The sequence below is a fragment of the Gadus macrocephalus genome, chromosome 2 (genome assembly GCF_031168955.1).
Source record: "Gadus macrocephalus chromosome 2, ASM3116895v1".
In the NCBI taxonomy this organism is placed as follows: Eukaryota; Metazoa; Chordata; class Actinopteri; order Gadiformes; family Gadidae; genus Gadus; species Gadus macrocephalus.
In genome coordinates this window covers 18,108,515-18,252,693 of record NC_082383.1, presented here as the reverse complement: position 1 = coordinate 18,252,693, position 144,179 = coordinate 18,108,515, and the positions used below count along the sequence as shown (strand labels likewise).

Genomic DNA, 144,179 nt, shown 5'->3' with positions numbered 1-144,179 from the left:
GCTGTGTATCTAGACGATGTAGTGGTCCATAGCAATACCTGGGGGGCGCACTTGGAGGTCATCAGGGCTCTTTTTCGTCGCCTTTTTTAAGCTTGTCTGACTGTCAACCTTGCCAAGTGTGAGTTTGCGAGGGCAACAGTCACTTATTTAGGAAAGGTGGTAGGACAAGGACAGGTGCGTCCTGTTCGGGCAAAGACTTTGGCCATTGACCGGTACCCATCACCCACGAGTAAAAAGGACTTGATGCGTTTCTTGGGCATGGTGGGGTTTTACCAAGGTTTCTGTCCTAGTTTCTCATCTGTTGTTGCGCCGTTGACGGATCTCTTGAAGTCCTCGTTGAAGTTTGACTTGACTCCGGTATGCCAGTCTGCTTTTGAGAGAGTAAAAGCTCTCCTTACATCTTCTCCTGTTTTGGCCGCCCCGCAGTTGGATCGGCCGTTCTGTGGTAGAAATTAACCTTACATTTTATGTTAAACTATGATTATTATTAGACCTACATATCATATATATACTTTAATAGTGGAAAAGAGCTGATCACCTTTAGCCTAGATCAGTGGTTCTCAAACTTTTTACCATGAGTACCACCTTAGAAATGATTTGGCTCTCCAAGTACCACCGGAATTAAAATAAAGTGCGTAGGCCTATAACTACATAGAGTTTACACAGAAGGCATTAATATTAATAATACGATTTATTATTCACATAACTTTACCTGACTGAAGCAACCAACTGTCTATAACTCATGTATTGTATTTAAACACTTGCAACGGGATAATACTAACAATTGAACAACTGCTTCAATAGGGCTACCCAGCAAATGGGGATATCATCTGGCATATAACATACCAGTCAATCTAGTGAGGTTATTAACAAGTATACTGCATTAAAGCATTCACAGCACTGAATATTAATTTTAACAACTGCAGTCAACCAATCATGTGAGGTAAATTTTACTGCATCAAAACATTCAAAGAATTGAACATGAATATTTAAATACTGGAGTCAAACAATCCTGTTATAAGCAATCATGCACAGCAAAGAGAGAAATCATGTGTACTGCGAAAACACTGTAATCAAACTATCATGAGTAAGAACAAGTGTATCATAGAAAAACAATGTATTCAGTATTAAAAAATACTGCAGTAAGTGCCATAAGGTCAGAATATAAACTATGTTTAGGTTTGAAGGAGAATGTACTCGGGCACACATTGAAAATTAGGCCTATCATGCTTAGTGAGAGGGGTACATGTCTGGGTCGATTGAGGTTAGCTTTAGCCTCAGACTTGGTTCAGTATCCAACCTGCTTCCAGCACACGAGATGAGGGGGGATGGCATCCCCCTTTGGAATTAAAATGATCAAAATCATCCCCCTTCTGAAACAGCCATCTCCCCTTCCCATCCCCTGTTATTTTATCAATTAATGTGGAAATATTACCGCTATTTCATTATAGCGGTTTCCTTTTTCAATTCGGCGCAAGCAACGTTACTTTTCCCAGGGACAGATTTGACAGCGATACTTCATTCTCGGGCAGCATGCGTACTTGCGCAATAGTGCCTCCACGAGCTCTCATTCCACACCGTACGAAACAGACACTGGTAGCGTGAAGCAGTCTCTGCATCTCCGACATCGCTTCCGCAGGCAACTCTGTCCCCTTTTCTCCCTTTCATTCCAACCCGTGAGCAACGCTAGTCTCCCTTCTCTTCCGAATGCATTTTTGAAAAAAAAGAATAAGAATCAGTTTCTAAAATCCTTAAATGTGAAGCATGCCTCCGAATCGTGTGATGCGTCCGATCAGCTGCGTTTTTGGGGATAAAATAAGAGCGATGACATGACAGTAGTCATCGCTCTTATTTGCGACCATTTGCGACCAAGAGAAGCCTGGTCGCAAATGGAATGAGAAAGCGCACAGCCTTGTCTGAAAGCGCAGGATATTCGCTGCGTCGCTGCATCCAAAAGTCCTGAAATGTCTGGCCTCTGAAGGCATACTTCAACGTCTCGTCACAGGACGATTTTGTAAAAATTTTGCTTCCCCTACTCATCGTCACAGCAGTTAGTCAATGCAGGTTTAAGATCATTGCATATGATGGGTACATGCAAAACATTTTTTTAACGGTTGCTTCATCTTCAAAAAATTGCTTAAAAAAATCGTTCATACTCCGCGTACCACTAGAGGGCGCTCGCGTACCACCAGTGGTACGCGTACCACAGATTGAGAACGGCTGGCCTAGATGTTATGTGCCATGTGACACCAGTGAGTAAGTCCAGTTCATTCCCATCTGATTGCCATGTGGCACCAGTAAGAGAGTCCAGTCTACTCCCATTTTTGATGTACTCTCTGAAGACAATGCTTACATTCACACGTGTGCATCATCTCTGTTTGTATAAGGATAATATATGTTCTAAGGTCACATTGGGATTCAGAAGACATAAGAGTATGCTGACATCCACACAGTATGACCCTGATGGGAAATTCTATGCACATCAATATTTGATGAAAGTCCAACTTTGTATTGTGTAAGAATTGGGGATATAAGGAGCTGTCCGGGTGTCATTCAGTAGTGTGTATTCGCGGATACCATTCGGCTTTGTTGTCTCTCGTTTGCGGGTGACAATAAACTCTCCATCTATACTTGACCTGGACTCTCCGATTCCTCTTGCCTTTAGCTAGTTGAAGTAAATTAGATAAGTCCTTATTATTAATGCCACCACAGTTCAAGCTGCATGTGGACGCTAGCCAGGTAGGAGCTGGTGCTTTATTGCTCCAGGAAGATGAGCAAGGCATCGATCGCCCAGTTTGTTTTTTTCGAGGAAGTTTCTCTCCTATCAGTCCTGCTACTCTGTGATTGAAAAAGAGGGGGGGGGGGTGTTACTGCCACATTGGCCTTTCGGTTGTCGTTGTGTGCTACGTGTTTTCTTGCTCTCATAGGCCTGGACCCACATGTTCCAGGATGGGGGTGTGCCTGCGTACGGGGTGTGTCCCCGTGAACCGGATAAAAGTGGGCCTGGCCTTGAGAGAACGGGGCGGGAGATTTGATTTGTGCTTTGCAGTATGATTGTTAAGATCCGTTTGATTCATTGCTTTTGACGCAATAGGCCAGTGAACCCCAATTAGCGGCCCGCGGGCCAGATCCGGCCCGCGAGAGCCAAATGTCCGGCCCGCGCTGACCCAGCGCATTCACATGTTATCTCCAAAAAAATATATATATATTATTTTATTTTATTTGCGCGGTCTGCTATATTTTCCCCTCAGCCCACACCATCCACTTGACCGTTGACGTTACCGCGTGCATACGTAATGACGTGCTTCGTGCGTTTTCAACTTCACTAGCGTCACACGCCAGAGAGTAGCCGCCGCATGCTGTCACTTTCCTGCTATCCGTCTGTCATCCCAGGGAATTACAACTTTGTCAAAAATCAACAGATTGAAAATTGATGAAAGAAACATGTCATTTGCCAAGAAAAGGAAGGTCAACCAGGAGAACCGCCAGTTTAAAACTGAATGGACCGATAAGTATTGCTTTTCTTTACCGGACCATGCCAATGCAAAGCCGACATGCTTAATATGCAAGCAGACCGTGGCTGTCATTAAATCTGACAACCTGACACTTTTACTGTTTGCATGCTGCCAGCTTTAATGGAAGTTTCCCAGAAACATCTGAGCAACGCAAACAAAAGATTGCAAGCATGTTGACATCATACAAGCGGTCAGTTTTAACCATATGCAAAACGGCATCGGCACAAGAGAGCGCAACAGCTGCTTCATTGCATGTTTCCTGGACGCTTGCTAAAGCTAACAAGCCCTTTGCTGATGCAGATTTCATTAAACAATGTGCAATTCACATGGCTGGTGAAATCTTAAATCAAGAGGAAAAAATCAAAACAAAAGTTGTGGAGCTATGAAAGCAGGTGCCGAGGAAATGTCAGCTGAACACAAAGATCTGTTGCTGCACAACGATGTTCGCTGGCTGAGTAAAGGCTGTGTGTTGGAGAGGGTGTGCGACCTGCGTGATGAACCCAAAAGCCCGCGAATTTCTGGCGGGCTGACGCCAAGGTGTTGGCAGATGTTAATTTTTTGTGTGACATGTCTCATCTGAATCACCTTAACCTGCAGCTACAAGGCAAGAACCACACTGTTGCTGACATGTACGAAGCGATTGAAGCCCTCCAGTCGAAGCTGGATGCTATTTAAACCTAATTGATCTAGCCCTCCTGCATTATCGCTAAAACAGTAATTATAATTAAAGCTAAATTTGCACATAAAAATGGCGAATTACAAAAATGAAACGACATTTCGGCCCTTGGCATGGCATGTTTGACCAAATTTGGCCCTCTGGAAAAACTAATTGGGGAACCCTGCAATAGGCTCTGTGCACTAGAACCCGGAAGTCAACTGACGGTGTCGGCATTCTAGTTTCCGGTCTACTTACTGACCCAGTCCATAGCGTGAACATGTCTGGCTTTTCTAGATGTCTCCATTGTTGGTGCTAGTTCCCTTGCACCTACAAGCAAGCGGGAAAAAGGATTTAAGCTCTATATTTCAAGTTATTTGCATAACTTTGAGGGTAGGTAACAGACTACCGGCTTTTTAGTGAACATTTGTTAGCGACAACATTTTTTTCTGTATTTAAAACACTTAACTGTCCGTTGTTGTACTAACTGTACTAACGTGTGTCCAATTTTTAGTGTCTAGCAAAGATAAGGGAACATCGGAGGTGATTATCAGAGCATTGTGCCACAGGTCCATGAAGAAATCAGAGAAGCCTCACAGCTTGAGTGTATGTTAAAGCTAGCGATAAACCAACCGTTATAAACAAACCGTTATACGCCTGTTTCTTTTATAACAGTGTCCGTGGGGGGATTTAGCTGAGGTCATATGTTTAATCAAATAATCAATACAAACATGTATATTTAAAAAAACAGCACAAATGTACACACAAGCGCACTTTCCTGGTCAGCCACCACAACACGCAGAAAGCTCCAGCCGAGAGCGCCCACCACGGCCCCAACACAGTGCAGGCACGCGAGCCGCACACAGACACAAACACACCAGCTTCACATTGCCTCAAACTCCACTAAAATGTATTGGATATCAAATAGCACATATGTCTCCATACAAAATCAGTGATGCACATTGAGCTAGTTTACTCTGCCACCCCGACTTTTTGGTAGGCCTATACTTACAGTTGGTCTGGTTAAAGGGCTTTCAGTAGTTGTGCTTGTGGCATAACTTCTGTTGATTTTAGTGACCCTAATAATTTTGCTCGTTGCTGTCTCGATTAGTTTCCAGAATGCCATCAGATGCTCATATGATGGAAATCTATTTAAAAATACATCACACAAATACACACTGTTAATGGAAAATGCTTTGTTTGAGAGCTGTTCACGTATTTTAAAAACATACCCAGAAAACATTAATTTATTCTACAACAATAAAAAATCTATAGACCTGGTGTAGAAGCGGATGTCTTCTGGGGAAGTAGCAAACCGCTCGAGCCCAAATATAGTATGCAGCTGGTAGCTCTGGACCTGCTGTCTGAGCACCTCAATCTCTTTTTGTATAGCACTGTAGTGCTCACGGTCAACACACACTGTCGGGAACGTGAGCTGGGTTTAGACCGTCGTGTGACAGGTTAGTTTTGCACTGTACTCATGGTCTAAGACCATCGGAACGGGTAGCTCAGGCTTTTCGGGGTCGGAGCAAGGCTCGGGACTCGCCGGTCTCTCTCTTCGCTCCCACACACCAGCCCGTGTTTGCCTCGCGATGAAGTTGTTCCAGTTGAACAAAGAAGGCACTGAGTTGGGCAAAAGGACCCGTAACTATGGATGCAAACAATTAATCGATTATCGATTAATTGTCGATAAGAGATTACTCGATTAAAATAAATTACTTGCAATTAATCGCGTTTTTAACCCGTAATTCCCCACCAGTCCACGTGAGGGCGCGCTTGACGCCAGACGTACTTGACGCACACGCGGGAACGAGCGGGAACGCAAGCGCAGGACAAGACAAACGAAAAGCGGGACACACTGACACGATGAAGAGGGCAAAACGGAGTGCAGTATGGAGCCATTTCAAATTGATTAATGACGATAAAGACGCCAAATGTACAATATGTGGTAATATTCAGAAGTACAACAACTCCACTACTTCGTTAAATTATCACCTTAATGTGTCGCATTCAGCCGTGCTACAAGCAGCCGCGAGTGGTTCTCAATCGCAGCCTACAATCCCCACTGCGTTCGGACGAAGGGTATGTGACTCCACAAAATCAGAGGGCATTACCCAGCGGATCTGTGACATGGTTACCACAGACATGCTTCCGATAAATGTGGTTGACGGACAGGGATTTCAAGAGGTACTAAAGTACATCGAGCCAGGGTACAAAATCCCATCAAGGACAACCATAACCACCCGCGTGGAAGCAAGCTACGTGAGGAAGAAGGCCGAGTTGAAGATACAACTTGCAACCGCGAATGTGGCCCTCACAACAGACTGTTGGACTTCCTTAACTACAGAAAGCTACATCACAGTTACATGCCACTACATTGAACCGGACTGGCAGTTAATGTCAGCACTCAGCAGTCCTACTCACAGAGAGCATGCCAGTGAGGCATACGGCTGACAATTTAGCTGACAAGTTAAATCAGGCTGTGGATATATGGGGACTCAGCGGGCGTGTAGTTGCTTGTGTACACGACAATGCACGGAATATCGTCTCGGCAAACAGTCCCACACGAGTCAATTGGCTCTCAGTTCCATGTTTCGCCCACACTCTGCAGCTGGCCATTAACGACGGTTTCGCTACCTACATTAACCGAGTCATTGTAGCTGCTAGCAGACTCGTGCAACACTTCAATCATAGCAATCCAGCAAACAAAGCGCTCGCAGCAAAACAGAAAGAAATGCAGCTGCCGTCTCATAAACTCATCCAATCCTGTAAAACCAGGTGGAATTCAGCCAGTGATATGTTTAACAGACTAACGGAGCAGCGGTGGCCCGTATCTGCTGTACTGTCAGACCGCACAGTGACCAAACTCACAGACGCGAGGACGCTGGAGCTGAAAGATGAATATTGGCAATTGATGGAGGATGTGGCGCCAGTGCTGGTAACACTCAAGTGTGCAACCACCGTCATGTCTAGTGAGACTGAGGTGTCCATATCAGACACGTATCCCATCACCTTCAGCCTGATCAACGTGCATCTCAAGACAGACGAGGGAGACCGCAGCAAAGTGGGGGAATTCAGAACCAGAGCGCGCACTTCACTGGGTGAAAGGATGAAGGTAAGCTAAATCCATTAATTTAATTATTGCAGATATTTCTAACTATGCATTGCACACAAAGCACATTGTTTGACAATTGTAGTTTTTAACTGCTTCTACTTGCTATCTTATCTAATTAATATTAATAATTAATATCTATTAATGATTAATAGTGGTTCATTCATTAAATGATAAAAGACATCATATTAAAAACAAATGATGATTAAAAACGAAATCACATTTAAATCATATTTAAATCTAATTTATTATCTTTTTCTTCACAGATTGATTCTGATGGCCTGATGTCAACACCACCAATGCTAGCCACCATGCTGGATCCTAGGCACAAGCACCTGGGATTTCTGACCCCACCAAGGAGGATTGGAGCTCATGCCAAACTGCTTGAAGTGCTGGCAGAAGCAGAAGCCCGACGTGGGAGCTCCACATCAGCAGATGCCGCTGGGGACCAGCAAGAGGTGGTCGGTGCAGTGCCAGTCCAGGGAGCTGTGCTTCAGAGACGCAGTGCATATAGTTTACTCATGGGTGAAAACTATACCACCAGGCAGTGTTGTTTTTGGCAGGCATTTTAGATTTAGTTTTAGTCTTAGTCTTTTTGACGAAATGCTTCTTAGTTTTAGTCCCATTTTAGTCATTTCTATCTTTGAAAGTTTTAGTCTAGTTTTAGTCTGACGAAAACTCAAAAGGTTTTAGTCTAGTTTTAGTCCGACGAAAACTCGTCCACCAGCCTCTCTCTGTAGTGTATGAGTGTGTGTGTGCCGTGTGCGTGCAGGCGCAGCTGCGCACGAGCACACGAGCCAGTGTTGCGGGGGGGGGGGGGGGGGGTGGAAGGGTCTCACGTGACGCGTTTTATCCAATCAGGTTGCTTGGATGCTCCCATTGAAACCCATTCTATTCTACGTGAACCACCTACATGTAAGCCGCTAGAAGCAGTTAAAATTGGAGCGGACTAGAGCGGACGGGAGCGGAGTCAAATCCCCGCTCCGGCCTTTGAATTTAAAACCGCTCTGCGCTCCAACCCGCTCCAACGTATTTCTTCCGCTCCGCTCCACCACCCGCTCCACGCTCCGCTCACATGCTCTCACTAACAATTTAGTCTCGTCTAGTTCTCGTCTGACGAAAATGTCTAAATTTTTCGTCACATTTTAGTCTTTATATGGCTTTGGTGACGTTCGTCTTAGTCTCGTTTTCGTCATGGAAAAAAGGGGTCTGACGACGTCATTTTCGTTTTCGTCTTGCCTGACGAAAACAACACTGCCACCAGGAGCACCGATGACATAGGAAAAGAAGTGGACAGCTTTCTGAAAGATCCGCCACCACTCCTTGATTCCAGTCCCACAGCATGGTGGAAGGTCAATGAAGGAAGGTTTCCAAGGCTGGCAAACCTGGCACGAAAGTACTTGGCCATACCAGGCACGTCAGTCCCTTCTGAGCGTGTATTCTCAGCAGCTGGCCTAACTGTTAACAGGCTGCGCACACGACTTACTCCTGAGCATGTTGATATGCTGATCTTCTTGAACAAAAATAGATAGGTCTATCTATGCGATGAGGAGCACAAGGGATGTTTTTGTTGACTACAGTTCGGTCCTGGTTATAGTTAATGTTATTGTGATATTGTCCCATTTCCCAGTTTAAGGGGGATTATAACCAAAATGAATAAATCTTTGATTAAGGAATATGATTTGCATTTTTTCTTTATCATAAGGAAGATAGCATTTTATTTTACGTATATAGAAGATAGAATCTATTCTGAGGGAAATTCAGCTTCTCAGCAGAATTGCCGCTTATCAATTGATCGATCATCGATCGATAAGATGAAACAACTATCGATTAATGAATTACTCGATAATTTGCATCCCTACCCGTAACTAGAGATGCACCGAAATGAAAATTTGTTGCCGAAACCGAAACCGAAAAATAATTAATCGCTTGGCCGAATACCGAAACCGAAACCGAAAATGACGGTTCCGTTTAAAGTTGTCAAAACACTATTTTTAAATATTGCTTAAATCTACTGCTTACAATAAATGTTTAGACATGTTTTTCAAGGAAAAATGTTTATTTGAAATCTTCAAATGTTAATGTTTCATTAATGCCCTTCAATTCATTCTGTTTTTTTTATATATATATATATATATATATATATATATATATATATATACATATTAGGGGTGGGGGAAAAAAATCGATTTTCAGATTTTAATCGATTCTCTCTAGAACGATTCGTTCTCGATTCAGAAAGGTTCATAATCGGAATTTGAAAAATGAAATTAGTTCACCTGCTGCAACATTCTGTTCGCCCGCTGCAGAACGCAACAGAAAACTCCCCTCTCTGCTCCGCTATACACGCATGCGCACTAAGCGCACTAAACGCACATGTTGAATGTTTATAAACAAAAGCCGTTTCTCAATTCGCGTACTTGTGCGTGCTCGTGTGCTCGTGGACTCGTGAAACGTCATCAGTCGTTGCCCGAGCACTGTTCCAATTCGAAGCACGCATCAAGCGAGTACTGTCGTAAAACCCGGAAGTGTTCTTGATGTTCTTGATGCTCGCCGTTTCACCGAGCATGCATCGGAGGTGGCTCGTGTGTGCTTGCAATCGCTATAAATCCCAGGATGCATTTCGCACTCGCAGCAGTACGATGGCGGACAATATGGAGAAGACGCACAACTGTTGCTTAAGTTACTCTTAACTTATATATCTATTTATATAATATATAATATAATAATAATAATAATAATATATAAATATATATATATATCGGAAGTGCATTATTTTCTTTCTCAGGGACATGCTGCTTATTATCAAAAATAAAAGTGGCATTTTGTGTTTGAAGTCTTATTCTTATCATTGACTAAGAGCAGCTTTTTCTTTAATAATTTAAAAGAAAAATTAATGTATTTACATTTTAACTAGGCTACTTCCATATTGTGTTGAAATGCAAGCTGCATTGGTTATTGTGTTGTCGATAGAAATTCATATTTGTGACAAAGATATTTTTTCTTTTATAAAAAGGTAATTCATCTATTGATTTTTTTGAGCAATGCAATAATCGATGCAACTTGCATTTCAACATAAAATGGATGTGTTAAAAAAAATATATATATATATTATAAAAAAAAATATTTTTTTATTACAAAATCGATTTAAAAACGATAATCGATAATCGATTTTAAATCGAATCGTTGACCTCTGAATCGATTTCGAATCGAATCGTGAGGTGCCAAGAGATTCCCACCCCTAATACATATATACACACACACACACACACACACACACACACACACACACACACACACACACACACACACACACACACACACACACACACACAGACAGACAGACAGACAGACAGACAGACAGACAGACAGACAGACAGACAGACAGACAGACAGACAGACAGACAGACAGACAGACAGACAGACAGACAGACAGACACATATATACATATATATATATATAGAGTCCCCCCCGAGCGACCGGCGCAGTCCCCCCACGTCCCAGCGCTCTATTCAAGGTAACCTAACAGCTCCAAAAGGTGTCTTTAACGGGGGGGGGGGGGGGTTTAACGCGCGCATCACAGGCAGAGGCTAAGTTCTTTGTATTTTAATGACGTCGACTCATTACGTCGGTGACTGTGAGCGGGAATAACCAATGACTCCCTACTATTAACTACCGCATGTAGACGTGTGCACGGACGCAGGCCCGCACCAGGCCTGATCTAATAACGTGTCGGGCTGATCCGATTTGCTGTTGGCCTGAACTCAGCACTGCAGTGTAAGCAAAAGGTCTGGAGGTCCCGCGGAAACACACCGCGGCGGCTGCTCCCTCTGCTGACAGGTTGAGCCAGCGCTCATTCACTAGCTTACGAACGTTAGATTAAACATTCCCGTGGTTCATGGCGAGGTAAACAAAACAACTCACAACCTATAAAAAGCTAGAGGGGGTGGCGTAATTGTTACATTTTACTATTTTGAGATCGTATAGGTGGCCTGTGCTCCTTGCTTGTGTAATCAGACAAGATTGTATAATTTTGCGTCACCACCACTTTCGGCCTCCGATTCGGCCACTCATTTGGCTTTCGGCCGAAAGCCGAATGTGTCTTTTTTTGCGTTTTCGGCCAAATTTTTTCGGTTGCCGAATTTTCGGTGCACCTCTACCCGTAACCCTTTTCCAGTTGATGTGATCAACTTGTTGTCGAAATGCCGACTGCACACCTTCGTGTGGTTGGTGACTTCAAACCCCGTCCTCCTGATCTTCTGTATCCACTGCGCCCGAAGAATTGGGTTTTTTGGGAAGCGGTGGAAACTTAAACTGCCATTATACCGGCTGGAAGCTGAGCACAACGGTACACAGCAGCAGGGCCGTTGCACCAAGTCCTGGGCCCCTATACAAGAGGTACTGATGGGCCCCCCTGCGCTGAAATGTTGACCGGGGGGGGGGGGGGGTGGAAGGAGCAATTGTTGACGGGGGGGGGGGCCTAGTGCTATGGGCTGGTAGTTAATTTTTTAATTTCGTTTTTTTTGTGGGCCCCCCCTGGGCTGTGGGTAGGGCTGCAACTAACGATTATTTTAATAATCGATTAATCTGTCGATTATTTTTTCGATGAATAGATGAATCTGATAGAAAAAAATTATATTTATTTTTGGAATTGCCGCATCTTTATTCAAAAACTGAACATTACTTCAAATTCACAGTGCAGACTGAAGTGTAAAAACACCAGGTTATTGCTGCAACGTCCCGGAACTATTAAAAGTAATATTAAATAATAAAAAGATTAAAAAAACATAACTGGGATAGCACAAAAAAAAACATACAATGTATGATATACTTTTATATGTATATAAGGGAGGTCCATGGTTAACCGGTCAAACCTATTGATACCATTTTCGAGGCTCCTTGAAATAGAACTTGTAATATTGCTTTAATTGCTGATAAGATGATGATAGTTCAAGATAGGACATTAAACAGGTCATAATTCTATCTTTACTATCTATTTTATATTACTGGGATAACAAGTTTTCCCCCAAATCTCAAAAATAATTTTTTTTTTCTGCTGCATTTGAACGCATCAATCATATTACTGAGCCGACCTGAACACATCACATTTGACACTGTTTGTGACCATTGGTTAGTTGTTTTTTTTAAGCTAACTAGCTCTATATCCTGCCGATTTTAACATGGATTGCATTACTATTTTTAACTGACGGGACTTTCTACACCGTCCGGTAGTGTGATTACTACCGCTGCTTTGAATGACTGTTGATGCACGCGGTGCCGACTCCGAGCCCGTCTGCAAAACGTCTGCAGCAGCAGCAGCTGACAGTTTTCGGTTGGACTAGACGGATACTGAGTTGAAGGAGTTTTTTTAACCCAAAGACAGTGAAGGTACAACACTTTTATGTAGGCCTACAGTCAGGGATGGACTGGCCCAAAAATTTGGCCCGGGACTTTGGGATGGAGAGGCCTTTTATGAGACCGCAGGAATAGCGTGCGTAGAATTTTGCCCCGGTGTAAAATAATAAAAATTAGTCCTTATCCGTGGATATGTGCATTGCAACTGCATGTCAATGTTGGGATGTGCATGTGTTTAGAATATTGTGAAGATCACTGGGAAATATTTTATAAGCAATCTTGTCCATGTACAAAATATTAGAAATTGCATGTGCCTAGAAAGGTAAATCAAGGCTGAAAATGATCTAAATAGTGCAAGATAGAATTATTTTAGTGGAAAAAAATTGTCATTGACACATACACAGGGTTTGGGAGATGGGGGCGGGCCGGGGTTTGTTGTCCGTTGCTGTGGTTACCGGTGTTGAAGTGTTCCAATGGTTTATTAGCGGTGGTATCTAATAAATCGCTCTCTAATCAATACTTCATTCACTGCCTCTTCCGTGGGCATTACAATATTATGAATAGTTCTCTGACGTCTCTGGTACTTCCATAATTAGTTTAAGTCATTATTATATTGCCAAACATGCTCGCTAGTGCACCTGTCATAGCTATGTTGCTGTGTCCTGTTCCCGCCTCACCATTGGACTCGCTGACAGGGGCGTCGCCGTCAACCTTGGCTTTTCCACGGAAATGGTCGGTTAATTTAGCACATTTGGCTGCGTCTTGCTCTAACATTTTTTTCCTTTTCAACCTCAACTTCTGAGTGCCACCCAATTCTTTTTCCTCTCCACCACCTTTTTGACATTTTCGTATTTCGGTGTAACTTCAGTGAGATCAACGAGAAGTAAGTGACCCGGCCGTGTGTCAGGCTGAGCCAATCAGAAATGACAGACCGCGGAGCAGTCCAAGTTGGGAGGGGCCGTTCGGCCGCTCGCTTTGGCCGCTCGCTTTGCCCCCATACACTGTGGGGGTGCTCCCCCCTCTAAATTGACAGTAATACATCGGCCCCGTTTCACCGTCAGGCAAGAGCTCCGTTTCGCGCTGTAAGCAAATATCCGGCCGCAGGCCGTCCCAAATCACGGCTTACTTAACTTTTTCATTTTTTTTTACATCTTTTACAACAAAACATATAATATAAATTTGTAATAAAAAAAAAAATAAAAATAATAATAATAAAAAAAATCTAAAAGAATTACGGCCGGCCGGCTCGGCCTGAAATCGACCGGCCGTTCGGGAAATCTCCCGAACCTCCCGATGGCCAGTCCGCCCCTGCCTACAGTCCAGTTTTAAGATATGACCAAAATACAAGCTGTGGTCGCTCACACTAAAGCTCGCTGTGGGCATGCATGAACCGTGAACCAACCTGTCGGCGGCTGGCTGTAAACAGTGCTGCGCCTATGAGTAACTTATTAATCGCGCGAAACAACGAATCGATGACCAAATTCGTTGCCAACGCGATTTTTATCGATTTTATCGATTCGTTGTTGCAGCCCTAGCTGTGGGCCCCTAGAATCGTCATCACCTTTCACCCCTTTACGACGGCCCTGCACAGCAGTGTTGGTTTGATCCGCCTTCACTCCGTTGAAGCTTGTGAAGTCTTCTAACATTAAATTTCCGTTGTTTGGTTGGGTTTTCCATCTTTTTACTATTTATAGTTGCCGTGGTAACTGATACGGGAAGTAGACCGGAAACTAGTATGCCGACACCTGGCGACACCGGAAGTTCGCTTCTAGAGTTGTGCACAGAGCCTATTAAATGAAGAAACGTTGATTGTCTCCTGCCCCGTTTCTTTGTTACATTTGAGCCACGTAACAACTTCCTTTAAGTATACTCATGGAAGTACGGGTATTGGAACACGGCGTCAGTTTTGTGTATTTGTCAAGACGCGGTCTGTGTTATCGCTGCTCATTTTAGCATAATGTGACGTTATCGGACGCCACCGCGCTATTTGAAGAACCGCACTAATCAAGATTCTAAATAATAATAATGAATGCTTTGATATCGATATTACTATGTGTATACTAGGGGTGTGAACGGTTACAAAAAATTGTAAACGGTTACACAACCCCTTTTTTTTTCCGTGCACACGGTTAACCGTTTTTTTTTATTAATGAAAAAAAGTATTATAAGTGAACCGCAGTCGCGCTATAGGGGGATTATTTTTTTATCAACACCGCGGATGCGATCAGAATGATCGCAAAAAGAATTTTTTTTGGACCGGTTGCCATGGTTATCTCCGTGCGGTTCATTTCCAGTTGCGGTGTTAATTAGGATGTTGTCAGCTTAGGCTACTGTTACATTAAACTAATCAGAAAAAAGTGGTTATATGCTATAGACCCTAGAGCAGGGGTGGGGAACCTTTTTCACATCAAGGGCCATTTCAATTTTTCCAAAGTCCTCAGAGGGCCATACCATTATGAACACATAACTAAAGACAAAAAAAGTCTATAACTGCTGTGTTACTAAGCCTCATGTTTGCTGCATTTCTAGACTCACCTAATGTGATGGCTGGAACTGTTTTTCTCTAGCAAGGCGTCTGATGTCAGCTGGCAGTGATGATGATGCTACTCGAAGCTGGTTTTCCAAGTTTGAGTCAGTCAGTCTTGAGCGGAAGCGAGTCTTTGCAAGAGTCAGTTTTGAAAAGAACTGTTCACAGCGATACGTTGTCCCAAACAGAGATGCAAACTTCAGGGCATGTCTCCTCAGGATGGGAAAATCCTCAGCACGAACATACAGTTTGTAAAAGTCCAGCAGAGCTAAAGATTAGCCACAACGCCAAGACTTCCGGTTGAGCAGACGCGGATTATGCGGCTGTGACAATTCTCTCCGACATAACCCCCCTAAACCTATGTTATTTTCGAAATTTGCTTGAACTTTCCCCATGACAAATTAGCAGTTGCTTATTTGGAAGAAGGTGGAATGGACTTGCGCTCCGGTACGTTCACAGAGGTGGCGAAAGAGAGAAAGGACAAACGCGGACAACAGCAAACAATCAGAATGGAGAACGTGGAGAAAGACGCCGGTAAAAGTTTGGAAAGACTGATGCTGAGTATAAAAGACGATATTGCTGCACAAATTAAGGACTTCAGGTCGGACTTCCAGCAAAGATCAGATGAAACGAAAGAAGAACTCCAGAATTTAAGAACAGAGATGAGAGAGATGCAAACAGCGATTAACAGCGCAAACGAAAATATCTTGGCTGTTGAACAAAGAGTGAATAAGTTGGAGGAGAATGAGATGATTAACGCCAGAGCATTAACCCACCTGCTGCAGCAAGAAAAACACATGGTGGAAAAAATGGAATACTTGGAAAACAAATCCAGACAGAACAACATTAGGGAGGGAGTAGAGGGAAGCGACATGGTAAAGTTCTTAAAGATACTGATATCGGAAAAACTGGAGATACCAGCGGCAGAACTTGACATTGTCGCCGCACACCGAGCGTTTCAGAGGAAACCAACACAAATTGGATCGGCTCCACGCTCAATTATTGCCAAATTTCTGACATGGGACACACGTCAAAGAGTCATTCACACGGCGTGGGCCAAGAGGACAATAAGTTATGAGGACAGCCGGATCTTCTTCGATCAAGACTATTCTTCTAAAATCCAAAAAGAGAGAAGCCTGTATGCCCCAATAAGGAAAGAGCTACGAGAGAAAGGGGTGAAATCACATATTATCTACCCATCAAAGCTAAAAGTTTTTGACAACGAGGGATCGCAGACGTACAACTCAGCGAGGGAGGCCGCGGCAGCTCTTCACGCACGGGGCATTACCAGCGGAGTTCAACATCTACAAGGAGACCAGGGAGCCAGGGCACAAGCCGGAGACGCACCTGCTGCAGTATCGTTCGAAGAGCGCAGGAGGCAGAGAGGAGAATATAAGACTGCTGAAGACCTGCTGAAGGAGTTGAGAGGAACACGCAAACGTTGAACATTAAAGGTACTGTGACTGAATTTGTCCTAAACTACACACAAATACCCATATTGACTAAGACACACGTGCGCGTGCACATAAACACACATACGTGCATCATGTACACACATACACACACACACACACACACACACACGATATCTTCTCTTCTGTATGAAATGTATGAAATGCGTGTATGGAAATTGAAATCCACCTCAGTAAGACACAGGGAAGTATGTTATAGAGGGGGGGGGGGGAGCGGGTACTCACAGTGATATAAATGATGCAGCTTGTGTTGATTAAGCTGCTGTTACTTTTTCAACTGGGGCAAAGCATAGTGGAGACCCCAGATTCCTATACTTTCTTTGGGAATCATCAATCTACAGGCAGTCTTGTAGAGACTGCTACCTTTGGAAGTCAGGTTTTTGTTGGGTGTTTTGTTAATGGGATTTATATGTGTTGTTCACTTTGTATGGTTAATCACAATGAGTTGAACAATAGTAGGACCAAGGATGTATTAACCAATAACAAGGAAGATGTAAAAAAGGATAATGAATTGCACTTTTCAAACCCCTCTCTGAATATATGAAAGTTTTAAATGTAATCTCATATAATGTGAATGGTATCAACAACCCAATTAAGCGTAAGAAACTATTAGAAAAACTTAAAAAAGAAAAAGGGGATATCATTTTTCTACAGGAGACACACCTAGTGAAATCAGAACATGAAAAGCTTAAGAAACTTACAAAGGCCCAGGTATATTACTCCTCACATAGATCGTGTAGAAGAGGGGTTGCTGTCTTGATAATGCCACAAATAGGTTTTATATTGAAGAAAGTAATTGCTGATAAAGAAGGTAGATTCGTAATGGTCATGGGAATGATTGAAGATGTTATGGTTTCACTTATGAATATTTACAACCCTCCGGAAGAAGGTCCAGATTTAATTAAAAAGGTTGTTGAAAGTATAGTACTGGAAAGTCAAGGAGTCACTATTGCAGCAGGAGACTTTAACCTCATAATGGACCCAAGTAAGGACACACAGAGTGCCAGACAACATAGTTCAAATCAGGCAGCTAAAATAATGAGGAGCCGTAAAGGAAATAGGGTTGACAGATGTATGGAGAGCCCTCCACCCGAAAGAGAGAGACTACACCTTTTTTTCAAAAGTAATCAAGGCTGGATTACTTCTTCATGTTTAAGAACCACATATCAATGGTCACAGAATGCCACATAGGTGAAATTATGCTGTCTGATCATGCACTGATATCTCTAAAACTAAACCTTGACTTAGAGAGTGGCCAGAAAACATGGAGGTTAAATAACTCCCTACTGCAAATAGATGACTTTAAGACTAAAATAAAATCAGCCATCAAAAACTACTTAGAGATCAATGACACTGGGGAAGTAGACCCAATTATATTGTGGGAGGGAATGAAAGCTGTTCTGAGAGGGGAAATTATATCTTTTGCCTCATATAAAAAGAAAGAAAGGGAGAAAAGAACAAAGGAACTAGAGCGATCAATTAAGACATTTGAATTTAAGCATAAGGAGACAGGATGTAGCTCTGATTTGAAATCTCTAAATAAGCTTAGAAATGAACTGGATAGGCTATTGACTATGGAAGCAGAAAAAGCTCTGATTTTTACAAAACAGAAATACTATGACAGTGGGGCAAAAGCAATGAAAAACTTAGCCTATAAATTAAAAAAACAACAGGAAAAATCAAATATAGTAGCAATTAAAAATCAAACAAGGGGAGCAATTGTTAAAGGCAAGAGTGATATTGCACGAGAATTTGCAAACTATTATGCACAACTGTATAGTTCAGACAATAATTTATGTCGGCAAAATGAAGTTAAAGAATACCTATCTGGAATAAGCTTACCACAAGTAACTGAAGAACAAAATGCAAACTTGATTGTACCGATTACCCCAGAAGAGATCATGGTGGTGATAAAAAAGTTGAGACGGGGAAAATGCCCAGGAAATGATGGATTTACAGGAGAATTTTTTTCTGAATTTAGTAAAGAGTTATTGCCAGTTTTGGAGAAAGCCTTCAATTGGGCATTAGATCACAGTCAATGGGCAAATACGTGGTGTAACTCCATAGTCACAGTCATACATAAAGAAGGGAAAGACCCTACAAGTTGTGGATCCTATAGACCAATAACCTTATTAAATGTGGACCAGAAGCTACTAAGTAGCATTATAGCAAATAGATTAACAAAGATTATCCCACTTATCATAGATCCGGACCAGACTGGCTTCATTCCAGATAGATATTTAGCAGACAGTGTAAGACGAACATTGAATATAATAGACTTCTCAAAGGAAATTAATACCCAAACGCTGATTCTCACTCTGGATGCCGAGTGTCATGGCCCTTTATATTTGAAACTTGCAGTAAATTCGGCTTTCATGATAACTTCATCAAATGGCTTCGAGCTATGTACAGTAGTTCAAAAGCACAGATCAGAGTCAACGGGACTCTGTCTGACAGTTTCGAGCTACAACGAGGAACATGACAAGGAGATCCCCTATCCCCTTTAATTTTTGCAATCTGTATCGAACCCCTGGCAGCATATATTAGAGAAACTAATGAAATAGAGGGCGTTAAAATAGCAGAGCAAACTCATAAATTAGCTTTATATGCCGATGACGTGGTTTTATATCTCACAAACTTAGAACAATCACTACCAGCTCTAATGCGCGTCATTGATAACTATGGTAAGGTATCCGGATATAAACTAAATATACAGAAGTGTGAAGCAATGGTTATAGGAGATCCAGTAAACAGCGATTTACTACCACAGAATAACAAACTATTGTACCAGCTGAATTATAAATGTTTGGAGGCACATATTAGACAGGATATGAATAGGTGGAGATCAGCTATATGCTCTTTGGGTAGAAGAATAGATGCAGTCCGAATGAATGTACTACCCCGTTTTTTGTTTTTATTCCAGACAATACCACTATATTTATGCACAAATACCTTTAAAATTTGGGATACAATGATTGGTAAATTTATATGGGATGATAAAAAACCGAGGGGTTAAAATGAAAACCTTGAAAATGGCAAAGGAGAAGGGAGGACTTGCTCTCCCAAACCTGAAATACTATTATATGGCAGCACAAATGCAGCACATACGAACCTGGTTAAATCATAATTCAGAAGCAAAGTGGAGAACAATAGAGATGTTTATGTGTCAGGGTCCATTAAAAACTATTCCCTTTTGTACAAAATACCAACGAAAAGCACCAGTAAAAGACAATACATCAATCAGAAATACTTTGGAAATCTGGGCCAGAATTAAAAACACTGTTGAAATAAAGACAGACTTGGTGGCTCTGAGAGAGATAAAAGAAGTAGGGCCCGACCGATTTATCGGCCTGCCGATTTAATCGGCCGATTATAGCCTTTTTTTAAATAATCGGCATCGGCCAAAAAGACGCCGATTACAACACTCACCTCACCAATGTACACAAGACGCGTTGTTTGAGCATGTTGTGCCTGTTTTTCTTTAGGTCCCAGGCCATGTTAATTTGTTATACTGTAGACTCTAACGGTGAGACCATACTGCTCAGCACGCACGTGTTAGTCACTGCTCACGAGCGCAGCACATTGGGAGTTAGTTATTTATTTTACATTTTACATTACACTCATTTTTGACTGTAAATGTATTCTAAAACACTCAAAGGTTCTGCATTCAATTCACATATTCGTCAAAAGTGTTTAAAGTATATTTAAGGTATCAAAAACTACGTTTTCTATGTTTGTTTGTTTTGTTTTTTAATCGGCCGATTAAATCATAATCGTAATTTTTCTCTGAAAATAATCGGCATCGGCACTCAAAAATCAATATCGGTCGGGCCCTAAAAAGAAGATCCCGAATTCATGCCTAATAAAATTGATGAAGCCTTTGATATCTGGGCACAAAAGGGACTGATCATTTTTTTGGACAGTGCTTGAATGAAAAGGGGATCAAATCATTTGAATCTTTAAGCAAGGAGTATGATTTGCCACATTCCCACTTCTTCCGATTTCTACAAATAAGAAGCTATATTCAAAATAGTGAAATTAAAAACAAGACCAGCAGAGACATACATCCATTAGTACAATTTTTGATAAAGAATTATGATAAAATCAAAGTCCCAAATCAAATTTCGGCAGTATATACTATTCTGGAAAATAACTGTGAACATCAAGACACAAAAGCAAAACTGAAATGGGAAGAAGAATTGAATTTAGGCATATCAGAGGAGAGCTGGAGGGAAATGAATCAGAATGTTCACACAACTACTGTATCGCCATATTGGAGAGAATATGCGTGGAAAATACAATCACGATTCTTTATAACACCAGTGCAGCAAGCTAAATACAATAATAAAATCACAACAAACTGCTGGAGGGAATGTGGAGAATCATACGCTAACGTACAACATATATTCTGGTCATGTCCTGTATTGCAGATATTTTGGGAAAAGGTACAGAAAGAAATCTGTCACATTGTAGGATGTGCTGTTGAACTAAATACAGACTATATACTGCTGGGAAAGACCATAGACACACCCCATGAGGAAAAAGACAACTACTTGCTTAGAGTGCTGCGTATAACCGCTTTAAAACAAATCTCCAGACACTGGCTCCAAAAAACCCCGCCCACAATAGAAAAATGGAGGGACACCACTCAGCAGGTACACAAAATGGAGTATATAACATATAAAATGAGGGGAAACCTCAAAGTATATGAGTTAAGATGGGCCAAGTGGTCAACCTACTATAATTAACTTAATCATAATGCTATATCTGTGATTATCCTACTCGTCTATTTTTTTTTTTTTTATTTTTTTTTTTTTAATTATTTTTCTCTATCTGTTTTATGTGTCTCTTGTCTCGTTGCTTGCTTTTTTTTGTATATATTTTTTTTTTTTTAGTTTGTTTGTTTATTTTGCTTGTTTGTGTATGTTGCTTTATGTGCGTGTCTAGTTTGTTGTCAATGTAGTTGTTTGTTTGTTTGTTTTGCTTGTTTGTTTATGTTGCTTTATGTTAGGGCTGGGCGATTTTTCGATTTTGATTTTAATCGCGATGTAATTTTTTTCTACGGTTTTAAATGAGATGTTCGATTAGCCGACGCCTTCAAAAAAAATAAAATAAATCAATGTTTTCACAGACCCGCGAATACAGCGCCGCACGTAACCAATCAGTTGGAAGCGAGCCACATCACGTGTGGTTGTGCAGACACAACAACATACACACACACGTGTAGCTAGCAGCAGCGCGAAGCCGCAGTTAAGTTTGCAGCAAGACAGTTCAGAGACTTTAAAAATGAGCGAGAACTCTGTAGACGGGAGTTCTGAACAGCAATTAAATGATAGTACTGCCCAGGAGGAGATTGTTGAAAAGAAGGGTCTGAGAAGTTCGGCTGCTTGGAGGTACTTTGGGTATTTGAAGTCGGACGAACAACAGCGTAATACACTGTGCAAAATATGTAGAAGGAACGTAGCTACTAAAACAGGAAACACCAGCCATTTGTTTCAGCATTTAAGACAATGCCACCCACTAGAGCACGCACAGTTATGCAAGACAGGTAATGCCCCCTCCTCCAGCACCAGTAAAAGGAAGCCATATCAACAGACCATAATGTCCGCTCTTTCCAGCATCGCGCCGTATGAAAAAACATCGAAACGACACAAAGACGTTACACACGCAATCACACAATTCCTCGCAAAAGGCATGCTGCCAATACGCACTGTCGAAAAGGAAGAATTTAAAAACCTAATGAGAGTGATTGACCCTCGTTATCAACTCCCAGGGCGCAAACACTTCTCGCAGACAGCAATCCCACAACTGTATGCGGAGTGCAGAGGGATGGTTGAGAGGGACCTGCGGGCTGTGGCATACTTCGCCACCACATCGGACTTCAAGTCGGTCAAGTCGAACTTCCGAACCATATTTGAGCCTCACTGCTCATTATATTGACCAAGACTGGGCTATGAAGAGCAAATGCCTCCAAACGGCATACTTTCCTGAAGACCATACTGCCGAGGCAATTGCATCAGGGCTGACAGAATCGCTTGGTTCGTGGGGGCTAAGTGAAAGCAAACAAGTTTGCATTACCACAGATAGTGGAGCAAATATAGTAAAAGCAACCACCCTCAACAACTGGACTCGCCTACAGTGTTTTGGCCACCGACTTCACTCAGCTGTTGGTAAGTTGAATAGCAGAATTGCATACCTTAATTGTATTTTCAGGTCATATAAATATGAAAAAAACGAATGTTCATTATTATATATTTTTTAAACTATTATTTAAGAAAAAAGACAAGAACGTTTTACAATGAGAGTCAAGGCCTTCTCTTCATAATGTTTATTAGGCCACCCTTAAAATGCTTTATTTATTTCTCAAAGATTAATTTGCCACCTCAAAAGATTATAAACTGGTATTCAAACTATGCTGGATTCATGCCCATGTCTATTAATTTAAAAAATACTGTCTTGAATATCCAGCCCCTCATGTGCACTATTCTGTATTAGAAATATTCATACTGGTTTCTTATTCAGTTTTTTTTGTTTGTCCCCCACCCCCCACCCCACAGAGAAAGCCGGTAAGCACAAGAAAGTGGAGCGTGCTGTGGGTGTGTGTAAGAAAGCAGTGGCTGCCTTCAGCTATTCGTGGAAGAAGAAGAGAGATCTGGCTGTTGCTCAAGAAGAGCTTCATCTACCCAAGCACAAGTTAGTGACTGAGTCACCCACTAGGTGGGGTTCACGTCAGAAGATGGTGGAGAGGATGCTGGAGCAGCAGAAAGCTATCGCTCAGGTCTTGGGAGCAGACAAAAAGACGAGACAACTGGTTCCTACATGGCAAGACCTAGATGTCCTGGAATCTGTCAATGGGGCCCTGAATCCACTACTGGAATTCACTGATGCACTCTCCAGTGAAAACTGTCGGCTCATTTCTTTTTTGACTAAAGCAGTCAATCCTTTTTGCGCGCCAACCATTGCGGGAGCTCCGTCAGTGGCGATGCCGCTCAACTTCTCAAATGGCAGTTCAAAATTGTTCATGGCCACAATAACTTGATTGAACAAATCCTCACCTTTAGTAGTGCCATGCATGGCTTGCAAAGACAGCAACTCCTCCTTTGTTTCAAACTCAGACGTAATCCCACGCAGAAAAATGGCAAGCTGCGCTGTGTGTGTGATGTCTGTTGTCTCGTCACAGGCCAGAGGAAAATACTCAAAGTCTCTTGCAGTGTTCTTTAGTGTTTTTTCAATATCTTGCGCCATATCAGTAATCCTTTCTGAAACGGTTCTCCGGGACAAACTGACGCTTTGAAATAATTTCACTTTGTCGGGCGCGAGCAGCTCCGCGGCGGCTACGAGGCACTCCTTCACGAACTCTCCTTCAGCGTGAGGTTTCAGCATCGTGGCTATCAGTTCACTCACCACAAAACTTGCACGCGTAATATTCTCTCTGTCAGTCTGTGGCCGTGTGAAAGCTGCTTGTTGAGCACCCAAACTCCGACGAAGAGCGTTAATTTTATCCAAACGCATTTGTCCTTTCAACTCGTAGAGTTTAGCATGTTTCGAGCTGTAATGGCGCTCGACATTGGCCTTTTTCATCACCGCAAGCGCCTCGCCACAAACTAGGCACACTGGCTTGCCTTTCACTTCAACAAAGAAAAAGTCATTTGTCCATTTTTCCTGAAATACGCGGCATTCTGCGTCCACCTTCCTTTTCTTGACAGTCGCCATGATGCATCACTTGTCTGTGTCGGTACTTGTCATGTGTCAGTCACTCCGACCCAATGCAGACGCAGTGGTACGTACATCACATGCTGTATTCACTGACCCTGACGTTGACTCGGACATAGGACTCTCTCTCGGAAAACTAATGACGGGCGATATATTTTTTTTCCTGATTTTTTTTTTTATTCATGTATGCATATATGAAGATATAAAATAAAAAAATTGTATTGCATTGCGGGCCAGTTGAAATGGCCTCGCGGGCCGTATACGGCCCGGAGGCCGGACGTTCCCCACCCTGCAGGGGTGTCAAACGTACGGCCCGCGGGCCGGATCAGGCCCGCAAACGGGTTTAATCCGGCCCGCGAGATGATTTTGTGAAGTACAGTATTGAAAAAAAAATATATATATAAAAATCCTTCCTAGCATTACATGGATTGCATTGACTGGCACTGATTAATTTGTTGTACATTGAACTACTGGACAATTGTGTGTAACTGGAAGTCGCTTTGGAATGTATCATAAAATGATCTGCTATTTTTCAATGAAAGAAACTGCTGTTCTTAATGTGTCCACTAGAAGTCGCAATAGCAATTATGTTAAGCAAGCAAACTTTATACCGGGGCTGAGCAGGGAGCAAGTATAAACAGGTAGTGCAGCTAGCCCGGAGCTACCTTGTCGTTCTGCCTTATACTTCCAACATTATGCGCTTTGGCACTCTCATTGCCCCAAAATGTCTCTGTCAAAAAGACGAAAAGTGGACACAGAGTGCAGAGTTTTCCAAGAAAAATGGTCATCGTCCTTTTTATTCACGGAAGTAAATGGGAAACCTGTGTTTGGTGTGCTCACAGCATGTTTAATTTTACATAATTATGCCATATTTTTACAGGTCCGGCCCACTTCGGAATAGATTATCCTCCATGTGGCCCCTGAGCTAAAATGAGTTTGACACCCCTGCCCTAGAGTATCCGTGGTATAAAGGCTGGGACGCATTTCGAATTATAAATATGTAAACTATGTTGAACGTATGATTAGAAAGTATTGATGTCGCGATTCCCATTGAAACAATGGCGCAGCGTTTATTGTTGTATTGTTTTTTTTACGGTTTTCGTTTTCTTATTTTTCCTAAACGGTTATGATTTACTAACCGGTTACATGTGTACCCGTGCATGCCCCTTGGGTATAGTATTTGTATGATACTACTGTATGATATACCTACTGTATGTAGCATCCCTGATGGTAGTTCCTCAAACTGGACTTATAAGGGAAATGGAAGGAGTTCATAGCGCCACGATATACTCTATATACATGATATATGTATATAGAGTATCTCTATTTATTTATTTACATTTTTTATTTACTCTTATCTTTTTCAGTACTTATTATTCAATGCTTACATTATTGTTTATTATTTGCTGTTTATTGTCTGGCTGGCTGGCTGGCTGGCTGGCAGAAAATTTGACATTTTTGGGAAAAAGATCCCCTGCAAATGTGGCTACCATGATGTAAGTAATGTCATTGAATCCTTAAAAATATGATGTGAGACAAACATGCTGACAAATGCTTCCTCTACAGCTGTTCCCCTTGGCTGGTTCTTCGTTTTATGTGATTGATTCTCCAACTGACTTGTTTTGATGCAGAGTATTGTTTGATTTAGAGGATAAGAGGATTTAGAGAGTAAATTCAAAATGTTGTCTCCCCCAGTTAGGACAGCAGGCAGGGGCCGCTGCAGGTCCACAGGCAGTGCAGGCCAACAGCAGTAGAGCAGCAGATACACCAGACGCAGCAAAGGCTAGTGCAGAAGATACACCAGACACACCAAAGGCCAGTGCAGCAGATACACCAGACGCACCAAAGGCTCGTGCAGCAGATACACCAGACGCACCAAAGGCCAGTGCAGCAGCTGTAGGTCTGTAAAGTTCAGCCGGTACCTTTATGATATGCTTGATATGATATGCTATCCCTTTGTGCTCAGGAAGTGCTCTCTGACCACTTTACGCAGCACCTGTCAGACTTCCATGTCCAGGAGCAGTGTCAGCACTGCGGTACAAAGGCTCAGGGTGCTGTCAGATTATCAGAGCACCTCGAGAAGTATCATGTCTTATCTCCACCAGACCTCCCAAACATTTCTCCTCCAGCCATCCCTCTACTACCCCAGCCCAGGAGATGACACCGACGCCAGTCCTCTGTCCCAGAGATGCTCAAGCTCCAGTCTGCCTCACTGCCCAGGAGACGACATCAAACATCCGTCTCCAAGATGCTCCTGCACCTGTCCCTTCCAGAGTATCTGAGATGGCACCAGCGACTCAGAGTGGCCCACCACTTCTTCCTGCCCCTGCCTCTGCTCCTCCTCCAGCAGCACCAGCACCGGGGTTCCCAGTCCCTTTGCGCTCTCAAGAGGTTAGCCGGGCTAGGTTTTTATCAAAGCCATTCCTCCGGGTCATAAAGCCAGGTGACCAGGAGTGGATTGCCCACATCATCTATGAAGCGAGTGGGCAGCCGAGACAGGAGATCAGCCAGAATTGGCACCAACCCCCAAGTCCAATCAGATCTGTGGCACCTCCAAACCCAGATTACTATTTTAGTGCCCTGTGGGCACCAATGCGCATGTGGAGCATCCCTCTGAAATGCCCTCAGTGCAAAAGAAAACTGCACCACTCTGGTATTTACACCAAGGTCAGAGAGGTCATTGATGTGGATTCAAGGTACTACTAAGGCCCAATCCCGTTTCTTTGCTCACTGTCTCAACCCTACATCTCAACCCTAACCCCAACCCTTACCCTCATAGCTCATGCTCATTGCTACCCCTACCCTGTGACGTCATCATGGCCTCCCCGTGCCCCCTAGCAGATAACCGGCCCCATGGTAATGTTACAAGAGACAGACTGGCTGCCATTGTCTCGGGCAACGAGCAAGACCCATTGTAAAGATGTTTAACCTGAAATGGTATTTATATTTTGTAATTGGCATGTTTAAATAAAGGATTTTTTTTTATTTGTCCCTCGTAATATACCTTTATTTTGAATGTCACTTAGCTACATGTTAAAGGTGGTATTAGGGTGCACTCACACTAGGCCATCTGGCCGTGGCCGTTGGCCGTTTTCACACCTAACTGTGCTCAAATGGCCCCATTGTTCTCTGGCCTGCACTTACACTAGGCCATCTGGCCGTGGCCGTTGGCCGTCGCAGCTGTGGCCTGGCCACGGAAGGCTCTTGTACATACGTCATCACGTCGTAACACGTCATCACCAAGCGTCCGCTGCATGGACCATAATAAAGTCTGCCGCCAGTCAGAGTTTTAACAACAATGGATAACACAGAGAACACACCAACAGTTGAACCGCTTGACGCGATGTTTACCGTTTAATGGGAAAGAAGGCTCGCCTTTATTATGTCCGTGGTCGTCGCATTGACTATACGTAATCCAGCTCAGGTCATCTGTACCGTAGCGGCCCGTGCCGTAGCAGCACACCTCTCCCAAGTGGCCAAATTGGCCCGGCCTGGCCACACTCACACTGGCAGATTTGAGCACGGTTAGGTGCTAAAACGGCCACGGCCAGATGGCCTAGTGTGAGTGCACCCTTAGATAATAATCGGTTAAGAACAAGAACACTTTAGAAGAAACACTTTATTTAAATAAGAAACACTGAACCACAAATCTAAAAATACACACACACGCATCTAAAAATACACACACACGCACACCTAAAAATACACACACACACACACACACACACACACTCTCTCAGCTTTTGAGAGAATGGTGGAGAATCACATCTTCTCCACCATTCCGCCAACTTTGCCTCGCTCTCCTCATGCCTCGCCTGCTCCCTGGCACTCTCCTCTTGGAAGGGGTGTCTGGGGTGGTGGAAGAGGTGCCTGGGGTGGAGGAGCATGAGGGAGAGGTGGCGGGGGGCTGGTGGCAGTGGACTCAACGAAGTCCTGAAAGAAAACGAATAAGAAGGAATTAGGAATTATATGCCAGAACTGGGTGATATGGCCATATGTTATGTACAATATATAATAGCTATGTACACAATATAGTACTGCCAAAAAATACATTGATTAACCATGTAATATTACTAATATAATATATTAGTATATATAATAATACTTATAGAATATTACTAATATAATATAATATATTAGTATACATAATATTACTTATAGAATATTACTAATATAATATAATATATTAGTATAAAGCTTATTTTTAACCTGGAGTCACTAGAACATGGAAGATCTGGTGGATATCATACGACATGATATCCAGCCCGGTCGTATGCAGCCCGGTCTGCAGCCCGGCCGAGAACCGGGGTCGGGCGGCCCGCGAAAGTCGGCCGCGGACTTTCGCGATCTTCCGCGAAAGTCGGCCGCGGACTTTCGCGATCTTCCGAGAGTCCGCGGCCGGGCTTCGAAGCCCGCGGCCGGGCTGCAGAGTATAATTAATAAAATAATTACTAGTTAATTGCAGAGAAAACACTTACATTTGTGTTTTTCCAATCCTGTCGCATCTTTTCGCCCTCCATCTTGTCTAGGATATTTCTTGATTTTCCGTTTTCTCGCAAGGTATTGTGGGAGCAAGTCAGAACTGAAGCGCTTTGAGTGTGCCCATCGAAAATCTCAATTTTGAGGGGATGTTAGCCCTCCCCCTACCCCTTAAGCTACCTTTAAACTGGTATTGGGACATGGCTCCGCGGTGCGTGAACGCGCAACAGCGAGGGTTAGGGCTGAGATTTTGAAGATTTTGTGCTGGTGAGCCACAGCCAGACGCCATCTATGTGGATAGAGACTGTTGCCGTGACAGAGGTGAGTTACCTGTAATTTGTGTTGATGTTTTTTGCCAAATAAGGCAGTTGGTGACAGTCTGACTACAAATATAAAAAATGTATTTATGATCTTGTGAACACAGGAGTGGGCCCAGTTCTCAAGTGGTTTCGGCCATGGACATCCACTGTGTGGTTGGATGTGTTCCACTTTATGAGGCGATTCACAAGAAGTCCCACCACGGAACACCATCCACTGTATGGTACCTTCTGTTCTAAATTGTCGAGCTGCATTTTTGAGTGAGACATGCAGGACGTTTGTCATCTGAAAGAGGCCAAGCGGACAAGGCTGAGGAAGAAACATCAGGGCCATCAGCCAACAGATGCCCAGGTGTTGGCGAGCATCAGCTCTAAAGAGCTAGCCAAGCACTGCCGCAGGAAAACCCGGGGAGTGGAGGAGACCCGTGCCCTCATCAAAAGTCTTCTAGACTCAATGTGGCAGCTTGTTGACGGCACCGGGCTGCACCTCATCAACCACGACCACATGTCTCGAGTGTGGGAGGTACAGCACTTTGCCTGCATCCAGGATCGACCAGGAGTGCAGCTTTATACCAACATTTGGTAAGGGCTGGAGAAAGGAGACAAAACGTTGGATGTCCTAAGATGCGGCAGAGGGTCCTCCTCTCTGGAAAGCTTCCATAAGCACCAGTGTGCTTTCATTCCAGGCATGTTTAAACCTCACACACATATGGTATATTTTGCTATTGAATGTTGACATAATATTGCAAGTTGTTGTAATCAGTGATCCTGTTTTTTTCTCATCAGGGTGGAGATGCAATGCATTGCACACTCAAGATGTACAAGCTTGAGGGTGTTTCAAGGTGGAATTTGAACCGGTCAGCACAAGCACTTGGTATGACTGAGACATCCTGGACAAAGATATATGACATACGCTTGATTTACAACGTGAATGCGCTCAGCCACAAAGTCTTGGGAAAACCTCTTCTTCCAGAGTTTATCCCCCCTGGGAAACCTACCGGTAAGAAAAGTCTGCTGTTGATGATGATCAAACCTATACTGTGACATGGTAGGCAATTATTACACAATCATTTTTCACTTGGTGAATACTTATTGCAGGAGAGCGTATTGCTGTGGAGTATCTTCTCGCACAGTCCAACAGAGGAGATCTTCTGAGACAGCAGGTTGGTGATATTGATGATGAGGATAATGATGGCATCCTGCCAGATATCTTCGATGAAGACCTCGAGGATGAATGTCCTGATTTGACCGTACCACAGGCTCATGACCTCACATTGCAGGTAATATTATGTCAACAGTATATCAGACATCAAAATAATATTGGAGAACTAATAAACAGTTCATTTTTAATGAAGAACAGACACAAAAAACCTTTAAAAGATAAATGTATTCTTTTATTAATCACCTCAGGAAATTGAAAGCGGTGGCCCCAGGCCCAGGTCAGATCCCCGGTCCCCATTTGAGGAGAGTTATGCCTCTGCAAGACCCGTCCACTCCCCAATTGAGGAGAGAGATGCCTCTTCAAGTCCCTTCCACTCCCCAATTGATGAGAGAGATGCCACTGCAAGTCCTGTCCACTCCCCAATCGATGTCCTCGCCTCATTTGAAGAGAGTGGGCTCGTTACTCCAGCTCCGGTAAAGTGGATAATGTTTCACCGTTAGAAATGTGGGCTGTTTTATATTATCAGATGTTTAATATCAGCTTTATTCCGAACACATTCCTATCGAGATCATAGAGTTTCAAACAAGGTCCGAACAAGGTCCGAGCACTGATTCCGAACTGTGTAGGTCACGTGACTTAGGAGGCGTGGTTATCGCTTTAGAGTGGCAGCCATTTTTTTCCACCGCATCACAACAACTGACTCGGGGAAAAAGGTTTGGAAACTTGATTAATACTCATAAAAGCAACACCATAAAAAACAAAACGGTTAACGATTTAATTTCTCGTCCCGGCAGCATGATATTCAACTTTCTTGTTGCGTGGCCACTTTGCTAACGGAGCATCTGACTGCTGTGCATACTAGCACTGTGTGGCTACGGCCAGCAGGGTGGGGATATTGGCGATATGATAGAATCAGAAGTCCAATAATAACTTATTTATTTGCCGTTTAAACGCCTTATGATGTGAAATAATTGTGCCAGGGTTCGTCCCCTCCGGTAATGGAGCCTGGTTATATGTTGGCAGATGTGTCCAGATGTAGCCTATGACATGCTTGTGCCAAGTTTAATTATTAACATTAATAAAACAGTACGGCAAAACATACCTACCTACATAAATACACACACACACACACACACACGCACGCACGCACGCACGCACGCACACACACATTATAATCCTTTCCTCCACTCGGTCTGTCTGTACACACATAGCCTAGCTCGACATTAACCTGTTTTATATTTAATGTTCGCAGATGACTAAGACAGGAAAGTCAGACAGCTACTGGAGGGACCTCTGCATAAAATATGCCCAGGGCCAATACCGCTTCTCGACTGGCAAACGGCCAGGGGCCAAGAAATGGAAAAAGGCCTTGGAGAGTAGGGCCCGACCGATATTGATTTTTGAGTGCCGATACCGATTATTTTCAGAGAAAAATTACGATTACGATTTAATCGGCCGATTTAAAAAAAAACAACAACATATAAAACGTAGTTTTTGATACCTTAAATATACTTTAAACACTTTTGACGAATATGTGAATTGAATGCAGAACCTTTGAGTGTTTTAGAATACATTTACAGTCAAAAATGAGTGTAATGTAAAATGTAAAATAAATAACTAACTCCCAATGTGCTGCGCTCGTGAGCAGTGACTAACACGTGCGTGCTGAGCAGTATGGTCTCACCGTTAGAGTCTACAGTATAACAAATTAACATGGCCTGGGACCTAAAGAAAAACAGGCACAACATGCTCAAACAACGCGTCTTGTGTACATTGGTGAGGTGAGCGCGCAGCTGCCTGAGCGAGCGTGCTTTCATGTTGTACGGTAAAATTCAATCTCCTCTTTTTTACTCCAGCTAAAGTTGTTTGTTAGCAAGGCGAGTAGGAGCGCAATCTGCAGGATACTAATCGCAATAACATTTACAACAAAAAAAAAATCGGCGTCTTTTTGGCCGATGCCGATTATTTTCAAAAAGGCTATAATCGGCCGATTAAATCGGCAGGCCGATAAATCGGTCGGGCCCTATTGGAGAGTATCGATGCTTGCCCCCTGCAGAGCCATAGTGCTAGTAAGGATCTGTTCGGGAGAAGCCTTCAGTGCTCCTGTGGCTTCCAAAAGGTATGTGAAATTATTTTCCCCTGTGGGTTCCAGAAGTTAAGTGAGTTATTTACTAATTTATTGTTTACCAGTGGCTTGTTTTTTCCACTGGTGGGCTTCAGTGATTTTGCAGTAATGCCTGATGTATTTTAACAACTGGAGAAAAACTAGTAGTGTAGGATTCTTAGGTGTATGTAGCATGGCCCCTCTTTGTGTACCCCCCCCAGCCAGCAGGTCTGTCATCAGGAGGAGTGACAGGAGTAGGAGTAGTTGAGACGGAGGCAGGGCGAGTCCAAGTCGGCTCAGAGGCAGGAAGAGGAGACACGGATGCAGGGGGAGCCCGGTCCCACACAGAAGCAGAGGCAGGGAGAGGAGACAAGGAGGCAGGGAGAAGAGACACAGACAAGGAGAGGAGTCACGGATGCAGGGGGAGCCCGGTCCCACACAGAGGCAGAGGCAGGGAGAGGAGACAAGGAGGCAGGGAGAAGAGACACAGAGACAAGGAGAGGAGTCGAGGAGGCAGGGAGAAGAGACACGGAGACAAGGAGAGGAGTCACGGATGCAGGGGGAGCCCGGTCCCACACAGAGGCAGAGGCAGGGAGAGGAGACAAGGAGGCAGGGGCATCAGTGGCAGGACAGGAAGTGCAGTGCTACGGGTGCAACCAGCTTGTGGAGGCAGCAAATATTTCAGGGCACCTGTCTGACCACCATACACAGGAGACGTGTGACATCTGTGGGGCCAAGGTGCAGGGTACTGTTGGTCTTTTGAACCATATTCAACAGGTTCACTATGCAGGATTCGTTATGCCATCAATGCAAAAGCCAACAGTACTAACACCGAAGCCAACGCCATCACCACCGAAGCCCACACTACTACCACCGATGCCAACGACATCTCTGCTCCCTCCTTCAAATAGCTGTGCCACGCCACACCACACTGCAACTCCACCTAAACCAACTCCAGTAGTTTGGAAAGGTTTTCTTCCCGATCAATTTCGGAAAGTAATCCAGGAAGCAGATCAGGTGTGGATTGCAAAGTGCCTATATGAGCCTACAGGTCAGCTGAAGCAGAAATTTTAAGCCTGCTGGTTTCACCCCCCCCTGGAGCCCAAACCCTCTCGTCCTGAGCCTGGGTGGTACCACCGGCAGAGGCTGTTCATCTGGGCACCCATGAGGATGTGGGGGATTTCTTTGAAATGCCCAAAATGTTCCGGGAAAATGAACAGCTCCGGTATATATAAAAAGGTCAGGGAGGTGATTGATGTGGATAGCCGCTACTACCTAGTGGTAGGGGACTATCCACGTTGCAGCAAGTGTTCGAACCCTTCACTCTTAGTCTGCCCATGGAGCCAGGATATTCTCTCCCAGTTGGATGTGGCACACAGGAGCCTGTTCCCCGCTGTCCTCACAACCCAGCTGGCTCTGGACAGGAAAGGTGTGACTTTCCTCAAGCCAAGGACCAGTGGAAACAGTTCCTCCTACGTCCAGTCTGCAATGGAAGAAGCGCACAGTGAGGAGTGGGCACGGCAGACCATCCGCTACCTCTCAGACTGTGAGCGCCACAAGAAGATGGCTACCTTCATCCACCAACCTTCAGGCCCCTTCCACTTGCTCAATGGTTTGAGACGGTCCACTCCAACGACATTCTCAGCCATCTGGATGAGATGAAGGGAGTGATCACTTCTACCTATGGTAGAATTCTGAAGATGGATTCAACAAAGAAGGTTAGGGTAAAAACTATATAAAATATAACATGTATAATTACAAAACAGGAAATTGGTTTACTTCTTAGTGCTTGTGTTTGTTTTACAGATCACCAAGAAGCTGGCTGGCGGGATCGGGGACAGTGCGGCATGGATGTCCAATATCGGAAACGAGTTTGGCCAGGTCCCGAACTCTGTTCTGACGTCGGGTGAAGGTGCTGGGTTGGAAGAGTTGTGCCAAGGCGTCGTCACTCGGTACAACAATGCAGGCCAAGCTGAACCTGAGGCCATCTATGTCGACCGAGACTGCTGCAGCCAGTCAGGTGGGTGAAAATTACACACACACACACACACACTCACACTCACACACACACACACACACACACACACACACACCCTGTTAGAACCATTTGTTATAAATGTATTGAAGTGGTACAGTTAATTGGGAATTTGCTTAATCATGGTGTAACCACACCATGATTAAGGGTTAGGTTGGTCTATGTAACGGTTTGGGTTGGTCAATGTAATTATGTTGTTTTTTACAGGTGTGTCTTCAGTGGCTAAGCTGTTTCACCCATGGCAATCTGCTGTGCGCTTGGACAGCTTCCATTTCATGAGACGCTTTAACTGCGGCCTCACAACAGAACACCACCCTCTATATGGCATCTTTTGTGCCAAGCTTTCCTCCTGCATTTTTGCATGGGACCAGGAGGATGTGCAACGCCTGAAGGAGGCCAAGAGAGCAGAGTGGAAGAGCAGCCACAGCGGGCATACTCCCACTGAGGAACAGCTCATGGCCACCATCAGTCCAGGACGAACTGAAGACACACTGCAGGAGAAGGACCCGTGGAGTGGAGGAGATACAGGGCATGAATTCAGGGCTGCTGGAATCAGTGTGGGAGCTGACAGACACTACAGGGCTGCGTCTGGTGAGCCATGAAAGCATACGCCATGTTTGGGCAGTGCAGCAGAAGCACCTGGAGTGCCTCCAAGACCCTGCAGGTGTTGCACTGTACACGAAGGTGGGGACACTCCAGAAGGGCGGCAAAGAGCTGGACATCCTAAGGAGTGGTAGGGGGTCCTCCTCCCTGGAGAGTTTTCACCGACACCAGTGTGCTTTTATTCCAGGTACATTTGCATCAAGACACTGTATTGTATGTCTTTTTTTAATGTTCTTTTCTGTTATGACAGAGAATGTGTTGTAATTATTCAAAATTACAAAATGACCACTGACAGGTATTCATGTGTATTCACTTTACAATAATGGTTGACTAAACATAGTATTTATTGTTTCTTAGGCTGGCGGTGCAATGCTGTACATACACAAATGTACATGCTGGAGGGAGTATCGAGATGGAACATGGGCCGGGCCAAGGAGGCAGTAGATGTGGAGGGGGCCTCAACCCTCAGAAGCTTCGATGTCCGCTTGATGTCCCACCTCAGCAACTTAAGCCAGCGCGTTCTTGGTTCCACTCTGGTGCCAGAGTTCACTCCACCCGGGAAACCTACTAGTAAGAGAGATCTCAGAGCAACACTGATTGACCAGAGTATTACATCCCCTCCTCCTCTTTTTCTCAGGCACCCCCCCTATTCAGAGGACATGCCTTTCTGTTGCGCGAAGATTGTGCTATTCATGTAAGAGATGGATGTGTGTATGCATGTCCTTTCTTCATCTTTGTGTTTTTACTGGTTACAGGCGAGCGCATAGCAGTGGAGTATTTATTGGCCCAGACCAACAGAGGTGACCTGCTGGCTCCAAATCAGGTCCCTGAGGTCCCCTCGCAGGTACTTGAGGAGGAGGATGAGCCAGATGACACCATCAGCATGACTGACATTCTGTGCCAGTCAGCTGTGATAGGGGCTGGTGATCCTCCAGGTGCTGTGGTGGGTGACGCTGAACCCGGACCCCTCGTCACACAGGTCAATAACACTTTCTATAACACCTTACTCAAAAACACAATATTTGACCTAAGTAAATGTGGTTACAGGTCTTGAAAATCCCCTTGCAGGTGCAGGTGCATGTCTCTGAAGTCCCCTCGCAGGTGCTTGAGGCGGAGGAGGAGCCAGATGACACCATCAGCATGACTGATCACACAGGTGATCCTCCAGGTGCTGTGGAGGGTGACGATCAACCCGGACCCCTCGTCACAGAGGTCAATAACACTTTCTGTAACGCCTTACTCAAAAACACAATATTTAACGTAAATGTGGTTACATTTTAATAAGATAAATGAATGTAAAATCAGCATTGCTCACATATTAGAAACAAGAGTGTACATTTATTTGCTTGGTTTTTCTTTTTCTCACTTACCAATTTTCAGACCAGCCAATGTGACTCAAGGAGCGTTGTGGGATGGGATGCGGTTGATAACCTGGCAGGCTACCTAGTTGGCTTGAATCGCACCATCACTGCCTTGTCATTGAAGGAGGAGGTGGACATAGTCCAGCTATATACAGCTCTCCATGTCATGGACAAGAAGCATTCGAGGTACAAAATAGTAATTATTTTGTACACCAGAATTAAACATACATTCCATGGAATGAATAAAGAATATGGATGTCTCTTTCACCGTTTAGCTACACCCAGAAGGCTAGGAAGAAAGGAAAGGCATCAGGAGGACCGTGGAGAGCACCGAGGAGGCCAAGTGGCTCTGCTCCTGGACAGCAGGCGGCAGAGAGGTGCTTGACCACAATTTGCTATCATTTTGGTTCAATACAAATCATTGATTAAGAGACAGCACATGTTGCTGTGAAAAGTATTTATCAAGTGTTAACTTATAAATAAAGTTAACTACTTTATTGCAATCCCTATTGACCCTATTGACGACTTTACATCCTTGTTCACAGTCCAGATCATATCATGATGTGGGAGTCATGTATACCACAGACTATACATGACTCACGGCCAAGCAGCCCAGGATCCCGAACACCACAGGGTCAGTGAGTGTGTCTGCCTCAGACTCCCTTTTGGAGTTCCAGGAGCCTGAGAACCATGAGGGTGAGGCAAAAATCCGCCAGCGATATAGTTCCAGGACACCTGTACCATGTGCCATTCCACACACAGGTGGGGGAGCTATTACCAAGCACAATGCTGCTTCCTCTGGAAACAGCTGTATGGAGAGCTGGTCCTCTACCTACCAGCCACCCCCAACAAACTACCAGAGCTGGACTTCTTTTCTTCAGGCACCCCCGGAACACTCCCAGGAGTACTCCTCTGCCCATCAGCTACCCCCAGCTCACACTCAAGGCTGGTCCACTTACCAGGCACCCCTTGCACACTCCCATGTTTGGTCTTCCACCCAACCACCACCCTCAGCGTCCAACCAGGGCTGGTCTGCCACCCACCCACCACCCTCAGCATCCTCCCAGGGCTGGTCTGCCACCCAATCGCCACCCTCAGCATCCTCCCAGGGCTGGCCTTCCACCCACCCACCACCCTCAGCATCCTCCCAGGGCTGGTCTGCCACCCAATCGCCACCCTCAGCATCCTCCCAGGGCTGGCCTTCCACCAAATCGCCACCCTCAGCATCCTCCCAGGGCTGGTCTGCCACCCAATCGCCACCCTCAGCATCCTCCCAGGGCTGGCCTTCCACCCAATCGCCACCCTCAGCATCCTCCCAGGGCTGGTCATCCACCTCCTACTGTCCTGACCAACCTAGGCTCCCTCACCAAGCACACCCAGAGGCACTAGGTCACCTTAATCGCCAGCGTGAATGGCGATTACACAAGGCAGCCCTTGAGAACCAGGAGCGAATGAGGAAAGGAGAGCCCCCAAAGAAGCAACAGACCAAAGAGAGCTACCACTATGAGTGTAAGCTGTGTGGTCAACCCAAATCAAAGAAAACTGGACACTCTCAGTTACGTGGAAAATGGTACTGCCCTGCATCCGGACAGACCCTTGAGGAGTGGAGAAGCTTCTTGTAATTACTCCAATAGACATTATTTTTTATTGTAATATTTTTTATTTCTTATCAGAAAATATGTTAACGTTCACTGTTGAAAAATAAGTATATTTGCTGTTGCAAAAAATAATAATAATTAGTTGCCGTTGCAACTATTTGCAAAAAAAACCTAACAGAATAGTTGCTGATGCAACTATTTGCAAAAATAAAAACAACAACAAAAATAACAACTCTTGTGGTGTAATAGTAACACGTCCATCCTTGGGGTGGGAGACTCCAGGTGCAAATCCTGGTAAGAGTGTGCAACTTGTTGAAACGAATACATCATTTAAAAAGTATTAATAACAAACAAAACAGGGCAATTTCAAGATATTCTATGTTAATGGCTTGCAGGTCAAACCAATAAATCACTTAATAAGTATGTTTATTCTTCAAAAAGCATTATTTTGCATATTAAAAGCTAAGAATTTCACCTGTTGTCAATCATTTTCTCCTCTTTTTCTTTTCTCTTCTTCCCTCTTTCCCCCTTTTCCCCCCTTCAAGCTGGCCTTTATGCCCGTGCTTTGGCCGAGTGGTGGACGAAGGCGATGGACTAGAAATCCATTGGGAACTTCCCGCGCAGTTTCGAATCCTGCCGACAACGAATTACATTTTTGAATTTAAATTAATTATTTGAGTGGTTGTAAGCTGTGACATCGATATGTATGTACCCACTACGTCGCTATAATATAATCACGGGCCACTTGGTGAACATTATCACAACAATTTCAACATTGAAAGATGAGACCTGAACCAAACTAGTAAAAGAATGCTTACGTCTTCGAACATCACTCCAGCAGCTTAATGCTGTTCGAATTAAGGTTAACTGGCTGTGTAAACGTTCTGGTTTACCTGATTATCGATTGATAACAACGTTTTATTGCACGTTTTTCCCTCACAGCGGTGCACCGCCGACTTGTCACCACACTGAGGCAGCAAAGCCCCGCGCCGCACACTCGTCACCACACGGGGGCAGCACCACGCTACACCGCCTACTGGTCCCCACACGAGGTCAGCACCGCGATAAACCACCTACTTGTCAGTCACGGGACTCTCTAAATCGACGCCACTTCGACCTGGGCGGGACTTTACGTCCTACGTCACTCGCTATGGGTGTGCATGTGTGGGCGTAGCCGTTTGTCTCAGGGATCTGTGCACGAACTCCCTTGCACTACAGCAGTGGTTCCCAACCTTTTTTGGGCTGTGACCCCATTTTGACATCAAAAATTTCTGGCGACCCCAGAGACAATTTTTTTCCAAGATTTTTTTTTTTAACGTCTTTGTTATACTCTGAACGAATACAGAGTAGCCAGGATAAGAGCACAAATTGACAATTTTCCAAAGATGTCCGGTATATATGCAAGGAGGCACATTTTCTGCTGGTAACCCCTCGACAGCCACCGTGCCTCTGTGTGAAATAGTATTTTTTCATATTCAGAGCCCTTGTCGGCGCACAGTGTTGCAAACAGACGTGCGCGCAGAGGATGTGGCTTGATGTAATTCACTATGGTTACGACCTGGTGCAGTATGTCGGCAATGGGCACAATTTAGTAATTTTTTGAGCTTCTTCCTCCCCCCGCACATCGTTTTCACCATATCGATGGCAGCTGGCAATATTAAAGTCTCAGCAATGCTATGTGGCTTCATATTCCTAGCAATGAGATAGCTCACCTCAAGAGAAGCTTTCAGGGCCCGATCACTAGCAGTCACAGCCTTTTTGAAATACACCCTGCTGTTTGTTCGGTCGGCGAATAAATCTTTCCATTTTGTTTTATACACTCTGATTGCAAGTTTGTGTTTACATTTTACAGGTTTGAGCTTGAACTCAAGTAATGTAACTGTGCAGTCACGTGATCGCGGCACTCAAAGATGCACCAGCTCAGATATTTGCTACATTTTATTTGAACTAGATTTATATTCGAGAAAATGAAAGTATCGGAGACAGTTATGTACGATTATTTGTAGGTTTAAAAAAAAAAAAAAAAAAATTAAATCAATATATATTTTTTTAAAATCAATTACTAGACATTTCAGGCGACCCTATTTAAATTCCAGGCGACCCCACATGGGGTCGGGACCCCAAGGTTGAAAAACCCTGCACTACAGGATTACGAGCGTCAGTGTGGTACGCGATGGAGGGTGGGTGACATTCCTACAGTCTGTGATGATAGGCTATATTTCTACAAATGACTTACTATTTCTAGCGATTAACATGACGAAACAACACAAACTAAGCTAACATTAGACTATAGCCATACCAGATAACGCCATACCAGCTAACCCTAACTATTTCTATTAAACTCTGAACCATTTTGCAACAGACAACTGTGTGTTGGTGTGTCTTATTGCTTCCCACGTCTGCGTCTGCATCTTTCCCACTCCTGGCTAATAGTTTCAGCTTTTGTACTGTATATCAGAAATGATCACCCTGTACCACACTGCTGACTTGTTGATGTTTTGTGAGCACTCACGCATTTCTCTAGGTATCTTAAAGGCCCACTATGCAACTTTTTTAGCCAAAATTACATTAAGTATGCAGGTTGAGAGTTATGCTGATGGTTCTGCATCCATTTCTGGGTCGATTGGTGGGTGTGTCATTTACCCATGTCGCCTCTCCAGCGAAAAAGCGCATATGCAACTTGCTCTGTTCGGACCGACACAATCCGGATGTGACGCAGCGGATATCCTCGAAAATGTAGTCAGATTGTAGTTTCGAAAATGCTTTACGGCACAGACACACACCCAAACGTCCCGCCTCTATGGGCGAATTCATCGACGTGGAAAATCGCCCAAGCCTTCTCCGTTGACTCTTATGTACAAACTTTTTTTTTCGGAAATTGAGCCTTCAATGCATTTTCAATGGGGATTTGGGACTCGCCCTAACGTGCTTGCGTCATACGTAACTGAGCAAAGAGCGCGAAGGGATATCTTCGATCAAGTCACTTGCTGATTTCAACATGGCTGCAAATGTGCGCAATTCCGTTTCGTCTCTCAAAGAAGTTCCTGTAGTCGACGATCCAATTCAGAAAAATTTGAAATGAAATATATTGTATATAGTTCTCTGCAAACCTATGGTGGCATCATGCCTTCAGTGTGCATATTGTATATAGTTCTCTGCGAACCTATGGTGGCATCATGCCTTAAGTGTGTATATTGTCTATAGTTCTCTGCAAACCTATGGTGGCATCATGTCTTCAGTGTGTATATTGTATATAGTTCTCTGCAAACCTATGGTGGCATCATGCCTTCAGTGTGTCTTGAACAACCACACATAAAAGGTTGCACATATTATATTGATAATTTATCGTATTTGTCTAAATGCATACTTAACTGTAGATAGATTTATGAGTGAAGTTACCAACACAATAGATTGTCCGTAACACACTCACCCCTTTTAGAATCACATTCTTTCACTCACTCTCTCACAAACACACATACAGATAGAGACAGAGAGAGAATGTTAACTTGTGTATACCGGTAATTCCCAATTATTATTGATGTATTTACACTTTTAATCTTGCTGAATTCTACAAGGCAAATAAATTAAGTAAAAACTTAGTTCCCCGGCTCCATTCGTCTTTGTAAGGAAATGTTCTATTTTGTCAGAATGCACCAGAATGCTTCGTTTTTTTTTATATGAAAACACAAAAGATATTATACTACTCTATCTATTTTCGCGAATGGTCTGACTTTTGACTCTATAGAGTGGCGAAGTCACGCCCCTTCCGGTAGAGCTCATGGGACCTATGAGATCGAAAAATCTCAATGATAATTTTTCATGCAAAGAAAACTAAAAATTTTCGTGAAGAAGTTTGATAATTTTAGGTTTTATGTGAGGCCGCTTTGTGAACTACAGCTCTTCGCTGCTCTCGACGCATAGGATATATACGTCACCACACCCGCACTTGGAACTCGGCACAGAGATGGCGATCTCTCTGCTCCACTTCACCACTTTTTTTCAAGGCGAGGATAAAAGCATAGAAAGAGGTGAAAACCACTATAAGTCGGGGCATGTGGAGAGTTTTAGTTATGTGCCATCTCTATGTGCCATCTCTGTTCCGAGTTCCAAGTGCGGGTGTGGTGACGTATATCATATGCGTCGAGAGCAGCGAAGAGCTGTAGTTCACAAAGCGGCCTCACATAAAACCTAAAATTATCAAACTTCTTCACGAAAATTTTTAGTTTTCTTTGCATGAAAAATTATCATTTAAATCCACAAACATATGTGTAATCCAGGGCATAGAAAGACTGGGACCAGAAAATAATTATTTTCTCTCCATTGACACCCATTCATATTTTTCGATCTCATAGGTCCCATGAGCTCTACCGGAAGGGGCGGAACTTCGCCAATCTATACAGCCGCCTCGATTTCCGGTGGTATTGCTCCGTTTGTCCCGTAGCACTCCGGATTCGTAAGCTCAGAGGCGACGGACCCATTGACGGACGAAATACCTCCGGGACCAGACGAAACGGTCCATATCCGTATTTACCGTAGGGTGTGAATGGGCCTTAGCATCCTCCCTGTTGATGACGGAGGTCACCGCAAGCCCATGACCGCAAGACGTGCACAACAAAATGTCACCTGCGACGAGTGTTTTAAATTTATTAATATAACTTTTACTTTAACCCTTAATTCTCCTCCCTCCCCCCACAGTCCTTTCATAACCACTGCCACTTTGATTTTCATTTGCAATGTTAATTATTTAAATCAAGGTTCGCTTTGGTTGCTCAAGTCGCTCATGATGTACAATTCAATTATGCAGACGCATTTAAAGGAGCCGTAGGCTTTTAGTACAGCTAGTAGCGCCACCACAGGTGTGCAGTTCAACAGGTAGTGGAACTATCTGACGAGAGAACGGTCGATACAATCAGAGGCCACAGCCACTGGAGCTTTTTTTTTAATAATTGCATTTTATTAATGAAAAACAAAAAACAAAAAAAATGCAAATAAAAAAGCAGGAAATAAAACAATATCATTAGGTAAAAGAAGGCGACAGACACTTAAATAAAGAATGTTTCATGTGGGTAAAGGTCAGGAGAGGTCGTGGGCGGGGGGGGGGGGGGGGGGGGTCGATCATACATCTTGAATTATTCTGTACATAGTTTGTCGCCCTGGTCGCGTTGGGGGGTAGGTCAGAGGTCAGACGCACTGACCGACCAGAGAGAAAAAGGCACTCAGAGAGAACGACAACGTAAAAGCACAAAAACACAAACACACACGGACCGGACGTGAGACCAGAACGCTCAACAGAGAAAGTGCAGCACACACGCCGACAGACAGACACGTTCTTATCTTTTTTCCCATTATTTTTCTTTTACATTATTCACGTCGCCTCACACAACTTTGTTAAATTCATTTTGAAGCATAAAAGACAATCTCTTTTATTATCATTTGAGTTGCGGGGGCGTGTGGGCGTGGCTTCACAGGTGACCCCCCCACCCCCCCATGCCGTCAGTGTTGCCCTCGGCGACCACAGGAAGAGGATGAACGAGTACACGCGCATGTGCATGGCGTTGGCATGACGACTGCCTCTAGAGGTTCTCTCTCCCTCTGGAATATTGACATAGATTTTAACACGGGGAGAGGGGGCATGCCGAGGGAGGGGGGGGGGGCTTGCCAGGGGAGGGGGGGCATGCCAAGACATGGCTGACCCCCTTGATGTTTACGGACTCGTTAGGCTACATTCACCGCCCAGGGAGTCGACCAACCCGCCTTGATGCACAGTGGTGGGGGCACACTCAGAGCTCTAGAAGAGTGCGGAGACGCGAGCTCTGACTTGCTGGGAACTTGTTAAGAGCCTCGTTAGGGGCCTCTTTAAGAGACTAATTTAGGGACTTGATTAGAGCCTCATTAGGGGCCTTGTTAAGGACCCACCAGAAGGCTCCTTAGAGGCCCTTATTCAAGCCTCGTTAAGAGGCCCCGGTTCGAGCCTAGTTAAGAGCCTCGTTAGAGGCCCTGGTTCAAGCCCTCTCAGTGGATAGAGGAGCTCTTTCAGGCTCTTATCCGATCACATCATGGACAGGAAGGAGGAGGAGAGCTTTATTCATCGTTTGACAACATGGTTCAGACGCTCGTGTTCAGCAGACAAGCTTTAATGAGCCGGGGGGGGTAAGGATAACAATAACACACTGACGTCTCAGTATTCCTAGCGCTACAAGGGGGTCTTTCTCAGGAATAAACATGAAATCAAACATAATTTACAAATTAAAAAGAAAAAGTTGTGATGAGAGGTAAAACGGACAAACACATACAAATATATAATATATATTCTTAAAAAATGGATTCTCTCTATACTTGATTTATTTATACAGCCTGAAGCTGGTACAACACTGAGGAGCACGGTGCCGCGCACAAGATGGCCGCCGAGCACAAGATGGCCGCTGAGAACAAGATGGACGCTCGGTCTCCACCTTCAGCCTTTTTTTGTTGTGCCATCTAATCTTTTTTTTCTTTTTACACTTTTACTGTAATTTCATTTTCTTCTTTAAAACGTAGTTAGGATGATGCGTTGAGTCGTCGTTGTGGGCGACCGGAGGAGGGGCATGCGACGAGGCACGGCAAGAAAATATAAAGCAGAGGGATGTGGGAGGGGCATGTGAACGGGGAGGGGCCTGGAGCAGGAGGGGCGGAGTCAGGACATCCAATCAATCCTCTTCAGTCGGCAGCGCGGAGCTTTTCCTGTTTTGGTTGTGGCCGCTCCCCCCCCCCCCCCCCCCCCACCAGACCAATGGCGTTGGAGCTGCGACAGGATGTCCTCAGCAGTCTGAGAGGTACCCCTCTCTCCCCCCCTCTCTCTGCTCCCAGGCCAGGGGTCTTCTCTGATCAGGGGGGGCGGGGGTCAGTTCTGGAGGGACTATGATGGTGGTGGTGGTGTCGATGGCGGCGGCGGTGGAGGAGGCGGAGCCGGAGCCGGCCTCTACATGTTCCTGTTGACGGGCGTGACGTAGTTGCGGGGGAACATGCCGGTCTGGCCGTGGCAGCCGCCCTTCCACCAGTTGGGGTCCGAGTTGTCGAGGACCTGGATGTACTCGCCGCGCCGGAACCCGAGCTCGCCTTCCTCCTGGGGGTCGAAGTCGAACAGCGCCTGCACGTACGTGGGATGCTGCGCCGTGGCAACGGGGGGGGAGGGGAGGATGGAGAGGGAGAGGGATGGACCAAAGAGGGGAGAACATTAGAACCTATGAGTGCAAATTAGAACCAAAAAGCTCTGAGTGTATGTGTTTCTGTTTGTGTGCATGTGCATGCCTCTGTGTGCGTGTCTGTGCGTGCCGTGTGTGTGCGTCTCTGTGTGTGCGTGCGTGCGTGCGTGCGTGCGTGTCTCTCTGACCTGGGCCACCTGCTCGATGTCGCGCAGGAAGATCTGCTGGTTGCGGGACACCGAGGTGGTGCGGTGGTAGTCCACCAGCTCGTTCAGGCTGTTGAACTTCACCACCCACAGGAAGTACTTCCCCGCGCCGTCACGGAGCACCTTGAAGTGCTGCACGTCGTTACCGAACCTGAGGGGGAGGGAGAGCACTACCATCAGAGAGTGAGAGAGAGAGAGCGCCGCCATCAGGGGAGAGAGAGACAGACAGACAGCCATTTCAAGGGAGAGGGTTGTGTCAGAGGGTGGTGGGGGTCAGAGGGTGGCTCCACGTACTTGACAGAGAGGGAGAAGTCTCCCGGTGCGCTCTCGCTCTCCCGAATCAGGAAGGCTCCGTCGTGCCGCTGCTTGTTCAGCATCTCCTCGGCCTTCGCCCGCGGGATCTTACCGAAGAACCACCTGGAGGGGGCGACAGAGCCACAGGGTGAGGGGGAGACACACACACACACACACACACACACACACACACACACACACACACACACACACACACACACACACACACACACACACACACACACACACACACACACACACACACACACACACACACACACACACACACACACACACACAGGGTGAGGGGGCGAGGGGGAGACGGAGAGACACAGGGGTGTAAACAGTCACTAAAATGATTTAATACATAAAGGCCGGCAAAGGTCGCTCCCTCCCCGAAAATAAGGAACTCTGAGGATTTTCCTCCTTATGAAAGGCAGAAAGATGCCTGCCCTGTCTTTATCTCTGTCTCTACTGGGTTTATGTTTCTGTTGATGATTGTTGGAGTGTTGGATGATATTAGGGCTGCAACAACGAATCGATAAAATCAATAAAAATCGATTACTAAAAGCGTTGGCAACGAATTTTGTCATCGATTCGTTGAGTCGCGCGGTTAATACGTCACTCGTAGGCGCGACACTGTTTACAGCCAGCCGCCGACAGGTTGGTTCATGGTTCATGCACGCCCACCTATAATGCTTTTTCGACTTTTATGACCTATAAACGTTGTTATAATTGATTGATAGTCATGTTTAACCATACTAAAGTGTCAAATAATGACGTTTCAGGCACAGTCTTAAATTGGTTCAGGTCCTACCTACTAAAATAGGAACTACTTTGTTTCCATTGGCGACTTTGTATCAGAATCAACCAACGTGACATGTGGAGTCCCACAAGGTTCGATCTTAGGACCCTCTTTATTCAACATCTACATGCTCCCACTAGGGCAAATCATGCAAAATAACCATATTGACCATCATTGCTATGCTGATGACACGCAAATCTATGTATCGCTATCACCAAATGACTATCAGCCCATAGATCTGCTGTGACCTTGCAACGGCTTGCAACGAGACGGTTTTAGAACGTCGCAGGGGCGGTGTGAACGGGTCGTTGCAAGGAGTCGCCAGAGATTGAACATGTCAAATCGCAAGGTCCAGTTTTAGGACGCAGCGATTTAACTATTTCTATTCAGCCAATCACAGCACAGAACAACTTGTACGTCACGGCCTTACTCCGTCCCGGTACCGTACTGTCCACTCCAGCATAAAAATATCAGATTGAAATATCTGATACCCGGAGAATGACAAAACACAGTAACTCTAGTCTACTCTCAAGCAAAATAAAAATAAAACTAATTGCAAACCTAACTAATCGCAAACCTAACTAATCTAACCTATGCAAATGATGCTGTTGAGGCTCTCAGCTGTGCCAGAGCGTTCACAGTTGCTAGGGAAACCACCTAGCGTCGCAGCCCGTTGCAGCGTGTTGCAGCCAGTGTGAACGGCCCAGTTTTAGAACGTCGCAACCCGTCTCGTCGCAAGGAGTCGCAAGGAGTCGCAAGGAGTTGCGAGTTGCAAGCCGTTGCAAGGTGAATCTTTGGTCTGAACTGGGCTTTAAAAGGCTTAAAGTAACCCAACACCTTCACTCTCTGTCCCTGAAAACCTCAAAGCCAGAAATCTAGGGGTTATCATGGATTCAGATTTACATTTCGACAGTCACATCAAATCAGTAACAAAATCGGCATATCATCACCTTAAAAATGTATCAAAAAAAACAAAAAACATTGATTGTGCCGTCCCATTTATGTTTTATTTTTTTATCATTTAATATTACTTTTAATAGTTCCGGGACGTTGGTGCAATAACCTGGTGCTTTTACACTTCAGCCTGCACTGTGAATTTGAATTAATGTTCAGTTTTTGAATAAAGATGCGGCAATTACAAACGTTTCTTTTTTTATCCGATTCATCGATTAATCGATTATTAAAATAATCGTTAGTTGCAGCCCTAGATGATATTCTAATTTATGTGCAGAGCAAACAGACAATAACGTTTTTTAACTAGTACCCAGACTAATGAACCAACGACCTCCTCTCCTGTCGAGTCCCCATTTCCTCATCGGAACCTTCTTGAAATAAATCATCTTAACCTAATTACTTCAAAATTATTCTTCAACTAAAACCATCTTAAAATTAATTTCCGAAATCAGTGTGAAATTAATTCCCTGAAATCATAAGCCACCTCGCCCCCTGTAGTTATGTTGACATTGTAAACAGAGTTTATAAGAGCCGTGTTGCCGAAAGGTACCAGGAAGCCAGCCAATCAGAGAGCATCACTGACCAGTGCCGTGTTCCAATACCCGTACTTCCATGAGTATACTTAAAGGAAGTATACTATCCGTACTCACTGAGTACGTTCATTTTTCAGATGCGAGTGCTGTTCCAAATCGAGTACTCCGTGGTGCACTAACCGGAAATTATGATCACGTCTGCCTCCGCAATAAACATCCCGCTTTGAACGGTGAACTCTTTACGCCTAGCAGCTATAAAAAGCTATAAAAACTACAAAATGACTATTAATGCAGGCTATGTGGAAAATGCGCCGACTTTGGCTCAGCCTCTTCCGCTACGTAGCCAAGATTGCTGCCGTTGAGTACGGAAAGTGTCCTTCAATCCACACTTCACGATTAACCCGTTTTGAGTACGACATCCGGGTCCTTGAACTATACTTCTTTTCACCGGATCTGAATTGGAACGTACTACGTACTCAAAATTTGGCTAGCAAGTATGGATAGTACGGGTATTGGAACACGGCACAGGGCTGCAGGAAGCACAATAAACCAGTGGACTTTTAACCCACCAAGATTACACTCTGAATACAGTTAGGTGTTTACATTTCATAATTTAGTAGGCGGCAGACAGACGCGCGCGCATGTGTGTGTAATGTGCACGTAAGGGAGTGTGCAAGGGTCTATATGAATGTGTGTCTGGAGATGAAGTGCATGTTAGTGTGCAGAGTCGCTTCATGCATGATCGGGTGCATGTGAGCGTGTATCAGAGTGCCCAGTAGCGCGCACGCTCTGTGTGTGTGTGTGTGTGTGTGTGTGTGTGTGTGTGTGTGTGTGTGTGTGTGTGTGTGTGTGTGTGTGTGTGTGTGTGTGTGTGTGTGTGTGTGTGTGTGTGTGTGTGTGTGTGTGTGTGTGTGTGTGTGTGTGTGTGTGTGTGTGTGTGTGTGTGTGTGCGCGAGAGTGGCCCCAGTGTGGCGACAGTCCGAGCAGCTGGCCGTGGATCAGCCGTCAGAGAGAGGAGGTTCTCTGGAGGAGCGAACACAATAAAGGCATTAGCCTGGAGGACAGCGGGCCCGCCGCGGCTCCGAGCGATGCTTTTAATACCCCCCCCCGGCGTGTGAGGTGGTGAAAGACACATACAGACAGCCAACACGAGGAGAGGAGAGGGAGATGCAGACCTCATTCTACAACCGAATTTTTTTTGTACCCTTTACATTGGAATGCATGAATCTGGTGCACTTTGAGAGGAGAATATGCACTTAAATCCTATTCAAACATTCCTGTGTATTACTGTAGATGGGATTATTGGTGTTGTAACTTTGCCTTTTGTGTCTTCATTTACAGATTTTTATATTTTTGTATAGTAATATTTAAACAAAAAATGCCACAACGCAAATATAATTTGCACAATTTATTTACAGATTTTTGCCTAATGCTTAAACACTAAACATGGTTGCTATGCCCAAAGCATAACAGTTTTTTTACATAAGACACTTTGTTCAAAAATGAAATCTCCTGCAACAATGGGCAAAACACATCTTTTTAAATTATAAACCTAACTAAAATTTGAAAAGAACACAGACTCACACACATGAAAAATAAAAAATAAAGCTAATTGAATACCAATCATTGTGAGCCTTAGCACTACAAATAGACCTCAGGTGAGCTCAGCTCCTTTGTGAGACAGTGAGAGTCAGGGGAAGAGGACAAGAGAGCGATGATAAGCTTGTTATTGCTTAAAACACTTCTTCTTAGTCTTGGGAGTCAAAAAGTGATGAGAAAATTCTAAAATAAATATAAGTTATACATAATAGAAACTATTCATGATCTTTTAAGAAGTCCTTAGGTTTTTTCCCTGCATTTATGCTAATGACCACATGTTTACTGGCGATTAGCATAAATCCCTAACTAAAATACGCGATGAAAACGGATTTTATATGGCAATAAAGAACAACATCGGATCTAACAGTATGGATTCATTTTTCAAAGTTCCCGAAAATACCTAGGCTATAAATTCCTGACTGGATATAAGCTCCTGTAAAGGAGCTACACACACACACACAATACTAAAGGAAAAACGGCACGGAGGTTGCGGTTTATAGATACAATAAAAATGATTGGGCTCAGAGGGTTTTTAACAATGGTGGTCATGTAGCGACACATTTTAGCAACTTACTTTCTCTCTCTCTCTCTCTCTCTCTCTGTCTGTCTCTCTCTCTCTTTCCTTCTTTCTTCGATCTTCCGCTTCACTCGCTACTGCTAGAATCAATGTAACTTTGCAACCGTGTAGGGTAGCCTACTGCAAACAACTGCCACACTCGCTGTGTATTTTTCTTCTTTGATGTTGGTTACGTGACGATGTGCCGCGTGCTGCGCAATTGACGTTACGCGCTGTACATTTTCTAAAAGGAGCTACGTATAAAAAAAATTAAAAAAAATTAGGAGAAGGATTTTTATTGCAGCGGCGGAGAAAATTCAGGCTGCTACGTGAACGTGGGGGAAACACTGTGTATTTTATTATTAGTGTTGTTCTTGTTTGTGTGTGTGAATGTGCTCTTTCCAGGCCAATGAAGCCTTTGAATAAGAGGGACAGAGGGCTGAGTGTTAATATATAATCATATAAAGTAGAAAGAGATTGACGCCCAGTGACAACATTCAGACAGCTCTCCCTTTGTTCCTGTGTAATAAACGAATTGCCTGGCAATTAACCAAAACACACACACTATATGTCAAGGGCCATTGAACTGCCGAGCCCTGTAACAGAAGGGCTCCTGGCCTCTGCAGGAACAGTAGCAGGCAGACCTGAGAGGGGGTGTGGTCTGAGACAGGGGGTGTGTCCTGAGAGAGGATGTGTGGTCTGAGAGAGGCTGTACTCCTGAGAGGGGAGCGTGTCCAGTAGTGGTGCAACGGTTGACGGGTTACCCGGGATCCGTACGGATCAACCCTCACAGTTCGGGACGCAAGTGATCCGCGGATCGGCTGAAAAAAAGTTGTGCGTTCACGTGATCAGCGCATGTTTTACGCCTCGTTTCCACATGCGTATGTTTTTCGTATCCGTGCTTCCGTAAATTTACGGAAGGAGTTTTACGTACGGACATGAATTTATTTACGGACAAAAGATGGGGGAGCGTATGATAATGGCCATTTTTAGGAGACCGGTACTTTGGAACATGAGGATCGACATATAGAGATAAAAACAAAACCAACCAGGCTTGGAAAGAGATCGGCGAGGAGTTTGGCCTGCCAGGTACTTGCATGTTTTGTGAAAAACATAAAAACTTTCATACGGTATCTCCGTAAAATGACGGCGAAAGTTAAATTTTTTGAACGTATATTACGGACATACCGGACAGATATTTTACGGAGGGGAGGAGTCTCGGAGGAAAAACTGACATTACGGAGAATCACATAGGAATGAATGGACTTTCGATCGGAGACGGTTGGATCGCATACGAGAATGTACGTATGTGGAAACGAGGCGTAAAGGACAATTCCGGTATTAACAACATAAGATAAGATAAGACACAACTTTATTAATCCCCCGTAGGAGAAATTTGTTTGTTGCAGAACAGCCCATCATCAAGTATCGTAGCGAAATACAGTTTCTGTTGTGTTTTATTTGGAGTTCTGTAAATCCCATTGAAACGGAAACCGGAACCGGAACCGGACATGCTTATGTTTGGTTGTAGTCTTTTCGCTTGGTTCCCCGTATCAACAGTAGGGCTAGAACCGAGCGAAAAGACTACAACCAACCTCCCTTGCAATGAGCAATGAGTCTTCCAACCGAAATCCCTGGATTTACAAAAGGCCAAATAAAACACGACAGAAAGTGTATTTCGCTACCATACTTGATGGAAAAAAAAGCAGATGAGGATGTCTGCATTGCCTTGGGAGAGTGTAGACTCTAAACTCTCCCCAGGCAATAGAGACATCCTAAATTGTAAATCCAGGGTTAGGGATCATTTACTATCCTTGTTGAAAAGGAATAATGCCTACATTTTTTTAAAATATTGACTATGCTTAAAGGAAGCAGGATTATTACCTAATTTTTCACTTTATTTTGTTTTAACACATTTGAAGATTTTATTTAAAGTCACATTTGTCTTATCTTTATAGTTGTTGTTGATCCGAAAATGATCCGACCCGTGACTCAAAAACCGTGACAAGATCCGAACCGTGAGTTTTGTGATCCATTGCACCCCTAGTGTCCAGAGAGGGGGTGTGTGTCCAGAGAGGGGGTCTAACAGCAGTGCCCACCACCAGCATAGGCTATGTCAGAGTGGTAGATATAACAGAGTGGCGACACTTCCATTGGACTCCGTTGTAGCGCCTACTTCCGGGGTATGGAGCCTCGAATAGTTCCAAATAACCATTTTACGGCGTAGGAGATCATTCATTTACATTGCTGGCCGTCGAGTAACTTCTGAGGTAAATTGATTAAATGGCTACCTGTTTTGAATTGTCAACTGTCTATATTGTATCAGAGGCCCTTTATGATGCATATACTGATATTTATTTGTAAATGCACAGCGTAATTATGTATATATTTTTCTTGGTAGACGACCGATTGCCTGCTGGTTTGTTAGCTCGACTTCGCCATGTGAAGGTATCTACACCAACAATTACGAAGTTCAGTAGTGAATCTAACTTTTATTTAGTTAGTTATTTATGTTGGATTACTAGGATTTAGGTTGATTTAAGGACGGGTTTTATGATGCGATAGCTAGTAGAAATAACTTTGTTTAATTATATCCTGGAAAGGGTGATGTTCAGCACATGAAGCCCAACAGATTCCGCCGCTTCAACAATGCTGATTATGATGGGCGGTGAGTTTAACCTGTATGTCTTTTTCGTCTTAACTTCTTGTTGACTGAATTGTTTCTCTTTCTTAGGGCAAAATTGATTCTTTTTTGTTTTACAAGAGCCCTCTCTGCTCTCCTCATTAATTTTTCCTTTTCTAGTTGCCTTATTAGGTCCTCCACAGTCGCCCCATCAGTCCCTGGCAGTCTGGTCCCTGGAGCAGCTGGCCCTGGATCACCTGCCCCTGGCAAAGTGGCCTCTTGATTGCTCTCTCTGTCTCCTGTCATGTCCTTTTCATCACTCTTGAAATCCACCTCAATTTCTCCCTCAATCTCTGTAACAATTACAAGGTAATGTTGCTGTTATATGTATTTTGCCTTTGCATTTGCAACTACTGTCATCTCCAATGTAAGGCAATGTAAGAAAATTAATTAAAGCGAAATATTTCTGTAATGTGAATGAAATCAGCTGCCACAATCAGAAACCAATAAAATGTATTAATGGATCTACCGGCAATTGTTAATTGGGTAGAAATGTGTCGATTATCTACATTGTGTGCAAATCCTCAGAGAATCCCTGACCTCTGGTTGTTTTTTAAACTGAATGTACAAATATGAATTATGTTATCTCATTAGGAGTGTAGTCTATCCTTGAATTACATGAAATGGGGAATATTGTCAGCTGCATGGATCATACCGAAGTTTAATTTGGCGCAATATGTGTGGTCCGTTGCACTTGGTTCTGGAGGCACCCTCACAGAAGGGGGTTTCCTCCTCTTCGGCTTAGGGCGATGAATGAAAACTGTTGGGACTGCATCGGGCCTCAACTTCAACATCCCTTCTCATTTTGTGGCAGTGAATTGGTCATCTTCAAAGTGTACCTGTAGGTAGGCTTGTAAGATCCGTTTCCATTGCACTTCAAATATCATTGAAAAGTCATAATTCTCTACACTACAGAATTATTATGCCCTTTGAAATGCTAGCAAGTGATGTGAACATTACTTACATTATAGTTTTTGACTGTTGCTGACCCCTGTCACTTGTAAGTTTTGACGGCTGACCATTGCCATCCATTTCTTCGGACCGATTGGAGCATCCAAACGCTGCACAGCCAACCATGATATGACCATTGATCTAAACCAATTTTGAATTTGCTCAGGGCTATTATAAGTATTGTAATGGCATAAAGTATAGTATATTTGCAACGTTATATGTTAATGGTTTGCCCTAAGTATATAATGTTCCCTGCTGTGTCCATTGTTGAATCTGTTAACACAATCGCACTCACTTGTTCTTGTTGTCACACTAATTGTTTAATAAAAAAAAAATATTATTCATTCATCCAAGCGTAATGAGTTGTTATTCTTTAATATATTTGATACTTTGTGTGGCTCATATCTTCAAATGATCATGGTAAAACATCTTGAATACTTTGATTTCAATACAGATGTAAGGTAAAAGTTAAGGTTAAGCCAGTATGCTAACATGAACGTGAAGCTTTCCCTCAAACTTAAAAAAAATAAATAAAAACTTATCTGAGTAATACTTCAGACCTGCAAACTCCTCAGAGGGAAAAAAGGGATTTTTTTTTTATTGTAATATACAAATGACACTAGTCTGAGCGTGACTTAACAAAACTCAGCATACTTTATCAAAAATCAATGTCAAAACATCCTTGAGGCTTAGAAAAAATATTTTATTTACAACTGTCACAATTTTTTTAATATTATTATTTTTACTTATTATTGGAGAGACAAAAAACAATTATTATTCTGTGAAGTTGATGAATTGTCACTTTTAGGTTTTCTACCCAGTTACCAAAAAAAGAAACATTTGGAATAGTATGCGCTGTGGCAAGCACATGGTTTGCATGTGTTACTTCGAAGGCAAAAAAAAATCTAAAATACAAGAAAACACAAAAACCTACATTCAACCAGTGGGGTATGGCCCCTGACTCTCTGAGGAGGTAGGTACCTCCGGGTACCCCCTCCATGCCAGGGCGCCCTGAATTTATGTTTATTAACAGCTCCTCCACCGGGGTCAAGACAATTTGAGGGCCAGATCCAGTCTGCCGACTGTCGGCCTTTTCACGATTGGCTTAAAAAAATGGCTTATTTAAATTTATACTAATACGATGGTGGGAAAAGCTTACCAGTTTGTATGTTTTTTATACTTCATTTTTATACTTGATCCGCTGACCGCTTGAAAGCCATCGGAGTACATATTTTTTTAGAAGAAAGGGGTTATGTGGTAGGATCTTTAAGAATGCTTAACTGGGATATTTATATATTCATGGCTCAAATATTAAGGATCATGCTTTTGACGTGTAACTAACGCATTTACGCGGTCAGCGATCCGCTGCCAGGCTTTGGTTCTCCGAGTTGCAGAGGCTTTAGCGTTCCCTTTTCTTGTGATAATGTCCTTCTCCTCGTCATAGCTCCCCAGGAGAACCTGAAGTTCCATTTCATTGAAATAAGCGGCCCGTTTCGCCATTTCGATCAGGGTTTCCATGATCCATACATCACGTCTTTTTAGGTTTGGCGGTGACGCGCACAACCCTGTGTTAACCAACCCCGAGTTGATTGAACTAATGCATAATAGCTTTCAGTTGTCCCCCTACCACTCTAAATGTAAAACGGACATTTACAAATATGCAATAATGCAATAACAGTCAGACAAATACTTTTATGTGTTTTTTTCATTCATATTTACCATTCATATTGAAATCTCTGCTGTCGTCCCATAGTATAACATTGAAAGCGCGGCGTGTTTGGAACTATTGAGGCTTACATGAACCACGTGACCACCCTGTCGGCGAGATCATAGCGTGTCGCAACTCTCTCTCTCTATAGCTCTGGGCTATGTATTAAGAAGGCATCTATGTGGTTACTAACAGCTAATATTCTGAGCTAAACAGTTAAACTTTCATTCACGATGAGCCGTCTTTGTTTTCACACGGTGAAAACAAAGACGGCTTAACATTTGGATTTGATTACATATGATTGTAAATTTTGTAATTTGTTTATAGTGGCTATTTATTTTAAACGCACAATGCACTATTTTTTTAAAGTTTACTTGTACAGAGTTCATGTGTAGAGTTTTACATTTTAATAAAAGAAAAGTTTATAATAAGACACGTGGTGTTTCTTTGATTTGTTTACATATTGTTCTTCATGTATTGAATGTTTGGATTAAACCTGCAGTACTGTAAATGTTCCTGATAAATATGCTATTTACATGCTTAACCCTGGTTCCTTTGATGTTAAATGTTGCACTTTTGATAGTATAATATATAAATAAATATAATAAACAGTTACACTTTTTTTAACTATTTCAGTTTATGTAGGCCTATCAGTGCTTTCTGAACATATTGAACACACTTTTAAAAATACCACGATAATACCGAAAACCGGGAAAATTTGGGTCACAATAAGTTAAACACAGTTACATTTTCATACCGTTACATCCCTAATGTCAATCTGCCGATTCTGATATGCTCCAATTCAAGTATGGAGCGCTCAGCATGAAGATAGACGGAGCCTCGGGTTTGACTCGTCAGGTTTGGATGCTCAGAGGCTAATGTCTCTTTTCCATTGGCGGGTACGCTATGGACCCAGCACGCCTCAGCCTAGTAGTGAGGAAGCGGTATAGAAGCGGTATAGCCCAGCTCAGTTACAATAAACAAAGCTTTCGCCAGAAATACCTCACAGGTACTGTGTTTGTTTGTTATTATCCCCCTATCGCACAGAAGTGTGATTCTGTCGATCAATCAACGGACGGCGTGTGTAGCTCGAACTTGCCAGCATCCTTTCAGGCGTCTCAGCGAGCACCACCTTATCTCCATCACACTGAGCACTAGTGATCGTCCTATATAACGGCTAGGGATGGGCATGATTAATCGACGATCGACTAATTGATCGTTAAGAATTTTGTCGATTACGGACATTTTTCATAGATTAAACTAATGTAGTGTGCAATTAAACATTTTACCACACGGGGGCAATATTTAAATTTGCGGCTCCTCCCCCGCAATAAACATCCCGCTTTGAACGGTGACCTCTTTACGCCTAGCAGCTATAAAAAGCTATAGAAACTATAAAAACTACAAAATGACTATTAATGCAGGCTATGTGGAAAATGCGCAGACTTTGGCTCAGCCTGGCTCCGCCCTCTTCCGCTACGTAGCCAAGATGGCTGCCGCTGAGTACGAAAAGTGTCCATCGCCACACACTTCGTGATTTGACAGTTTTCAGTACACTTGTTTTCGCCCGATCTGAATCGGAACGCCCTACGTACTCAAACTTAGACTAGTAAGTACGGATAGTATGGATATTGGAACACGGCGATGTAATCATGAAGCGGACGAGGCCACGGCGAAGTCTGGTGTGGGACCATTATGATTTAAAAAATGACTTATTGGGGAGCACTATAGGCCTACCACTCAAGGGGAGGTTAGCATCGAAGCAGAAGTAAAGAACTTTCTGAGCCCCTGGATTGTGGAAAGTTGTTCCCCCGCCTTGCCAAGTTAGCACGGAGGTATTTGTGCATCACGGCAACGTCGGTCCCCTCAGAGCGGGTGTTTTCGGCGGCTGGACTGACGGTCACCAGGCTGCGGTCGCGTCTGACCCCAGAGCATGTCAACATGCTCATCTTTCTGAACAAAAATCCGTAGACTGGTTGTTTAAGTTATAACATGATTGTTTTTTTGATATTATTGTTATTATTTTGGGAAGAAACTAGGGTTGTGTTTCTTTTTAGTTATGTTTATGAGCACCGGCTTCGAGCTGCATGCTCCGTTGCTTAGAGCAGAGTAGCGCATAACTATTGAACGGATCTGGTTTAACTGAGTTGTTCAATTAATAATAAAGATCCCAATGAGGAAAACACGCTGCATTTGTATTTTCATTTCATTTTTGAATATAATTCTTTTTTTTAATTTTAATGTAAAATATTAACGATTAATCGACTAACTGATCGTTAATTCTCCCGATGATCGACTAAGACAACTTAATCGAATGCCCATCCCTAATATCGGCCGGACGATATTATCGTCTGATATTTGCATTTTTTACGTGCATCGGTATCGACCGATATTTTCTTCAGTATCAGCCTTTTTTTTTGTTTTTTGTTATATTTTTTTGCGTGATTTACAGACAGTTCAATAAATATTATTTTCTTTTATCAATTGAGACATTGTAACATTTGTTATCATTGTGTCATTTTTATGAGGTAAATTGAGGGAGGCTTAGCCTGGAAATCCAGACCCACATCTAGAAAGCTGTAGGGTTTGGCAAAGAGTAATGAAAATGGCCGAACTCGAGGGGCGGCACCAAGCATGCATTTGAAAATATCCAAAAATATCCAATCAGAATAATACAAGGGGTGACGTATCCAGACCAGTGAAGCTAACCAATAGATAAGACTCTTGCCATATCTGGTCGGTAAAACAGCAACGCTTTTGGCCCGCCTATATTGATATGCTGTTGATTAATCGATGCGATTGATTAATGTTCTGGGCCAGGGGAGGCCCAGAAAATACACGAGTATATTGCTCGTTCCCAGAGTGACTCGCTGAGCAAATTCAAATTGTGCTCTCATGAGAACTCTGGATTTCAAGGGTATTATCGGCTCCAAATATCGGCTCAAGAACATCGGTATCGGCGATGAAAAAAGGCTAATGAAAAAAAATCGGTATCGGCCCTAAAAAAATCCATATCGGTCGATCCCTACTGAGCACCACCTTAGGCCTAAAAAAATTGTTTGTTTGGTTCTGGTTTCCGACCCAAATTATTTTATGATCATGGAAGAAAAAAATAAATAAATAACTATATGATGCAAACTATAATTACGTTTTTGTAAAGGCACCTCTTCATTCTGTACAAGGATGAGCGCATTCTCTCGTTTTTAAATGAAAACAACCTACCTATCATTCGCTGCCGCTGGAAAAAATAAAATAAAAAAATAAAATAAATTCCCTACCTACCCATGACCTCAACTGACAACCAACAGGAACCAAACTTTTTTTTTTTTTTAGGCCATCACACTGAGCACCACCTTATCTCCATCACACCACCTTATCTCCATTCCACTGAGCAACACCTTATCTCCATTCCACTGAGCAACACCTTATCTCCATCACACTGAGCACCACCTCATCTCCATCACACTGAGCACCACCTCATCTCCATCACACTGAGCACCACCTCACCTCCACCAAACTGAGCACCACCTCACCTCCACCAAACTGAGCACCACCTTATCTCCATCACGCCACCTTATCTCCATCACGCCACCTTATCTCCATCACAGTGCACCCCGACCACCCCACCCAGACAGAGGTAGAGCCTCTGATACTCACAGATGGGGTTTCATCTCGATGTAGTTCTTGGGGATGAAGCCGTCTTTGCCGTTGAGCTCGGCCTTGTACCAGTTCTGGTCGCACTCCTCGTTTAACACCTGGAGGAAGAAAACAGAGCGCTGTTAGCCACGGAATACGGTAGCGTCGTAGCATCGCTAATGGTGTGGATTCCCGCTGTGCATGTTAGCGCAAAGGCTACTGGATGGATTCGATGACAAAGAAACGAGATGCTGATGAAGCAGGATAGTCAGATAGTGGCTACCGTCTAACCCTCCTAAGGACCTTTATCTGTATTCACTGTCTACGCCCTACCAGCTCCTTAATGACCCGTCTCTGTAGTCACTGTCTATCCCCTTACATGCTCCTTTGAACACTAGCTACTAGGCTAGCTTGGGAAGACGTGCGTTTCAGTGGCTCCTATTCAGAACACACACACACACACACACACACACACACACACACACACACACACACACACACACACACACACACACACACACACACACACACACACACACACACACACACACACGTGTGTTTATATGGTTTCTGCATCAGTGTGGCCATTGCCAACAGATCCCGACTGTAGAGGGTTCATTCAAGGAGGTGAGGTTCTCTATATGGGCTGTATGGAGCACGTGCAGCGTCTGAAAGACACGCTGGCTGCAGGACGGTGGTGCCCAGCACCAATACATCACATCCCTCTGTTACAGACAACAGCAAAACAAGGACAGCTTGTACAAGCGGCTCAGCCCCTCAGACGAGCACTGAAACCAGGGGTCTCATGAGGGGTGGCCGGAGGAACCGTGGGGGGTGCTAGAATCTTGAGTGGAGACGTAAAGGCAGGGGTTAATCTAAACCGGGAAAGAGGGGCGCTGCGCCTCCTTGTTTCAACCCAGCGCCTCCTTGTCGAAAATTTTAAATTACTTAAAATCTCCCGGAATGGAGAGCGAGCGAGCAAGACCGCGCACAGGAGACAGACGTGCTCCTAACCGCGTTCGCATCTGTGTAGCGAGCGCGCAGCACAACAGAGAGGGATCTAGAAACTGTGCATGAGGCAGTGTGCAGTGTGCACGTGAGCCTCAGGCGCCTCCTGATTGGCCTGGATCGGAAAGTCAACCAATCAGTTACAGTGTAGGCGGGCTCTTCTCCCGAACCAAATTTATCAGTTCAGTGAATCTGAGAGTGTCTGAGAAGAAAGAAAATATAGCGTTTGGTGACTTAGTTTACAGTGTTTTTAAAATGTCGTACTGGTCCTTCACAAGCCTCAGAATGATCCATTTCTACCTCAAATTTTCAAAAGCTCCCCCCCGCTCGGTCGCTTTGCTCCCTCGCCATTGATGTTTTCCCCCTTGTGAATTTTTTCTAGAAAAACCCCTGCGTAAAGGCGTCACAAACCAGTTTACCAACCGGTCAAGGCAGCAGTCTTCCCCAAGATCTGCAGCCTACTGAACAGACAGAGACCTTTAAAAGTCTCAGGAAACCTCAACAGATACTATTTTTTGTTAATTAGCTATTTCGATTGCGATCTTGGTTTCACAATATTCAAATTTTCTGATTTGGGGTTTTCATGAAATATTTAACTTTTGGTGGAATGTATACTATATAGTATACTGTATAATATAGACAAGTTTCACTTTATACATTTAATTACTGAAATTAATTAACTTTTCAACAATTTTCTAAATCATTGATATGCACCTGTACATGAACGATTACTCATGACGATCCACTCAGAAATGTCCTGAAATACATTTTGCACGGTTTGAATTAGAGACACGGTTGGGAAGGTCTACTGAGGACCGATACCTCCAGTGAACCTGGTTCATGAAAGATCGATGCCTTTAACCATAAGAACCAGGTTCCCCTTTCTTCTAGTACTGCAGACTATGTGGTGGTGATGGGGGAGGCTGCATGAGGCTCAGGGTGGAGTAGAAAGGCTGTGACAGAGGAACACGATGAGAGCTGAGCTTGACCACGTTGGAGACACTAAATCTACCACTGCTCCCCAAGCCATGCAGGACCGCGTTCAACTATATTTACCATTATTTTCATCAATTAATGGATTGATATTTTCAATAATTGAGTTGATGAAACGACCAAATGATAGCAATGAGGAATAATAAAGCACTTGTGGTGAATGATAGGGGTGTAACGGTACGCGTATTTGTACCGAACCGTCACGGTACAGGCACTTCGGTGCGGTTACAGAGGTGTACCACGGTTCGTAAATGTGGCGTACATTTCGCCACATGTACGCCACAAGTCGGAGTTCCACCCGGTCCGTTTAGCCAAAGTATGCTACTCCGACTCCGTAATCCCTTCAGCAGCTCTCCGTCGGGATGTCGGATACGCAATGCAATTGGCCGCCCGATCTATCTTATACAGTATGTATGTTACAAACCATTTAAGCAGTGTTGTAAATACACTTCCAAAGCTTTTCAAATCTTATTTGGTGTTTTATTGGTCCTGGTGCAAAGTAAACAATGTACAAAGTAATTAAGGTAGAAAGTCAAACCGAAGAAGTGATTCAGGAAATGATTTTGTTAGAGGACCAATCACAGCCCTTGCCGTCTCCGTTGCGTCGACCAATAGGTCCATGGTTTCGACGCTGTCCGGCTATGGATAGGGCTCCCTGTGTCTACTTACAGCACTTTAACATGCACACGCATTTGAAAAGGCGCCATCCAGGTGTTACTATCACCGTTGCTGTGAAAAAAAAAAAGCGAGCTGTACGAACCCAGCTCACTGGGAATTCAGAAATGCAAATGCCATAACAAAGTTTATTGGTGTTTTCATTGCTGCTTTTTTTTATTTATTTTTATTCCCCTTAACTATTAACCGTACCGTATCGTACCGTGACTTAAAAACCGAGGTACGTACCGAACCGTGACTTTTGTGTACCGTTACACCCCTAGTGAATGAATGCCCAATCGATCCATCATAACGTGCTCTTATTGAGTGTCTGTTGATTCTCCTCCACCTTGAAACATGGCACGTTCCAGTTTGTCTGTGGATCAGTTCAAAGTGAGCCAACCATCTCAGTGTGGTTCAATATGGCCTTCACAACGCTTTCAGTAGGTCTATCTATTGCGACAGATGGCCATCTCTCCCCCCCCCCCCCCCCCCCCCCCCCCAACACACACACACACGAAGAAATGGAGTGTGTGACATCCTTCCTGACTAGAGAGCGACAGACAGACAGAGGGAAAGAGAGCGACAGACAAAAAATAGACGAGTGAGAAAAATACAGAAAGCTGAAAGAGCTGGCGTGGATAGAGGGACGAAGAGAGAGGGGTGGATGGACTCAGAAGATAAGAGATCACGAAGAGAAGGACTAGAAGGTAGAGAGAGAGACCCTTAAAGAGGGAGAGAAACGAGAGCAGCTCATGGCAGAGTGTGAGCGCAGGTCGGTGAGCCTCTCGTCAACCAGGGTGTGGTTCACCTCCACACGACAGCATGTGGTCGCAGCCCTCCCCAGGGCTGGTCTCAGAGCAGTGCTGTGAATCTCTCCACCCCCCCGAACATTGTGTGGTCGCAGTCCTCCCCAGGGCTGGTCTCAGAGCAGCCTTCTAGGCCACTTCCACCTTACCACCATCACTGAGCTTGGTCGTGGTCTCTTTTTTGTTTTGTTTTTTCGCCCCACATTAAAGTAATAAGAGGTGCAGCTTCAGGTGCTGCCCACAAAGCAGCCCACAAAGCTGTCAATCAAACAGGAGTCTCCAAATATCCATCAACGTTGATTGGTTGATTTGGGCAATGTGGGGATACTAGTTGATTAAATAATGTGAGCGATCGAAGAGCTCTTACCAGGTGAGCTGGAACCCTATAAACAGCCCTCACAGAGTAATGCTTAACGTGGCTCTGTGATTGGCCGCTTCATTTCAGACTATATGCACGTATTATACTAATAAAGCTTCAAAAAGTACAAAGCGATGACGTCAGCAGCTGACTGCGTCACTATCAGTCCGGACCCTCTTACGACAGAGTGGTTTGGTCATTGTGTAAAGTACCAATGAAATTGCACAGCAGGCCACGCCGGAATCAGGCACCCGTAGTGCAGACAAGTTCAGGTTGGCTCATCGTTCGCTGGTTCATATTAACTAGAGCAAAGAAAAAATAATAATGGGGAGCGTGTTTTTCGCTGGTAATGTGAAATAGTCAGATCAGTGTCTGGGAATTAAGCAAATCATTCTAGTAACTCACAGCTGACTGAAAAGAGCCTCAGGCAGAGCATGGGAGTCAGGCATGGCTGTTTGCTACCTTCCAACCCCTCCCCATCCAGAACCATCAGCCTGAGGGCGCGGTGCTACCTCCAAACCTCTCCCTGTCTGGAACCATCAGCCTGAGGGCGCGGTGCTACCTCCAAACCTCTCCCTGTCTGGAACCATCAGCCTGAGGTCGGCTGAAGCACCTGGCCCCGGGCCCAGCGGTTTGCTTCCATGTTACCCAACGCCCACCCCGGGGGGGGGGGGGGGGGGAAGAGAGAGAGAGAGAGAGAGAGCGAGCGAGAGCGAGAGCGAGACCCAAGCTGCTCACATTAACCCAGCGAGCAGCTTGGGGCTGCAGTCTGAGGGGGCTCAGAGCTCGGCCAGTTGGACCCTGTGCTCCAGATGTTTCAGATCCTCAAACTAGTCCCGACCCGTTAGGACCAGCCCCTAGCCACCTGGGGATAAGACCCAGTAGCATCAGTATCCACACTGACCTGCTTCTGAGTGAAACGTAATAAACCCATAATGATTGGAGCCGTCTTTCCAGGAAAGTGTCTAAGCCCTACCATCAGGGGGACAGCGCAGGAAGGGGCGGGCCTACCTCCTCTATATCCAATTCCCAAACAAGGACAGGAAGAAGGCGGGGCCTACACACACACTTGAGTTTGTGATAAGCTGCCTTTGTATGAATGCATTTTAAAGGAGACAAGTTGACGAGTTTTGTACGGAATTACATGTGTTGGAATTTCTTCAGAGAAAATATTCTACATAAAAAAAACTATACGACAAATGATAATCGATTTGTGGTGTGTGAACTAATGATGCTTGTGCTATAGCCCACAGCCATTTGGGCGCTGCGTCACTGACTTCATCACGGTTAGTGGGTTAGCTGGTTAGTTAACCATTTATTAACCGGCACACAGAACTTAACAGCATTCAACTTTTTATTCCACATTTGCTAACTTAGGTTAATATTAACTGCACATTTAGATTAAAACAATGCATAAACAAAGTTATACATTTAGCTATACTATTACAGGTTAAAGGTTGGGTATGGGATTTGCGAAACGCCAGCAGATTTTGAAAATACACAACTCAAATGGTCCTACCCCCTCTCCTTCAACGCTGACTCTGACTCCACCCATTCCAAGTACCTGGACGCGCAATCATGCACGAGCGCGAACAGAGATGCGAACTGTTTCGGCCCGTGGCAAAGCGAGTCATCCTCGCTGCTGTCCAAGGCATTTTGAGACGCAGCATTTATTTAATGCTCATATGACCTAGTGCTGAAAAAAGGTTATTTTACATTAAACGGTCACATAAATCATTACTATTTTTAGAAAATGTATGTTTGTTTCATATAATTGTATTGGAAGTCCTGGTTTTCACTAGGGTTGCCGCGGTGTGGACATTTTACACCGAGTAATACACTCGTCTCAACACCGGTATTACCGAGTATAAACGGTATAAACTTTGAAACTAGGTCAACCGCCACACAAGCATCGTTTTTTAGACCCTTCTCGTCCTTCAGTTGCCGCCAACGTTCGAAAGCAGCGCCTAGGATTATTCTTGATTTCAGTTTTTCTCTTTCAGCGTTTTTATTATCAATTACTCTCTGAAAAAGAGTTTTCCTTCTCTTTGCTGGTGGTGGTGGTGGTGGTGGCGTCTTGTCTGCCATGGAAATTGTCTTCTACTGCTAGGTCCAAATGTGGATTAACTAGTTCCAGTAGCTACCGCAGGATAACAACAAACAGGAGCTTGTTCTGGGTCACGAGTACTGCACGAAGGGGTCGCGCGCGGGGGAGTGCAGTACGACCGTTTGATTGACGTACTTACTGTCCAATGCAACTCGGTGGCAATGCAAATGATTGGCTGGAGTTTTTCGAGCCCTGCCCGTTCCACAGATGATTGACAAGTTTAATTTTCATGTCAGTACTTCTAACTCAGTGGCTGTAAGCGGGTTATGATAAGGATTTCAAGTAATTTTGCAAAAATGGCCAAAAAAGCGAATTCCATACCCAACCTTTAAGCTACTTGGTAGTAAATTAAGTCATTAAGATTAGCTCCAACTTCACCAGCTGCATCTTTGAAGTTATGAGGCCTACATAATAATTCATCCCTACTTTTAATTGATTCAGTATTTTTTAAATAAAGGCCACTTTCACTTAAGTAAAGTAATTGAGTTCCTCCCCCTCACTGCTTCTGCCACCACCGGTCCGTATCAAATATGCAGACAGTGCACTGTTGCTCTGACTGCAAGTTGCCAGTTTATGTTATTCATGGCAAGCTGTTCACAGTAATTAAAGATATGGAGTTCAGTGCACCTTATGAAAGCAAACGCGTGCAGAATTGGTCCATCAGAGAACGTATTAATACCATTATGTCTCTGGGGAGGTCACTGCTCTCTGCTGGTGGTCATAACACCCCGACCTTGCTGCGCCTCTAGTCTGCACGTAGATAGGAACAGAGGAAGGTCTGACTGCTTCAACATCTTGTTGCTTCTCTACTTGCTGTAATGTTCAGTTAACTCTGATCACCACAAAGTGTAGTAGACCCCTACGGCGACAGAGTCAACCATGCAAGGCGACAGCCAGCTCGTCAGGAGCAGTTTAGGCCCCGTCCACACAAAGCCGATTTCATGGCGAAACCGCAAAGGTCTTGTACGGTTCGGCCTTCCGTCCACACAAAGCCGGTGAATCCGCTGACCGAAACCGTAAACTTCTGAAACCACCCTCGGAGGTGGTATCAAATATACCCGGTTTCGTTTTGGATTCGTGTGGACGCCTGAAACCGACTGAAACCATAAACCATGACGTCATCGCCCCACCCCTCGACCCTCTAGCCAATGACTGTTAAGCCCGCAGAGTCTCAGAACTCACAACAAAAAAGATGATGGCGGACTACAGGCTTGTAATCGTTCTGCAGCAGATCATGTCCCTTGTTGGGTTGCTAAGCCATTATTTATTGGGACTGTTGACTGACTGTTTGTTTGTGTTGTTAGTGGTTCGGGGGGCAGCCTTTATGCACATGCTCGCCTCTTATTATTTAATTTTCTTCTGGATTTCTGTAGCAGAAGCAGCGCCCCTTATGGGCCTGGCATGTGTACTACAGCGTTTCTACAGATCTACCCGGTTTCGCTTGACTCCGTCTTTACGGAGATACTCCGAAACCGGATAGATCGAAACCGGAACGGTTTCACCCGTTTCGGCTTAGTGGGGACGGGGCCTAAGTGTCTTGCTCAGGGACACATCAACAATCAGCTAGGAGGAGCTGGGGCTCGAACTACCAACCTTCCGGTTACAAGACAACTGCTCTCCCTCCTGAGCTAAGGCGACCCACATCTCGCACCCGTGCAGGTTGACCCACATTCATCTTCTTCTTAGGGGTGTGCCAAAAAATTGATTCATATAAGAATTTTATTTTCAGAACAATTTTTAAAGCTACTGAGAGATATTAATGTTTTGTGCAACAGTTGTGTTCCACATGATATTTTTGGTACTGCAACATTCCTGTGAAATGAAAATGCATCTTGTTCAACTGTACCATTTTTATTATACAGAAGCACTTTATTTTTGTTCCTATTTATTTTATAGCTAGCTTCTTAGAGTAGCAGTTGTGGTCCAGACACAGTGGAAAAGGCACTTTCCTTAGAATTTAAAAGGCAGCATGTTTAACTGCACTATTTTTTTTATAGACTTATTTTTGTTACTTAAGCAATATGTGATATTGCTTTTATGCAACAGTTGCAACAATTCCATCTAAGCATGGATAAATGTTTAAAACTTAGGGTGCACTCACAATAGGCCATCTGGCCGTGGCCGTCTTCACACCTAACCGTGCTCAAATCTGCCAGTGTGAGTGTGGCCAGTCTGACCAGGCCAGGCCAACTTGGGGAGAGGTGTGCTGCTACGGTACGGGCCGCCACGGTACAGATGCTAATGAGCCGACACGCACGGCTACACAACCTGAGCTGGATGACGTATAGTCCATGCGACGACCATGGACATAATAAAGGCAACGAGCCTTCTTTCCCATTAAACGGTAAACATGGCATCAAGCGGTTCAACTGTTGGTTCACGTTGGTCCCATAGAGAAGTCGAGTGTCTGTTAGCCATTTGGGCAGACGATGCTATTCAGACTCAGCAAAGTGCGAACTGTGTTCTCTGTGTTGTCCAATGTTAAAACTCTGACTGGCGGCAGACTTTATTATGGTCCATGCAGCGGACGCTTGGTGATGACGTGTTACGACGTGATGACGTATGTACAAGAGCCTACCGTGGCCAGACCACAGTTACGAAGGCCAATGGCCACGGCCAGATGGCCTAGTGTGAATGCAGGCCAGAGAACAATTGGGCCAGTTGAGCACGGTTAGGTGTGAAAACGGCCAACGGCCACGGCCAGATGTCCTAGTGTGAGTGCACCCTTCATAAATGTGAAAAAGACACTTTAATGTCTCCATTTTTCATTCTGTCTTGCAAAGCAGACTGGAGCAGATCATGAGGATCCTTTGCACACCTATAGATTGAAGCAGAAATCCTTATGAATCAAATCGTTTTTGAATCGTATCGTAGCCCCAAAAATCTGAATCGAATCGTGAGATAGTAAAAGAATCCCACCCCTACATCTTCTCACACAATCCTTTTTAAAAGCATATGTCACACTGCACAGCCCTGCACTAAAGAAGTAATTGCTGCGTCCAGCGGACATGTTTTAGTTATTGGTTCCTCATTTTCCATGGAGGCAGTGAGGGTCAGCTGATGAACTAAGGTAGGACCAACAGACCTCATGCTCTACACTAGGACAAGACGCACCCAACTCGTTTGTAAAAGATAACCTGGATTAATCATTATCTTAACCTTAAACTTTTAGGAGGAGTTTAAGATTGGGGATTTATCTGATGAATGATGCTTACTAAATCAAGGGTTTCGTTTCCGCTTTAACTTCTGTGTCAGTTGCATTATAGCCTGAAAAGAGGAAGCGTCAGAGAGGAAGATGCAAAATGAGCCCTTTTGAGTCTGTGGATAACGGGTTAGAGCTATAAATAAATTACAGCCAGCGACACACTCTCCTCCACCAGTATACATCATTTAAACAGACTGGCTGGAGAGAACTGAAGGATTCCTAAAATAAAAGGTTTCCTTTGATACTCCAGATATATAATTATATTACGTCTATAGATATTTATCACAATCCATAAGAAACAATGCATGCTGGTTAAGGCAATTTTCACATCAAACGATTCATTTTCCAGATCAGAGTTATGTTCTCAACACTTGAAAGCCTCTGAAGTCTCTTTAGAGCTTGAGTGGCATCTGTTCCAGAGCGAGCCAGAAAGGTGTTTGGCCGTTGAGACCCTTCAACAGGCAGCACAGAGCTATGGGCAAGGCCACAGGCTGAGAAAATCTGCTTGAACGTGCAAAATTCAAAACATTATATAGGTAACCGAGTCCCCTAGATCGATGTCGTCCTTAAAGCTAGCCGTGTCCTAAGTTAGCAGGCGAAGAATATCGTTTCAGCTCCTTCATGTGAAGATCGATGCATTTGAAGGCACGTTAACTGAGGAAGTCTGCCACTATATTATTTACATTTAGGTCATTTAGCAGACGCTTTTATCCAAAGCGAATTACATTTACACTTGGCATTGCCACCCAAGCTCTAAAGAGACTCGTCACTATAGGCGTCCCTACAGTCCAGCATACAAACACCCAGATCTGTCTCTTTCCTAAAGATTCGGGCCGATGTCGGAGGGTGGGGAGGAAGATAAGCACAGACCGGGTGATTTGGGTCCAGCCCCTGTCGATTAAGTGTCTATTGCCACAGCATGTAAATGGCAATGCACAAGTATAAATGTCAGGGCAAAATTTGTAGGCCATTAACAGCATGAAGCTGTGACAGGGATAGGGATGTAACGTTACCGGTGTAACGGTAAACTAAACCACGATAAAAAAGTTGTCAATAACAATAACCTCAATCAAAGTATTATCTCAGTGGATAACCGCGCACGCGGTGTGGAAACCTTGTGCTTAAATCCTTCCCAGCGCTTCATCCGAGACTCCTGAAGTTGCAGCGCAAGCGCGCCGTGCAGCCTACAACATAATGTTTTTAAGTTTCTTGAAGTTGGAATCATGGCGGAAGGAGGAGACGACATCGCTAAAGACATCCAACAGCCTTCTTATAGGGATGTGCACTTCTGGCAAAAATACTATATATTACAATATTCGCTGAGTATTCGAATCATATTCGAAAATCGGTCAATCAAGAACCCCCACCCACGAACGCACATACGCACGCACCTCGGATACACGCACACACAATGACACAGGGAGAGGCTTTTATGATTAGTATGAAATCAATCTGTTTATTTCACCAACTGCTCCATCAACATTCAACCTTCCGCTGCCACTGCGACGCAGGTGGGTTCTGTCTCTCTACCTTTTCCGTGCTAGTGGACAGATGGTGAAGCTCTCTCTGACTAGCGGTGTGTCTAATGTCTGAGTGAGGATTAGGTTTCCCGGACACCTATATTCTAACTACGGTGCGTAGCGCATCCCATCGACAACCTCCTCATTATAACGCTCATACAGACGACAAAAGCTGATAAAAAGTATCAAAGTTGGCAAGAGTCGTAACCATGGGGATAACCCCCCCCCCCCCTTTCCTAAAACTGTCGACCGACTTAAAAAAAAAAAAAATCACTGGTTCACTGGCCCTTTAAGGCAGGAAGTGTTCAGGTCTCTCCCATCACTGTACCTCTGTCCATCATCGTGCTTTCAATCAGACATGCTGGTTCTAGTTCCTCTTTTGTTAAAGGTCAAAGTTCAAGGGATAATCTCCTGCACAGCTGCTGCAAAAACACACACACACACTTTGTCGTATGTAATCATCACCCTAATCCAATAATCACTGTATATACTACGGTTAATATGACCTTTATCGCTGCGTTTATGTAATTAACAACAGTCAGAGTAGGGGGTTGGTACGCATAACACAGAACAATTTGCTCTCAAATCCCGTGTGAAAACATGTTTAATCAAACATCAGCGAGCCATTATAAAATACCGTAGTTTGACTTTCCTGTCTCCCTGGTGACACTTTGGTTGCGCGAGAGACTTCAGGGAGACCCTCAAGATACTGGGCTGTCCAATCAGAGCCTGAGGAAGACCTTCAGAGTCTTGGCTGTCCAATCAGAGCCTGAGGAAGACTTTCAGAGTGTGGGCTACCCAATGAAGTGGAGCGGGAGCAGTGATTGGTGGATTGGCCTTGACACTGGGTGAAGGGCAGAGAAAGGAACAGGCATCGGTCGATGGACCGATGGCTGACTGCAGCCATTCATTTAGGAAGCTAACCAGTAAAAGCAACACATTGGGCTACAAACCACCATAAAACCACGCAATACAGCTCACATCCCTGGCAGTGGCAACGCATTGCTCCCAGATAGCAACCGAGGGTTCCAGGGAAATGGAAGAAGAGGTGGAGGAGAGAGCAGAGGAGACAAAATGGATTCAAAGAGAGAGCAGGAAGAAATAGTCCTACCTGACCCACGATTGTTCGACTGAGCACTTGAGTCTCCTCGAACAATGATTAGACTTAAAATTTCAGGGTACGGCACAATGCCATGGCTGGCCTCTTCCTCCGAAGCCGGAAGCCGTGTTGTCAACGTTAACAAGGTTAACCTCAGGTTCCTCAGACAGGTAAGGGTAACGTTACTAAGCAGCACAAACTGTGGGCTAACTGCAGCATTGAAGCATTTATGGGGGAGCTTTCCCATTTAAAAAATGAATGTCAGGCCCTGCACTAGTCTACCAGGGCCCAGGATTAGGAGGAGGGGAGGAGGGGTAATCTTCTGGCTGGGCAGGCTGGACAGATGGAGTCAGCCAAGCTAAAGCTGGCCGACCCTCTGCCAGCACCATCACCTGATCTTTGGACCCCCCCTCCACCCCCAATTAGGTGAGGGACTTGATGGACTAAAATCGGTCCTGCGGAGTACCAACTGTCTAAGCGGCGAAGCGCTACCTGGTCCTTAATGACCCATCTCTGTATTCACCGTCTATGCGCTACCTGCTCCTTAATGCCCCGTCTGTGTTCTGTCTAACCTCTACCTGCTCCTTAATGACCCGTCTCTGTATCCACTGTCTAACCGCTACCCTAATGGATAGGCAATCAATAAGTAACCAAAATAAATATCTATGAGGACAATTATTAACGAGCACCATGCTTGATAGAATTCCCAGCTATCTCTAAAGGGTTTTAAAAGTGTTCATCTGAAAATAGATTCAGATGTGTGGACATTTATCCAACAAACCCGAAAGGTAAAGTGTTTCTAAAACGTTAATCTCTGCCCCGGCGGTGGCTTTGTCTGGTCGTCAATGGTCATATAATAAATGCACGTACGTAAATAGACACAGGCCACAAGCTAATGATAGAGAGGAAGATCAGAATCAAATTTAATCTGACCCTACTGTGTGTATATGTGAGGGTTAGGCTTCGGAGTCTTTGTCGGCTGGCAAGCTTTTCTCAACTCAAATAATGATCCCAATTTACTGTGTCAAATTGCACTGTCGACGTTTCATACAATCCTGACACTAAACTTATTTTGACACACACCAATTTGCAGCCTGACAAATTACAGCAATCATAATCCTGGCTTTGTAGTCCGAAGCTTTTGATACCGCGCAAAGAGGCTTGAGTCTGATCCCCGGCATCTGACACTTTCCCAATTTGTAATAAGTTTTCGGTTTACCTGCGATTACTAAAAGTAGGCGATCACTCTATCGGAGAAAGTGAGCATCTGATAAAATACCTGTTGGCAATTGTTTCACCATAGTTTTGTTTTAACCATCTACACCAGGGGTGTCAAACTCATTTTAGCTCAGGGGCCACATGGAGGATAATCTATTCCGAAGTGGGCCGGACCGGTAAAAATATGGCATAATTATGTAAAATTAAACATGCTGTGAGCACACCAAACACAGGTTTCCCATTTACTTCCGTGAATAAAAAGGACGATGACCATTTTTCTCAGAAAACACTGCACTCTGTGTCCACTTTTCATCTTTTTGACAGACATTTTGGGGCAATGAGAGTGCCAAAGCGCATAATGTTGAAAGTATAAGGCAAAACGACAAGGTAGCTCCGGGCTAGCTGCACTACCTGTTTATACTTGCTCCCTGCTCAGCCCCGGTATAAAGTTTGCTTGCTTAACATAATTGCTATTGCGACTTCTAGTGGACACATTAAGAACAGCAGTTTCCTTCATTGAAAAATAGTAGATCATTTTACGTTACATTCCAAAGCGACTTCCAGTTACACACAATTGTCCAGTAGTTCAATGTACAACAAATTAATCAGTGCCAGTCAATGCAATCCATGTAATGCTAGGAAGGATTTTTATAATAAAAAAAAAAATAAAATAAAAAAAAAAAGTACTTTTTTTTTTTACAATACTGTACTTCACAAAATCATCTCGCGGGCCGGATTAAACCCGTTAGCGGGCCTGATCCGGCCCGCGGGCCGGATTAAACCCGTTAGCGGGCCTGATCCGGCCCGCGGGCCGTACGATTGACACCCCTGATCTACACCATTGGTTCTCAAAGTGCGGCACGCGGGCCAATGGCGACCCGTATAACAGTTAGGATAATTACAGGTCCATGAAGGTATTCACAGTACGGATGCAGTCAGAGGACTGAGTCGAGGACTGAAAAGGTTGTTCGCTCCACTATTCTACAACATGTACAGTGACCATGGCATTGGTTACCATGAGAAGAACCCCTGATTTCACTTGGTCACTTATTTAAAGTAAGGCTACAGCGGTCAAAATACACCATGGTCATGTTAAAGGCACCCAGTGCAACTTTATGTAGACATTCAATGAAAAATAAACATTCAATTTCTTGTCTTTTTTACACGTAGTAAGTTTCAATAACTCCATACCATTACATATCGACATTCAAGGAGCAAAGATGAGACGTCGTTGTGTGGTGAGAACTGATAGAAAATCGTAAACAACAACAATCGCCGGTGGGGAGAAGCCATTTTTCCATTGACTGGAAGCCTGCTTTATTTATTGTAGGTTACAAAAAATAAAGAAAATGGCGGCATTGTTGTTGTTATCGATTTTCTATCAGTTCTCACCACACAACGACGTCTCATCTTTGCTGCTTGAATGTCGGTATGTAATGGTATGGAGTTATTGAAACTTACTACGTGTAAAAAAGACTAGAAATTGAATGTTTATTTTTAAGCCTCGAAAGTTGCACTGGGTGCCTTTAAAAGTGTGATGTGGCCTTTTGTAAAACGGAATTTTAGCAACGCCTCCTTTCAGCTCGGCGTAAAAACCGGAGTGGAACGCAGACCAGCGTGGTGACAAGTGCGGCTCGTCGCGCAGAGGGCTAATGGTCTGACGCCACATGTTCCTTATGGAGCCAAGGGGGGCCATCAGGTGCAATCACTTAACAACCCCACATCTCGAAAAAAATATGGTTTATTCACTCCTCTTTTAAATACCATTGCTGCAGTCAGCAGAGAGCCAGCGCCCCTCAGTGTGTGAATCGACCTGGATACGAGATGCCCTCCAACTGAATAATATTGGTTTCTATGGAGAGGAGATGGAGCCTCTCCTCTATATGCTTCACTAACAGGTGTGTGAATCGACCTGGATATGGAGTCCGTAGCGAATAGTAATACAACGTTGGGTCTTAAGCAATAACACAGCACTCTGCTCTCCTGAAAATATAATTCACATTTCATATATATTTCAATACTTTACTGGCAAATGCACTGCACAAGGTCAGATTCAAGGAGCTGCTTTTAATCAAAATGCTAAGGCGCCCTAACTTCTACAGCTCTTCATCAATATTACAGTCTGAAAGCCTTGACGGGCCCCCAAGGACCACCAAAAGAGATTTAAGACTAACTTTGAGAAGTAAAGCACATAAGATCAGAGAGTTGGATGAGTTAGAAGTCTCCAATATAAAGAATAAGAGCTGCAACAATCAACTATTGACTGTCTTTATCGCGTTACAACCCTTTTCTGGTGAAAAGTCTGGTACGGACGTAGAACTTCTGAGATGAAAGCAGAGTTCCGACGTTGGCCAGCACAGTGCAGGCTGACCCGGAGGTGCCTGAATCATTTCTATATTTGCGTCCTCTATTCAACCTGTCCACTGCTGGACATCTGACCTCCGCTCTCAAAGGAAGCCAAACATTTCCTCACCGATTAAGACGTCTTCCTAAAGGTTCCTGGACCTGATTCAGTCCGAACAGGCCTCAGAGTATCCAGAGGGCCATGGCAGAAATGTTGAGGGCGTGAGTTCAGAGTGAATGTCACTGTGTGCTGGGTGGGAGCAACAGCATAGTACAGAGCTGTCTGAACCTGTCTGCGTGTGCTGGGTGGGAGCTACAGCACAGTACAGAGCTGTCTGCACCCTGCCGATGGGGCACAATGCCCAGCCTGCACTGTGGACACAGCGGCAGATGTAGCCCACCATGGTGTGCAAGTGAGTGCGTATGCATGTGTGAGTGTCTGTATGTGCCAGTGTGCGTGTCAACTCAAAAGGAACACTTCCTGCCATCCCAACACGCAGGCTCATTACGAACAGTCCTGACTCCACTCTTGCAGTTTGTCAATAATTAATACGACCATCGAACCCCCAACCTTTTCCCTTCTCAGTACAAAACGCCCGGGTCAGAACAGCCGCTACGATCATCTAGTGTCCTTTACAAACCTGCCGCTACATACCTGCTCTGACCCATGGAATCCCATCTATGTGGTGGCTACGTCCTGGCACTTAAAAACAGTACTCAGCATTGTTTAGCATCTTACCCTAGCTATCTCTGTTGTATACAGGGAATGGTTAACCTAGCGATTGTTAGTGCTTGGTTCTATGAACATCCTTACTGTACCCACAGCGATATATTGTTGTTTCTCTTTCTTCTGACTAATGTAGTTATTGTAAGTAGCTTCTTACAAAAGCGATGAACAGACCTCATGACCTCTAAACTTAAAGGACTGTTGAACTGTGTTGGGATGCCGGGCGGTCTGATGTATACGATGTCTAGGTAAAGCGAGGGTGGACCTCTGACATTCTACACAGTATTTGGCATTTGTAAAGCGTACGTTATCCCCCTGACCCGTATTGTTCTGGACAACGCGGCCCCGGCTGCTGTCCAGAGCACATGAGAAAGGCCACCCATTTGCTGGGCTTTCGTCCTCAGTTCTTTGAGACAAGTAGGGAAAAAATTAAACAAAAACGGCATTTAAATAATGTCCTCTCCTCACCTCTCACACAACCGGCGGTGCTGAGGGACAAAGAAGGACAGAGAGAGAGACACAGACTGAGAGAGAGAGACACACAGAGACACAGACAAACAGTCAAAGAGGCAGAGAGACACCTTGAGGGACGGAAGCAGAGAGAGAGGATGAGAGAGAGCATGATGGAGTAAGACACTGCTGGGTAATGACTGTTTGGAGCGGTCTGGAAATTACCATGATCCTAGAGGCCATCACCACTTGTAGGGTTCCGACGCCTCACAGCCAAAGGCACATGTTGGGCTCAGGTTTAACCGATGTCAACGTCAGAGGAGGGGGTCTCAGGGTTAACCCTCGCTCCCCCTCAGAGGAGGGGGGCAGCCTCAGGGTTAAACCCATGTCACCGTCAGAGGGGGGCTCAGGGATAACCCTTGCTCCCCCTCAGAGGAGGGGGGCTCAGGGTTAACCCATTTCACCGTCGGAGGAGGGGGTCTCAGGGTTAACCTAGGGCTGGGCGATAAACTGATTTTATCGATTAACTCGAGTGTGTAGCTCATGTCGACTTGTTTAAAGGAAAGGAAAATCGGTTTTCTCTTCAACATCCGTCAAAGGTTCCCTCTCAGCTCCCGTAGTTCGGAATGGGCTCAGCCCTCCGAACTACGGAGTAGTATCACTTACCAAAGTGATACAAAAACATGGCAGCGAGCCGGGAAGAATACGTTCCTAAGAAAGGGACGGTGTCATCCATTATTTGGAATTGGTTCGCGTTCAAGAGGTCAGATTTAGACCAGACAACACCCCGCTGCCAAGTCTGTTCGAAGTCTGTTGCTAGCAAAGGCAGCAGTACGATGAATTGACTGCAGCACATCAGGCAAAAAACATCCCGCCGAATGGGAGAAATCTTGTGAGCAGCGGAATAAGAGAGACTGCGGCACCACAAGCACCACACGCACAGCCACTAAAATACAGACCACCATCACAAACCTTTGCCAACTGCATCCCATATGAAAAGGATTCGCCCCCCTGGAAAGCCAAAGCTAATGTGATCGGTATGTATATAGCAAAGGATATGGTCCCAATTCAGTCCCTTGCCCTCGTCTTCAGTACTCCACCGTTGGGGTACTGAGACGCCTTAAAGGGTGCCGTAAAATTCGAGCTACACACCCCCTCCGTTGATTGGTCGACAGAATCGTCACTTCCGGGCGACGTGGGGATAAACCAAACAAACACATTCCCCGCAAGGTATTTCTGGACAACAGCGGGAGCTTAGTTTATTGAAGAACATGTTGCACAAAAGTTTGCCGGCCTTCTTGGACAGCCTACATTGTTGCGCTTTGTTTACGTAGCTGCCGCGGCGATCGACATCCGGCCTACCATAAAGGGTACTGTCGGCGGTGGAAACGCGACCTCGGAACTGAGCTGGGCTATACCGCCCCCTCCCTACCGGACTGAGGCAAACCGAACCGCACCCTGCAGTGGAAACGCGGCATTACTGTGCAATTTATCAACAACGATTGGACTCTGCGAAGCGTCTGCCTTCATACGGCATACTTTCCAGAGGACCACAGAGGTGAAATAATAGCCCAGGGGCAAAGAGATGCCCTAAAGTCATGGAACCTTGCCGAAGACCGACTCATTTGAATGACTACTGATAGCGGCAGCAACATGATCAAAGCTCGGCACAACCTCCAGTGCTTTGGACACAGATTGCACAATTATATCGGTAAGTCTAAATAATGGCTATGAATCAAGTGATATTTTTTCCATTCTCAAGACAATTAATGCATCATGTATTTAATACATTATACCAAGCCAATATTTTGACAAAATGTGTATTTAAATCTTGATATTCCCTCGGGATCTATCCACCCATCCATCATATGGCTATGAATCAAGTGATATTTTTTTCTATTCTCAAGACAATTAATGCAACATCATGTAATTAATATATTATATCAAGCCAATATTTTGACAAAATGTGTATTTAAATCTTGAATTTCCCTCTATGTATCTATCCATCTATCTAATCATAATGTTATACATGCTGTGTGTGTGTGTGTGTGTGTGTGTGTGTGTGTGTGTGTGTCCTTTGTGCATGTTCATTCATATTTTGCAGAAATTGTAGCAAGACTGAATGAATGTAGTGGTATCACTAAAATGTGTTTTGATTTATGTATTCTTCATTTACTACAGAGAATGGTGTGAAGGACCCACGGATAGTTCATGCTATCGGGGTATGCAAAAAGGCTGTCTCTGCCTTTTCTTACAGCTGAAAAATAAAGAAGAGACATGACTGAAGTACAGGCAAAGCTTGGTCTACCCACTCATCGGCTGATAAGAGTCCCTGACCAGATGGAGTTCACGCCAAAGAATAATAGAGATTTCTCGAATAAGAGAAGGCTCTAGTCCGTGTCCTGGGTTCAGACAAGAAAAGTCACCATCTTGTGCCCACTTGGCAAGATCTGGATGTGTTGGGAGTCGATAAATAAAGCAGTAAAATCCCTCCAAGAATTCACTGATGCACTCTCCGGGGAGTCTTATGTCAGTGTTTCCTACATTAAACCAGTGCTCCATCTGTTCCAAACCAGTCTCCTACAGCCAGAGGAGGAAGATACAGAGCTCACGAAAACAATAAAAGGAAATATCATGCAGTACCTTGACGACAAATACAGCGACCCTGTAAAAGATCAAATCTTGGACATTGGTTGACCCAAGGTTCCGCACAACCTACATTGACCCAGACAATGTGGAACAGGTCAAAAAAAGTTGTGTTAGCTCAGTGTTGCTGAGCTGATGTCTCCTGGGGGCATTGTTACATGCCACCGGGTATGTCTAAAGCCAGAGGTCGTAGACAGGCTTGTCTTCCTGGCAATTTTTTTTGCCAGGAAGAAGCGCATGTTCCAACTTAAAAAACCACCTTATATGCTCATGCACTGATTTAATGCTTTGTTGAATGTTATGTTGGCACTTTATCAGAACTAACTTATCATTATGGGGGGGGGGGGGGGTCGCAGGGACCTGCTGCACACACTAGAGGAGAGCTGCAGTACAGTCAGTGCAGATCCCGGTTTAACTCGTGGTTTACAGGCTGGAGAGGTCTGGGTTCACGTTGGGTTGAGATTAGGGATGGGAAACGATCGTTGAATAGTCGGAGTCACGTAGAATATCGAATGTGACAATCATTATTATTTACATGGCTCTTTCCAATGCTGTTGAACGCTCCGTTCACTTGCATGGGCCTTCACAACTTCCAGTGGTGAATAATTTTTCGATAATTCACCGTTGCTTAGTTTATAATGACCGCTGTCAAGCGGTCATTCCGGACTACTCCGGAAGTAGTCCGGTAACTTAACTAGGGGTGTAACGGTACACAAAAGTCATGGTTCGGTACGTATCTCGGTTTTTAAGTCACGGTACGGTACGGTTAACAGTTAAGGGGAAAATTAAAAAAAACTGCTTGTTTCTCAAGCTGTAGATTAGCAGCAATGAAAACCCCAATAAACTTGGCTATGGCATTTGCATTTCAGAATTCCCATACAGGGGTTGTTGAAATAGTGATGTGAACTGGGTTTGCACAGCTCGTTATTTTTTTTTCACAGCAACGGTGATAGTTACACCTGGATGGTGCCTTTTCAAAAGTGTGTGCACGTTAAAGTGCTGTACATAGACACGGAGAGCCCTCTCCATAGCCGGAGAGCCTGTTGGTGACCCTCTCCGTAGCTTACGTGCAAATCCAATATTTGTAACTATCCTTCGATGCCATGGACCTATTGGTCGACGCAACGGAGACGGCAAGGGCTGCGATTGGTCCTCTTACAAAATCATTTCCTGAATCACTTCTTTGGTTTGACTTTGCACCTTAATTACTTTGTACATTGTTTACTTTGCACCAGGACCAATAAAACACCAAATAGGATTTGAAAAGCTTTGGAAGTTTATTTACAACACATTGCATTGCGTATCCGGCATCCCGACGAAGGGCTGCTGAGCGGATTACGGTGTTGGAGTAGTAGACTTTGGCTAAATGATCCGTGTGGAACTCCGACTTCAAGTTTTAAATTCTGCATCGCAAAACAAGCCTTTACATTCGCCATATTAACGCTATGTACACCACATTTACGAACCGCGGCACACCTCTAACCGCACCGAGGGACAGTGCCTGTACCGTGACGGTTCAGTACAAATATGTGTACCGTTACACCCCTATTATCAACCCCGGAATCCTCGGTTGCTAAGCGACGTCAACGACTTTGGCAGACTATTTCTCTGCTGATCAACACTACGAATGCTGGTAACAAATAAATTGTAAAAAGACACACCGTGTGAAGTTATTTTTTTGGCCATAGTTTCCATATGCTAAAGACGTGTCTAGTTCACCGTCATGCAGGCTGTGTTCAGTAAAATAAATAGCGATCTGTTTTCGGCGCATGTAGGCCTATCGGCCTAATACCACGTTGAAATAATTTTGATGTTGAATATGCATGGCGCAGTTGTTGAAATAAACAGATTGATTTCAAACAAATCATAAAAGCCTCGCCCTGCGTCATTGTGTTTGCGCGTATACGAAGTGCGTGTGTGCGAGCATGGGGGGGTTCTTGTTCGACCAATTTTCGAATATTACTCGAATACTCGAATAATATCGAATTGTATTTTTGCCAGAAATGCACATCCCTAGTTGAGATGCAGCGTTTGGTTCTACCTGGGGTTACATGGAATGGTGAACTGGTGCTACTTGTGTTTAAATGCTGAGCTGACCTCAGACCAGGTTTACATGGGGTCATGACCCGGGTTAGGGCTGGGCGATAAACCGATTTTATCGATTAACTCAAGTGTGTAGCTCACGTCGACTTGTTTAAATGAAAATCGGTTTTCTCTTCAACATTCGCCAACGCCTCCCTCTCAGCTCCCGTAGTTCGGAATGGGCTCAGCCCTCCCCCCGCACAGAGTGGCATTTAACAAAGTGATACACAAACATGGCAGCGAGTGTGACAAGCTGTATACAACAATTTATTCATGTATGTATAATCTATTTTGAGGTAAACATAATTCATTTGAAATATATCTGTGTGGTTTAATAATTCGTCGATCTGTTGGTAATTCGTCGATCTGTTGGTAATGCCTTGGGGCTCCAGTAGGGGGATCGCGCTCCTCTTCCTCATTCAATACAGAAGAGTGAAGGAAAGAGCTGCCTGTGCGTCTTTCTCATTCTTCTCCCGTTACTATTCCCTTTTTTTTTAAGGCAATTACCATTTGCAAAACACTGTATATTTATGAACACATGTTGAAAGTTTGAATGTTATGATGGCACTTTATCAGAACTACCTCTTAACATTAGTAATATTTTATGTTTACAGAAATATTTTATTTTATATATTTTACATTTTATGTAATGTTACTGGTTACACTGTTTACAATGGCAGGGCCTGCCATAATGCCTTTTTCTGTAAATCGATTTAAATCAGAAATCTGATTTTTTGTGAAAGAATCTGGGATTCTTTTTTTAGGCCATATCGCCCAGCCCTAACCCGGGTGTATACTGGGTTTAAATTAGGGATGCACCGAATATTCGGCCACCGAACATGTTCGGCCGAAAATGGCCCAAAACATAATGTTCGGTTTCGGCCGAAGGAGTAAAAAGGCAGAACATAATACACCGAACATTTTTTTTTTTTTATTACAAAAAAAAAAAAAATTATAAATAAAAAATACTCATTTATTTAAAGGTACATTGTTCTTAAATTCTTGCTATAAGGTCTGCTGGAATGTTAGAAAACGTTCAGTATTAAATAAATATTTTGCATCAAATTTGTAATTGATTTTTTTTTTATTGAAAAGCAAGACAAAAAAGTTTATAAAGGACATTTAATTGTTTGATTTACGCAATGGTGAAAAATTAAGGCAAAAGAATGAAAAACAGTAAAAGCCACATTCGGTATTCGGTTTCGGCCTTCGGCCAACTGTTTCAGTATATTCGGTTTCGGCCAAGAATTTTCATTTCGGTGCATCCCGACTATAAATGCTGAGCTGACCTCAGAACAGGTTTACATAGGGTCAAGACCCGGGTGTGTACTGGGTTTAAATGCTGAAACAGCAGCATGGGGGATTGCTTTCTCTTCTACTAAAGACTAATTATATTGATTCTTAATGTTCACCACGTTGTAATAAGTGATATTTAATGTATTATAATTTGAAGGTAAGATGGCTGATAACAGGAAATGAGGGTGTATTTATTTGTCTTTCTGTATTGACCAAGTAGAGAAGGACAACACTGTGGTAGGTTTGTCGTCACTTCGTTAAGAAATGAAAATCACTCAGAGATTGAGGGCTTAATAAATAACACTTGCCCTTAAAAACACATCATAGACAGAGGCTAGAGGGAAGTCAGACAACCTGCTCTATAAGCAGCATCCTAATACATGGAACATTTACCTTGTAGGGATAATCTCAATTATTAATTAATCAATTCACTGTTGGAATATGACTTGATTCAATAAATACACATAGCAAGTAAATAACAGCCAATGCCATCGATAATAATTTCAGCAATGTGATGCAGCACTAATCACCCAAAAGCTGACCCATAATAATCCACTAGCCAGTCATGGAAAGAGTGGTTTGGTTTCCACCAGACAGAGTGGTGTGAGGGCTTCAGGCTGTAGGTTATATTTAGGGTCAGCTGCTGTGTGGAGTAGCTCAGCAGCATTGGAACAGAGCTCACTGGGACCGAGCCAGGGCAACCAGTTGCTCTGTGGGGGGGGCTGGCCGACACTGGGCCACCACAGAGAGGGCATCTGTCCCGTCCACACATGAAACCACTCTTATTGTTGCTAGGAAAGCACCGCACGACTCAGGAAGCAGGCGCAGGCTTAAAGGGCAGAGTGTAGCATGCGAAGAGGACAGGAAAAGTGAGCTGGGTCTAATTGGGGTGATATGACGATACGAGATGGCGAACGATAAACAGTCCTCCGCACGATCAGAGGTGTTTAGTATCGTGCTACAGTGCAGCCTATCAGATGAACTTCTATGGCTCACACATGCATCCAACATTGTTTTCTCTGCCAAAACTTAAATCACACCACCCACCACTTCAGTAAGGGTTATTCCTTTCATTAAGGGCGAGGGTCAGGGTATATCTTTTGTAGGAAGGGAAGGACATATTGTGAATAATTAACACACAGAAGTGTTTTTCATTGAAAGGGGGAGTGTCTTAACTGGAACTTTGTGGGTAATTTTCCAACTGATTACAAAATTAAATCAATTCTGCTTATTGTTCCTTTATCGATTCCCTTATCTATTTTCAGCGGGGAAAAAGGGTAGGCCTACACAGGATTTCAGAGAGCTATCTGTAGCCAGAGAGCTAGCTGTAGCCAGAGAGCTAGCTGTAGCCAGAGAGCTAGCTGTAGCCAGAGAGCTAGCTGTAGCCAGAGAGCTAGCTGTAGCCAGAGAGCTAGCTGCAGCCAGAGAGCTAGCTGCAGCCAGAGAGCTAGCTGCAGCCAGAGAGCAATCTGCAGCCAGAGAGCCATCTGCAGCCAGAGGGCCATCTGCAGCCAGAGGGCCATCTGCAGCCAGAGAGCCATCTGCAACCAGAGAACCATCTGCAGCCAGAGAGCTATCTGCAGCAAGAGAGCTATCTGCAGCAAGAGAGCTATCTGCAGCAAGAGAGCTATCTGTAGCCAGAGAGCTAGCTGTAGCCTGAGAGCAAGTTGTAACCTCATCATCGTCTCTCCGTCATCTTAAGTGTATGAAATGAGAGCAGTTCTCATCCACTTTCCCCTGAGCCTGACTGCTTGGCGCTGACGTTATTATAGTGTAGGATAATCACCCCTGTTGACGCACGCGCTGCTCTGGTGAGGACAGGGAGGAATGAAATCCTGAAGTGTATAACCGACTCCACCATTATCCCCGTATCCCAGCAGGCAGCTGAAGCATCCGTTACGGAGGAATTTGGGCTACTAATCTCAGAGGCAGAAGCGAGCAGGAGAAGCACGGTTTGAACCGAGAGCCAGCCAGAAGGGTATAGAAGAAGGCCACAGAATAAGAGATTCATATAGCCATGCCAACCACCGGATAGCACGTACGTAGAGCTCCCCAGGCAATATCGACGTTTAAATATTGCAATATTTTGAGGATTATGGAATCACTGATGAAAAATTCACACAACATTTTTAAAGGGGGAAGAAAAGTGAAACTTTTGTAGTGCTGGAAGGTTAAGCTCTGAAACATTATTCTGCAGGCGTCCTTGGCTCTTGAAGTTCTACGCATCCACAACAGCTGGGCACCAATAATGTGTTAGAGAAACAAAGGGCCGTCCATCCATAAGAGCGCGCGCGAGCGAGCGAGAGAGAGAGAGAGATTAATGGGGTCCGAGAGGGTGGGCTTGTGACAGCGTGTGTGACGTGTGTGACGTGACATATGGATTGGAGATGGAACAGACATCTAGCTCTGTGTGTGTTCGTGCGTGCAGAGGAAGTGATCAGGGAGGCAGGGCGTGCTCTAATCCGTGTGCAGGGTGGCTGCTTTAACTCATCCCTGTGGGGATGTGTGGGATCACTGACGTGTGAGGAGGAAGCGACCTCTGACCTACCTCGACACGTTCCCCTCTCCCTCCGGCCTTCACTCACTCAGCCTTTCCCTAATTTCTGTTTAAAGGGTTCTGTTTGGTATGCTTCCGTAGTGTTTCTACCTCTTGGCACCCAGTGGTCTGCTGGTCACCCGGGGAGGGGACCAGCATCGCCCTCGCTCTGCCGCCTTCAACGGCTTCTCCTCCTCTATAATAAAGGGAGACTTTCCCTGTTCTTTGAGGGGGCCAGTGATAGGGGGGGCTAGAGATAGGGAGCTAGAGTTAGGGGGTGTGGCCTGTGAAGAACTTTGAGACTGTAACTGTGATTAAGGGTTATACTAATTTAATTGACTCTTGGGCACGACCCACCAGAACTGACAGTAAAGATGGGTTTAGAGCGACAAGATGTGTGAGGGACCGCAGAGCAAGAGGGGGCGGTGGAAGGGTTAACCAGTCGGCCATTTTACTAAACCAGAGTGATTTGGTGAGGAATGGAGCCGCGGTCATCCCTCTGCCAGAGAAACCTCCACACGCACGCGCCGGGACGTCTGTGGGACGCAACCAAAACAAAACCACAACAGAAAAATGCAAAAGAACACAAGAGTTGGCCGTGTGGCTGCGGTGGGGGACGAGCCAATGAAAAAGGAGGACCGGAGGATACCGGGCAACCAATCAGGTGACATGGGCTGCATGGCTGTACTGGAAAGAAAAAACTGAACCAGTTCCCCTTTTATGTGCATTGTGTCATTACAACGTCCATCATCTCAGAGGTTCATCCTTTTACATCAGGGCCTTTAGCACTCTTTTATCCAGAGCGACTTACAATAAGTACATCTGTCAGAAGAGAAACGATAAAACAATATATCGCTGTGGGTACAGTAAGGACATTCATAGAACCAAGTGGCAAGCACTAACAATCACCAGGTTAACCCATTCCCGTATGCAACGCAGATAGCTTCGGATACGATGCTACACAATGCTCCACAAACACCAGAGCACCACTCTGCTAGCTCCGGAGATGGACGTACACATCCGTTTTCCGCTGAACACTTCAGACCCTGCTGTTACACTTAACTCCTGTTGCTACATCAGGGCTGTGTGCCGTTAGCTCCTGTTGCTACATCAGGGCTGTGTGCCGTTAGCTCCTGTTGCTACATCAGGGCTGTGTGCCGTTAGCTCCTGTTGCTACATCAGGGCTGTGTGCCGTTAGCTCCTGTTGCTACATCAGGGCTGTGTGCCGTTAGCTCCTGTTGCTACATCAGGGCTGTGTGCCGTTAGCTCCTGTTGCTACATCAGGGCTGTGTGCCGTTAGCTCCTGTTGCTACATCAGGGCTGTGTGCCGTTAGCTCCTGTTGCTACATCAGGGCTGTGTGCCGTTAGCTCCTGTTGCTACATCAGGGATGTGTACCGTTAGCTCCTGTTGCTACATCAGGGCTGTGTGCCGTTAGCTCCTGTTGCTACATCAGGGCTGTGTGCCGTTAGCTCCTGTTGCTACATCAGGGCTGTGTGCCGTTAGCTCCTGTTGCTACATCAGGGATGTGTGCCGTTAGCTCCTGTTGCTACATCAGGGCTGTGTGCCGTTAGCTCCTGTTGCTACATCAGGGCTGTGTGCCGTTAGCTCCTGTTGCTACATCAGGACTGTGTGCTGTTAGCTCCTGTTGCTACATCAGGACTGTGTGCTGTTAGCTCCTGTTGCTACATCAGGACTGTGTGCTGTTAGCTCCTGTTGCTACATCAGGACTGTGTGCTTATAGCTCCTGTTGCTACATCAGGGCTGTGTGCTTATAGCTCCTGTTGCTACATCAGGACTGTGTGCTTATAGCTCCTGTTGCTACACACCGGCTCACGTTTGTGCAGAGTGAAATGGCTAACTTGGTTCAGAATGAATTGGCTCACATTGTTCCTCATTCCCTATACCAGTGAACCAGAGGTGACCAAATGTCTTGCCATGAAATATTGTGATGTAAAATCGTGCCGAAAAGTTTATATCTTAATAATTATACATCTAAAACTGCGATCGTCTTGTTTGTTGCTCTGTATGAGCAGACGAGGCCCAGGATTCAGTCTATTGGCGATGAATGACCCCTTCTACAAACCTTTTTTTAATGTAGGCGTCTGCGTTCAATTTGACTGAAATACAGGCTATGATTATATATTAACATACAAACTTCTGTCTAATAAACTAATTCATCATAATTTATATTATACCTCCATGAAATCAAACACTGGTTTATCCAGCATATAAGAGAACAATAAATTAATGATTAAAAGCCTATGCAAGCCTGATGCAATTGATGTTGGCCTATTATGAGGATGTGCTGTAGGAAAGATCTAAAGCTAAAATATAATCTAAATGACGATCTAACATTCAATCATTTCAGTGTGGTAATGTCTGAAATGTGAGAATGTCAGTTTCTAGTTGACCTCATGCTCGGTAGGAGACCAGCTATCTGTCAGATGGCTCCTCATTACTCGCCCACCAAGTTGTCTGCTAGGATGGGTCGGGATCCCAGCGGGTCACCACATCGTGAAGCAACACCACAGGTGAAGGAAATACTTCTCAAAGCACACAACTTATGAAGGAGGGAGTTTATCTGAGTGCACGCATTAACCTTGCCCTCATCTGCACTTACCAACTCTGGGATCTTGCCGAAAGCAGACTCTATATCCTGTTTGATTCGGTTATTAAAATGAACATTATTGTAATTTCCTACACACACTAAACCCTTTTTGGGTGTGAAACCCTAAGGGCACTCTGAGGTCAGACTAGCAGGTCAACAACGTCAAAGTAAAAATGAATAGACTAAGAATTTTATTTAGTTTATCGCCCTCTATGACAAGATGATTAAAGAGATTTTAATCTCAATACATTTTTACCTGGTTAAATAAAGGATATTGATTGATTGGTTATATAGGACAAATGTGTTGACAGTACGTTGCATATTTTGACAGTACGGTTTTAACACAGCAGCATTAACTAAGGGGCCTTCCTGGATATATCCCCTCAGTGCTGATCCTCCTCTCAATTATGTCATCAATAACATCACATTGGGAGGGAGGGATTGGGAGTTATTAGCGAGTTAAACCCTTCCCACCAATCACACAGCCAACCTACAGATATTCAAAATCTGAGTTACGGCCGTCTGAATGGGACTGAAGACGCGGGCCGGTCCGAATCCCGTGTCTGGCATTGAGCCTGCAGAAAAGCCTTGCTCAAAGGCCGCTGGGCAGCAGCCCTGCTCTCGACAGAGCTGCCTTTGGTAAACAATAACACACAATAGCACAATGACAGAAGTGCCCTACCCTAAACAATAACCATAACAAACAATAATGTTTCCTTTGTTTCATGAAGGCCTTATATTTCCTAACTCTCATTCTGTTCCGTCTGCTGGGCCCGTTGCACTTTTTTAACGCAAATCCAGGCAGAAGTGGACTGCCTCAAAGAGCCAGAAACAGACCTCTAACCAGAGGAAGTAGACACGATCTGTCACGGGACGTTGTCTTCCGACAGTTTCACATCCGCATTCGCGTCCGCTGGCCGAGTGAGCAGATGGATTTAAAATAGGTTTTCTGAGAAGATGTTGCATCAGAAGTTCATTCTAGTCAGCGTCACAACGTCCTTATCTATAACACGCACAAACAAACATCAAAGGGAAACACTACGGCCTGACATCCTTACAATACGACAGTGAACAGAGTAGACCGCCAACAGAAAGCTCATCTGTAGCCATTAGACACATGTTATTGGGAATTGTTAGTGTTGTTGAGTTTCATATTTTTGGAGACAATTCTGAAGGATTTTTCTTGCTTAAATTGTAGAGGATTGGCTCAAGTCTCCCTCTCTCTCCCTCTCCCCCTGTCTCTCTCATTGGTGAGTCAGTGGGTGGGCAGGATCGATAGCAGTGTAGCGATAAGCGGGCGCTAACAGACGGGAGGGAGCAGTTAATCAAAGAACAGGAAGCTTTAGAAGACAAAACGAGGGCGGAAGAGCATGAGAGGTCCCTGATCTGGAGGAGGGGCTGAGCGGCTGGGTTCAGGTTACACACAGAGAGAGACAGAGACAGAGAGAGAGAGGAAGAGAAACAGGCAGAGAGAGGGAGGGAATGCGAGGCAGAGAGACAAAAGAGGAAGAGAGAGACCACATAGGTAGGAAGCAGAACAAGAAGTCATTGCTAAGCTCCACCGTGTTCTTGCTCAACCCCTCCACCACAGTCCCGCTACAACCCGCTGAGCGGTTCTCAACAGGACCGCGTCCACAGGAGAGAGGCCTGCCAAACGGGAAACCTCTAAGCGCTCTGGGTCGCTGGAACCCCCTACTAGGGAGAGACAGGAAGCTGCCAGGGGAGGTCCACACAGCAAACAGGAAGTGACAGACGGGTAGCACTCGCGCCTGCTGAGGCACATGTGCACAAACACACAGGGCCGGGTGCTCGGTGCCAGCCTTTAGCCTCAGCCAGCCTGGGGTTCTACACAGAAGGTGGTTAGACTGAACAGCTCTGTTGGTAATCCCCTCAGAACATGACACTACACACAACTCTGTCATAATGCACTGATACAGAAATCAGGACTGCTGAATAACAGGATCTTCACACACAAACACTTTGTGATTCATTCTCATAGGGCTGGGCGATATAACGATATTTGAAATATATTGATATTTTTTCAAACGAGGTATGGAACGAGACGCTAACGTCAATATCGATATAGTTTAATTTGCGTTGAAAGTAGGGCTGCTCGATTATGGGCGAACCCATAATCCCGATTATTTTGATCAATATTGAATAGGGGTGCAACGGATCACAAAGCTCACGGTTCGGATCGGGTCACGGTTTTTGAGTGACGGGTCGGATCGTTTTCGGATCAACAACAACAATAAAGATAACAAGACAAATGTGACTTTAAATCTTCAACTGTGTAAAAACAAAATAAAGTGAAAAATTTGGTAATAATCCTGCTTCCTCTAAGCATTTTAACATGGATAGGATAGTAAATAATCCCTAAACCTGGATTTACAATTCAAGATGTCTGCATTGCCTGGGGAGAGTTTAGAGTCTACACTCTCCCAAGGCAATGCAGACATCCTTATCTTCTTTTTTTAGTTTGGTAGCGAAATACAGTTTCTGTGGTGTTTTATTTGGCATTTTGTAAATCCATTGATTTCGGTTCGGAGACTCATTGCTCATTGCAAGGGGGGTTGGTTGTAGTCTTTTCGCTCGGTTTTAGCCCTACTGTTGATACGGCGAACCGAGCGAAAAGACTACAACCAAACCTAAACACGTCCGGTTCCGGTTTACGTTTCAATGGGATTTACGGAACGCCAAATAAAACACAACAGAAACTGTATTTCGCTACGATACTTGATGTTGTTGATACCGGAATTGTCCTCTAAACATGCGCTGATCACGTCAACGCACAACTTTTTTTTTTTATCAGCTGATCCGCGGATCACTTGCGTCCCGAACCGTGATGGTTGATCCGTACGGATCACGGAAAACCCGTGAACCGTTGCACCACTAATATTGAAACCACAAATATTCCAATATGTATTTATTCAGCATGTCTCTCCCAAAGAAAACTTTGCAACTGAGCACTTCAAATTTCGCCTTAAAAAAATACACAAAATGGTCAACAAGAAAATGTTCCAAGGAGACGCGAGCCGTTGCTGAACCGCGTCAATTTCAACAGAGCCGATCGAGCGGGACAGGAAGTGAAAAAGTAAAAGCCATAGAGCATCCGGTCACTTTTCAAAATAAAACACAATACTCAGCTCATGTAGCCTAACACAACTTCACATCAACATTACGTCAACATTACGTCATGACCGGTGGAACCAGGTCAGCAGTCAATCAATCAAAGTAAAGGGTCTCAGAGGGTCGGCAACATGAACGATGAGAGACTGATTGTCGAAGTGGAGCAACAAAAAATAATTTATGAAATAAATCATCCTTTTTATAAGGACAATGTCAGAAAGGACAAAGCCTGGCATATAATTGCAGTAGTTTTGGGAGTGGAAGGTGAGTACATTAGGTTTAGGATTATCGCGTGATCTCGCATGAATACAGCTGGCTCGCAAGGCAGCGCTACGCTGCCGTTACGCGCCTGGTGGAAATTGACTCAGGGCAGAGTTTGCAGCCGTTCCGCGGCGTGTACGTCCCCGGTGGAAATCAAGCATAACACACTGGTTAGAGATAGCAACTGCGTTAAAGGCTGTCTGATGATTCTCCCTTCTGAATGCAGAGCTGTTTCACTAAATGGGGAGGGTGAGTGTAGGAGGGGGTGGAACTGATTGGAACACAGCCTGAGGATTCTGCGTCAACACCGCTGCTCACAGACAGAGACAGAGGGAGATGGATCTATTCAGACCACAGAAGCTGCTTTGAGATGCGTAGTTCTTGAATTAATCAGTTCACTTTCAGTTTGGATGTCGGGATCTTCCCAGCTGACATTTTAAGAAAACTTCTTGACCACTAGGGAGCTCAACACAGGCCGGGCCTTATGGTTTGCGGACTAAACTAACTAACCTACTTTACCATCAACAACGAGCCCTCTGGGAGATAACAAAGCACATGGTTATAATCACAAACATTGTGATTACTCCAATAACTCAAAGCGATGTCGGCTGAGAGCTCCACCACTGACTAAGAGGGGTCAGCTCCGACCGTCAAAGAGTGTTTAGAACACAACCATATTCTGCTAATTTCATATTGTATAAAATGATCCATCATTATCGCATTATCGTTTCCCTTATTGGAGAGCCCTACAAAACACAACAAAATGAATCCTAACACGTCATCAATATAAAACATTCCCCTTAATTCAAGCCAAACTATCCGTTGATAGACAAGAGACACAAACACCAGGCCTGGTGGACACAGACGGACACGGACGGACAGGGACATCGGATCCACGGGGGTCGCTGGAGGTAGAGGAGTGGAGTGAGTAGAGGAGGGAGTAGAGGAGGCAGGCTGGAGCTACAGACAGGAGGGGATCAGAGACCTGTTGGGGAGAGGCTCCGCGTGTCAGCGGGAGGTCATGTTCACTTATGCCGCGTTTCAACTGCAGGGTGCGGTACGGTTCGGTTCGCCTCAGTCCGGTAGGGAGGGGGCGGTATAGCCCAGCTCAGTTCCGAGGTCGTGTTTCCACCGCCGACGGTACCCTTTATGGTAGGCCGGATGTCGATCGCCGCGGCAGCTACGTAAACATCGTGACATCATAGCAGCGCGACACAGTGTAGCCTGCTCAATAAAAACAATGGAAAAGTTGAACGCACGTCTTCCTCCCCAAGAATGCAGAGGAACGTCTCCACCTCCTTGTTCGCCAAAGCAAGCGTTTTACACGACATGTTCATTGTAAAGAATAATACCTTGAGGCTACCGTTTGTTTTTTTATCCCCACGTTGCCCGGAAGTGACGATTCTGTCGACAAATCAACGGATTTTAGTACCCCGTCTCAGTACCCCAACGGAGGAGTACTGAAGACGAGGGCAAACCGAGTACGGCTCACGCCCACTTTTGACGATGGAAACGCAATCCGTACCCAACCTTTGCGAACCGAACCATACCACAGCCTGCAGTGGAAACGCGCCATTATTGAAGGGAGTGGGGTGGCTGCTGCACAACATGAGAGACCGGAGTGACAAGGACTGGGGCCCAGAGAGGAGGGCTCCCTGGTGTGGCCCGTACAGAAGGTTTAACGTGTTCCCCCGTTACACCGGTGTTCACCAGAGCACTCGTGTTCACTGTGACAACAGCAGATTCCCACCAACACCGGCAGCACCCCAAAGCCCTTCAATGTTTCAGAGAAAGGCTTCGCTGTGGAGGAACTAGAGGACAGGTTTACAAACCGCCCACTAAAAAATAATCAGCTGCAATTTGCCAATTCAAATGTTCTCCTCCCCGTCTACAGAGTTGGTGTTAAGGGGAGCCGTCTACTCTGCAGATGATTCACAGAGGCGCATATTTTTAATATTGCAAACACAGGCTTTTACAAACTGGGTATTCAAATGAGATCAGCATTTTGCATTTCCTAAACTAAAAACCCCAAGACAGGCTCACACCTTCCCCATTTGGCCCATCTGTGGCATTATGGAAATTATATGACACAATGTGAAACTGTACTCGTGGTTAACTCCACACCACCTCAGATCACCATCTATCATCGACGCCCTCATCATCCGCCCACATCTGGCCCGACGTACCGTGGAGACACTGAGGCACAGGGTGTATGTTTAAGGTGTCAGATCACTTTACTGATGGAGAGGGAACGTGTTCACAGGTCACAGAGAAAGATATCAGTAAGGACAAAGAACAGATTTAAAAACTCAATTAAATAAAGTATTTAAATAAAGTATCAGTCGGCTAATATCATAAACATCTTATATAGTGGCTCAGAATTCCTTCCATTACCCTGCGTTCACACCAAAAGATGCAAAAAGTTGACGCGCGTCGTGATCCCATTCAAAGTGAATGTAGAGACGCGTTGCTGCTTTGCTGCCGATGCATTTGCTGCCGAGAAAACGGGCAGCAAAACTTGATTTGCGGCACGGCAAAATCTGATTTGCGGCGCGGCATGCCCGTGCCCGCTGCCGGGCACGGGCGGAGGGCGCGTTCACGTATTTTGCGGCGCGTCAAATGCTGCTCGAGTTGAAATATTTCAACTTTTGCCGCGCCGCAAAACTTGATTTGCGGCGCCGCAAAACTTCGGCAGCAACGCGTTCGGGCAGCAAATGCATCTTTTGGTGTGAACGCAGGGTTACACATTCAATTGAATGTAAAATGACCCCAGATTAAACTTTTTCACCCATCAACTCCAACAGTGTGAACCAGCCTTGAATACTCATTGCACACCATTCCTTGTGATCTGTAGTGTGAAGCATCTTCTCTGGGCCTGGTCTGGGACTGTCATCAGCCTAATGGCCTCTGGTCCACCTCCGACCCGACCAGCCTCAGCTCAGAGCTTGGGCTGAAAGCTTTCTGAAAGGCCTTTGGATAGACGTGTATAAACAGGAGCCCTCTGTCCACCTCTCCTCATCAACCCTTTCACTCAAAGTTCAGAGTGGGAAATAAATTAGCAGACAATCCCCTGTGTGGTACTCTGAGTCATGCTTTCGTCAAAACATCAGATGAAAAGGTTTGATAAAACTAATCTAATCTGCAGCAGGCCCGATCCAAGACCACTGTGTGTCAGGAGGAAAGGGTTGACGACCAACATGAAGCTAAAGCTAAGACTACAGGACTTGGCACTGGAGTCTTCTTCAACCGTGGCCTTCAAACGTTTGGCTCCGACAAATGAATGAGCTCTGAAGCTAAATTACAAACAATAGATTAGGGCTGCAACAACAAATCCATAAAATCGATAAAAATCCATTACTTAAAGCGTCGGCAACGAATTTGGTCATCGATTCGTTCAGTCGCGCGATTAATGCGGCACTGTTTAGTTTACAGCCAGCCGCCGACAGGTTGGTTCATGCATAGATATATAAATTAACTAGATGCCTCGTCCGCGCTGCTGGCCAAAGGAGTCGAACGTCACCACTGGCGGCCATCTTACCACAGTAAGCTGCTCAGCCATAACATTGTAGTGGTACATGTACTTTTTAAATAACCATAACTTGCAAAATTTTCAACAGATTTTCAAACGGTTTGGTTTGTTATAATCGTCAGAGATGTAGTTATGACACTGCATACTTTTGATAGAATAATGAAAAATAGAATAATGTTCTAAAATATCATAACCACGTTAATAACGTTTGTAATAAACCAAACCGTTTGTAATTCGGTTGAAAATTGAGCAAGTTATGGTTAATTAAAAAGTACATGTACCACTACCAACACAATGTTATGGGTCAGCAGCTTACTGTGGTAAGATGGCCGCCTATGGTGACGTTCTAGACGCCACCGTAGGGCATCTAGTTAATATATATATCCATGGGTTCATGGTTCATGAAAGAAGCATGTTAAAACCGACAGGATATAGAGCTAGTTAGCTTAAAAAAAAAGTCTCAAACAGTGCCACATCAGCCTACCTGATGTGTTCAGGTAGGCTCAGTAATATGATTGATGTGTTCAAATGCAAAACAAAAAAAAAACTTGTGGAAGTACCAGAGACGTCAGACAGTCTTTATTATTATAATATCATCCGAGGCGCACATAGCTTTTGGCCGTGATATTAGATAGATTATATAAATACCTGTATATAATATTATTATTATGTTATATTATATAGATATAGAGCTCCAGGAGTCAAACGGCAACAATCCCTTCTCCTCCATGCTGTGGTTCAGTCTGAGAGCTCATTGGTCAATGGGCAGCAGCTTATTTGCATCAATGCTAGAGACAGCCGAAACAGTGCATTCTGAAGGGACTGAAACAGAGGGGTATAGCGATAGACAATCTTTTTTTTCCTAAACGCTATTTCCAGCAAACAGCTTAAAAAACATGTTTTCTGGAACTCAAATACTATGTTTACTTGTTGGGGAAACACCATAATGTGTCACCTTTAACGCACAAATTTAAACCTCCATCCCACCAAAAATGGGGACCAGAAACGAACCTGTCTTATGCACATTTACCTTACTGTTGGAGGTCACTCCCCTTTTCTTATGCACATTTACCTTACTGTTGGAGGTCACGCCCCTTTTCCCGCCTTTTCAAGACAGCTACAGATGCCAAAATGTGTACGCACATTTCCCAGGGTCATACATATCCGAGATTTGGAGTTCTAGCCCTTATAGAAAAAAAGTTTTCCAAAATGGACAGTTTTCTGGAAAAAGGATCTGTCATCTGAGAGAAATTAAGATGATTTCATCTCTTTTTAACCGTTAGTATTTATCGGTTTAAGATCTTATCGGTTAACCATGGACATCCCTTATATACTGTATATTTATAAATGTATATCCTACATTGTATGTTTTTTTTGTGCTATCCCATTTTTTTTTTTTTATCATTTAATATTACTTTTAATAGTTCCGGGACATTGGAGCAATAACCTTGTGTTTTTACACTTCAGCCTGCACTGTGAATTTGAAGTAATGTTCAGTTTTTAAATAAAAAAATGCGGTAATAACAAATGTTTCTTTTTTATCCGACTCATTGATTAATCGAAAAAATAATCGACCGATTAATCCATTATTAAAATAATCGTTAGTTGCAGCCCTACAATAGATACAAACGGATGCAAGCCATTCCAGCGCCATCTAAATAAATCGGAATCTAGCCGCTCTGAATCTCTGAAAGACATTTTACCAAATAGCCTTACAGTCCAGTTCCAGGAATAGTGTCTGCGTAGTTTCACCTTGTACAGCCATACCGTGACTGATAATACAGCGCTCCAGACTGCAACCAAATGGTCACATTTTGGGACCAAAATGTGAGATTCTGCGCTGAATTTTACATCTGGTCGCACATGTAAATTTGCCCTTTTTTATTTTGTACACGTTAAACGGGGAAGGGGCGCGTCAACAAATCCGGAATTTGTAGCAGGCCAATGAATGCGAGAAGGATATGGATGGCCACTGTTAGCGGCTAATGTATTGAGGGGGAGGGTCCTAGAGATTAAATATAGAGCGTGAGTAAACGTCTCTGAACTATTGACTCGTTCTTCCTTACTAGTGATGGATTCAATGATTATTTTCATTGATTCAGTTCGCGTCGGTCAATTCGCCATGAAGAGTCGTTCAGAATAATTTGTTCGTTCAGTCAGACTCAACCCCTCCCTCGTTCTCAAATGATCTTGGAAATCGGTCATCAATCAACACAACATTACAACTTTAACAAAACGCAGCGGGATGGGGGTGTAGTGGATTATTGGATGTTTAACATATCAGCAAGATAATAGACTTGATTTAGCAATGATGGTGGGGGTCCCGGGTGGAGAACAAACCGTGAAAGAACGAGACAGATTGACAAGTCAATCAAATATTTGATTAATCTGGCATGACACAGAAAGTACAAAGACAGCATGCATTTACCATTTCACTGATATTGAATCGTATTATCGTACGCTCGCTCACTAAGCCTCTTCACCACACACAGTCAGTGATCGAACAGCGAGTCAGTGACTAGTGGGTCTGGGAGGAGTCGAGTCTGAGTACGAACGAGACGAACGAGAGAGAAGAATCAGTTCGGTTCGTTCTTCTTAAAGATTCGTTCATTCGAACTGATTCGGTCGCGAACGACCCATCACTACTTCCGACCTGCGGCTAGTGTGCCAGTGCCTGGGTCCTGCACGGGTCTTATTTTGCAAACCCACACCCGCAATACTTAAAACCGCATCCGACCCGTGTTCTGACGGTTAGGGGCCACAGTGCTCCTAGTGAAAAAAGTTAGTCTGGAGCCCTGTAATAGTTGAATATCTTGTGGTTCACTAGCTCTGCATTTTACATAAAGGCTTAGCTTTCAGAGGGATCCTCCTGGCCCAGGTTCGCCCGAGCGGCAGGAGATGAGCCCAGACAGAAGGAGGAGCTACAGCCCCTGGAGGCCTCATACTTATGGGCCTCATCCCAGCGTGCTGAGTGACAAAGCTCAGCCTTTGGATGAATACGCTCCCAGCTGACAACAGTGTTCTGGGCGAGAGCTGGGCTTTGCCGACAGCCTATACTTCACCGCATGCGCTTTGATTCACTGCAGTTTATGGTTGAGCCTTCAATGCTCAAATAGACAACGGTTATGATAGGTGGATTCTGATTACACCTTGGTCTGAGGCAGACTAAAGAACATCTTCAATCTGGGTCATACAAACACTTCAACTCAGAACGCTTCAGTGAAAACGTTACTGTTTCTCAATACAAACATTGGTGTGATACAAGTGCGTTGAGTAAGTATTTTTCATAAATATTGTGTTATGGATATGGAAGCAGTTACCCATTTCACAAACGCATTGACAGTCATTACATACACTGACAACTGTGGAACATCCAGCAAGGATTACAGAATGGAGTGGAAGTATGAATAACTTTGGTCGCTGCAAGTGTCACATATATCTGTGTCCATCACTGGAGAATCCAACCATTTCTCAGGATGTGAGGTTTGTTGCTGTAACTCGTGCATCAGATAAACACAACCAGCCTTCCTAGGAAACATTCAACTCAGAAGAAGAAAGTTAAACTACCCTTAAAATGCAGTTGATAAAGTGTGCGGGGAGCCTGTGGCGTCTGTGTAAGACAGATTGCAGAGCAGCAAACCAATGCATGCTGACTGGATGCCAGGTCCAAGTCCGCAGCCGGTTCAACTGTCAAACACTCTGGCTCAACTGTCACGTCAGCAGCTTTCCTGGTCTCTCAGCGTTTAGACTAAAAGCTGTAATCCGCAGTGAGGCTCTCATCAGTAATACTGCTGGCAGGCGGTTGAGAGTTCCATCAGACCCACATTTCACCAGTACCTTCACTACACCAGCAGAAGACAACTGTACACCCGAAGGATTGAAACAGAAGACCCCCAAAACAATGATCAGTGTTATTTCACTCGTCTATGCTCTCTAAGAGAGAAGTTGACTTGAATGGACATCGTACAAAGGAGAGGGAGAGAGGGAGCCAGCAGCAGGGAAGAGCCAAGATGGCCACCTGTATCCTGTGTTGTGGACCTTTGTTAAGAGCTCCTACTACACACGGTAAAACAAGGACATGTGTTCCAATGGGGGGAGTTCCTGTGTGTGCGTAACTTCTTGGTAAACACACATACACGTGTGAACACATTTTAACACCCACATGGTGCTCTGACCTCCATGGTGCTCTGACCTTGATGGGGCCCCATCCCTACCCAGGCTCCTGGGCCTCAACAGAGGGAGTGTGCTGTCTGAACCTCGTCAGCCTGTCCAGGGGATTCATGTCAGGGTTTGTGGGTTTGAGTTCTTTGAGGACTGAAGCTCCCACCACAACCACCACCACCACTGCTTGTTCTCGTGTCCTGGGTCTCTCATTAACATGGATGCAGCAGCTGACTGGGACTCCGGCTGGGGCATGCTGGTGTACCACGCAGTCTGATCCACTCACACGAGACAAGCCTTTCACAAACTGCCAGCGATGGATACCCAGAGGAGAAGGGCCGCCAAACAGAGGGATGGAGATAATCTCAACAGTGGAGAGTGATAAAGAGTGTTCCTGTCCTGCCTCTTGTTCTAAGCTCAATGGAGTGTTCACCCGAGCTTCCTGGATCCATTAAGGGCACGCTCACAGTCACTGCTGCTACCAGCCTGGGCAGAACTCTTGTGCACCTTGTGTTGGTTTCTTCTAGTGAAACTACATCAGTGAAGGAAATTAACCTTCTTAACAAGGGCTTTATTCTGAAACTGTGTAATACATTTCGGGAGCATTTGAACTGTTTGGAAAATACTTCTTTTTTTTTTTACAGGAGAGACTGATATAAAGTTATTCCGATGAAACATCCAGATGAAACATCCAGACCCCCTTGTTAAACAGAATTTAATTGAGAAGTTTCAAGTAATTATTTAACAATGTTTGACATAAATCCCATAATCCTTCCTTGCTAGTAGGGATTTTAACAATTTACAATTAATCAACATCATATTTGACCGATAATTATTTAATTGCTGAAAGAAACTTAATTTACAGTAAATCCTTGTGCTTGGTCGTCATTTTTGCTACTGTTGCAAATGTACAATTAAAAAGGCTGGCCAAAAATACTAAAATAACCAAAATATCCTTCATTAGTGACTTCAAATGACTCTTAAAGTTTTGTTTGTAGTGTAGTACACAGTTAGGTTGTTCGCGTTACTGAGCAATTACGATGGCCGTTACCTTAGATCAGCAAGGCTGAAAATGATGACAACCTTGTTCTCTGAAGGCATCTTCAAGCCGTAGACGTACACACTTAAAGCAAGTGGGAGCTTCTGCTTCTTTCCTTTGAACTGAGATAATGTTCTAGAGGGGGATTCCCCACACTGGCTTGGACTTTGTTCAACCTAGAGAAACGTCCAGACCCACAGAGCTGTAGAGACTGGTTGTAACTGGAAGAACTTTAAACCAGTAGTTCTCAAATTGAATCAGGCAGTCATATTGACAGCTCGTGTTTAACACATTTATTGGTCCATATGTGCTTGGTTTTCCCCCCTCACTATCCTCCCTGCACCACCTGCAGTACCTCTTCGCCTCCCACTTTGAGGACCACTGCTTTAAACTATCCAAAAGCCTGTTGGCCTGTGATATGCTAATTCATAACCACGTTCTTTCAAGTGCTATTGAAATAGACCTTCGGAAACAAAGATTATCAGCAACTTGCAATTTGAAAGTATTTATTAAGGCCACCAATGAAAAATGCTGCTCCTCTTTTAGCACATTCATTACTATCCATTAATAGTTAATGCCTGGTGAACGAGTGTCGGTCATGTTAATAACACAAGGCGTGGCATCCCACTTCTATATATACTTCCACATCAGGACTACAGGTCAGAGCAGGGAGACACACTCAGAGCTGCTTCCATAACCCGCCTTGACAAAAGAGCTTTTCAGATAGTTGCAGCCCGCAGCTATCAGAGTCCTCTCTGGGTATTACGTCCGCCCCAAACCAGACTCTTCAACATAAGGAGAAGTGACCTAAAAAAAGCTCAGAAAAAAAAAAATCTAATCTCTAAAGTGAGGCGGCATCAAAGGCTGATTTATACGAGCACAAAGTCTCTCGCTAGCACACACGTTTCCTTGAAACACAGAGGAAATAAATATTTAACTACACACACACACACACACACACACACACACACACACACACACACACACACACACACACACACACACACACACACACACACACACACACACACACACACACACACACACACACACACACACACACACACTAAGCGGGGGGGGGGGATTATTAAGATTGCATTTAAATCCTTAACTCAGTAAAAGTCACTGTACGCTCTAATATTGTGCAATCTCCTCACGGAGGATAAGATGAAGAGATAGAATCTGAAATCAAGCAGATTATCTTTTCCCCCAAAGAGAAAAACGTCAGCGTTTGGAATCAAAGGTTCATGAAACTGAAATGACTGAAATAGTCCTAGAATAGTGTCGCATGTGGATTTATTTCCTGGTTCTACCCATCATGCAGTTAGTTTGGGATGGCTGCCCAATATTCCCTGAATACAGCCTGATCAGTTTCACACAGTAGTTAGTTTCCATTACCTTCGGACAGAAGTGTTAATAGAAGGATGGGACAGTTTCCCAATCAAAATAACAAAACAACCCACTACTCTGATAGGCTGAAATCGTGCTGGGTGGTGATACTATCAATGCCATCCATGTCGTTCAGAGTCATGTCCCTGGCTTCTGTATCCAGGGTCCGGGACAGAGTTGTGACACTTCATTTAAACACAAACATGGCGTTTACCTTGAGCACCTCCCCTCGTTTAAAGCTGAGCTCGTCATCCGCGGTTGCTTTGAAATCATATTTGGCGATGGCCTCCATGGTCGTCCGGTGCAGGTAGGAACCCGTATGGTTGAGGTCGTAGATGCAGGCGTCTGGGCTCAAAAATACGAAAAAATATACATCCACAGAGCTGTGGTCGGCTATTCCACTCCGAGTCGCTCCTTCCTCCTCGACTAGGACCCCTTGTCTCAGGGCTGAGGCCTCACATACAAGTCAAGGGGACGCACCTGCAAAACAAAACTACACTTCAGACAAACATCCAGCCGGCTGCTGCTCATGAGTCAAACAATCTACATTTACATTGAGGGGATTTTGCTGACGCTTTTATCCAAAGCGATTTACACACACTGACGGCGGTTTCAGCCTCGCAGGACGACAGCCAGTCCGTCGGGAGCAGTCAGGGTGAGGCGTCTCACTCAGGGACACCTCAACACTCCGGGGATTAAAGAGCCGGGGATTAAACTAGCAACCATCCGGACGTTTACCAGTCAACCCGCTCTACCTCCTGAGCTACTATCACCCCATAATCTAATAAAAGAAAACAATTGAAGCCTCTTGGCCTGTATTGTCTTGGCCCGTGAGGTGACCTCCATCCCTGATGGACAGGTCCCTAACGGCCAGTCGACGGGCAGCTGGTCAGCACTGGTACCCAACACGTTAATTGGTTTAGTGGCCCCCTTTAAGTAGATGAGGCCAGCACATCGCTTTAGCTAATGGCGTTCTGCAGCTCTGCTTTAATGGCATTGGGCTGATTGTGTAAACAAGAGGGCTACTTTTGTAGTGGATTAGGTGATTGAAATAAATGATACCATTCAATATTAATAGAGCGACCCCCTCTCCTCTCAATGAAGTACAGTACAGTTCGAAGGTTCAATTATCTTAAAAGTTATTGACAGGCAGGATGACGAAGCCTGTCATTGTTATGGGTCGAATATTAAGCCATAACACATCTGTATGAGAACAACACACACACAAACACACACTAAAATAACATCAGTCTAGTGTCCACAGGAAGCCTTCTCATCTGGCTAGGAGCAGGACTGCGCCAAGTACAGTGAGATGGGGACCTGGTCCATTCCAGCTCTGTCACCCCCCCCGACCCCACACACACTCGCCCCATTTACACCAGTTCACCAGTAAAACCAGTGAGGAGCTAGCCCGGACCATCTCAGCGCTGCCCCCCACCATCCCATCCCAGTAACACCAGTGGGATGAGGGCTAGCCCGAACCATCTCAGCCCTGTCCCCCACCATCACATCCTAGAAACACCATTTCACCAGTAAAACCAGTGGATCCAGACCCCGTCTTCTGCACAAACCCCGAATATTGAACCCCAGAGGGAAGCTAAGCTAAGTGGAGGCTAGACGTCAGGGGCTAGCTGCTAGCCCCCGACGGCTAGCCTCCACTTAGCTTAGCTTCCGTCGTCAGAAGAAACAAACCTTCACCTTACGGGTCCGCGGAACGGCGCCAGGACAGATGCTGTGTTCGAATCCCGCCTCGTTGTTGGATCGACGCCCGCGGGATGCTATCCGGGCTTCGGTTGTGTCTCGAAAAGATTAACGAAACCGTGCGTACGCCTTAAAAAATCGCTTTCGCCCGAACTTGGAGCCTCTGAGTGTGGCTGCTGCTGGGAGGAGGTCCGGCCGCGCGCACATCCGCTTTCTTTCACAATAAAAGCCTCAAGAACGGCTGCTGCTGCTAGGAGGTTTGGTGGCTGACTTCCGCTTCCGTTCACAATAAAAGCCTCTACATTGGCGGCTGCTGTGTGCAGGTTTTGTGGCTGACTTCCTTTTCGTTTCACAGTAAAAGCAAATACAATGGCTACTGCTGGGGAAATATTTGGTTGCCACTTCCGCTTCCTTTCACAATAAAATACTCTGCAACGGCTTCTGCTGGGAGGAGGTTTGGTGGCTGAATAAAAACATCTAGAACGGCTGCTGCCGCACCAAACACAAAATTATTATTCACATATTATTGACAATTGCTCCATGTATTATGCTCAAATAGATACTTTTATTATCCAATATGATAATGTTTTAAGGCAGAAAATATAGGGGTGGGGGGGGGGGGGGGGGGGGGGGGGGGGGGGCTGTCGTCTTCACATAAACCCCATTAAGGTCGCCTCCACCAATATTTACTTTCTGATTCTTCCTATTTGAAATGTGTGTGCATGTGTCTCCTGTGTGTAGCCTCCATGTTTAGTGCTGATCCTGGTGTGAGGGTTCTTTGGGCATTTGGTCCAGCGGTCCCATCCTCCTCCTTCTCCTCCTCTTCCTCCTCTTCCTGCTCCTGCTGCTCCGGTGACCGGGTTCAACTGTTGAGAACTCCAACCCACACGCACATCTGTCCTCCAACCCAGCGATACCCAACGGGTTTTGTTCAGGTTTTTTTTTAGGTCTTAGGTTACCCGAGTCATTTTATTTCCTCTAACGCAGGGGTCAGCAACCTTTTCAACATGCAGTGCCAGTTTGACCTTTTCTCGTTAATGAGTGTGCCTTAAAGGCACCCAGTGCAACTTTCGAGGCTTAAAAATAAACATTCAATTTCTAGTCTTTTTTACACGTAGTAAGTTTCAATAACTCCATACCATTACATACCATAGACATTTAAGCAGCAAAGATGAGACGTCGTTGTGTGGTGAGAACTGATACAAAATCGATAACAACAACAATGTCGCCATTTTCTTTATTTTTTGTAACCTACAATAAATAAAGCAGGCTTCCAGTCAATGGAAAAATGGCTTCTCCCCACCGGCGATTGTTGTTGTTTACGATTTTCTATCAGTTCTCACCACACAACGACGTCTCATCTTTGCTCCTTGAATGTCGATATGTAATGGTATGGAGTTATTGAAACTTACTACGTGTAAAAAAGACTAGAAATTGAATGTTTATTTTTCATTGAATGTTTACATAAAGTTGCACTGGGTGCCTTTAAGCAACAATATATAAAAAATTAAGCTGAATTATGACACAGCGACCAAAAACATTTCCAGTAGACCTGGAATTGTACTATTTCCATATAGTCCACAATCATGCATCAACATTTTAATGTTTTTTTGGTTGTTTTAATTTCAACATGGGCTTACTAATTATAATTACATATGTCCCATCTTAAAACACAATTTTCAGAAACTCTTTCAAAAACATATTTGCACTGTGAGAAATTTAATAAACGAGAATATACGAGAATGTTAGAACCACCCACATCAATATCTTCAAGACATGTACAGCTTTGCAATACCATGTGAAGGCGATGCATTCAGGCCCATTGCAACAATATTTTTCTTCTCTTTTACTCATAACATAGGTTTAAAAACTATTAATTTATCCCATTTCAGAACACTGCTTTCTGTAACTAATTAAACATATTTGCACTGGGAGGGAATGCCTAGGGTTGCCGACCCCTGCTCTAACACATGGCCATAAAATATATCAATATGCAACTAAAACACTGTAATGTAAGCTGTAAATGCACTGTAAATTGCTCCTTTGCACTATTTTGTCTTTATTGAAGTCTCAGGTGACTTTTCTTTTGTTTCTCTTATAAATTGTTGTTTTTATATTTTTGCATTGTTGAAGGGAGCCTGAGACTCAAGCACTTCATTGCTATTGCGTTGATTGATTGACCAAAAAAAATCGTGAAAAACAGACAAAACCTTTGTTCAAAAGTGATGCATCTTAAAATGAAGGCATTCAAATTGACTACTGGTTTTCCAAATGTTTTTATGAATATTCCGGTCCTTGGAACAAAAAAGGTGGGGAAAACCTGTTTTAAACCTCAGACTGTCCAGCCTGCAACGTAAGACAGCTGGGAAAGGACGACATCTAGCGATGCATCGTGACCCCTTTGAAACACTATCTGCGGGTGTGATAAGATAAGAAAGGATGATGGATTATTGAGTTTTTTTTAGATCCTTTATTTATTCAGTCCAGTCCTTATTTCAACTTTTTGTGACCAATGTTATTTATCATGGTGTTATTATAGGCTCTGACCTGAGAGGCGTATACATAATCCGTCCGTATAAACAGTTTAAACTACAAGAAAAGTTTTATTTGCTGTTCTGTTCTGACTGACTCGGACCGTAATGGGAATCCTGCATGTCTATTGTGGTGGTGAACCGCGCAGGTCCCATGTGAAGAAGCAGACTCAATGCAATAATATGGATTTTCCAATATAGGAAAACGACATAGAGCGACACTAAAGTTGACGCACGGATGTCTCAAAAAGCAGTTGTAGACATCGAACCGCGTGGAATACCTGATGATGATTCACTGAGTGGGAGAGGCTGATGGAGGAGCTTTGCGACGCGGCGCCCATGCGCACCTGTTGGATCACCGGACGCGCGGCTCTCTGGGAACGCACCACACTGAGGAGGGGAACGCAATGCGTCTCATCTGTTCTTTGCTCCTTGAACACTAGTTGTCTGTGCGCTCGGGGGATGATGGCCCGGTTTAGTTCTGGAATATTTGGAGCGTAATTGAGTGGACGGAATGACCAGACGCGTTTGGAGTGTTTCTCTGCACTCCAGTCCGAACTGAAGATGGACTTTGGGAATATATCAAATTCTTCTTTCTCAGCGCTGAATTCATCTAAGAGTCTTGAAGGTATGCAGTTTAAAACCTATTTCTACCGAATAGGACAAATTCTATCATCAGAGGAACCTCTACTATTGGATATGTATTTCATTTAAATGATTGATTTACATTATTTTGAAACGTTTCTGATTTAATTTCTTTCCGAACTGATTTCAGCACCAAACGGGCATTTCTACAACAACGTGCTGATGGCGAGCATGTTTGGTCTGATCTGCGTCCTGGGGATCATCGGCAACGCCGTGGTGCTCTGTACCACCGTGAACAAGATCCGCTTCCGCGCACAGCAGACCGTGCCTGACATCTTCGTGTTCAGCCTGTCCGTGGTGGACCTCCTATTCCTGCTCGGCATGCCCTTCCTCATCCACCAGCTGGTGGGCAACGGCTCGTGGTGCTTCGGCGGCACCATGTGCACGGTGATCACGGCGCTGGACTCCAACAGCCAGCTGGTGAGCACCTACATCCTGACGGTGATGAGCCTGGACCGCTACCTGGCCACGGTGCACCCCATCCGCTTCAACCACCTGCGCACGCCGCGCGCCGCCGGGGCTGCCGTGGGCCTGGTGTGGCTCTTCTCGCTGGCGTCTATCACGCCCGTGTGGATGTACGCCGGCCTGATGCCGCTGCCGGACGGCTCGGTGGGCTGCGCCCTGCTGCTGCCCCGCCCCGCCACCGACACCACCTGGTTCACACTCTACCAGTTCGTCCTGGCCTTCGCGCTGCCGCTGGCCGTCATCTGCGGCGTGTACGTCCGCATCCTCCACAGCATGTGGGCCACGGTGGCGCCGCTGCCCCAGCGCCGGCGCCGAGCGCGGACCCGCAAGGTGACCCGCCTGGCGGTGGCCATCTGCCTGGCCTTCTTCCTGTGCTGGGCGCCGTACCACACGCTGCAGCTGGTGCACCTGGGCGTGCAGCGGCCAACGCCGCTCTTCGTGTATGCCTACAACGTGGCCATCAGCTTGGGCTACGCTAACAGCTGCATCAACCCCTTCCTCTACATCCTGTTGAGCCAGAGCTTCCAGAGGCAGCTGATGGTGGCTGTGCGGCACAAGCACCGCCGCCTCCGTGTGGAGCCCGCCACCGCGCCGAACCCCGCGCCGAATCCCGTGCCCGACCGCCCCACGCTGGAGAGCCTGGCCCCTGGCCCCCTGATCTCTGGATGTCTGGCTCCTGAACGGCTTGTCCCTGAGGGCCTGGCCCCTGAACGTCTGGCTCCTGAATGCCTGGCCCCTGAACACCTGGCCCCTGGCCGTCTGGCCCCTGAGGGCCCCTGCCAGCCCCCTGGCTCACGCTCCTTCCAGGAAATGGCGCTGCCCGTGGTGGCGCACTGAGCCAGCCGCTCAGTGCAGAGGGGGGGCCCTTTTCACAGAGCGGTCATAGCAGGGGCGAACCCACTGTGACCCCACCCTAACATCATGGGGAACCCCACCCTAACATCAGAGGGGGCCCCAACCTAACATCAGGGGGACCCCACCCTAACATCAGGGGGGACCCCACCCTAACATCAGGAGGTGGGGTTCCAGCGCTGCAGGTCAAAGCACCAGCGGTGGTCAGCGTTTGTGTTCCCTCCCTCGTGCGATCAGGTGTCCGGGTCCACAAAGGGAATCGGAGACGTCATCTGCGTTACTCGGGACCCCCGGGCGGGGGGCCGGTCAGACCACAGGGCGCCGTTGTGTTTCGTCTGTCCATTAATGGAGGAGGGCTTAGCCCCCGGCGGTCTGACATTTACCTCTGAGGAGAGCCAGCGGGGGCCCGACTCAGGGGCCCTTCTCTCTGAGGGCTTTGTTGTCTGTGCTTCGTCGACGTTACGTTGGACTGCATCTATTCATCTCATCTATTACACCAGGACCCGGCGGCTCGTTAGTATAGAGCAGTCTTCATGTGTTGGTGTGAAACATCAGCGCTGGTCAATGCTAAAGTGTTCCTGTGTTGCCAAACTCTGTTGTGGTTGTTGTTTTATACTATGCAGTCCCTATGTACAGATTTTATTATCCATGCATGAATGGAAAATAAATAATTTCACAGCCAAATATTTAGAAGGGGAAGAGAGAGATCAGGAGAAAGAGGAGCATTGGCTGAACGGCTTTGGAGTGTTTGGACGGCTGGTCGACATCTTCCCTCACTGTAAACATGCTTTTATTTGGATGAAGAGAGAGAGAGAGAGAGAGAGAGAGAGAGAGAGAGAGAGAGAGAGAGAGAGAGAGAGAGAGAGCGTGAGAGAGCAGGTTTGCTGAACAGCAGGACGAGGGACTTTATCCACCTGGATTTGAATTTCAAATGAGAACTCAACATCGGTCATCGTCCGGGTGTTATTGGTGGAGATAAGGTCAGCCCCCGTGTCCCCTGCTACTAGGTGGGGGTATAACACTGTGGATGGCACTGTCTTTTGAGTGCACGGAACTCACTATTAATAGAATTAATAACTTTTCTAATACATTTTCTAAAAACATTGTGTTTCGATAATGAAAATGCATAATAATTTAATTTGTGTTTGCCCAACGGTGTTCATGTTGCAGATCCTTGTCCATGTGTCTCAGACAGGCCGGGGGTTGTTTGTTGGTTTAAGTTCTGCCTGGAGACAATAGAGGATTTAGCGATCCTCTCTTTTAACCAGTACCTTCAGGGAGAACTAGTGTCGCTCCCATGAGGGGTAGCGTCTGGAAGCCCTTTCATCTAGTCTCACCACTACGCCAGCCCGAGTGTGAGTGATGGTTTTCTAAACCAGTGGTTCTCCACTGCTGGGCTTGGACCAGTGCCGGAGTGTGGACCATTGGGCACTGGGCTGCACAGATTTATGGAGCCAAATATGCAAAATGATTGCATTGCGCCAAACAGCATAATGAGACACTGCCCTAACCTAACAATTCTGATGGTTTGTGACCCAAATGAGATGGCTTTGGATGCCGCCCTTAGTGGTCCCAGGAGTCTGAGTGGACACCCACTTCATGCATAATTAAGAGAACAAGGACAAAGAAACAGATGTTGAAAGAGTTTGAGAAACTAGTCAGAGTTTGAATTGGCACAATAATCATAAATGTGAGGCTGTTTTGGCCTCAATGTCTGGTCTGTGTGAACATGAAACAATGTCCCTTAGGGACGGCAAACTCCCCAAAAACAAATCGAACTCTTTAAAGGGAAACAATGAAGAAACAGGCACTGGCTGACACGCTGGGATCAAAACACGCTGGTCCGGAGTGCGGAGCGTGGCATCAAAGGACCCCAGGAGAGAGCCAACAGCAGAGATAACGCTCTGAAAGCTGGCTCCAGAGATACCAGGGAATTAAATGTTAATAAACCTGAGGGTCATCTGTCACACTGACCACAACAGAGGCAGAAGATAGAGTTAGAGCAAAACAGATAGGAGGGGAATGAACCATACCTTCATTCAGCCTCTGAATCACATGGGGACATGGAGAGAGCCAATGCAACTTATCAGTCTTATTCAGAACTGATTTGCCATCAGTTTTTGTGCGTGTTTGTGTGTTTGTGTGTGTGTGTGTGTGTGTGTGTGTGTGTGTGTGTGTGTGTGTGTGTGTGTGTGTGTGTGTGTGTGTGTGTGTGTGTGTGTGTGTGTGTGTGTGTGCATCGCTGTAGTTAAGAGTTGTCCATTTGTTCAGCCACTACTGACCATTTCTAGTCCTGTTAATAAAAGCATTTCCTCGAATACTCATTCAATCATGTGACTAGAAGGGTACCAACAAATCGGATAAAATGTAATTCAATGTTGAGGCGCAAATTCATCACTCGGTTTACAAAGGTAAATGTATCATGCTAAATATTGATTAAAATAAAGGCGAAAAAGTCACTTTTTCCATTAACTGTGCTTTAAATTAAAAGACAATGAGGTGAAAACAATAAATGCATATTTACCTCGAGCCACCCCAAAACCCAACACATCTTATATTAAGGTTGATGTCACTTAACCCTTCTTTCACCTTAAAACATCTCTGCAGATCATTCCTCTACTTCTCAAACTGTGATCTGAGGACTAAGCTGGTCGCCCCCCTGACCCAGCGGGGTCACAACAATCAGCAATTTTATTTGCTCAATTTCAAACCATAGTTGGGTAGTCAAAATGATTATTGAATTATAAAATAACCTCCTATTGCCTTTCCTTAACACCTTTCCGCGATGGGAACGTCATGAGGTCAAGGACGGATGTGAAGGAGAGTCCATAAGGACTTAAGAAAAGACCACCACATTAGCTCAGTTCAGTTCAGTTCAGTATATTTTTACCATTTGTCCAAGGACAGGTGCACAGGGGCATTGGAATTCTTGTGCGTTTCACTCAATCAATGATATTTAAAATAAAAATAGCACATAATATTAAACACATAGTAAAACAGTCCACAGAGTAAAAAGGTACATATTCTAATAAATATAATAATTTGCTCTTTGCTCTGATACTCTCTTGTCGGTGGTGTCTCAGCACCCGACCGGAGCTTCTCCATCTGAACAGGGTGTAACTGGGGGGATGTGGGTCCTGGAGAATGGATTTTATTTTGTTCCTACAGCGAATTATGCACAGGGTGACCATGCAGGGGAGCTGTGCGCCTATGATTCTCTTTACAGTTTTGACGATCGTCTGAAGGGCCTTCTTCGCCTTACTGTTATGTTGCCATACCACACAGTAATGCCCCCTGTGAGGACACTCTCCACCAGACCTCTGTAGGCCTGGGTGAGCGGTTGACAGCTTAGGCGGGCTTTTTTCAGGGATCTAATGAAATAAAGCCTCTGCTGAGACTTTTTCACAGTGGCCGGCCGTGTTCTCGGACCAGCTGAGGGTGTTGGTGATGTGCAGGCCCAGGGACTTCACACTCTCAACACGCTGCTCCACAGCACCTATGATGTGCAGGGCTTGTAGGGGGGGAGCTTTCTACCGGACATCCAGTATAAGCTCCTTGGTCTTGTCAGCGTTCAGGACAAGGACATTAGGAAGGTTCCATGCTGACTGAGCGACCTGAAAGTATCTGAAGGGCGACCATGATGAGAGCTACTCCAGTTCCCTTAGTGCTGAGGAAAGGGGCTTAAATGCTTCCTTCCTTATCTCTCTTACCATAGGGTACACTGGACCATCCAACAAAGGAAAGGAAATAATGCCGTCCCACATTTCATTGCGGCAGGATTATTTAAAAACAAACAAACGATCAACATGATCGACAATTATGTTCATACAATCCTACTAATTGGGATCTACGTCCATCAATATGAGTGGATTCTATGAAGATAATTGCCTGCCACGGTGATCGTTTGTTTCTGTGAACTTCTGATCGGTGCATCCCTTTAAACATTCCCGCTGCCAGGAAATGCTGAAGGAGGAAAGAAAGGAAGCATTGAAGCAGCTTTCCTCAGCAGTTAGAGAATAAAGAGAGCACTCATCATGTCTGCGCCTCAAATACTTCTGGGTCATTCCTCATCATGGCCGCCCCTCAGATACTTCCTATCATTCCTCACCATGTCTGCCCCTCAGATACTTCAGGGTCCTTTCAGTAAGTAAGGACCCTTCCTCAGCACAGAGCCATTCCTTGTGTTTTGCACCATGAAACACACCCCTCTCCTCCTCCTCTGGTTTAAGCTGAGCTCACCCATATAAAGGCGCATCATGCCTCCAACTGCTCATCATCGGTGAGCAGACTGGTGTCATTTTGGCTCAATAAGGAATCCTGTTTATTCATCGGCTGTTATAAAGAAATTTCAACCTGCAAGTGTTTTCCACATGTCTTGAAAATCTAAATGAGTGCTCTAAAAAATATTTCAGAAAATATAAAAACAATAATTAATAATGCATTCTTTAGTTTTTTTCACTATGAGCAGGTTTGAATTCTGAAAGCAAAACAATAGAAAATCGAGAAAATTTACAAATAGTTGAAATGTCAATCTGAGAACAAGGAGAAAGGAGATTCCGTGGAAAAGCAAGTGCTTCCAGAAACACTGAAATGTCAGTTTTAGGAAGAATATATTGGAATTCATCTCAAGATCTTCTGACCCTCCCCTTGCGTTGGGCTTCCTTTGAGGGGAGATATGAGCCAACAGGTGCATGACAGACAGGCCCATGTTTCTCAGTAAATTGTGAGGATTTGCAACCTTAATCTTTACACTGGCAAATAGAACACACATACATTCATTATTTTAATCGTAAAAAAAAATTCAAAGTGCCGGTGAAGGGGGTACTGAGCTGAAAACCTAATTTGTGACGTGGACCCAAAATGATGTAAAACAGGGCCATGGTGGAAAACTGCCAGAGTAGTCCTCTAAAAACAGAAGTGTGGTTGTGTGTGTGTTGGTTGTGTGTGTGTGTTGGTTATGTTTGTGTGTTGGTTGTGTGTGAGTGCTGGTTGTGTGAGTGTGTGTTAGATGTATGTGTGTCAGTGTACATGTCCCTGACATGGTTGTGTGTGTGGTTGTGTGTGTGTGTGTGTGTGTGTGTGTGTGTGTGTGTGTGTGTGTGTGTGTTGGGTGTGTGTGTGTGTGTGTGTGGTGTGCTGTGCTGTGGTGTGTGTGTGTGTGTGTGTGTGTGTGTGTGTGTGTGTGTGTGTGTGTGTGTGTGTGTGTGTGTGTGTTGGTGCATCGGTCTGTGAGCATCAAAACAGACGCCGAAGCCTTGCTGGCTGGCTCTTCTCCGCCGGCTGCAGATAATTGGCCGTCCTGATGACAGGCGACACAGACGGACTAACGATAGCGACCTGATTCACATGATTCTGAAAAAAAAACTGGTCAGCGAAACTGTAAAGTCGATATCCTAAAGCAAGCACCAATCCCCATCCATGAACCTTGAAGCATTTTGATTTAATCGAATACCATAACCATGATGTCAAATATCATACATATATTTAATCATGTTCATAGTTAACCGTCTCCGTACTGCAGCCTCATCGTCTGCAACACGTCCTGTCGTTGTCCGTTTATCACAACTGGATATGCGCTGCGTTCAGCCGCCAGCACTCTCTTAAAAAGGAAAGCTGATAAATAATGGATGATTTGCCCCGGTTTTCTTGCCATCCAGAATTGATGTTCATTGAAGCGAGAAGAGATAATTGAAGAGCAGAGACAGCGCGCAGCGCACTACAAAGCCAGCGAGGGCGCGTCCTCCCTCTTGCCGACGCTCTGCCCGCATCGAAACCAAAATACTCCCCAGTCCCCGGCCCGGGCAGTGGGTGTCTCGTTTCTGAGACACATTTGAGGCTTTCACAAATAGATAATGGAGATGGAGAAGGGGAAATTACAATCAGTGAAGGAAAGAAAACATTTTTTCCATAAGAAGTAAAATGGGGGTTTGGGACTGTAAGCGTCTACTTGGTTGAAGCTGAGTGGACCACGAGACGTCTGATGGAAACATTGGGTGAACTATGCGGGAGAACTCCGCGGAAGGACTCCGCAGAATCAAATGGCGCGTTTCCACTGCAGGGTGCGGAACGGATCGGTTCGCAAAGGTGCGGTACGGGTTGCGTTTCCACCGCCAAAAGTGGGCGTGACCCGGACTTAGCCGTACCCGTTTTGGCCTCGTTTTCAGGACTCCTCCGTTGGGGTACTGAAAACGAGACGAGACGCCTGAAAGGGTCCCGGGAAATTCTAGCTACACACCCCCTCCGTTGATTGGTCGACAGAATCATCACTTCCGGGCGACGTGGGGATAAAAACAAACAAACAGTAGCCTCGAGGTATTATTCTTTACAATTAACATGTCGCGTAAAACGCTTGCTTGGGCGAACAAGGAGGTGGAGACGTTCGTCTGCATTCTTGGGGAGGAAGACGTTGTTTACGTAGCTGCCGCGGCGATCGACATCCGGCCTACCTTAAAGGGTACTGTCGGCGGTGGAAACGCGACCTCGGAACTGAGCTGGGCTATACCGCCCCCTCCCTACCGCACCTTTGCGAACCGATCCGTTCCGCACCCTGCAGTGGAAACGCGGCAAAAGAGTCTGGAAGAGTTCAATCCCACGGCCACGGCGCTGTTCCTCCCTCCTATATCATCATCATCGTCCTCCCCTCTTCATCCTCCTCATCCTCCTGGTTGGTTAACCCTTCATCATCATTGTCCTCTTGATGAGTTAATATATACACATATATCTATATCTATATCTATCTATCTATCTATCTATCTATCTATCTATCTATCTATCTATCTATCTATCTATCTATCTATCTATCTATCTATCTATCTATCTATCTATCTATCTATCTATCTATCTATATATATATATATATATATATATAATTATATCTATTTATGAAAAATCTAAAAGCACTTGAGACAGCGCTCTCAATGGCGTTGGGCCATTGATATACTCCTTTATAAGTTAGTTAATAGTTACAATTGAATGTATAATGTGGATTATTTATTCTTAATGTTTCTTTTTCAATCATGTTCAATCAACTGATTGCCTGTGTGCCGGTGGGTAAATATGGAGGCACTGGCTCCATATTGATGAGTTAATTTTATTGTTTGAATAAGTTATTAGTTGTTAGTACTTTCCCCATTTCAATTAATATTTGACAAACACTGCATCTTGTTTGTCAAAGCGACACTGTTGTGACAGTCTTCTGTGTGTGGTAATAACTGTATTATATATTGATATCAAAATATTCCCTCTGCAGTTCCTTGACAAACGCAGTCTCACTCCGAGTTCGTCAAAAATCGAGGCTTGTTCAGGGGATTATGGCATTGGGTGTCCTTGTGCGTCTTAAAGGGTAATTCCGGTGTAAAATGGATTTGGGACATGTTTTGTATGATATCGAGTTGAAACGTTCGTTTTGGAGCACAAAAAATGCATATAGACGCTTTCTTCAGTTGGCTGTTTTTAGCCGATTCTATCAAAACGCTTTAAACTTGGAACGATGGGGGCACTGGTTGTGGTAAAAATTAAATCGCTATTTTAAACCACTTAAAAGGCTAAAAGTAGCCCGACCTCATGTCGGGCTACCTTTGTCGCGCCCAGAACCGACCTCATGTCTTGCGGCTGTCCCCACCGCGACGAGTGGCGGTTGCATCCCGACATTGTCAGACTGATCTGGCAGAGGTTCGGGACGGCTCAGGTGGACCTGTTCGCGTGCAGGGAGAACACACACTGCAGGTGGTGGTTCTCTCTCAACCCTCGGGATCTTCCCCCGTTGAGGGTGGATGCGTTGGCGCACACACCTTGGCCGCGGGTTCTCTTGTATGCGTTTCCTCCGCTCCAGCTGATCCTTCCTCTTCTGGAACGGGTCAGACAGGAGAGATTGTCCCTTATTATAGTGGCTCCGGAGAACCACTCTGCTCTATGGTTTCCAGAGCTGGCGGCGCTCTCAGGGATGGCGCCGTGGCCGGTACCGTTCAGACCGGATGCGCTTTCACAGGCCCATGGGACGGTGCACCACCCGCCCGATGTATCGGGACGGTTGTTGGTCTGGCTCCTGAGAGGTTGATCCTGCAGGGCAAAGGTTTGCCTGAAGCGGTTATCAACACTATCCAGGGTGCTCATGTGCCATCTACTTCTTCCCTCTATGCGGCAAAGTGGTGCGCTTTCTCTGATTGGTGTGACAGGAACCACGCTGTCCCATCCAGGGGCGCAACTGCCTACTTTCTGGGGGCTATGCAGACACATAGCAGGCGCCCCCCCTCCCCTCTTTGATCTGGGCACAAATTTGACCTAAAACACACTCTGATACTGAATCAAAAAAATCATTTTGAGTGCACCAGGTCAGATATCCGTTTTTTTTTAGAGGCAGCCTTTCTAAGATGCTCTGCCAGTGTTACATCATACCGTGCTATGAGATCAAGGATACCCAGAACATTTCCATTTCTAGGATTTCCTAACTGTGCATTTTGTCCCCCTCAGTGGCAGGTTTCTTTCTGCAAGGAAGAGTATGCAGTCGATCACTGGAGTCAACAGGCTCTCTGCAATTCGCTATCAATAGTTTTACCTAGGCATAAGCGGGATGCCAATTCTTTCCACATCAGATAAGCATTTATGTGGTAACCACTTGTTTCATGGTGCTTCAGTATCTTTGAAAGACACTGCCAGTTATTATACCCCACCACAAGGCGCAACTCTACCTTCAACAAAAAGCTTACATGCAAAACAATAGACTCTGTTAAGGTACGAACACACCAAACGCGTAACCCGCGTAAGATTTACGCGCGTAACGCAGCTAAAATGTTGCTTGACCATTTTGTGTCAAAAATTGTCCTACGTACGCAGCTCCGAGGAAGGAAACCCAAACGCCGCCGTGTTTGGGTGCATGATAGAGCTTGGATCGGGTTAGATTAAATAATCTCAGATATAAATAACAATAATCGGGTTAAATAACTTCACATGGTGTGTCTGGTGTGTTTCCAGCATTCGTAGTGTTGATCAGCAGAGATATAGGCTGTGTCCCAATTCATAGGACGCATCCTTCATAGACCGCGTCCTTCGAAGGATGCGGCCTTCGTAGACCGCGAAGGACACTCCGAAGGCCGAAGAAATGGGACGGTCTAGCCTACGGAGGATTTCCGGTTTACGTAACAAACCGTTACCGCCCTTTATCTTGCGTAACCACGCGCTGCTCCTGTCACCTAGCAACCCTGACAGCTGTCCTGACCTGTTTTTGTTGTAAATAGTTTTATTGTTGTCTATATGTTTTATAAGTTATATACGAATACGTTAGTCAATACAAAAAAGTTAGTTAGGTTTTTAATAAATAGTTAATCAATCAAAAAAGTTAGTTAAATAGTTAGTTAAATAAGCTAGTTTCAATAAATATGTAAATAATAAACAATGTGTTAAATAGAACAGAACATAAGTTATTTGTCCACCAAACGCTCCAAAATTGAGAAAAAAACTATCCATTCTTTCCCTTCTCTCCTGGGCTCTTCTCTCCTCTGCCTCTCTTTGTAGCCTCATGTCCTCTTTTATTAACTGGAACATTTACATGTTACATTTAAATTTAGGGCATTTACCAGACGCTTTTATCCAAAGCGACTTACAATAAGTACATTTGTCATAAGAAGTGCATCAATATATCGCTGTCGGTACAGAAAGGATGTTCATAGAACCAAGTGCCAAGTACCAGTACACAATCGCTAGGCTAATCAATTCCTCGTGTTACAGCCATGATAGCAGCTACTGCAGTTGTTACACAGTTAAGTACTATAATACAATACAATACAATGCAACACAGTGTACAATGGTGGCCAGAAGGGGGAGGGTGGCTATGCAGAGTCGAGGTGGACTCTGAACAGGTGAGTCTTGAGGTCCTTTTCGGAAGATAGTGAGCGACTCTGGAACATGTCTTCCTCTCCGTCCCTCTTTCTGGACCTTGGCCCTCGCCGTCTTTCCTCCTCCTGATCCTTGTCCTCCACTTCCTGATCCACCACTGCTGTACTTTCTGTACTTGGCCCTGGTGTGTTCTCAGGGATGGAGGCAATTAGGACAGTAGAAGTCAAAACACCCTTTTTCTTTGTGTGTTTTTCTAGTGCTGTCTAGTACCGATGCGAGCTGTGACTTTTTTTGTCTTTCTTTCTTTAATAACCCAAAATTGGACATCGTAGTAAACGATTTCTGGGGATGTTGTATCTGTCCTGCTGTTTAATGAGGGCTAATTTAACTAACCTTTACAAGCTGGTCAAATGTAGATATATAAATGGCCTATAATAATTTTTATAAACTAACTTACGATATAAATAAACGATTGTTTCTTTACCCCCAAGCCACACTTGCTGAATATTTCACCCCGGTGAACAGCTCATCGTTCTCCCCCCTCAATAGAATAAATCGAGCAGTATGCTGCTTGCTCCCTAAACCAAAACCAAATGTTAGAATTAGTTTTGCTTTACACTACCAAACAAAAGCAGCTTAAATAGCAAAATAACCAAGTCAACTGTGTAATCAATCCCAACGTCTGTAACGTTACGGTCTGAAAATCAGGGTCCACAACCTGTGTTCGCGTTGGTCGATTTATCTAACGTTACAGAATAGCAAATTATCTATATAATCGCCACCATTTCGGTAAATATAACCATTATGACCTCTTAAATTTGAAACTATAGGGCTTAACGGGTGTTGAGTTTGTGAAAAAGAGGACACTTCGTCGCGGGGGGGGGCGCCTCGGCCGAAGCATCACGGCCGAGGCGAAAACATGGGTATTTTTTCTTTAGTTCGTCCGTGAACTTACATTTACGTTTAGGCATGGCTGCAGATGTAATGTGCTGGTGCTCAATGTTGCCAGATTGGAAATGGCAAAGTAACGTACCAAAGGCTCAAAATGGTCGTATTTGGAGGATAATTATCGTGGCTCTGGCAACCCTGAGATCGGTCGCCCAATGACAGACTCTCTCTACAGTCAGCTCGCGCAAGAAGGTGGAACGTAAGGGAGATACCATTTCCAGAACTTGGAAGGCCGTAATAACCATAGACATATACAATGGTAATAACTAGTAGGTTATGTGAAAGACCCAGAAACACAAATATGCGACGAGGCAAAAACAAATATGCGACGAGATAATGTCCGAAAACCGGACATTATCATCAATTAATATAAACCCCCCGGACGGGACGTAAAAAGTGGACATGTCCGGGGAAAAGAGGACGTTTGGTCAGCCTATGTTAACGTTATAGCGTCACTAACTGTAACGTTACCTTACTTATATTGGCTATTACTTTAATGAAAAAAGTTTTAAGGGCCCTTGTTTTTTAACATTTGTATCGTTAAATACTCGAGTGACAAGAAACCAAATACTTACATTTAAATGCAGAACTTAAATCGCCATTCTCCGCCATCTCCATTGATTGAGTGCGCAATGAATCTTGGGTGGGATACGTTGGGCCGTGAAGGATCTTGGGATACGTTGGGCCGTGAAGGATACAGCCGATGCATCCTTCAAATCCGGGAAATGGAGGCTGCATTCGTAGGCCGCATTTGAAGGACCCTTGGAATTGGGACAGCACTTGGCGCGACGCTGTGACGCAATCGGCGTCGACGCATCCTTCGAATGCAGCCTTCGAAGGATGCGTCCTAGGAATTGGGACACAGCCATAGTCCGCCAAGACGTTGAGGTTGCTTAGCAACCAGAGACTCTGTCCATGCAAGTGAACGGAGCGTTCCCTCTTCGTCATAACTATCAAACCAAACATCCTTCACATTCACCGAGCGAACATTATGAAAGTAAAATGCACATTTCTCGCTAAAAATGTTTACATAAACGCATTTAATGGCGTAACTATGTTACTATTTCCACCCAGAATAAAGAAAGATGTCGGCAGTATGCTTCTGTGCAAGCGTCACTACTCTCTGCCAGTGACGTCGGGTCAAGCTCAACGCTGATTGGGCAACGCGGCTAATCGTCATGCGTATGAGCGTAAAAAGTTCAATTTTTTTAACTCCTCGCGTACGCGCGTAGGTGCGTACGCGCGTATATATACGCAGCTCATACGCCGCTAACGCGGGTAAAATGTTGCTTTAGTGCATGTAATGCATCTACGCAGCTCATACGCGCGTAAACCAATGGTTCCCTATGGAAAAATTGCCGATTTTATACGCGTCTATACGCGGGGTACGGGTTTGGTATGTTCGTACCTTTAGAACTGTTGGAGTACAGTAACCAATAGGGGTGGGAAAAATTATCGATTCTTCGATGCATCGCAATACTGTGTAGAACAATTCAGTCTCGATTCAGATACGATAATAATCCTTATTTTTTTTTGGGATTATTAATTTATTAACTTTTGGATTATTAACAGAGTTATAAAGTATCAACTTTATAACTCCGTTTTTACTGGGTATATTGACATAAAACAAAGACTTGCATAGAGATTGAAGTAAAACAAAATAACCACAAACAAGTTCCTTTATTTTGTCTTGTTATGATCCGTTATATTGTAGGCTCCATTCTGATCAGTACACAGTTGCAAGACAACAGTAACCTGTTGTTTTACTAGTATTAGATTTAGCTAACCTGAATATTTACAAGCCTCCTCTTGATACACTGACATAAAAACGACTGTCTTTCAACCGCTTTGAAAAGCTTTCTTTCATCCCGCGCACCCTTTCTCCTTCCCAATCTTTCTTTTTCTATGTTGTGACCCTGAGGGCTTTCTTCTCTGCCTCTCCATATTGAGGAACGTGTTATCAGATGACAATACGGTTCAAATCGCCTCCAGGGTGTGGTTGAGGGGGCGCCCACTGGAGCGCCGTGTGGGGAGGAGGGGGGGAGGGAGGCGAAGGAGCGGGGGGGCGCCTTATCAGTGACGTCCCTCTGTTATTGATCGTCATTTCATGTACACAAACGCTGTTAAAAACAGAAAATGCAGACTCAAAATTACCAGAGGGGCGTCCCCTCTGGTGCGGCGCCCCTATGCGCCCCTACCCACTTTTTGCGCCACTGGTCCCATCCCATTGCGAGGTGGGAAGCGTGCTTGCGTTTCTACAGCACTTACTGGAGAAGGGTTTGGCTTTTTCCAATATCAAGGTCTATGCGGCAGCTGTTTCGGCGGGCTGTGATGGTGGACCGATCTTCAGCCATCCACTGGTCAAGAGGTTCTTGCGTGGGGCTAGACGGGTTAGGCCTGTTTCGCGCGTGCTTACACCACGCTGGGATCTCCCCACCGTGTTGCGCGGGTTGTCCAGGGACCCTTTCGAGCCTCTTTCTCAGGCCCCTTTGGATGCCCTGTCCTTTAAAACGGCGCTCTTATGCCGCGTTTCCACTGCAGGGTGCGGAACGGTTCGGTTCGCAAAGGTGCGGTGGGGAGTGGGCGGTATAGCCCAGCTCAGTTCCGAAGGTCGCGTTTCCACCGCCGATAGTACCCTTTAAGGTAGGCCGGATGTCGATCGCCGCGGCAGCTACGTAAACATCGCAAACAACGTCTTCCTCCCCAAGAATGCAGACGAACGTCTCCACCTCCTTGTTCGCCCAAGCAAGCGTTTTACGCGACATGTTAATTGTAAAGAATAATACCTCGAGGCTACTGTTTGTTTGTTTTTATCCCCACGTCACCCGGAAGTGATGATTCTGTCGACCAATCAACGGAGGGGGTGTGTAGCTAGAATTTCCCGGGACCCTTTCAGGCGTCTCGTCTCGTTTTCAGTACCCCAACGGAGGAGTACTGAAAAAGAGGCCAAAACGGGTACAGCTAAGTCCGGGTCACGCCCACTTTTGGCGGTGGAAACGCAACCCGTACCGCACCTTTGCGAACCGATCCGTTCCGCACCCTGCAGTGGAAACGCGGCGTTACTGGCTTTGGTTTCTGCCAAGCGGGCCTGTAAGCTGACCGCTCTGTCTGTCAGCCCGAGCTGCTTGATGCTTAACGAGGACAGCTCCATTGCGCTGCTCAGACCTAATCCTGCGCTCCTCCCTAAGAACATTAATGGTTCTTTCAGGTCGAGAGATATTGTGCTTAAGGCTTTTCACCCCCCGCCTCATTCTAGTGAGGCGGAGGCGGAGTTGCATATCCTGTGTCCTGTGCGGGCGCTGGCTATGTACGTGAAAAGCTCGGCCGCGTTCCGCTCCACACAAAAGTTGTTTGTGTGTTATAGCGACGCTAAGAAGGGCCGCGCTCTACGTCTTCGTCTTCCCCCGGCCCCTTTGTTCGTTTCTACATGTTAGACATGTCCAGGGGCTCACTCTGCAACTCTGTGTTGGAGTCTGGTGCCCCTTCTATGGCTTAAGAATGAGGGCATGTTCTTTTAAGCGCCATCGTTGAAACTCCTCTCGCCGGATGGCGAGTTTGACTTGACTGCCGGTATTTCTCTCCCGCCGTTTTTCAAATGAAAAGCGGAGTAGAGGGGTTCCTATTGGCTTGCCGATTGACGAGTTGGTTTTGTCTGCCAGTATGGCACTCCCGCCCTTTTTTAAATAACAAACGGACGAGAGAAGTACGTTATTGGAGAGTCGAACTCCGTAGCTCCGCCCCCGGTGGTAGCGGACCTAATGGAAACCGTATTACTCTGGTTTTTCCCTTCACTTTCCATGGATTTCATGAAGGACGGATTGGGGCCGGAGTCTTTGCAGACTCACTTTTTTCACTTGATCATCGCCTTGCTTGATCTAGGAGGAATTCGTTTTTTATTAAGCTGTTGTGTTTTGCACATCCTCGGCTTTTTTGAGTCGTATGTGCCCTGGTGACTTAAGTTTCTTGACTGACCAGCAGGAGTACATTGATTGGGCTCCACTCACAGCTTCACCTTAGCCCATAAGGCGTAGCCTACATGAAAAAGAACGATAGTTATGATATTATAATTCTACTTCTATGATTGTAGGCTTATGGTGCGTTTTAATATCCATCCGTCTCGGAGGTCCGAGGACGTTGCCTAGCGACAAGCACAAACACGCCCCTTTTCCTCGGACGGCGATCTCGCCATCTCGGTTGAACTCAGTGGTGACCGAGCGAAATTCCGAGACAGAATTCAAGATGGCTGCGCCCATTGTGACTTGAAGTATGAACTGTTTTCATTGTGCTTGGACCACTTTGGTGGCTTAAATTGTAATTTCAATCACTCGTATTACTGCAATACCTTACTGCGTCCGTATCTTTGCCTATGTACACAAATATATTGTATTTGTGTACAGCACTTCGGTCAACTACTGTTGTTTTAAATGTGCTATCTAAATAAACTTGACTTGACTATGGCCTATAGCCTACTTATATTGGATCGCCTGGTCCTCTGCCAATGTTACTGCGACAACAGCTTTCCGGGTGGCGTCCATGTTTTCCTCCAACGACCGAGCGAAATAATAAAACGCTTGAAGTGTGGGCGTGGCGTCAGATCCGAGATCCGAGTCGGTTCGCAGAGAATACTCGAACGCACCATTAGCCGTCTAGTTTCCCACCTGCTGTACCCTCCAAATGCTGAAAGAATAGCGTGGAGGATGGGCGGCGGTTTGCGCCGCATTATATACACGGTGCCGTGGGAAATGTGGGCGGCGCCCACGTTGATTGGTGCATAGTTGAAAATTTTCAGTGCGCGTGAGCACGCTCACGGGACAAGCCCATAAGGCGAAGCCTAGACGGCTACGCCTACAATCATAGAATTAGAGTTATAATATCATAACTATCGTTTGCTTGGATGGTCCCAGTGTTGTTTAAAAAATGCACCTCCTGCCGGCGACTTTCATTGGATAATGCTGGAATTTTTGTCCCGCCCACGGACACTCTGCTTCATACGGATACGAATCACTTTTGCTACACTTGAACCTCATAGACTGCTGCAAAAGTATCCGCAAGAAAATCTACAGCTGAGACTCGTAGCAGCAGATTTGAGCAGTTGCATCGATGGACCTGTGCTCGCTCATTAAAATGCTAATTGAACATAGCGATCTATATAATTTCATTTGTGAGGAAATATTTCACAGATGTGCAACTTCTGATGCATTAGTTCACATTTGGGTTTACGAATGCACACATTTTGTGTATGTTCTCAGATTATGAATGACGGGTGTGTGAATGTGTTTTGCACCAACTGCGCTGTGTCAAGTGCATGACTCTTTGAAGTTGTGATGCACACTGCACAGGATAGGATTTGTGCACCTGTAACACAGACTTGTGAACTCTTAGACCCTATTTCGTGTTTAGAATGGTAAGAAAAATATTTACGACATCAAATGTACTGTTACACATTTGTAACTTTAGAGTACACATGCAAAATAAATATTTAGGACTTCAAATTTACTGTTACAGATTTGTGACTTTAGTGTACGCATACTAAATCTGCAGTTACAGGTGCTAAAGACTTTTGCTACAATACCTTCATACATGCAGACAGATAAAAAACATTCAAGAGCTCTGTATAATTACGCAGCGTCAGCGTGTCACGTCAAACTGTCGACAGCAAACAAGGCTCCACAAAGCGTGAAAACAGCTTTAAATCATTGCCTTGAACGGACCAATGAGGTTTTTGTGGACATATATTGATCTCTCGAGCACTTTGTACAGACATGACGACGTTGACAGTTTAATTAATTTATTGTAGAAAATCAAAAGGAGTTCAGTGGCAGAGTGGGGGGGCGGGGAGCGCTCGTGAGATTCAATTAATGCTTTCAATGGAAGAAGTTAACGAAGGACCTTCTTACCTCAAAGATGAACTGAACTGAAATAATCAACATCGATAACTTGTTAGTTATAACCATATAAAAAAATTACACTAAAAAAATATTTAAAAAATCAAGATAGCTTTCTTTTTTTTAGTATTAGAGCGCCGACATTTTCGATGACGTCACTGGCATGGTAGGACTAGGTCGTTGCCTCAGACACGCGAACGTCTTCTACACTCCACGGTGGAAAATAGTGATTTGAATATGGCTGGTTATGCGTTTGAGCCTGTGAGGAACATGCCTGTAGTGTCCGACTACCACCCGGTGGAGAGGGATCAATTTCAGGCTCCAGTTCCACCTTAGGATCATGTGGGTGTGACTGGAGTGCGTGTGGCAGCATGGACACTGCCATTGAATCGGTCTGCTGCCGAGAGGTCCCGGTCAACCTTGACCATCTAATGGTGGGATTAGGTTGCATAACCATGTGTAACAGGGTGTCATATCTCTTAAATTATAATTACACAAAATTGCTTTACAGTTTTGTTTTATTACCTGAACTGTAGCTTTCCATGCCGCCTCATGTGCCCCTTTCTATTTGATTTTGTTCTTTGATTTGGCTCCACCTCCTTCTGTGCTCCCGCCCACATTTCCGAGAACCCCTTAAGTTTCCTGTGCCCCCTGCTCTCTTCTTTTTGTTCTGGTTCCCTTGGGAAGAGGTGTGTACATTTATTTTGTGATCAAATCTTTGACCATCTTATAGTTTATCATTCTTTATATTAGTTATTTTGATTATACATTGTTTAATTGAAGTCTGGTGTAAATATCCATGCATAGATTTAAGTGTTTTGGGGAACTTTGTATTTTGTTGCGATGTCCTAGCATGCACCTGTCCCTCGTGTAGTCATGCTAGTTCCCCTCCCCCTCTGTGCAGGCCCGTCGCTATGGGCGGGCCATAGGGGGCCGGGCCTGCCCCCCACAATGATTGTGCCCCCCCACTTGAGGCACGTCTCAAAAAAAAAAAAAAAACTTTTTTATTTTATATTATTATTTATATTATTAACGCTCCGTTCACTTGCATGGGCCCTTCACAACTTAAGTATAATTGACCGCTGTCAAGGTAAACAAAGGATTTTTTGCCTCTAATGGCGTCTTTGCTACCGCTCCGCAAGAAGTCCGGTAACTTGTCAACCCCAGCGTCTTCGGTTGCTAAGCGACGTCAACGTCTTTGGCGGACTATTAAATCTGCCGATCTAGGCTACGTAGGCCTACGTAACTACGTCCGTTTAACAGTTACCGCGCATTTTGAAGTGAAGCTGGATGAGTTTTCGCTAGCTTACTTTCATTTCTAGTTCATCATCATGGATATTCGTAAGTGGTTGAAAAGCCCACCAACAGTCTAATAATCAGTCAGATAATTTCCTGGACCCATCAAAGGTAACCGTAACACCTCTCCTGCTATTAGCTGGAACTGATGTGGCTGAATCTGAATATACTGTGGCTTGTGAGTTCCTGGTTAAGAAAATGAATGACACACCGAAGACGGAAAATGGACAATAGCAAACATCCTTAGCACATTCAACTGTGCACTCCAGGCTATGCCGACTGTTCTCACAGCCTACAGCCGTGCCCTAACTTTAGGAGCTTCCACAGCAATGTGTGAAAAGTCATTTTCCAAGCTGAAAAACGTCTTCTCCGAGCATCGGCGCAGTATGTTGCACAGACGCAAGGCCCAGCTGATTCAGCTTGCTTTTGAAAAGGACCTGACTCACAAGTTTACATCTGAGTGGAAGGATATGTTGATGAGGAGGTTCAGCTCGGAGAAACGCCGCCTCCCGCTGAGGACAGGGAGGGAGGGAGGACAGCGCTGAATCCACTCAAAGTAAGCTACCGTGTGTGTGTGTGTGTGTGTGTGTGTGTGTGTGTGTGTGTGTGTGTGTGTGTGTGTGTGTGTGTGTGTGTGTGTGTGTGTGTGTGTGTGAGATGGCAATGCATATCCCTCTGTTAACTGCTTTTACACCTAATATGTTGTATAGTCCAGTGTTTTATGGATATATATTCATAGCATTGCTTCTATGTAATGTATTGCTTTAAATGACGAGGAATGATGTGATGTTGTAGGGAAGGCTATAGGCTACCGGGTCATATTGCTGTTGGTTATGATTAACGTGATGATTATGTGCTGCGCGAATAGAGGAAATATACGTACTGTAGGCTAATAATAATTGTGCCCCCCTATGCATTTCATATGCCCCCCTTCAGACTCAGGTCTGGCGACGGGTCTGCCTCTGTGTGCTTCGTAGAGGAGTTGGAGTATTGTCAAGGGCACTTTCTAAAAGGAAGCTGTTTGTTAATGTTTATCTTCAGCAACCAATAAATGGACGTCAGAGTTCCCGAGTCTGGACAGAGATCGTGGGTCACGTCTTTCATTAGAAAAAAACACAACGCAGATTCAGCCGGTCACACATGCATAGGGAATTTCGGATGCTTTGCGGCGAGAGAGAGGTTTCGGAAATGGCCATGCTCTCTCCAAGGGTGCACTCACACTAGGCCACCTGGCCGTGGCCCTTGGCCGTTTTCACCATAGATATATATAGAACACTAGATACGTCACGGCAATGTTGAGCTCCGGTCGGCTGACGACCACCGCGGCGGCCATCTTGAATGGGTCAACCCGCTGCCTAGTGCATTACACCTTATGGAAAATTCATGCAAACATGTAGCAAATTTGAGTGGTGATGGCTCAGTGGATGACACTAAAAACATCATAGTTGATATTCCATGTTTGATTTTAAGTGGTAGGCAGATTTTTTTCCTCTATGTTATACCAGGCGCGGCGTCATGGGTGGGCCTGACGGGCCTGGGCCCACCCACTTGTACAACTGGCCCGCCCTAAATGACAGCGTGATTATTTAATTATTTTTCATAATTCAAATTAACATCTACATTAATAATAAAGACTAAAAAAACATCCAGCTAAAAAGGAAAGATCATATTTATTATGTTATTAACATGTGTGAAGTCTGCGCCAGTATTGTTTGTGGTTGTCATAGTAAACTTGCCGCCTTATTACGTCCTGTACAGTTTACGTTTGGCATTATCGAAATCCACAATGGAGCTCATCCGTAATTATTAGCATACAGATACAGATTATTAGCATAGGCCTACAGCATGGCTCGACAGACATCACTTTCCAACTATATCAGGAGAGTTAGAACGGAGTCACCAGATGCTGCCGGACCGGCGACAGCACCTGCACCAGCTAGGCAAGCTGTGGGATTAGCGTGGGAAGAGGGGCCTATTGGCGGGCAAGAAGGAGCAGCCAGCCAGTCAAGCTCCGCTGGTTCATTGGCTCCAGTGGACCTGTCGGCAATAGACGAACCGGCTGCACAGCCGAAACTAAAGAAGTACCCCATCACAGTTTTTGGGCACAAGGACAGGAGCTTCTCATCACACTGGTACAGATTTTTAGAATACAGTGTAAGCATGCCATCAGGATTTACATGTAGTTTAAGTTAAATTATAAATTATTTAACCAAAGTGCGAACACGTTTCATGATTATGATCTTGTGAACTGAAAAACTAGACGTTCCGGATGTTGTTGCTGTTTATATTTGATCGTGAATAACGTTGATACATAGTGGCCCATCCTAAATTACTCTGGCCCATCCGAAATTGAAATCCTGGCGCCGCGCCTGTGTTATACAAGAAACACACTTTTTAACACAGGACATTTAACTTGCCACTGATTATATCTACTATCTGAAATGTTTCTGCTGGACTCAGATTAACATTTTATTTCTCAAAAAGCAAATATCTTATCCATTTAGCTTATAACTCTCAAACCACTCAACACTGCATCACTCTGGACTAGAACCAGCAACCCTCCAGACTGAGATACAACTGGAACTATTGATTGAATTTATTTCAGACATTCAAATACAAATTAAACATGTGAAAAATACAAAACAAAAAGAAAAGGACAAATATTTAATAAATTAACTTCCTGTGTTCCTCATCTTTTTATATATCTATCTATATACAATTTTCTTTATGACACTATATTTGATATTTACAATCCATACATATACAACTTAAATAAAATAAATACTATATATTTTATAATTTACAATATACAATCCATATATCTACATATATATACACATGTCTATTTTTATAATTTGATGTACTATATTTACACTTTATATATATTTTTTATTGATTTATAATCCTAATGTAGTTTGGTACAGTATGTTTACAATTATACATTTAATACTATATATATATATATATATATACACAAATATATGCACACACATATATATACACATATATATACACACACATACACATATATATAACTACACATATACAGAACTATATATATATATATATATAACTATATATATATATATATATATAACTATATATATATATAACTATATCTGTCGTTTTCAAAATCCTTGAAACAGGATGGTTTTTCCGAGAATTTCCTCTCTGCCAGGTAAGCGAGGTTAATTTGGCGATATGATGCAGCCGTATTCGCATAAAGACAGAGACAACCAGCGACAGGAGGAGGGACAGGTGATTGTCGATGCCAAACTGGCTTTCTTGGACATGGCTCCCCAGTGCAAAGACGTCCTCTGTCCCGATTTCCTCTCTGACAAAGTGGCTACAACAACCTCATCAGGGGCTTTCCAGAGTGTTGATGTTGTAAATTCCCTATTAGTTTGTAATATCGTATCGTATAATATATAGCGTTATTTCTATTCAGGCACTTTGGGCAGCCCAGGTAGCGTCGTAGGGTCCTAGAGTTACGAGTTGTACGGGGCCAGAGCCCGTCTACGAAGAGCCTGGGCACTCCCTATACGCCCCATTGTACCGATCTTGGTTGTAGTTCCAGTAGACATCCACTGGGGGTGATCGCGGGCGAGTCCAGAATGAATGGGAGTCAATGGGGCTAGACGGCTAAATATGCCTCTTTCACCTGCTTGTCGTTGAAATATCGCAAATTTTATTGTAGATTCCGCAAGTTCAATATAGATTATAGTTCAAAAGTCAAATGAATGAGCACTTATGTCCTTTCGATTTCTTACAGTTTGGGCCGTTGTTGGCCGTATACGCTAGCATTCTGCTAATGAATGCTGATTGGTCAGGGACGGACTTGCGACTGATTACGACCAGAGACCCTCTTGACGGCATCTGAAGCTGAAGCGCATCGGAAACATTATCTTAAGGAGGACTTTCCGTCAAAGTTAATTTTTGCGTACTGTATTTATATTTTCCTGCAGGCCCTTTTATTTTTTATATAGTTATGTATGGCGAAAGTACATGGGTATAGATGGAATTTCTTCCATTTCTCGTGTTCAATGTTCAATGTGTTGTATACATGGTACGGTATGACCACCTTAAATTATACAGTCAATGTCCCGCTCAATATCATTTCATCTGTCATTGTCCATTTTTCGAAAATAAAGATAGTTAAAAAAAATGCCTAGAAAATGTGCAATGATAAACTGCTCCAACAGTGGAAAGGGATTGTCCTTCTTTTCGTTTCCCAAGGAAAGAAAAAGGTAACGTTCTTGCTTGCTCCTGTATGAATGGTCCTAGGCTTCCTGAGGCTGCACCGGGTAGGGAAAGTTGCGCTGGAGCCCGGGTAAAATCGCACATGGCTTATTCAAGTTGCACGCTAGACATTCTCTAAAGTGTCGAGACTCAAGCACTTAAATTACCTTAACCGATTGTCCCATACAAATCGTTTGTTAACGATTTAACAACTTCAAAATCTGCTATTACTGTAGTTATTTTTTTGTAGGCATTGGGCTAATGACCTTGCACAGAGGGAAAACCATCTACACCACTTGTCATTGATTTCTATGCATTCAGTGATCTTTACAGATGGGTTTGTTTTAAGCCATTGAATATAATTGCTCTGCCCTGCAACACATTATAAGCTACACATGTTTGTTAAATGAGAAGTATGGTCTAGGACACGTTGAAACAGTAACAGTTGTATAACAGTAATTATACAAACATACCAACATTGCAACAGGCAAGTTTATTCAAACATCACACAAGAACACAATAAGAACAGTAACATAGTAAATCATTTAGAAAAAAAAAAGAGAACTGAACATAGGCAGGGAAAAAAGGACAGAGGAACAACAATATAATAAAAGAGGAAGAAGACTTGTCCGTTGCCACAGCATCAAGATCCAACTGTAGAGATCAAGAAAGGAAGAGGCATGAGGAGGAGTACAACAGAACACTGCTCTCTAGGAAATTGTTTACTGATGTAAACTAAGTTGATGCAGTCTTACAATTATGATTCTAATCCAGGTTTCTATTTCAGGAGAAAGAAATGGCTCATAAACATGAGGCGAAGTGACCTCAGACACTCCATGTCACACGAGGAGTTAATGCAGGGGGGCTACGTTGTCTGTGAACTGCATTTTGAGGAATGCTTCCTTAAAAAAGTGAGTTGTGCATATTGGAAGAAATGAGAATTTAAATTAAATATAGTAAAAATTAATAGATTTACTGATACATTGTGCTGTGTGTGCTTCGGATAGCACAATGGAAAGGTGGCACTCACCAGAGATGCCATCCCCACACTGGTGGATTGCGACAACCCGCCACCACTTGCCTCCCCACCTCTTAAAAGGCGAAAAAAAGAAAGAAGGTAACATAACTGAGACCAAGACCAACATACAAATAATTAAGACAGTCCCCTGAAATTACATTTACATACATTACATTGAATGAAATAACTTTAACTGATCCTTTGATATTGACTGATTCAATCCTCAAAAGCTAAGCAGAGTCAATCTGAGGAAGAAGACAGGTATATAGACACAGAGGGAGGGACAGAGAAAAGCACAGAGGAGACAGCAGAAATTATTACGTTAGCGCGTTACGTTAGCGCACGTGTGGGATATTTCTCTGTAAATACGAATTTATTAAATAAGACTACTCAACTTCGACCAGTTTCACAATTTTAAGATTGAACAAAATCTGATTATTAACCTTTTATTTCCTGACAGCCTGGCTTCCTACAGGGAATCATCTCCCAAATGGGAGTCATCGCCGCCACCATGACCCCTGTGGAGAGGATGTGTACGCTCGTCCTGGACGAGATGTCAATCAAAAAACAATTTGATTACGATCGCAAGAACGATGCCATTTATGGTGTATCTGCATCTGGGGCTGCAGCAAAACAAGCGATGGTCGTCATGGCTAGGGGCATTATGGGGAAATGGAAGCAGGCAAGCCATACCTTAGAAAAACATTTGTTATGATATTGCCGTGTATATTCAAACACATTTACCTAAGGCATTTCTTTCAACAGACGGTTGGTTACTTCTTTTCCCCATCTTCAATGCCAGCAGATGATATTGCTACCGTCATTAAGGATGCCATTCGCCACCTACATCATATAGGGCTGACAGTATGTAGTGCGAAGAGTTGTATTATTATTTATTTTTTAAATAGCAGCATTAACAATGAACAAATGAACATTAACTCCAACCTTGTATTGACAACAATGTATTAACCAATTTCAAAGGTGCAGGCAGTAATATGTGACCAGGGAAGCCCTAATGTGAAGGCTGTGCGGAACCTTGGGGCTAGCCTGGACCCTCTGGGAGGTGAGGAGTCCCACTGTATCCTGGTGGGGGTTCAGAGGGTTCCTGTGATTTTTGATGTCCCTCACCTTCTGAAATCAATCAGGAACAACCTGTTCAAACATGCCCTACAGGTAAGCCCAGTAAACAAAGCAATCACAATTGCAAGGACTCATACTGAACATACAAGATATCACAATGATTCACATATGTATGTATTTACATCCTTAGACACAAGGAAAAACGGTTCTTTGGAAGCACATCAGCCAATTCTATGAGCTGGACAAGCTCCACACTATTCGCATGGCCCCGAAGCTTACTGATAAGCACATTCTGCTGCCAGCATTTTCCAAGATGCGTGTCAGTTTGGCTGCACAGGTGTTCAGCCACACTGTCTCTGCTGGTAAATTTTTTCATCTTCTGAAAAACTTTTCTTCAATTACTAACAGCAGATTGTAATGTGACACTGACCATCTATTCAATGGTCGTATCTGTTGTGATCCAGGCATTTCTGCGATGGTAACATTGCAGAGACTGCCAGCAGAGGCAAACGATACAGCTGACTGTGTAGCCAAATTAAATCACCTTTTTGATGTGCTAAATTCCAGGTAACTTTACAAACATACAACTTACTAACTACACCCCATTAACTACGACCTACCTACCTTGACCCCACTAACTACGACTATCTACAACTATACTACTTGCAGATCAGTCAAGGATTCTAACCCCTGGCGACGACCCCTAGGCTCCGGAAACCAGGAGAAGGAGAACTTCCTGAGGGAATGCATCAGCTGGGTGGCAAGCTGGCAGTTCAGGTCAGCCATTTCTTTCTCCTGAAGAAAGAAAAGACAAACAATCTAACTGCACCAAATCAACATCTAGGCTAAGGAACACACTAACAACCCCCCCCCCTCCCCAGATCTCAGCGTAAGCCACCTCCTTCCCAGCACGGAATGTGCCTCTCAATAAAAAGTGTCCTTCTTGTCCACAAGAGGTGCACAGATACAGGAATGAAGTATCTGTGCACCTCAAAATTGAACCAGGACTGCATTGAGGTAGGTCAACACACAATTACTTTGCAAATAAAAAAGTTACCTGTTGAAAACTAGGATTTTGACCACCTGCTTTTTTTTATTTTTTAAGAACCTATTCTCCTTGATTCGGGGCAAAGGGGGGCACAAATACAATCCCAGTGCGAGGGAATTCACCGCTGCACTCAGGGGTTTGAGTGTAGCCAACATTTTACCTGCTCTTTCTGCATCGACTGCATCAAACTGCGAGCTGGATGACGGGACAACCCTCCTAGCCAGTATGTCAGAGGACGCAATCCCCTCCACCTCAACAGCTCCAATGACCTCAATGGCCCTCCCTACCACCCTGACAACAGAGATGGAGGATGAAGAACCAGTGGTATCGGACATTGTGGAAGATCAGGTCAACTCAACAAGACAAAATACTGCATTGACACACCGCTACAGTCATAAATCACATGGAAGACATTCACATACGATCATGCTCATATTCAATGTAACACTGTATATTCTCTTACTTGTAGACTGTTGGCGATTGCATCCAGGAGGAGGGCCTGTTCTACGTTGCTGGCTGGCTTGTCCGGGTCCTTCAAAAGGAGGAAATTGTTCAGGCCTGTCCACACTGTGAGGTGCTGTTGTTGGGTGCCAGACATCAGGACCACAGCTACGCCACAAGTGAGGACCACCCCTTCCTGGAGGCAAAAAAATACACGGCAACGGCAAACCTAATGAGGCCTTCGGAAGGGTTTTTCGCTGCCATCCAGCTTTTGGAGAGGGAATTTGGACGGAACATCGACGCTTTCTGGCCTCTCACCCAGATCACCAAAAAAATGGAGAGGGCTCTGGGCAGTCTGGGGGTGTTCAAAAGCCTCTTCAGCTCACACCCTGAGCATGCAATTCTATTGGAGACAATAGCAATAAAAAAATTTGTGATGTGCAGGCTCGGGGGGGAAATCCGTGAGAGGAACAGGAGGCTGAGCAAACAGCAAACGGCCAAAGCAGCTCAGAGAAAGCTGTCCACCTTCACGGCCTGAATGGAGCTGGAGGATCGTTGCTGTGTCTGGCTGTGGAGGGAGCTAGATGGAGCGGTCTTCAAATTATTCCTGTGGAGAATATAATAATAATAAAAGGATTAAAAAAATGTAAAACAATTAAAAATTTAATATATATCTTTTAGTAAAGTAAATAAATACGTTTTGGAATACGCTATAAATATAAATGATCATTTGAGGTTTTTCTTTTACTACATGCAACGATTGTTGTTTATTAATTTATCCTTTAACATTGCTCTACAAAAGAAAATCAAACTTCAATTAATGTGCCCCTGCATTTTAACTGAGTCAAGTAGGTATACGCTTTGACCAGAGAAAAATCAATAACTTAATGATCGTACGCTCCGTCTTCTTTTCAGTCATCATTATTTCTTTTCTACAGGATAATTCGCATGGGACGACAGGTGGAGACATACAACAACTTCATTTTTGTGGTGTTTATCGCCCAAATTTGCCCTCGAGAAGAACAACCAGTAGTTCGACCTATAGGTTAGCAGCTACTACTACTGGTGCAGCAAGAGGCAAGAGGCCTACTGTATTTAGGTGATGATATTTAGCTGGCTCAGCTAACCCCTAATTTTACAAAATGGCTCGAAATAACTTTATATTAAGTTTAAATGAAAAAAATATGCATTTTATTTCACACCTGGGATGCTATGTAGCACACACCAGGGTCATCAAAATGTATTAAGTATCACGCCTGGCTTCAGAAAATGGGTTACATATAATACCAAAAGTACGATATCATCATTACATTGATATATTAATTAAAAAATATATACCGTTCTTTTACTTTTCAATAGCCACCATAAATTGGCTAGGCTACATAGCCGATAATCAACCGACAGCCAGCATCCAGTCAGCTGATATCAGCTAGCACTAGATAGAAAAAAAACACTCTGTAAGTAACATACATATGTGAAACATTCGCCCATTTGTTGTTTTGACATTAACTCACTAAAACTCTAACAAGTGCATTAAGCAAAAAAAAAAGCCTTACCTCCACGTGGCGGGGAAAAAGGAAGTGCCGAAGTGATTCAGAAACTGCCGTAAAGCAGTACCTCTGACAGTGTGACGTCATCGCATTTTTTGAACACCTTTTTAGAACAGATACGTGACCTTAAAAAATGCAATATTCAGCTGAGTTTATTATTTTAGCCCCACCCTTTGATAGCAACTTTCAAATTACTTGACAAAAAATTACATCGTGAGAAAAGTGGATTCTGAGGGTAAAACCCCGTTGGCTCCCATTCATTCTGGACTCGCCTACGAGCGCCCCGCGTGGTCAAAGATTATTACTGCAACCAGTCCAGAAACCCGGAAATAACCCGCGAGTGCCAGTTCTCCTCATATTAGACATTCTCTGACGGGGCTGCGCCAGAGCTCGTTGCGCGCGACTGCTTAACACGCCATGACAGAGAATGCGTTCGTGAAGAGTGAGTAATATTGAACTACGTGTATCTACGTAATATAAATGTTATATACATTCCGTAACTCGGTTCCTTATAGTAGCCGTGATTTGTGGTTCTGTTACTGTGTTGATTGATTTACTCACGAATTGGGTAGCTAGTGTATTAGCCTGCACCTTGTGTAGCACGTGTGCGTCACGCTGCCGCACCATGTCGGCCGTTATATTGCACTAGGCTATTGCATTATTGTGTTAACGTGTGCATGTGGCAGCTATTTATGCCAGTTATGTTTAGATAGCATTTATGAGATGTTAGTACTAGAGCCCGGTGTTTTAGTAGGTAAATCTAGTAATAACTATTTGTCTATTTCTTATTCTGTCTTACAGAAAAACCATTCCTACATCATTCATTTATTCATACATCTGTTCATCCATTCCGTCATTCATTTGGTTGCTTATTGAAGCCATCATTGATGTCATTCGTCTGCAAGAGATATAAACATCCTGAACTGTTCCCTGTGTATGCGTCTACTCTCTGACCGGAGTTACCGTCCTGGATAAAGTGATCCAAGCAAACACACACGTACATTCTACAATAGTTGACGAATGGCCCTCTCCGCAGCTCTCACCACCTTCAAAAAGAGAATTAGAAAATGTTAAAGCTGTGACTGTATGAGGATGGGTTGGGCTGTTGGTCATCGTTGGGCAGCATGCTAGCTGTGTGTACAGAGGAGCTGATGGATGTTTTTACTGACCTTTACAGTTCCTTTTGAAGGAATCTATGGAAGCATATATGTAGCAAAATTCAAATGGCAATGCAATTTGCAATTTGCAATTCAATAAGTAATTACGTTATGCAATTGACAATGCATTATGCAATTTCATAATGTAATTTGTAAATACGTTATTCAAAGTGTATTTTAATATGCAAAGTGACAATGCAATCCTCAATTACATTTGCAAAAGTTATAACAATAAAAATACAATAACATTTTGTCAAATTCTTTGAGTTCCTTTATTCAAATTGAAAAGCTATAGCGTCCCCGTGATTGCAATCCACTTCGCCACGCTCCGTGTGTTGCGATATTCAAATGACATTTCAATCCGCAAAACGGAATCCAAAACGGAATCCAAAGAGGAAATCCAAAGAGGAATCCAAAGAGGAATCCAAAAAGTCAATATGCAAAGTGGCAAACGTATCAGCCACCAGCGGGAACTACGTCACTTTCTATTGTGTCAGACTGTTTTATGTGTGGGGGGAGGGAGTTCCAGAGCCTGGGTGCTGAACAGCTGAATGACCGGGCACCCATTCGTAATGAGTCGTGATGTGGGGATACATAGTAGTCCAGCAGAGGTTGACCGGAGGGAGCGGGAGGGAGTGTATTCTTGGAGGAGGTCCCAGAGGTAACTGGGGGCTAGGTTCTGGAGAGCTTTGTAGGTGAGGAGTGGGTGGAGACGGTGGGTCTCCCGACCCTATGTTTCGCACCCAGTGCCTGTAGCACTTTGGAAATCTTTGTGTTTACCACACTGGCGTCAAAACGTACCCGTGAGGATAAGTCGTCTATCCTATCTCCCAGAACACGCACTCTATCTACTGCATCTGTGTCTTCAACACGATTGTTCTCCACATCATCGGCCAAACTTCGGAGCGTATCAATAATCTCCATTGGTGACCATGGACCTGACACATACGAACTAGAAGTGAACAAGGAAATTACGAGCAAGTGATGTAGTTCCCGCCCAGACGCTGATTGGCTGATAGTTTGCCACTTTGCATATTGACTTTTTGGATTCCTCTTTGGATTCCTCTTTGGATTCCGTTTTGGATTCCGTTTTGAAATGTCATTTGAATATCGCAACACACGGAGCGTGGCGAAGTGGATTGCAATCACGGGGACGCTATAGCTTTTCAATTTGTATAAAGGAACTCAAAGAATTTGACAAAATGTTATTCTATTTGTATTGTTAGAACTTTTGCAAATTTAATTGAGGATTGCATTGTCACTTTGCATTTTAAAATACACTTTGAATAACGTATTTACAAATTACATTATAAAATTGCATAATGCATTGTCAAATGCATAATGTAATTCCAAATTGCATTGCCATTTGAATTTTGCTACATATATGCTTCCATAGGAATCATCAGCCCACCGTTATTACGAAGTTCCAGCAGATGGTAGCTCTGGTCAAATGGGACAGCTACAGCATCTGTCACCAGGCTGGCACGGCACACATCACAGGACAGGCTGCGAAAAATACACCGGACAACGAACCCAGCAATGTAGACCAGTGCGTTGTCTACTAGACCACCAAAGCGAGTCGGGAGGTAGCTGTGGTCCCCTACAAGGGCAGAAATGTTCAGGAATGGAGAAACCAGCTCTTCAGCAGTGGCGGCATCTGCAGAGGACATCTCAGCAGCGGAAAGGGAGACTCTGGTGTAGTGCTCAGCTGACAGGGTGACAGTGGCATCCTGTCCTCTCACGTTGCCAGAATCCACAGGCTTGACACCACATCTATACATGAGCTTGCGGAAGATACCCTGGAACTGTCCAGCAGTTGGGTTGTTATTCCAGCCTCCTAATGAGAAACAAACAGCAGCATACAACCCTTTAAGATATTTAAATCGTGTCGTGTAAATCGTGTTTTCCTTATATGAATAGAGGAGACATGAGTGGTAGAGTAGGAAGGATATCAAACCCAACACAGGGCTACTTAACATTGAGGCTATTAACTTATTCCATAGTTATAGTAGACCACACACAAAAACGCCACAAAGGGATATGACCTATTGTCTTGCTCCCTTTTATTTTTTTAATATTTAGATTTGACCATTCTCTGTAAACCCCAGAGATGGTTGTGAGTGAAATAAGAGATAACAAGAAATTGAACCGCTGTACGAGTGTATGTGTTGTGTGTATGTATATATGCTAGCTGCTGGAACACCTACATTTCCCTGCTGGGATGAATAAGATAATATCTTATCTTATCTTATCTTATATATCAAACCTGATGCTCTGATAGAATTGAAGAGAAGCTCCAAATGATCCTGGCTGAAGCGGTAGGTCAGGACATATTGTTGCTCTTCCAGGAGTTGAGGAATCATCCCCATCAGAGTATCAATGTTTATAACGAACCCCATGACAGACAGGCACCTTAAATTTCCAAAATGTTTTGTAGAACTGATCATAGCAGACATGCTGGAGACTACATTAACTTTAAATTATCAACATTGCTCATATTACCAACCCCACCTACAAAAATACAGAACTTCTTTTAAACCTGATGCAGAACAGCATATCATGAACTCCGTGCAAAACAGCACATTGTGAACTCTGTGCATAATAGCATATCATGAACATAAATGAGACGTTCGCTGTTGTGCAATGAAATTCTTCCTTTGTTTCCACAGACTGAATGCCAAGATTTTTTTTACAAGATAGATAGAACAAATAATACATTTAAGTTAAAATAAATAAATAAATAAATAAATAAAACGGAATGGTGCAAATCCAAGAAAGCCAAAGTGCGTGAGCAAAATGTAAACAGCTGCGGCAGTCCTGAGGTAGAATACTCCTTAACAACAGACTCCTATCTGTTGTTAAGGAGTCTGAGGGCAGTGGGGAAGAAAGAGTTCTTTAGTCTTGAAGTTTTGGACTTCATACTTCTATACCTCCGTCCTGAGGGTAGAAGTGTAAACAGTCCATGCTGGGGGTGGGTGGGGTCCTTGAGTATGGTGGCAGCTCTCCTGTGGACTCTGCAGTGGTAAATGCTCTGCAGAGAGGGCAGTGGGGTTCTGATGATCCTCTCTGCAGTCTTTACCACTCTCTGCAGTCGTCTGCGGTCCAAAGCGGAAGTGCTGCCGTACCAGACGGTGATACAGCCGGTCAAGATGCTCTCAACAATGCAGCTGTAGAAGTTTCTGAGGATCTCAGGCGACATGCCAAACTTCCTCAGCCTCCTCAGGAAGTACAGCCGCTGTTGGGATTTCTTAACCAGCTGTGTGGTGTTGAGTGTCCAAGTGAGGTCGTCGCTGATGTGGACGCCGAGGTACTTGAAGCTGCTCACCCTCTCTACTTCAAGCTCCCCGATGAACAGTGGCCGATGAGGACTCCTTTTCTTCCTCAAGTCCACTATCATCTCTTTGGTCTTGTCCTTGTTGAGGGTGAGGTTATTGTCCTCACACCATGACACCAGACTGGCCACCTCCCTCCTGTAGGCCGCTTCGTCCCCGCCCGTGATGCGTCCTATCACTGCGGTGTCGTCCGCAAACTTCAGGATGGTGTTGTCTATGTGGGAGGCGACACAGTCATGAGTGAACAGGGTGTAGAGGATTGGGCTGAGCACGCAGCCCTGTGGCGTGCCAATGTTTGTGATGATGCTGGCTGAAGTCCTATTTCCAATCCTGACAGATTGGGGCCTGCCAGTCAGAAAGTCCTGGAGCCAGTCACAGATGGTGGGGTGCAGACCTAATGTAGACAGTTTGTCTGTGAGTTTGTGGGGGATGACTGTATTGAAGGCGGAGCTGTAATCCACAAAGAGCGTCCTGATGTAGGAGTCTTTATTTTCCAGATGGGAGAGGGAATAGTGGAGAACAGCAGCGACAGCATCAGAGGTGGACCTGTTGGGCCGGTAGGCATATTGCAGGGGGTCCAGGGTGTCTGGTATTCTGCTCTGAATGTGGGTCAGCACCACTCTCTCAAAGCACTTCGTAATGATTGGAGTGAGTGCTATTGGTCTGTAGTCGTTCAGGCAGCTTGGTGGGCTCTTCTTTGGAACAGGGATGATGGTTGTGGTCTTGAAACAGGAGGGAACTGTGCAAAGGCTGATGGAAAGGTTGAAGATGGATGTGAGAACATCAGCCAGCTCGTTGGCGCATGCTCTGAGAGCTCGCCCAGGGATGTTATCTGGTCCGGCTGCCTTGCGAGGGTTGATGTTCCTCAGGACTCTGTGTACCTGTCCTGATGAGACGGTTGGTGGGGGGGAGAGGGGGAGGGTGCTCCTGGTGTGTGAGGGCCTCCTCTCTGTGGTGGGGCTGGAGGTCTCGAAGCGGGTGTAGAAGGTGTTGAGCTCATCCGGCAAGCTGTCTGTGGAGCTGATGGTGCTGGTGGTGGTCCTGTAGTCAGTGATGTGCTGCAGGCCTTGCCACATCCGCCCGGAGTCAGCAGTGGAATAGAAGCCATCCAGCTTCACTCGGTACTGCCTTTTGGCTGCTCTGATGGCTTTTTCCAGAGCATACTTCGCAGCTTTGTACTCCGTCTCATTGCCTGATTTAAATGCAATAGAGTGAGCACGCAGCATGTGGCGTACCTGACTGTTAATCCAGGGCTTCTGGTTGGGAAACCTCTTGACTTGTATGGTGGGCACGATGTTGTCAACACAAGTGCTAATATACCCAGTCACATACTCAGCATAGTCCTGTATGCTGACAGAAGAGTCCTCCAGTGTGGCTGCAACTTTAAACACATCCCAGTCTGTCTGAGCAAAACAGTCCTGCAGGATGCTCTCAGTGTCTGGTGTCCAGAGTTTGACTTGTTTAGTCACAAGGTTTGTCTGTTTCAGCCTTTGTCTGTATGCAGGATACAGGAACTAAGAGATGTGGTCTGAGTGCCCGAAGTGGGGGCGGGGTGCGGCCCTGTAGGCACCACGTATGCTGCTGTAAACATGATCCAGTGTGTTCTTATCACGGGTGGGAATATCCACATGTTGGAAAAATTTGGGGAATACAGTCTTTAAGTTGCAGTGGTTAAAGTCGCCAGCGGCGATGAACGCAGCATCAGGATGAGCTGTCTCGTGCGCGCTGATGACGTCATAGAGTTCGCTGAGCGCTGCCGTGGAGTTGGCGCGTGGGGGGATGTAAATAGCAGCCAAAAACACAGCAGTAAATTCCCTTGGTAGATCGTAGGGACGGCATCTCAACAGTAAAAACTCCACATCTGGCGAACAATGCTTATGCACAGTCCGTACATCTCCACACCACGAGTTGTTGATAAACACACACACTCCTCCCCCTTTGACTTTACCGGAGGCTGCAGTCCGGTCTGCTCGGTGTACGGAGTGAGTCTGTAGCTGAAAGGCGCAGTCGGAGACTTTGTCTGAGAGCCAGGTCTCGTGAAGATTAGAGCGCAACACTCTCTTACTTCCCGATGAGTTGTAATCCTGGCCCTTAGCTCGTCCAGCTTGTTTTCCAGAGACCGCACGTTAGCTAGCAGGAGGCTGGGTAGCGGTGGTCGGCTAGCGCAGGCTTTTAGCCTAGCATGAAGCCCCCCCCTCTTGCCCCGCTTGTGTCGGCGTCTCCGACGCGCTATCCTGGGGTCAGCTAGCTCGCTTGAGCCTGGTGATTCGGGGTCTTCCCGGGATTGATGGTGGTTGTGATGGTGGTTGCCGCGGTAACGGATAATGTTTTGTAGCTCCAGAATCACTTTTATTACATCTTATTGCACAGTACACAAGAGTAAAAATCTTAGGCTTGGTTCCTCAACATTCACATAGCAGCAACAGTAAAAGATAAAATAAATAAGAATAAGAAACCATATGAAAAGGAACAAAGTAAAAATAAATAAATAAGTAAGTAGCAGCATCAATAATAATACTAAAAAGTAATGAGGTGTAATAAAGTATGAAGTGTAGTGTGTTCAAGTGTCAAGTGTCAACAACAGTCTGTTGTTGTGGTGTGCGTGTGGATGGTTGGGGGGTAGTGTGTTTTTCCAGGAGTCTGACTGCTTGGGGGAAAAAACTGCTTGTCATCCTATGGGTTTTGGCCCTTAGGCTTTGGTACCGCCTCCCTGACGGCAGTAGCTCAAACAGTTTCTGGTTGGGGTGGCTGGGGTCCCCAATGATTGGGAGGGCCTTCCTGACACACCGGGCCTTGTAGGTTTCCTGGATGGAGGGAAGCTCACATCCGCTGATCCTCTCAGCTGTCCGCACTACCCTTTGCAGCATTTTGCGGCTTTGGGCAGTGCAGTTCCCGTACCAGGCAGTGATGCATCCAGTCAATATGCTCTCCGTTGTGCCTCTGAAGAAGGCCCCCAGGATCTTGGGCCCCACGCCAAACTTTTTCAGACGCCTAAGGTGAAATAGGCGCCGCTGTGCTTTTTTCACCACCTGGTTGGTGTGCTCCTCCCAGGTGAGGTCTCTGGTGATGTGGACTCCCAGGAACTTAATGCTGTGTACCCTCTCCACAGCAGACCCATTGATGGGGAGATGGGGTGTTGAAACTGTCTCTTCCTTCTGAAGTCCACTACGAGCTCCTTGGTTTTATCGGTATTGAGAATGAGGTTGTTGTCCTGGCTGTACTGAGCCAGACAGTCGACCTCGCTCCTATAGGCCGTCTCATCACCATCAGTGATCAGGCCCATGACTGTCGTGTCATTGGCGAACTTGATCACTGCATTGGATCCGTGTGTAGCCACGCAGTCGTGGGTGTATAGGGAGTAGAGGAGGGGGCTTAGGACACAGCCCTGGGGGGCTCCTGTGCTGATGGTCAGAGGGGCGGAGATCTTAGGACCCATCTTCACCACCTGTTTTCGATCCGTCAGGAAGTCAAGGATCCAGTTGCATAGGCTGTGATCAATGCCTAGGTCCCTGAGCTTCCTGTCGAGTCTGGAGGGGACTATTGTGTTGAATGCCGAACTATAATCAACAAACAGCATCCTCACATAGGTGTTCCTCTTGTCGAGGTGGGCGAGGGCTAAGTGGAGTGCTGTGGCAATGGCGTCATCTGTCGATCTGTTCTTCCGATAGGCAAATTGGTAGGGGTCCAGGGCTGGTGGCAGCATTCTGCAGATCAGCACCTTGATGAGCTTTTCAAAGCATTTGCTCACTATGGGGGTGAGAGCAACAGGGCGCCAGTCGTTTGGGCATGTTACCTTGCTCTTCTTTTGTACAGGAATGATTACTGATGACTTGAAGCAGGCTGGCACTATGCCCGTGGAGAGGGAGAGGTTGAAAATGTTTGTGAATACACCAGCCAGCTGGTCCGCACATACTTTGAACACCCGGCCAGGTAACCCATCTGACCCGGCCGCTTTTCGGATGTTGATGCGTTTGAACACCACACGTACATCCTCTTCTGTGATGACAAGAGCGCTGGCTGTATTATCTGCGTCCTCTGAGTAGGTTCTCTCTAGGAGACTGGTTTGGCTCACTTCAAAGCGGGCGTAGAAACTGTTCAGCTCTTCAGGTAAAGAGAGAAGTATCAGCTGTGCAGCTAGAGGTCTCTTTGAAATCAGTGATGGTGTGTAGTCCCTTCCACATTCTGCGTGGGTCATTGCTGCTCAGCTGTGCCTCTATTTTCTTGCCATAATCCCTCTTTGCTGCTTTGATCACTTTTCTTAGGTTATACCGGGCAGCTTTAATTTCAGTTGTATCTCCCGTTTTGAATGCTGTTTTCCTAATAGTAAGTGCTGTATTAACATCAAAATTAATCCATGGTTTCCTGTTTGGATATACATGGACTGTTTTTGTGGGCACTACTTCTTCTATCACCTTTCCAATGAGACCCAGCGCTCCTTCCGCGATCTTGTTGACGTCACCACTGTTCTCTGCGAACTCAGTCATGGAATCAAAGCAGTCCTGGAGGATAGCGTCTGATTCGTCAGACCAGCATCGACTTGTGCGCGTGATTGGTGGAGACGTTTTCAGCCTGTGCTTGTAGGCGGGCACAAGGAGAATGGAAGAGTGGTCTGATTTGCCGAACGGGGGGCGGAGGAGGGGTTTGTATGCATTGCGGAATTGAGTGTAGGCATGATCCAAGCATCTTCCGCCTCTCGTGTTTACAGTTATGTGTTGATAGAATTTTGGCAAAACTTTCTTCAGCGACGCTCTGTTAAAGTCTCCAACCACTATTAGAGCGGCCTCTGGGTGTCTGTTTTCTATTTTGCTGATGGTTACGTACAGTTCCTTGAGTGCGACGTTTGTGTCAGCTTGTGGTGGAATATAAACTGCTATGCATATGACAGCAGTAAAGTCTCTCGGAAGCCAGTGTGGGCGGCAGAGCAGGACTAGGTATTCGAGGTCCAGGGAGCAGAATGACTTGAGTGAGTGAACACTTACCGGTTTACACCAGGCTTTGTTCACCATGAAGCATACACCTCCGCCTTTACTTTTCCCCGAAAGTTCTCTTGACCTGTCCGCACGATGTACAGAGAAGCCCATGGGAGAGATTTCGTAGTCCGCGATATGTTCACCCAGCCACGTCTCTGTTAGACAGATGATATGGCAGTCCCTTGTTTCCTGTTGGAAGGTAATCCTTGCTCTCAGCTCGTCCAGTTTGTTTTCTATGGATTGCACGTTGGCTAGCTGCCGTCTGAGTCGGACGAGCAGGCCAGCCCGTCGCCCACGTCTCCGGCGTCTCCGACGCGGTAGTAGGGCCGTTGTTAGGCATTTGTTTACGTTTGCCAGCTGGGGTTCCCAGTAGAAAAACTGGTTGACCGTGAATAATCTCTGAATCTCTTATGTTCAACAGTGTCTCTCGGTCATATGTAATACAGCCCGCAACTTTACAGGGTAAAATCACGCATAAAAACACTAAAATAAGTAAAATACTGCTATGTTGTTGAGGAGTCCGTCGCTCGCTCGCCTTAACCGGCGCCGCCACCATGACAAACAAACGTTTTGGTGGGAAAAGCGCAAGACGCTTACGCTTCTTTAAACATTGAGGATGTCAAGGACTATGAAAAAGTGAAAGGCGCCATTCTAAGAACTTATGAGCTCGTTCCTGAGGCGTACCGCCAGCGTTTTTGAGGCCTCAGTAAGCTGGATGAACAAACTTATGTTGAGTTTGCAAGAGAAAAGGAGATCAGTTTTAGTTCTTGGTGCAGGTCACAGAAGGCGGAAACTAAGGAGGATCTTAGACAATTAGTTCTGCTGGAGGACTTTAAAAATTGTCTGCCTGTTGCTGTGTGTACTTATCTCAATCAACAAGAAGTGTCCACTCTTGATGAGGCTGCTG

General features: G+C 44.7%; 4 protein-coding genes and 4 long non-coding RNA genes across 13 annotated transcripts; 5 read left to right on the top strand and 3 right to left on the bottom strand.

Annotated features, from left to right (window-relative positions):
* The first annotated feature begins 29,414 nt into the window (after positions 1 to 29,414).
* LOC132469801 (uncharacterized) lies at positions 29,415 to 33,323 on the top strand. The gene is made up of 6 exons (XM_060067871.1): positions 29,415 to 29,669; positions 29,933 to 30,146; positions 30,245 to 30,426; positions 30,557 to 30,781; positions 31,561 to 31,684; positions 33,190 to 33,323. The coding sequence occupies exons 1-6, from the start codon at positions 29,415 to 29,417 to the stop codon at positions 33,321 to 33,323; spliced, it is 1,134 nt and encodes a 377-aa protein (XP_059923854.1).
* Positions 33,324 to 34,951: 1,628 nt separating this feature from the next.
* Positions 34,952 to 37,546, top strand: LOC132451342 (uncharacterized). Its single transcript, XM_060043726.1, has 7 exons — positions 34,952 to 35,237; positions 35,408 to 35,620; positions 35,806 to 36,029; positions 36,152 to 36,262; positions 36,431 to 36,597; positions 36,687 to 36,788; positions 36,997 to 37,546. The coding sequence occupies exons 1-7, from the start codon at positions 34,979 to 34,981 to the stop codon at positions 37,094 to 37,096; spliced, it is 1,176 nt and encodes a 391-aa protein (XP_059899709.1). The 5' UTR covers positions 34,952 to 34,978; the 3' UTR covers positions 37,097 to 37,546.
* Positions 37,547 to 42,932: 5,386 nt separating this feature from the next.
* grb2b (growth factor receptor-bound protein 2b) lies at positions 42,933 to 102,203 on the bottom strand. 4 transcript variants are annotated; one of them, XM_060043679.1, is made up of 6 exons: positions 101,982 to 102,203; positions 100,498 to 100,763; positions 59,137 to 59,234; positions 45,691 to 45,813; positions 45,379 to 45,547; positions 42,933 to 45,153 (listed from the first exon to the last, which is right to left on the bottom strand). In XM_060043679.1, the coding sequence occupies exons 2-6, from the start codon at positions 100,573 to 100,575 to the stop codon at positions 44,968 to 44,970; spliced, it is 654 nt and encodes a 217-aa protein (XP_059899662.1). In that variant the 5' UTR covers positions 100,576 to 100,763; positions 101,982 to 102,203; the 3' UTR covers positions 42,933 to 44,967. The 4 variants fall into 4 exon arrangements, with proteins under 4 accessions (XP_059899662.1, XP_059899681.1, XP_059899688.1 ...); XM_060043698.1 differs by having other exon boundaries at positions 101,987 to 102,203; XM_060043705.1 differs by lacking the exon at positions 101,982 to 102,203 and adding an exon at positions 100,857 to 100,973 and having other exon boundaries at positions 100,498 to 100,776.
* Positions 51,633 to 54,338, top strand: LOC132451335 (uncharacterized). Its single transcript, XR_009524045.1, has 3 exons — positions 51,633 to 52,407; positions 52,539 to 52,585; positions 52,941 to 54,338. It is a non-coding gene; the product is annotated as an uncharacterized LOC132451335 (long non-coding RNA).
* LOC132451329 (uncharacterized) lies at positions 58,610 to 59,129 on the bottom strand. Its single transcript, XR_009524043.1, has 2 exons — positions 58,878 to 59,129; positions 58,610 to 58,832 (listed from the first exon to the last, which is right to left on the bottom strand). It is a non-coding gene; the product is annotated as an uncharacterized LOC132451329 (long non-coding RNA).
* Positions 102,204 to 105,299: 3,096 nt separating the features above from the next.
* On the top strand, positions 105,300 to 106,462 carry mchr1b (melanin-concentrating hormone receptor 1b). The gene has a single exon (XM_060074713.1). The coding sequence runs from the start codon at positions 105,323 to 105,325 to the stop codon at positions 106,460 to 106,462; it is 1,140 nt and encodes a 379-aa protein (XP_059930696.1). The 5' UTR covers positions 105,300 to 105,322.
* Positions 106,463 to 129,328: 22,866 nt separating this feature from the next.
* LOC132451296 (uncharacterized) lies at positions 129,329 to 130,012 on the top strand. The gene is made up of 3 exons (XR_009524036.1): positions 129,329 to 129,587; positions 129,684 to 129,793; positions 129,925 to 130,012. It is a non-coding gene; the product is annotated as an uncharacterized LOC132451296 (long non-coding RNA).
* Positions 130,013 to 130,137: 125 nt separating this feature from the next.
* Positions 130,138 to 133,989, bottom strand: LOC132451287 (uncharacterized). Of its 3 annotated transcripts, none has more exons than XR_009524032.1 (6): positions 133,602 to 133,988; positions 132,286 to 132,870; positions 131,983 to 132,113; positions 130,640 to 130,825; positions 130,439 to 130,552; positions 130,138 to 130,238 (listed from the first exon to the last, which is right to left on the bottom strand). It is a non-coding gene; the product is annotated as an uncharacterized LOC132451287 (long non-coding RNA). The 3 variants fall into 3 exon arrangements; XR_009524033.1 differs by having other exon boundaries at positions 130,730 to 130,825; positions 133,602 to 133,986; XR_009524030.1 differs by having other exon boundaries at positions 130,439 to 130,825; positions 133,602 to 133,989.
* Positions 133,990 to 144,179: the final 10,190 nt, after the last annotated feature.

Bases quoted from the DNA above. Each gene is read 5' to 3' on its own strand.
- mchr1b (XM_060074713.1), top strand. From the start codon at position 105,323: ATGGCGAGCATGTTTGGTCTGATCTGCGTCCTGGGGATCATCGGCAAC.
- LOC132469801 (XM_060067871.1), top strand. From the start codon at position 29,415: ATGCAGGACGTTTGTCATCTGAAAGAGGCCAAGCGGACAAGGCTGAGG. The intron at 29,670-29,932 runs GTACAGCACTTT...TTTTCTCATCAG, and splicing joins ACATGTCTCGAGTGTGGGAG to GGTGGAGATGCAATGCATTG. The intron at 30,782-31,560 runs GTAAAGTGGATA...TAATGTTCGCAG, and splicing joins GGCTCGTTACTCCAGCTCCG to ATGACTAAGACAGGAAAGTC.
- LOC132451342 (XM_060043726.1), top strand. From the start codon at position 34,979: ATGAATTCAGGGCTGCTGGAATCAGTGTGGGAGCTGACAGACACTACA. The intron at 35,238-35,407 runs GTACATTTGCAT...ATTGTTTCTTAG, and splicing joins CCAGTGTGCTTTTATTCCAG to GCTGGCGGTGCAATGCTGTA. The intron at 36,030-36,151 runs GTCAATAACACT...GTCCCCTCGCAG, and splicing joins CCGGACCCCTCGTCACACAG to GTGCTTGAGGCGGAGGAGGA.
- grb2b (XM_060043679.1), bottom strand. From the start codon at position 100,575: ATGGAGGCCATCGCCAAATATGATTTCAAAGCAACCGCGGATGACGAG. The intron at 59,235-100,497 runs GTAAACGCCATG...TTCTTCCTCCAG, and splicing joins AACGAGGGGAGGTGCTCAAG to GTGTTAAACGAGGAGTGCGA. The intron at 45,548-45,690 runs GTACGTGGAGCC...CCTCCCCCTCAG, and splicing joins GACTTCTCCCTCTCTGTCAA to GTTCGGTAACGACGTGCAGC.